This window comes from Aulonocara sp. 'chitande type north' Nkhata Bay, linkage group LG17 (assembly GCF_057382095.1).
Source record: "Aulonocara sp. 'chitande type north' Nkhata Bay isolate Kocher_YH1m ecotype deep benthic linkage group LG17, A_spYH_male_GT1.1, whole genome shotgun sequence".
Taxonomy (NCBI): domain Eukaryota; kingdom Metazoa; phylum Chordata; class Actinopteri; order Cichliformes; family Cichlidae; genus Aulonocara; species Aulonocara sp. 'chitande type north' Nkhata Bay.
In genome coordinates, this window is record NC_141360.1 from 21870759 (window position 1) to 22011358 (window position 140600).

At 42.0% G+C, this 140600-nt stretch overlaps 9 protein-coding genes across 29 annotated transcripts in view; 4 read left to right on the forward strand and 5 right to left on the reverse strand.

The window, feature by feature from the left end:
- Nucleotides 1-298: 298 nt before the first annotated feature.
- Nucleotides 299-6074, reverse strand: LOC147310062 (tetraspanin-8-like). The gene is made up of 9 exons (XM_086268366.1): nucleotides 5825-6074; nucleotides 5532-5603; nucleotides 5330-5446; nucleotides 5086-5160; nucleotides 4790-4885; nucleotides 4242-4352; nucleotides 4125-4160; nucleotides 3950-4033; nucleotides 299-967 (listed from the first exon to the last, which is right to left on the reverse strand). Exons 1-9 carry the CDS (start codon nucleotides 5882-5884, stop codon nucleotides 845-847), a joined length of 774 nt encoding a protein of 257 aa, XP_086124492.1. The 5' UTR covers nucleotides 5885-6074; the 3' UTR covers nucleotides 299-844.
- Nucleotides 6075-8032: 1958 nt separating this feature from the next.
- mdm2 (MDM2 proto-oncogene) lies at nucleotides 8033-24516 on the reverse strand. Of its 5 annotated transcripts, none has more exons than XM_086268362.1 (12): nucleotides 20922-24158; nucleotides 18172-18242; nucleotides 18008-18082; nucleotides 15863-15996; nucleotides 15714-15763; nucleotides 15334-15392; nucleotides 14289-14376; nucleotides 13997-14190; nucleotides 13786-13917; nucleotides 13624-13695; nucleotides 13361-13538; nucleotides 8033-11422 (listed from the first exon to the last, which is right to left on the reverse strand). In XM_086268362.1, the coding sequence occupies exons 2-12, from the start codon at nucleotides 18223-18225 to the stop codon at nucleotides 10902-10904; spliced, it is 1557 nt and encodes a 518-aa protein (XP_086124488.1). In that variant the 5' UTR covers nucleotides 18226-18242; nucleotides 20922-24158; the 3' UTR covers nucleotides 8033-10901. The 5 variants fall into 5 exon arrangements, with proteins under 5 accessions (XP_086124488.1, XP_086124489.1, XP_086124487.1 ...); XM_086268363.1 differs by having other exon boundaries at nucleotides 20917-24158; XM_086268360.1 differs by lacking the exon at nucleotides 20922-24158 and adding an exon at nucleotides 24165-24516 and having other exon boundaries at nucleotides 8034-11422.
- Nucleotides 24517-25051: 535 nt separating this feature from the next.
- nup107 (nucleoporin 107) lies at nucleotides 25052-40747 on the reverse strand. The gene is made up of 27 exons (XM_086268491.1): nucleotides 40332-40747; nucleotides 38977-39059; nucleotides 38143-38238; nucleotides 37955-38049; nucleotides 37427-37562; nucleotides 37240-37343; nucleotides 37041-37156; nucleotides 36914-36962; nucleotides 36711-36782; nucleotides 34119-34207; nucleotides 33959-34034; nucleotides 33761-33874; nucleotides 33089-33179; nucleotides 31969-32048; nucleotides 31805-31864; nucleotides 31537-31682; nucleotides 31398-31446; nucleotides 31225-31294; nucleotides 31025-31140; nucleotides 29145-29334; nucleotides 28961-29067; nucleotides 27239-27341; nucleotides 26977-27137; nucleotides 26761-26886; nucleotides 26539-26652; nucleotides 26260-26427; nucleotides 25052-25259 (listed from the first exon to the last, which is right to left on the reverse strand). Exons 1-27 carry the CDS (start codon nucleotides 40337-40339, stop codon nucleotides 25152-25154), a joined length of 2727 nt encoding a protein of 908 aa, XP_086124617.1. The 5' UTR covers nucleotides 40340-40747; the 3' UTR covers nucleotides 25052-25151.
- Nucleotides 40748-41149: 402 nt separating this feature from the next.
- On the forward strand, nucleotides 41150-48701 carry slc35e3 (solute carrier family 35 member E3). Of its 3 annotated transcripts, XM_086268493.1 has the most exons (9): nucleotides 41150-41343; nucleotides 41458-41653; nucleotides 42958-43418; nucleotides 43554-43664; nucleotides 43746-43805; nucleotides 45267-45365; nucleotides 45700-45782; nucleotides 46712-46796; nucleotides 46883-48699. In XM_086268493.1, exons 3-9 carry the CDS (start codon nucleotides 43026-43028, stop codon nucleotides 46982-46984), a joined length of 933 nt encoding a protein of 310 aa, XP_086124619.1. In that variant the 5' UTR covers nucleotides 41150-41343; nucleotides 41458-41653; nucleotides 42958-43025; the 3' UTR covers nucleotides 46985-48699. The 3 variants fall into 3 exon arrangements, with proteins under 3 accessions (XP_086124619.1, XP_086124618.1, XP_086124620.1); XM_086268492.1 differs by lacking the exon at nucleotides 41150-41343 and having other exon boundaries at nucleotides 41353-41653; XM_086268494.1 differs by lacking the exons at nucleotides 41150-41343; nucleotides 41458-41653 and having other exon boundaries at nucleotides 42963-43418; nucleotides 46883-48701.
- Nucleotides 48702-52319: 3618 nt separating this feature from the next.
- Nucleotides 52320-85558, forward strand: upf2 (UPF2 regulator of nonsense mediated mRNA decay). 6 transcript variants are annotated; one of them, XM_086270244.1, is made up of 23 exons: nucleotides 52325-52343; nucleotides 54899-54992; nucleotides 57090-57458; nucleotides 58528-59307; nucleotides 59378-59538; nucleotides 59630-59821; nucleotides 59902-60051; nucleotides 61741-61844; nucleotides 61936-62021; nucleotides 62131-62239; nucleotides 62357-62470; nucleotides 62773-62889; nucleotides 63040-63429; nucleotides 64771-65046; nucleotides 65221-65404; nucleotides 66986-67140; nucleotides 67520-67624; nucleotides 67728-67826; nucleotides 68344-68508; nucleotides 70619-70760; nucleotides 82041-82161; nucleotides 82271-82387; nucleotides 84853-85558. In XM_086270244.1, the coding sequence occupies exons 3-22, from the start codon at nucleotides 57091-57093 to the stop codon at nucleotides 82353-82355; spliced, it is 3903 nt and encodes a 1300-aa protein (XP_086126370.1). In that variant the 5' UTR covers nucleotides 52325-52343; nucleotides 54899-54992; nucleotide 57090; the 3' UTR covers nucleotides 82356-82387; nucleotides 84853-85558. The 6 variants fall into 6 exon arrangements, with proteins under 6 accessions (XP_086126371.1, XP_086126370.1, XP_086126372.1 ...); XM_086270246.1 differs by lacking the exon at nucleotides 82271-82387; XM_086270247.1 differs by lacking the exon at nucleotides 82271-82387 and having other exon boundaries at nucleotides 84856-85558.
- A 3489-nt stretch (nucleotides 85559-89047) lies between these two features.
- Nucleotides 89048-100724, reverse strand: proser2 (proline and serine rich 2). 5 transcript variants are annotated; one of them, XM_086270177.1, is made up of 5 exons: nucleotides 97750-97877; nucleotides 95530-95643; nucleotides 91941-92211; nucleotides 91383-91796; nucleotides 89048-91166 (listed from the first exon to the last, which is right to left on the reverse strand). In XM_086270177.1, the coding sequence occupies exons 2-5, from the start codon at nucleotides 95593-95595 to the stop codon at nucleotides 90328-90330; spliced, it is 1590 nt and encodes a 529-aa protein (XP_086126303.1). In that variant the 5' UTR covers nucleotides 95596-95643; nucleotides 97750-97877; the 3' UTR covers nucleotides 89048-90327. The 5 variants fall into 5 exon arrangements, with proteins under 5 accessions (XP_086126303.1, XP_086126300.1, XP_086126301.1 ...); XM_086270174.1 differs by lacking the exon at nucleotides 97750-97877 and adding an exon at nucleotides 100486-100724 and having other exon boundaries at nucleotides 89048-91796; XM_086270175.1 differs by lacking the exon at nucleotides 97750-97877 and adding an exon at nucleotides 99914-100399 and having other exon boundaries at nucleotides 89048-91796.
- rab3ip (RAB3A interacting protein (rabin3)) lies at nucleotides 99854-114281 on the forward strand. 6 transcript variants are annotated; one of them, XM_086270180.1, is made up of 15 exons: nucleotides 103529-103973; nucleotides 104064-104141; nucleotides 107613-107733; nucleotides 108518-108634; nucleotides 108937-109103; nucleotides 109180-109345; nucleotides 110173-110268; nucleotides 110934-111011; nucleotides 111086-111301; nucleotides 111395-111523; nucleotides 112074-112186; nucleotides 112296-112319; nucleotides 112622-112721; nucleotides 113409-113478; nucleotides 113558-114281. In XM_086270180.1, exons 4-15 carry the CDS (start codon nucleotides 108545-108547, stop codon nucleotides 113638-113640), a joined length of 1332 nt encoding a protein of 443 aa, XP_086126306.1. In that variant the 5' UTR covers nucleotides 103529-103973; nucleotides 104064-104141; nucleotides 107613-107733; nucleotides 108518-108544; the 3' UTR covers nucleotides 113641-114281. The 6 variants fall into 6 exon arrangements, with proteins under 6 accessions (XP_086126304.1, XP_086126307.1, XP_086126311.1 ...); XM_086270178.1 differs by lacking the exons at nucleotides 103529-103973; nucleotides 104064-104141 and adding an exon at nucleotides 99854-99956; XM_086270181.1 differs by lacking the exons at nucleotides 103529-103973; nucleotides 104064-104141 and adding an exon at nucleotides 99854-99956 and having other exon boundaries at nucleotides 113561-114281.
- A 1769-nt stretch (nucleotides 114282-116050) lies between these two features.
- Nucleotides 116051-126753, reverse strand: tmem19 (transmembrane protein 19). Its single transcript, XM_086270186.1, has 8 exons — nucleotides 126521-126753; nucleotides 125581-125728; nucleotides 123125-123238; nucleotides 120945-121082; nucleotides 118320-118396; nucleotides 118060-118237; nucleotides 117406-117615; nucleotides 116051-116334 (listed from the first exon to the last, which is right to left on the reverse strand). The coding sequence occupies exons 2-8, from the start codon at nucleotides 125708-125710 to the stop codon at nucleotides 116174-116176; spliced, it is 1008 nt and encodes a 335-aa protein (XP_086126312.1). The 5' UTR covers nucleotides 125711-125728; nucleotides 126521-126753; the 3' UTR covers nucleotides 116051-116173.
- An 11489-nt stretch (nucleotides 126754-138242) lies between these two features.
- The window catches only part of kics2 (KICSTOR subunit 2), a 4229-nt gene continuing 1871 nt past the window's right edge, over nucleotides 138243-140600 (forward strand). Inside the window, exons 1-2 of the mRNA XM_086269861.1 lie at nucleotides 138243-138707; nucleotides 139701-139998. Of these exons, the coding sequence (XP_086125987.1) occupies nucleotides 138479-138707; nucleotides 139701-139998 (527 nt within the window). The 5' untranslated portion in view covers nucleotides 138243-138478. The remainder of the gene's footprint in view (nucleotides 138708-139700; nucleotides 139999-140600) is intronic.

The following is a 140600-nucleotide window of genomic DNA, read 5'->3' on the forward strand; positions in this document are numbered from 1 at the left end:
CCCGTAAGTTGCCAGGAGAGCTGCACACAAGACAAGTTAGCATTTTTACATGGTTAGTGGTTTAGATTGTTACACTCCAATTTTTCCATTAAAACAAGACAGATTGAGGATGCCTCTCTCTGGATGCTGCCGTGGCCCGTGACCTTTCTCTACTAACCAATTACTAAGAATACAATAACTTCCTTTTTTAAACAAACGTCAGTGAAACAGAACAAGATTTTAATACAACACAGATTTTGTTTTCTTATCTTTTAATCCTGTAAGACACTTACATTTACAGTTTGCACCAGAAGGATTAAATATGACACAAAGAAGACTCCAAAAATAATTTTAAAAAATACAGAAATATTTTCCTTTATAAACATTTTTACAAGCAGCTGCATTAGCACAGCCCTCAGTTTTCAAACTACAATCCTCAAATTCTCCAAGCTACTAGCAAGCGCCACGTGACGTAACAAGGGAATGTGGCTGTTCTTTTATCCAGTGTTACCATTATCATGGTAACATGTTATCATGTTGACATTGTTCCTGGATCAGCAATACTAATTTGAGTCCTGGTTTAACATTCCAAGTAACCAATCACATTGTAGTGATGTCATCACTGTCACTTTTGGCGTTGCTTTTTGAATCATTTTACGGACTTTCAGTAGATACACCTGCGGTATCACTTAGAAGTTCCTGCGCCACTATCGTTCTCGAGTTATGGCATTCACAAACTTGAGTGTCCACACCGTCTTCCCGCCCAGCAGCATTAGGATAATACCCGATCAGCCTTTTATGACTGAGGGCTAACAACATGCAGTGCACCAAGGTAGCTAAAGAAAAGAAGTCCATTGTATTTTGACTAACATGCTGGGGCGTTGTGCAGCTCCTTGTATTTTGGTGGCATCATGGAGATCATGATGGTGGGTCTGTTGGGGTAATACAGCTGGTGGATCATAATGGAGGACAGAATAATGCCAAGTAGCTGTAGGGGAACACAGGAAGTTTAGTTAAACATCGGGTTGTCTTCAAGTTTTTGTTTTTAAAGTGAACCAATATTAGTGACTAAGCTGCTACATGTTTACCCAGAAGATTTTTTTTTTTTGACTGAAGAAGATTTGAGTAATAATTAAATTTTTGTTCTGCAATAGATACCATACCTTTCTAACTTTGAACATGGAGAATTCAGACTTTGTTGGCACATATTTACCCACAATATTATTGGGTGGGTAGTGGGAGGTGAGAGACTCAAGAGTGACCTTGGTCTTCCTCCCATTAGGGCCTACATGGATGACATGACCATTACAACAACAAAACCATGTACTAGGCGATTGCTACAGAAGCTCCAGGAAAACATAGAATGGACAAGAATGGAGTTTAAGCCAAGTAAACCTTGCAGAATCTCCATCATAAAAGGAAAACTGACAGCCGAGCAATTCTATATCAGTGGAGAACCAATTCCAACAGTCTTAGAGAAGCCCATAATGAGCCTGGGACGGTGGTATAATGCAGACCTCAATGATACGTGGCAACTAAAACAACTAAGGCTTAAATTGGCTGACGACCTCCAGCGGATTAACAACACTGCACTCCCAGGAAAACTGAAGCTCTGGTGCTTCCAGTTTTGGTTATTACCCAGACTACTGTGGCCGTTGACAATGTACGGGGTCTCACTCAATCATGCCAATCGACTAGAGGCTAGTGAGATCCTACTTTAAGAAGTGGCTCGGACTTCCCAAGTGCCTCAGCAGCATTGGACTCTACAGTGACGGGATACTGTCATTGCCTATCCCTAGCCTGGTTAAGGAGTTTAAATTTCCAAAAGTGAGGCTTGAGATGTCACTCACGGACTCCCGGCACCCCATAGTGAGAGGCAGTGCTCCCACCCTAGCAACGGGGAGTAAGTGGACCCCAGCCACATCTGTGCTACAGGCGAAATCCACTCTTCAGCATTGTGACGTGGTGGGTCACGTCCAACAGGGCAGAGGAGGATTTGGTCTTAGCGCAGTAACACCTCGGTGGGAACAGGCATCTGTAACTGAACGTCGGAAAATGGTAGTGGAGGAGGTGCGACGACAGGAGGAAACAGCCAGACATGCCAGAGCCGTGGCACTGGTCAAACAGGGTCACTGGATGAATTGGGAAAGTGCGGAAAAGAGGAAACTCTCATGGTTTGAAATCTGGGGCATGGAGTCTAATAAACTAAGTTTCATCATCCGAGCGGCATACGATGTGCTACCTTCCCCAATAAATGTGCAGCTGTGGTTTGGAAAGGACCCATCCTGCCCCCTGTGTATAGTCCCAGCCACACTAAAGCATATCTTGGTTGGTTGTAGGACTAGCCTTACTCAGGGCAGATACACATGGAAACACAACCAGGTTCTCAGGTGTCTTGCCGAGAAAGTTGAGTGCAAAAGAAAATCCATTAACGCTAAACCTTTCACGAACCAAGAGGAGCATCAGTCTTCATCAACATTTGTCCGGGAAGGAGACAAACCGAGGACAAGCCCCTCAAACCCAGACCTGGGCCCGCTGAAGGCCGCCAGGGATTGGCAGATGCAAGTGGACTTGGATCAGAGGCTAATTTTTCCCACAGAGATCGTAACAACTACTTTGCGACCAGACCTCGTCCTTTGGTCAACTTGGCACCTGAAGCAGAGCACAGAGGCTGGAAGATCAAGGTGCGCCTGGTGGAAGTGAGGTGCAGGGGCTTTGTTACCAGTACAACAGCAAAACTGCTTAGAGAAACTGGGATCAGAGGACAGGCGCAATGGCAGGCTATAAGAGATCAAGCTAACACTGCTGAGAGGACCAGTCACTGGCTATGATTAAAAAGGGCTGACATCACTTGGGCAGCTAAGGCAGTCAGCTAACCAGGAGAGAAAAGAAATATTCCGCTCTTCTCCTCTCTGCTCTTCTTCCCTTTTCTGGGAGGCAGTGGGGAGGTAGAGCGTACAGCCCGATCCGGCAGGGAGGTGTGGGAAGCCAGATTGGGTGCCCCCCTTCCAGCTCTTCTCTCTACTCTCTCCTATCTTGTCCCTTTTGTCCTACTTCTCTCTATCACCTTTTCTATCTCTTTGAAGAAGTTAGGCCCAATAAATGCTAAAGAGGTAAGTATTATTTCTCAGTTGCAGTGAATTGATAAAAAGAAAATGTAGGAAACTAAACAGAAGAAAGAAGAAAAGAAATAACAATTTAACATAAACCAGTGACACACTCCAGGGCCTGATCAACCCTGGCAGGGCCTCCTTGGATGAGGGTGTCTAGTGAGAATGGCCGAAACACCTGATGAATGCAAGGTCCACTACTGATGATGTGTCCCAAATTTAAAATGATAATCTAGATCGATCTCTAACCCCTAAACCTAACCAAGGAAGGAAAATGGCAGATTAGCCTGGGTAAAAGACCGAAAGTTGAGGCAAAGTTTCTGGGCTGCCTTTCCTCATAACAGCCATCCCTCAAGAGTCTCTCCATCTAAAGCAATGCATTATCAGGGACTGTAACATCTAGTCCTTTTAACTGAACTATATATGACTTTTTGAATGTTAGGTGCCTGAATCACCACCCCCTTCACCACCATGCTGATGGTTAATATAAGGTGTTTTTTTCCAATGTGACACTTTCCATTATGACCAGAAATTTCCATTTTAGTCCCAAAGTATCGTCTTTCTCAAATTCTAAAGTCATGAACTTTATTATTTAAGTTGTTAACAGGCGTCTGTAGAATTTGACTGTAGTTTGTGGGATTTTTGAACTTCCATCCACTCCTAGTCAAATCGTTTCCTTGTGTTTAAACACACCTGATTGTCCCAAAACAGTAAACTGCTTTTATAGAGGTGCTCGCACTTTCTGATGATCAGCCCTGCATTTGATTGGCAGCAGAGGCTGCTACCTGCCCCGGCAGAGAATGCTGATTGCAAATTATAGAGTGGACATTTACACTATTGAATCCTTGATTAATACTCACAGCTAGAATAGCCAGAGTGAAGCTGACCACAAGTATGATGTTGTAATGAAACTGGATGTGGTCCATGATGGTGGGAAAGCAGGTCTGAAAATAGAAGGAAAAATGAAAACTGTCAGGTTCTGATATAAACTGAGGAATGATTTAAGCTTTTTCAAAGTGGGGCTGGGTCGCTCACCTTAGTGTAGACGGACTTTCTCTGCAGCATGAAAGTCTGGAAAAGTTACAGAAATAAAGACGTTACAAACTTTGACACACCGTGACCAGTGAAGCGAGTGGGTGCATCGATACTCACGTTGTTTTTGACAGTCTGACACTTGCCCTCCTTCTCCTCCTCCTGGCTGCACACACAGGAGTCGGGGATGTTCTCCCAGTCTTTGTAGCTGAACAGACCACAGCAGTGAAACTACAAACAGCAGCAGGAGAAGAAAGAAAGAGGAGAGTTACTCATCTTCAGGAGGAACACAGAGGAATTCATGGTCCACTCAGTGACTGTGGTATTGTGTTAACTCACACCTGACCAACAAACTGCCAAAGCTTCTGCTTTTATAGAAGTGCTCACACTTATTAATGATTACCTAATCAAGTGCATTAGAAACAATAAGGACTTAGTTTACTTTTATACAATTTAACTTACTTCTTTTTATATAAACAAAGGCACCATACGGTGTAATATGTCTCGTTTGACATCACATCTGAGGTTATTTTTAAGTGATTATAAAACCCGCCAAGGACCACATTGCATTTCTTAAACAGTGGATACTTTATTTTTTCCATGACTGTAGCTTTTGGTTAAACATTAAATATAAATACAGGAAAATAAAACAGGTGGCAATATCTTACCTGTTCCTGAATGTCCTCGGTCATGTTCCTCACGTATGTCGAGGATTTGTCCAGAGGCACAAGCTCGCTGAATGTCTCCACTCCGATGCCTCTGAGCTGCAAACATAGACATTATGTTTACATCGATTAGATTTACATAGTAAAACTTTTAAAAAGCATCTTAAGGGTTCAGTTAATGGTAAAAAAAAAAAAAAAGAGTTTATATGTGCTGATGATTATAATAATGTAAAAAAGGTTTATAAGTCGGTCTTCATGTCAAATGATTCGACCCCACAGCAGCACATCCTGGCCTTTACCTGAGGATGTATGATGGCAGCTTGGATTCCAGTTATTAACATCAGCCAACATCCAATGACCGTGTACACCAAGGACTGCAGAGACATGCAGGGATACTTTTAATCTAATATCTTTAATCTCTGGGGCTAAGTAGAAAACAGAGTGATGGAATTATAACTTTTACAGCATTCTGAACTAAATGGCTTCATAAGATTTATTGAATAATTTCTTTTCTTTAATTTAATGAGTGGAAAATGTAATCACCGTGATCAGAGCCACTTTGTTCTCCTTGTGGGCTCCATAGGCTCCCAGCGTGGTGATCATTATGGTGATGCAGCCTACGATGAAGAGGATGAAGAGTTTGGTGGCACGACCCTCCAGCTGTGGAGAGAAGTGTCACGAAAAGGTTAGTGGGCTTTGTCTGTTTGTCTCCACGTGTTGCATTTATGTTTGAATGTGTCCTCACGTTGTATCCTCCTCGAATGTTCATGAAGAACTGGCACCACAGAGCGAGGACGATGGCTACTCCACCAGCAAGCTGAACAAACAGAAACAGTCTGGTTAGAGCTGCTGGATCCTTTAAACACAACCAGGACATGAAATGACTGCACAGCCACACACGTGGACGAGCACAACAACAAACTTTGAAAGTAAGAAACAAACATGTTGAATTGATGTTGGTTTATTTTACTCTTCTAAGCTTTGGTTTCATTTACATGTAAAAAAGGAGGCAAATGTGGTTATTTCTGTTTTACTCACCATGAAGAATATGTTGAAGACAGTGAAGATGTGTTTGAGGCAGATGTTGATCTGAGCCATTTTTGCAGCTGGAAAATGCAGTCAGAATAACAGTACTGTTCCCAAAGTCCAGACGAGCTCCGACTGCAGCGAAGTGAAGTGAGAGGAGAGCAGCAGAATGAGCTGCTTTTAAGGGTTTCAGGGCGCCTCACACAGAGAGGCGTCATGGATATGGTGGATAAGGAAACTTCCAAGGAATGGATAGAGAATATAGGAATCATATTTAAGAACTTCCTCTTTGTTTTTCCTAGTGGAGATCACTGGGTTCAGAACAAAGGGCAGTGGAAAAATTAGTCATTCAACAGGAGAGGCTGCTTACTGTAAGCCAGCTTATTGACACAGCACCTGAACAAAATGTATTCTGTTTTTTTTGGGGGGGGGGGGGGGGGGGGGGGGGGGGGTTAATAAGAAATGTACGTTTCATAGGTTGTAAGTATATTCTCCTGTAATCCCAAAATAAAAATGTTTTGGGATTGAAAATTCTTTAGGTTATTTAAGTATAATGATTAAATAACAGACATCAGGGCTTTTATTACACTATTTTCTGGTTCAAATGTCTTTTAACTTCAGGAGTTTCACAACCTGAAACAACGGAATGAAACAAAGACACGTCTGAACATTAAATCATAATTTTTAACATCTCATAGTCGAGCTTTTTGCAGCACCTGACACTCACCTAAACCTGGGTCATCCGTGGCACTAACATGACAGAAGGCTGAGTGAGGAAGATAGCATTTTACAGCATTTGGAAATGGAGTCATACTCTGCTGTCAGGGGATGAGGTGGAAGAAGGTCAGATATTGGAAGCAAGAACATGGAAGCTCAAAGGAGGACATAGATGAGGACCCTGAGCAGAGTTAAAGTGGCGACACCCAAATATCATTGTGGATCAGCTAGGGATCTGCCAGCCTGTGTGGTCTCACGTTCCAGAGGTTTATCCTCTGAGCAGGGATGGTGTGACAGCAGATCACACTCTCCCTTCTCAGGCTCATCAAAAGCTATCTTTGGCCTTCTTCCACCTCACCTTCTAATGTCTGGAGGTCTGACGCTTCTTCTACATATTCATCCTTCCGTCTGCTTCCTGACGCGTGGATACAGGTTGATGTTCGGCAGACTGAAGTAGCTTTGTTGCATTCTGTTTAAGAGGTCCCAACTTCGGTGGGACAGTGGACGTGCTGTCCTTCTCCTCGTTCTTTACAGTGACAGTCAGTAACACACAGACAATGATATTCAACTAAAAAACAACAAATAGTCTGAGGTAAGGCACAGCATTTGTGACATGAAATATGAAGAGAAGATGGGGGAGAATTCGTACAACACGCAGTTGTGTAAAAACAGTAACTGTAAAGACATTAGAAAATAACTGTAAACTGCTACGTCCACACTAGCCCGAATAGATTTTTCGTCTGAAAATGCTCCGCGTCCACACTGGCGTTTTCAGTCGTTTTCACAGAGTTGTGCGTCCACGTTGAAACGACCGAAAACTCTTACATTCCAGTACTGCGCATGCGTGAAACGCAAGATGATTCGGCCTGCCTCATTTCTGTATGCCGTTTATTTACTTTGCGGCTCTTTGAAACGTCGCGGCAAAATGTCGAGGAAAAGCACCGAGTTTTTTAAATGGACTAACAATGAAGTGGAGTTGTTGCTGCGAGTAACATAAAACTACAAAGTTGGCAAAGCGAGTGAGATTTAAAGAATTTGAAGAAAAGCTATCTGGAGCATGTACAGACTGATATTAACCTTTAATAGGGCTGTCAAAATTGAGAGCAAAAAAACCCAACTGCTGTATAATGCCCTCCACTCTCTTTGTTTAATTGGTCACATGACTGCATCACATGACTAACATGCGTCATCGTTTTCAAATGTCTGTTTTCGCTGCCCACACTGCGCATAAGAGCGTTTTGAAAACGCCGTCCCAGTGTGGTAGTGATGGGATTTCCGGCTCTTTTTAGAGAACCGGATCTTTCAGCTTGACTCATTAAAAAGAGCCGGCTCTTTCGGGTCCGAACCGGCTCTTCAGATTGTTTTGCTGCTTTAATTAATTTATTATTAACAATAATATAAAATTATGCACAAAACGAATTACTAATGTAAAAAAAGTGGTTTTATTTATATATGTTTATATATAAATATAAGCGGTGGCCCCTCGAGACAAAGCACGTACAAACTCCAAAACATTTCTAGCGTTAACTGAACTTCAAAACAGAGCTACCTAGATCACTTAAATTACACAATTGAAAGCATGTGTGTATTGTTTGTGTATTTATACACAGGCACTCATATATATTCAAATAATTAAAAAAAAAAAAAAAGTTAATTTACCTGTTACTACCACACACCAAATACGGTCGTTGGTACTTGCTGGCTTGTGTCGCCACTAACAAAAGCTCAACACTGCGCCTAGCATCCTGGAGCACTTCTGTTGTCTTTTGTACCTGTTTTGGAGTTTTTACGTGCTTCAGGGTTTGTACGTGTTTTGAAGTTTGTACGTGCTTTGTCTCTAGGGTCCACCATAAATAGACATTTATTTATTCACTCCACATAAAATGTAATAAATAAATCATATAATACAAAAAACAATTTCATTCAAACCCATTTCAACTTTTAACTATTTAAATTTTCAGCTTTTTCCTTTTAAACAAATTTAAAGTGAAACAACACAAAACACTGCAAACCACAACACAATTAAATATAAATTAAAATATGAAAACAAAAAGAAGATGCATATTCTCTGTTATATGGGCCTGCATGAATAAACTTTCTGAATCCTTTATCATCCACAACTGAAAATAGTTGTGGATGATTACTATACCTTTCTAATGTAATGTTGTCCCTGGCTCTTTCTCTGTCTCTCCCTCCTGCTCTGTTCCTGTGCTACTGAGTGTAACTACCGCCCCTTTCTCCTCATCCCAGCGCAAAGCACAAGGCTCGCATGCGGAGTGAAGCAGAAAAAAAGTGTGAGAGAGGGTGAGAGAAAGAAAAAACAAAACAAAAAAAACACCAAACCCACGGTTTGCAATGAGGACCCGGATCGCGTCGTTCACGTCAAAGACCCGGCTCTAAGAGCCGTTTTGTTCGCGACCGACACATCGCTACACTGTGGACGGTAGGCCAAAACGGAGAGAAACGATGCGTTTTCATACGAAAAAGCATTAGTGTGGACGTAGCGTTAATAGCAAAAATTCACGTGCTTTACCTTGTGGTAATTACCAATCCTTAGGACACGGTTATATTTCTCACCCGATACAAAAGGTGTGAAGATTGTTGGGAATTGTATTTCCAAACTTAAAATATGTGTGTTTGTAATGTAAATAAATGACAGACCCGTGGTTAGAGAAGTAAAACTTTATTTAGTTTCACAGGAAACATTAAATTTATCTTATTATCCAAAAAAAGCTTTCAGAAACATTTCTTAAATAAACTTGAGTATTTTAAATAAATAAATATCAAAGATGTTCAACACTCCATTTTAACGGCAATAATTTCTCAATAATTAAACAACTTTCAAAGAAATTTCCAGAAAAACCTGAAAACATGTCAAAGAAATTTCCAGTAGTTAAATATATGCATGAAAATGAATTTGGGTTCCTTTCAATGACACTTCCCAAAAAAGGGTCAGAAATTAAATGCCGCTAAAATAAAGCACTGCTCGATGTTAGCACCCCCGGACACTTTCAGATGTCGGCAGCGTCATGCACCATGCAGCGTCAGAGCCCTTTGGGTTTTTAATCCGGTTAAGGTGACCTCATCTCAAGGGAGAAGCTGAGATGCAGAACGAGGCGATCCAGGAGCGAGCGAGCTTGGCGGAGGCGACAGAGAGCTGGCGCAGAAATGATTCAGGGTCGAGTGCCATTTACAAGACGCGGCCGATGCTTCTAAAGTTTGCATCATACAAAATATAATTAACACATTCTAAAAATATCTCTCTTTGCCACAGAGCGCCACACCTGTCCACACCAGAACACTAAATGTGGTTTAAGCCTCAAAATAACTGACAACAAAAATCTCTCATTTTTTAAAATGTCTTCTTAAAAAACCTCAAAGATCTACAAAATGTCTGAAAGCTAGCTGTGGAGATGTTTCCATCAAATTTCAAGGTGACACAAAAACATTCAACAAGTTACAACTTCTCACATTTGAGCTCCACCTCCATCTGTTTTCTGATTGATTTAGTGAAGAAAATTTCTAAAACTTTTCAGAAATAGCCTCTGCCAAATTTAGTTTTCACCACCAGCAGTTTCTTCATTCATTTTAGCATTACTTCCATTTTTCAATATATGCTGCCATTAAATGAAGTTTACATTTACTCATGCACCATCTTGTGGTGCGAAATGGTATTACATTAAGGTAGAACTCAGCCTTGGTTTAAGGTGGCATCTCTTTAACATCACACACAGGTGTTTTGAGAATAAAGTCATAGCTGTGTTTCTTAATATTCACCAATATTTATAGATTTAGTTAATTTTGTGAGGTTCTAAACTATTTTTAAATAAAAAGTCTTTAAAATGCAGCAGGAAAAAGAAAAATCTCAGATCTAATATTCTGGTCTTTTTCCACTGCTGTTCATATGAAATTCTGGGGGCTTCTGTTTGTAGGACTTTCATAATGATGGTGGAGCTTTAGAGGGCGTGGACCTGAGATTGACCAGTGAAGATGAGTGTTTATGTAAGCTGCGCCAAAATACAGAAAGCAAAACAGAAGAAACGATACCAACCATTTAAAAAAAAAAAAAAAAAAAGAAGAGAAACCCGAAGCAAAGGGAAGCTTGGCGTTACCCGACAGACCCTTGACGGGCTCATTCCAGAGGTTCAAGGTCAGAGAAACAGTTCAAATAGCAGAATTATTAACTTTTTCAAGAAAATCTTCTCAGTTTTGAAGAAAGTGCCCGCATGTGCCCGAGAACTGAAAGTTTATTTTATTTGGGATTTAGTCAAAGTATCTGCAGTTATTCTGAAGTTTGTGGAAGTCCACATGTGAGAACACCAGCTGTGAATGCTCACATGAATGGGCGGTGTGTGGGGGCAAGGGCGTGGTCTCAGCTGAGGTAGGTGAGGATGACAGACTGGATGGGCAGCCTGCAGACTGGGCACAGTTTGTTCCTCTTCTTCAGCTTCCTGGCGCAGACGTAGCAGGACATAAGGTGTCCGGTCCGTCCGTGCACGATGCAGCCATTCTTTGGTCGCGACTGACAGATGAGGCAGGGGTCCAGGCACGAGTCCGGCAGACGCCACTCCGCCGAAACGCTGCGCTCCATATCGGGGACTTGCATGGTAGGAGGAGCAGCTGGAGCTGCAGCTGGAGCTGGGGAAGGTGGGAGAAGCTCCTGAGAATCAATGGAGGATGAGTGTGAGGAAGAGGAGGGCTGGGATTCGGGAGTCCAGAGCTTCTCCTGTGAATAGGAGGAGGAAGGCTGGGAGCATGAGAGGAGATCCTGGGAGGCGGAGTCAGCAGCGGCGGAGGAGCAGGTGGAGTCGGACGCACACTGTGAGTGCAGAGGAGGAGTTTTTAATCTTTTCCCATCTGGAACATCGACTCCGTTCTCCTCCATGTCAGAACCTGCAGGACACAAATCAATCAATCGATTAGCAGCTTGTCTGTCACCGAAGATAAAACTGACAGCAAGCTGCAGTTCCTCTAGTGGCCACTTGAGGAAAAAGTGAGCCAGTCAGCACCTGCAGGTTCTCACCTGAACATCTCTGTGCTCTTCTAGAGCGTTTTTAATTAAATTATTCGATTTCTAATACTACTACTACTAATTATAATAATAATAATAAGAGACTTGAAAATGATTTCTACATTCATTTTGTGATTGGCTATTCATTAGAAAGTGTGTGCAGATAGGGATGTGCATCAAAAATCGAGTATCAGCTACATAGATCTGAGATGAGGTGTACAGCAGCAGCTTGTCTCTTTTTCCTCTCTGCCTAATGATTGGTTTTCTAAATTGTCGCTTCGGTATTCTGATGTAGACAATCATCACCAGTGGTTTTAGGTAGGCTGTGTCTGACTAATATGAAATAATCTGAGTGATGTGTAATTCTGCACAGGTGTGTTGACATTGGCACACAGGGACATCTGACCTGGTTTTATAGACTGAAGATATTCTGGGGGTTTTCAAATCAAATCAAATCAAATCACTTTTTATTGTCACATCACATGTGCAGGCACACTGGCACAGCACATGCGAGTGAAATTCTTGTGTGCGAGCCCCACAAGCAACAGAGATGTGCAAACACAACAACACAAACGAGCAAAATACAAGAATGGCCAACCTGAAACTAATAAATATATGTACAATATATAATAGTGTATGCATTTCTGGATGTGTATACTAAATATTTTCCTACGTGTGTGTGTGTGTGTGTGTGTGTGTGTGTGTGTGTGTGTGTGTGTGTGTGTGTGTGTATACACACATTTTTACAAATTAAATAGTAAAAAACTAAAATAAAATAATAATAATAAAATATATAAAATATACAGAGTTGAATATGTGCAAAACAAGTGGCATTTATATACAGTGTGGAGTGCATAATGTTGAAGTTCCAGTAGTGAAGCTGAGGTGTCTATGACGTGTTCAGCAGTCTGATGGCCTGATGGAAGAAGCTGTCTCTCAGTCTGCTGGTACGGGACCGGATGCTGCAGAACCTCCTTCCTGATGGAAGCAGTCTGAACAGTTTATGGCTGGGGTGACTGGAGTCCTTGATGATCCTCCCCGCTTTCCTCAGGCACCGCTTCCTGTAGATGTCTTGGAGGGAGGGAAGCTCACCTCCAATTATCCGTTCAGAGCACCGCACTACTCGCTGGAGAGCTTTGCAGTTGTAGGCGGTGCTGTTGCCATACCAGGTGGTGATGCATCCAGTGAGGATGCTCTCAATGGCACAGCGATAGAAGGTCCTGAGGATGCGGGGGCTCATGCCGAATCTTTTCAGTCTCCTGAGAAAGAAGAGGCGCTGCTGCGCCTTCTTCACTGTTTTGTTTGTGTGTACTGACCACGTAAGATCCTCAGCCAGATGTACGCCAAGGAACCGGAAGCTGCTCACTCTCTCCACAGCAGCGCCGTTGATGGTGATGGGGGTGTGTACTTCTCTGCACCTCCGGAAGTCCACTATCAACTCCTTTGTCTTTGCGACGTTGAGGGTGAGATGGTTGTCTTGACACCAGTGGGTCAGGGCGCTGACCTCCTCCCTGTAAGCCCTCTCATCACCGTTGGTGATAAGACCCACCACTGTAGTGTCGTCCGCAAACTTCACAATGATGTTTTTTCTAACCTTTACACTCGTCTTTGATTCACTGGAGATTTCCCTTTGTTATTTGAAAACACCGGCTCTGTGCTTTTTTTGGTTTTTGTTTTTTTGGGGGGGTATGTTAAATGAAGGAGTCCAAACTTGATTGACTTTTGAAACGTCTGTGTCCCCCTTCTTTCGTTTGCACCTTTTTGACAGCATTACTCTAAAAACAAACTACTTTGGTCTCTGTAGTCATGATAAGATTTACCTGGAGGTTCTTTGGCAGCTGATAGGTTGGTCGGCTTTGTGGGCAGGGCTTTAGGGCTGGAGGAGGCACAGTTGACGGACACATCAGGTAGCCAATCCTGGCGCAGATCCCAGCAGCGGAGGCAGTTTCTGGGCAGAGGAGGGTTCAACTCATCGCATTTCGCACAGCGCCAGTAATCCTGAGAGGAAAACACTCCATTACACCTGAACAACTTGCGTAAGTGTGTGGCTTTGTGTCATCTGTGTGTTTGTGCAGCAACTCACAGCTTCAGTAATCTCTGTGTCTTCATCAAAGGAGTCATCGTCATCTGCTTCGAAGATTGTGACCTCATATACCTGCAGCACACAGACAAGATGGCTATTAGTATCGTTGTCGAGCCAAGGTAGATGTTTAATGGCCAGCTCGGTCTATTAAGTGGTTCTTACCTGATCATCAGCAGAGAGAGAAGCATCATCTTCATTGTAATCATCTGAATCTATGGACTCGACTTCAAATTCAACACTGAAGTTGTCGCTGTCAGAGTCTGACGCTGCGTCCGTGACCTCTGACCTCCCAGACTAAACACACACAGAGTCCACATTCCACATTATACATCAACACAGGCTCAATAAACCACTGATTGTGCGTCATGCTCACTGTGCTGTGCGAGTCAGATGATTGGCTGCTGTGTCTTTCTCGCCCGCTCCCAAGTCCTCCAATCACACACCAGGACAGGCTGTCGTCGAACGTCAGCGAGTAGCTGTCAGACCGTCTCCTTTTCGTGCCTCCCTCTTCCTCCTCCTCCTCCGAGTCTTCTTCAACATCCCCCTCGTCTACACTGTGTGAGGGACCTGCAGACAAAAGGTGGGCGGAGTTTGGTTAAACAGTTAAACACCTTGAATGAAATGGTGGTGGAGTTAGTGCTGGTACATCTTGAGGAGAAACTCACCTGGCTCATTGCTCCTGCAGCTCCACCTTCTCCTCCTCCTTCTCCTCCTCCTGTCAGGCGATGAAGAGCAACCTTCTGTTTCTGCCGCCTGAAAGCACAAACACGTTTTTGAGCTGATTTTCAAACTTTTAAACTCTTGTTGGGCCATAGAATAATCACCAAATTCCATGTGACTTTTAAATTAGATCATACACATTAGATTTGTTTATGATCATCATCCCCAAAAGGTTCAATTTCTCCCAAACACAAAACAAAAAAGTCACACAAAGGCAAGAAGGAAAGACTGGAGCCTCCTGGTGTGCAGCCAGATGTGTCTGAGTATGTGTGTTAATAGGATAACGTGGCTTGTGTTCTAATGACACAATTGAGTTAACTAATAATACAGCAAAACACTTTGTTTGTTGGTTTTTGGTGTTTTTTTGTCTGTAAAAATTCTGCTGCAGCTCGTTCGTGGTTAAAGTGTGCGTTTGGATTATTTAGCCACAAACAGCAGCAGCACAAATTCAAAGTTTTACAGTTTGCCTGCTCTTTACGTTCACCGCCACCCTCTTGGATTGTTAAGCTGGGGTTACTGGGACTGCTTTTACTTTCTGAGTTGGAAATCTGAGTTTCCAACTCAATCAGGAATTCACTATAATAGCGTTTTGAGTGCTCAGGCAAGAGTAGAATGTTTCTTTCTGTAATTCAGAAGGAAGTCTGTGAAAGTGTCGGTAAATATATTCCTCAGTGAAGACTGCAGCAGTGTTTTTGCTTCTTAGGTGGACTCATAACTGGAGTTGAGTGCACCTGGAAGTAATTCTCTCGTAAGCTGGAATGGTTCAGAGGTTGGAGCTTGTAAAATGGTCCAAAATAGCCTGTGTGAATAGCACAAGGTGAAACTTTACTTCGAGTTTATTCTAAACTTCTTAAATGCTGCGCTCACAGCGAGGGAAAGGAAGCTGAATTTACGTAAATGTGAAGGAACAAACCCGGGCTAGAAATACCGAAGGTTTATCTGGCAAAAACACAATAGACGTAGAGAATCCAAACATGGTGTGCGTCTTACCTCCGTCCTTCTGTCTGTCTGGCTGCTGCTGTGCGGCTCACTCAGACTTGTTGTTGATTCTAAAGAGAGTGTTTGTCAGAGTCAGACCAGCAGGATATCATCTATATATACACAAACACACACACCCTCAATATTTAGAAAGTATGCCTTTATCCTCCTGAAGGAAAAGCAGGTGGAGGTCTAACATTTCTTCCCCAAAAGTCAGAAAAACAAGTTAATTTGGAGTCAATTGGTGTTTACACAGAACCAAAACAGCTCAATTTTAGCCCCTTGGCTTTCCACCTGTGGGCACTTCAGGGGATGTAAGACTGGATATTTTCGGACCACAAAGGTGTAGCTGTATTTAATAATGTGCCTCGTGTGCAAAATGCGATTCCTACCTGGACTCCTGACAGCCACCAGGTTCTTGGTGATCATTGCAAACAGAACCCTGAAACAAGAAAACATCACATATTTTATTTAAAGGGTTTTTTTTTTCCTTTTAGTGAGTCTGAAGGACCAAAAGCTTCATCCTCTACCACTCACTCACCGCGGCTCTTTCACGGAGAAGCTGTCGACTCCCAGCACACGGCCCAGAGCATCCTGGGCGCAGTGGACGATGTGTTGCTGCTTCTGGTCGTACAGCTGCTTCTGGATGATGTACTGACCCAGGTAGAACATTACCTGCAAAAACACAGAGATACATCGTGGGATGATTGTAGGATGCACAGGCTAATTATTATGTTTGGGTGTTTTGTTATTGTGGTTTTTAAACATCAGCAATTTTACCACCATTACAAGACTGCAGTCAGATTAGCTGAAGTTATGCACTCTGAAAAAGGATAAGCTGAGTTTCTTCTCTTTTCTCTACATCCAGAAAATACTGTTCAGGTGTTCTTTGTTGATCACACATATAATTACAGCGTTTATCTTGCCTCAAAACTGGAAACTCTGCATGTTCCTGTTGGTTTTGGAGCTTTTGATGAGCAAACATGGAATTTATTAGTAAAGTATTTTCCAAAACAAATTTTATTTCCTTTTTAAACGCACCAAAAATCGTTAATATGCATGAAAAATCCTAATAATATGGGCTGCTTGTAGCTTTTGTTAGTGGGCGTTTTCTTCTCAACATCTAAGCTGCAGCAACAAATGAGAAAAAAGAAATCCAAGTCACAGATGATGAGCTCACAAAGAAAACAAAACAATGTATAAATAAATAACGGTGCAAAAAAATAATACAACCGCAGGGTCTGTTTATAGAGCTTAACACAACGAAGACCACTGCCCCCATTTGGATTCCACGATGGTGGAGCTAAGGTTTGTGAACTGCAAAAGAGAAAATCAAAATGACACTGAAGATTGGCATAAGAGTGGGATGCAAATGACAAGGATTTAACCTTCAAAATAAAAGACCACGGGCAGGGGGACTGCCCAGAAATTAAAAAGTGTCTATATGTGGGAAGCACTGCAGACATGAGACTGAGAGGGAAAAGGAGTCGAATAGGGAATCCTGGAAAAATCAGGAGGATGAACTAAAGGAGAGCTGGGGTGAGTCTCAAAGTTCTCCTTTTTTCACGCCGTCTTCATTAAAAGGCCAAAACACCATTTTTCCTGCATTGGTAATAGATCTTCGCAGTGACCAGTAATTTCCAGCTACCACGCAGCTCGATCACACCAGTGTACCATGGAAAAGAGCAGCTTGGTCACAATCACGATATCAGCAATAACGGCAGAGTCTGAAACTTTCAGGGGCAACCAGCAGTGACGTGTCAACAGAGTACCACAAATGTCAATGACAGCAACGACAGCGTGCGAAATCACCTCCGGCAACTCGGGGTGGGCGGGTCCCACGCTAGCCTTCAGACTTTTCTAACCTTTCAGAGAAGCAACTGAAGCGAATAAGAGCGCAGTTCAGTGTAGTAAATACAATAAAGGGGTTACCTAGGCAACCAGAGCCTGGAACATCCGCTATTGACGCGCGATGAGCAAATTGCTTCCTGTTTAGCTGTACGAAAGCAAAAAGAACAATCAAACACTTAAAATAGTTTTCCACTTATAGTTTGTAAAGTTTCTTAAGACTTTCTGCAACTTGCTTTTTTATTCTGTCTTTCGTTACATCCTGCCTTTTTTTAAAACATTTTTCTTTTTTTGCATGCCAAAGAGCAAAGTGAACTGGACTCAAATATCTTGTAAGTGTGCACAAACTTGGCCGAATAAAGATGACATGCACGTTTCTGATAACGATTTTTAAATATGTAATTGTAACACCACCAGAGACAATATATATCACATTTTATAATTTTTACTTTGCTGAGCTCATCCTGCATTCTACTTTACTGAGCCGATTTTATTACAGCTGTGTCTAATGTTTTGGCTGCCGTGATAGCAGATTTTTGGACAGAAAAAGCATATTTAATCTCACGCACTATCTGCAACGTATGACTACAAACTTCACCACAAGGTGGCAATGTTTCATCATAAAGTGTGCAAATGCAGTATGAGGCAGGTGTTTTAGGCAGGAGGGGGCAGTGGTAGTAAAGGAAGTTCTGGGTTCATTCATTCATTGCTGTCTGTGAATGCAAGTCCGGTAACAGTCCTAACACCACCTGACGACACCCCTCACACATCAAAGCCAACAAAAAGACTGTCTCAAAGCTCCCGGTGAAATGTGGAGCAGTAAATGGAAATGCTGTACCTCCTTCATGGTGAAAACATCTTTAGTGGCTCCAGCGTGCTGCAGCAAAGAGCAGAACTCTACCTTTGGTCTCACCTGAACACACACAGAGAGGAAAACGTTAAGTCACACAGTCAGTGAAGAGTTACGAGCACATGAAGAAGTCGGGAACTTGCCGCCCTCACCAGTTTGTTGTCGTCCTCCGTGGTCCAGGTGTTGGTATCACTGTCGGCTGACATGGTGAAGCTGATTGTCCCTGCACGCCAACACACAGCAGATTATGACAGATTACATAAACCAGTACAGTATTTTTTAAACATAATAGATTTGGAAAAAGCGCTCCTAAAGTAAATCTTTTTCACAGCGTAAGACAGATTAGGCATTCATCATTAGCATTAGTTATATTTCTTTGAAGTCCTCCCCCTCCATCTGCGGCACTGCAATATAAACCCGGATACAGAAAGTATAATCCCAGGCTTACTGTATAAATATTATCATCTTCTTCGTCTGTGTTTAATCTGCCTGGTTTAAAAAGTTAATTTAACCTTTTAAGATGATGCAGGTTTGTTTAAAGCAAATCAAATCACTTTTATTGTCACATCACATGTGCAGGTACACTGGTACAGTACATGTGAGTGAAATTCTTGTGTGTGAGCTTCACAAGCAACAGAGGTGTGCAAAAGTATAATAACATAAGAACAAGCAAAATATAAGAACGGCTAAATCTGAGAATTATATGAATATAAGAGTGTATGCATATTACTGAATGTGAATACTAAATGTGTACGTGTGTGTGTGTGTGTGTGTGTACACATATTTTACAAATTAAATAGAGTAAACAATAAAATATCTAAAATATACAGAGCATGCCGACCGCCTGGTGTTGACTGAGAGCAGCCGGTTCCTTTTCTGTGTTTTTATTTTGCTTACACAAAAACACATCTGGAGGAAAAACCTCGGCCCTGGACGAGGGCTGCTGAGCCTCCAACTGTGGATCATTTAACTGAAGAAACCACTCACGTGTCGAGCTGATACTTGAATCAGATATCAGTAATGGAAAAAGCAGATCAATATGGCCAATCTATTGAAATCTGTCCTCTGATTATTAGATTCATTACTCTGTGATGCAGCAAAGCAAAAAATAATCATTTGTGCATTTACAAAATTCAGCTTATTCATTTAAGACTGGTACGGGATTTGAATTCTGTACTGAAAACACCTGCAGTCAAGGTACTTGTACACTAGGAATGGATCAGTGCATCTTCACCTGAAAGTCTGAGGCACCCTACCTGACCGAAGTTTGTGTATTTCCCTATTTGATAAACAAAAAATGACAGCTGCCGTTAAATCCCGAAGAAGAAGAAGCTGTGTCCCAGAATTCATAGTGCAGCCCAGCTCAGTTTCCAACAATGACGGCAGCTAGTTAGTTTTAATATTACTCTTATTATTCTTTCTGGGTCACAAAATAAACGTTTAACATATTTTCAGGTGAGAATGTAGCTGTGTAAACCTCAAATATCTGCTCAGTTTATCAAGACACCACATATTTTCAAAAGCTAGCGCGATAGCTAGCCAGGGGCAAGGCTCACTAGAGCCTGTGAGAACAACGGACTCCTGGTAAATCGTTTTCAAACCCACCGCCGTCTTTCGCTACTCAGATTAAACATGATATATAAGTCACTTAGATAACTTAAAAATGTTATTGTTTGGCTTTTTTTAGTATTTTATTTGTTCCTGAGTAAATCAGTTTGGCTGAGATTAAAGTTATAGTTTTTACACAGCTGAATAAACGTCAAGCAGACAACAGATTATCAGATGTGTGAGATGCTCGAGAATATACTCCGGTGTCCTGTTATATTTTAGATAGCAAGGAGTTTATTAAACGTCACAGAAACAATCTGCAAATTTCATTAAAATTTAATAAACTATCATCTTGTCTTTAGTTTTAGTTAGCACATACCTTAAACACTTAAAGCTGTAAGCTAATAATAGTTATATAAGAGCAGACGCATGCTGGTGCAATAAGCTGTACGTTCTACATCCAATGGATGCATGATCTGATTAGTCGACTAATCGCAAAAATAATCGGTGACTAGTCGACTATCAAAATAATCGTTTGTAGCAGCCCTAGCCGTAAACAGCTTGTTTAGCGACACCACAAAACAAACAATAGCGTAACATGAAACCATAGATGTTTTCATATCGTTATATCGAACAGCCCTAAAGCCTGGTGATTTTTATTTTTGTGGAGGGCAGAAACCTCTTTGAGCAATAATCTGATCTAAATACTGAGTTCAACTGTAAACTCAGGAGCACAGGTATCAGTGCAGATATTGCCTGTGACTGTAATTAACAGGACATTTACTGATGTAAGTGGCTCATATTTACAGTATCTGATCAGTTGTGACCTGACATGGTGTTAAGATGAAAAGCTCTAAAATCAAAGTTATGGAAGATCTCTTTGTTTCTGTGATGTACAACCGGAATATAAATAACCACAGATATGTGCACAGGCTCCCAGCCACACTGATACCGAGCCAGGATTTCATAACCGGTGCATCACAAATTTTCATTCAGAGCATAATGTCACTTTTCAACATTTTTCAACAGGCAAATAAAGCAAGAAAATGTAAAAAACATCACACTGTCAGACTTTAACAGAATTTACTTACCGATATAAAACACATATTTACAGAAAACATTCAAAGAAGCTTGTACTAACCTTTTGTGTCAGTTTTGCTTAAAAAGTTACTGAATCTTTGCTTGTTTTTAACAACACAAACGTGTAGTCCTGACACAACACCTGACAGACAGATCAACTCAATAACCATCCAGTCTTTTTGCATTAGCACCAGGTTAATGCTTAATTAATCAGCTGTTAAAAGTCTAAAATGTTTTCCAGTATTCAAGAAATAAAATGAAGTCCTTACCTTACCTTACGTATATGCAGGGGAAATAAATCCGTTTTAGCAGCTCATCTTGTGCAAATAAAGGCAGATAAAGTGCAGAAAGAGTGGAGTAGGGCAGAGCTGCAGCCTCTTATAGACCTGCTCAGACATGTCAGGACTAGACCAGTTTAAAGGCCTGGCCTAGTCTGACTGGGGCCTATCATGCCCTGACTCAGCTGTACTGTAGGACTGGAACAGCTGATTCAATCATAGAGCTTCTGTAGACAAGCCAGGGCTAGTCTGCATTGACTCATCCTATCAAAGTTACATAACCACACTAACCAGAGTGCTGGTTATCTCACTAACCAGGACTAGTCTTAGCCAGATAACCAGTGCCAAATCAGGGGCACAACACCTGCTTGATCTGAGCACAGGAAACCGGGAAGATCAGCGCAATACTTAATTCTCCAATTTATTATTTATTCCAACCAAAAGTGTTTTTTACATATACCTTTTCTTTCTGGTCTCAAGTCAAAAACACAAAATTAGACCTAAAAGACAATATATTGAAATAAGTCATAAATAAGAGTTCTTCTATTCTATTTCTATTTTTGTTTAATTTTCGGTTTTCAGTTCTTTTTTTCCTTGTTTATTTTTTATTATACATTCAAAAATATATTTTTTTAAATATTTTTCTGTGTTTCAGTGTTAGTTTCACACTTCTGTTTTTTAAAATGTTGTTTCTAAATGTAGCTTTTTGAAATGCACAGACTTCTGTTAAATAATGTAACATAGACAGGTTGGCTTAAAGGCCCATTCAGACTTTCTTTTAAATCAAACACTGTAAAATCTAGTTTTTATTTTGATTAACAAAAATGTGGTTTCAAACTTTTTAGTTTAAATCTGGTTAACTATGATGACTAAGACTGGACCTTGTTCTTTCGGTTACTGTAAAAAGACACTTATTGATTGGATTTTAAATTTTCCAACAACCCTGTGAGAGCCTGTGAGACTTTGCTGGAATTCAAATTCAAATTCAAATTTTATTTGTCACACACACACACAACCATACACAGTATGACATGGGGGTGAAATGCTTGTAGCTGTACAATGCCCGACCATTAAATGACAGAAGAAAAGTTTTACAATATTTACAATTTACTACAAAAATTTACAAATTAACTTAGGAATTTACAGTAAAGAATGTGCAAATAGCAGAAGAGATTATAAAGATAAGGATTATAAATTATAGGAATTATAGGATTATAGGAAACTGTAAAAATAAAAAAACAAAGCAAAAACAGACAGCCCTGTTTCCACAGAGGTGCAGGACTTTATTTTAAAGTGCACCCACACAGTTCAGAGCTGTAAACTACAAATGGCAGTGGCTCAGAGATGGAGAAGACCAACCTGACCACAGTACACCGGGGTCGCCAGACATGACAGCAGCACTCAAAAGTCACGCTCAACAAAAAACAGCCATAAGTTTATCTGTTGATTTACCAGCTCACCAGGGACATAAGTTTAAAGTTCACATTTTTCTAATAACGATTTCCTTTTTGTTTTTGCAGGAATAATCAGCAAACAAAAACAAAACATACATGACATAAAAATATTAGTATGGGCCAAATTATGTGGTATTCCCAGGTTCAGGTTTGCTCTTTGCACCCAACTCATTTGACAAAAAAAAGGAAAAAAAAATGCATCTGACGGTTACTGCTAAATATCTGATCATAATCTCCATTAATCTTGGGTAAATTAAACCTCCAACCGGGATCAAAATTGAGCTTTAGGATTGGCTTAACGCTGTCTGCATATGTTCATTTTCAGATCGCTGGATAAACAAAAGTGTCTGATTCTGATTTAAAGCAGCAAACAGACCAGAAACTGCTGAGAATACGAGATATTCTCAGCCATCTTAAAGCAAATCAACATAATTTCATTAACAGCACAAAATCCATCAGATCAAAAATGAAAACAATTGTATTGTTTTTGGCTTTGGCTGTTCAGGTTTTTTCTTTTTTTCTAAGTTGAATAAATCCAGAGATAAATAAAGATGATTGTTTTATGCTTTTTTACTGAACTATATGTAGCTTTTATTAACCCTCTTATTTCTTGTAATGATTTAACTTCTGAGGTGTTTTTGTTTTACTAACAGCATGTGGTCACCGTTTTCCTATTAAATTACTAATCTATTGATTTTGTTTCACATTGTCTACACATTGCTGTGGCTGTGACCTCTGTACCTCACAGTCTTCCACCTGGAATAAAACCACATTATGAAGAAAGCTTTGTTTGCCGTTTCAGACCCAGAAATTAAACTGCATGTAATAAAATTTAACACAAATTGTTAACACAACTATGATAATCTAATTAATGCAACAATGTGAGGCAAATAAACATGTTTAACCTTATTTTATGAATGATTATTATTATTAACTTTATCTGCATTGAACTGTGAACATACACAAAATGCTTAAACTAATTATCTTACAGTGCTACTTTCACTACTTCAGCCTGAGTAATCTTATTGTTGTTCCTGTGTGCACCACTTCCCCATGTCTTCTGTTTTTATGAGCACATCACTAGTATCTGATATTGCATACAAATAAACTTCTTGTCTTTTAAGGATCCTAAAAGAGCTGCCAAGGTGAAGCCAGTACACTTTGTACTTGTTTGGCTTTGCTTTTGCCCTCGAGTGTGTAATTTTTCCCCGCAAACAGCTGACCGGCTGTGTGAGTCAGCTGCTAAACCGTGACAACTCAGAAAGGCAGGAAGGTTTGCCCGGACATGTCCCGCTCACTCTCCTCTGTCTGAGTTTGTGTCTTACACACACAGATCTGAGAGAGCCCGGCCGGAACCTTTCATCACCTCTAACTATATTATCTCACACTCATCGGAGGAAAATTAATGAGCAGATACTTCAAACTGACCGCAGACTTCAGGAGCTAAAATTAAAGGCCGATTATTGTTTTGTCTGCAGAACGAGGTACTAAAGAGCTCAGTTGCTGGCTGCTAACAGTGGATAAAAACACATCTACTTATAACTTTATGCATGAAGCAAAAACAAAATTTAGTAATACATTACCATAAATCAGATATAAAAACGTCTCAATCTGAACAGTTAAATCCAATTTTCCCTGCGGTATTGACGGCTAACGCTGAAGCTTTAAATATACTTTTTACATATCCTTTAAACAGTAATTTAAAAAAAACGCAGACTAGAAACCCACCAAAAGCATTAGTGTTAAAGCACAAAGAGTTATTTTAGAGTGATCGTTTTATCTTACCAGGATTGAGCAGACGGACTTGAGTTGCTAGAAAGCAGCGTCCACGGCGCTACTTCTCAACGCGTGTCAACTTGATCAGGAAACCCCGAGGCTCCGCGGCCTGCTAGCCACAATATGCTATCAACTTGCTAACGCGGACTTCTGCTGCAGTTAGAGCGCTAAAATCTGGCGCAGAAAAGTTTAGCTGTTATTTACGCACATTTCTAATTCACTTATGATGAAATAATATCCAACAACGACGTTAATCCAACAATTTCCCGGACAGTTGAGCCACTTCTACTTAGTGTTTACAACGCTCGCCACTCAAAGGCTGTGACTTAGTCAGATGGCGCCCCTAGTGGCTAGGAAGCCGACACTTTCTCAATTCAAATCCCCAAACACACTGATACGACAATAAAACCATTAAACTCATCCAATCTGAGCAGTTTGGGCCATAAAAATCCTGTTTATGTAAAAAAAATAAAAAAAATAAAAAATACAAGAATAAATTATTAATTTCAAAATAAAGGCCAGTCTACATTAGCAGGACATGTTAAAAGATCAGTAAATTGCTAATTTATTTTTATGAAATTATTTTACCTCAAAATTATACATATGATCGTGCTTTATTAATTTCTTTGACATGACCCAGAGCTGTGGGAAGTGTGGGGTGAAGTGGAGGCTGTAAAAGTATTCATGTTACAATCAAGTCATATTTTTGAGGTTGATGTATATTTTACCCCAGTAGCACATGGTTTGGAAATATTTCTAACATAAATAACTGTATAGTTTTTAAATAAAGAATTTGTTTATATGTACATATATTAATTTTAAAACCCAAATTGGCACCTGTGGCAGCTCTCGTGTACTACTGCTTCTAATTAAAATACACAAGGCACTACAGGAAACAGGCTTTTATTTTTTTTATTTTGCAAAAAACAGACAATCGAAAAACAAAACAAAAATCAGCAGCGCTTTAAACACTGCTATGTGTGTGTGTTTCTTCGTTCATGGCTGCAGTTCGTAGCCCAGCGGGTCGACTCCTCGGTCCAACAGAGCGAGAGACGACTCCCTCAGTTTCTGCAGAAACCTCCTCAGCTCCTCCTTAGAAAACACCTGAGAGCAAGCAAAGAGGAACAAAGAGTTAAAACAAAGAAACAGAAACCAGGAATTTCTACAAACTTGAGTTTCACGTTCCAGTACAGCTGATGTGAATATGATCTATCAACTCCGAGTATGTTCACCCCAAGTTAAGTCTGTCCGTAAGTAGGGAAAGAAAATCTTCATCATAAATGGACCTCCAATACCACGATTCACCATGGCAACGGGTCGTTTTAGAGGAATATTGAATATTACCCCATATTTACCCCACTTTAATTTTCATCAGCTGAAGATGGAATCCTAATTTTATTTTTGATTTTAAATGTAAATAATCAGCTGTAACCCAAGAGGGACAAAACTAAATAAATACAAGTAAGAATACTGGCACACTCCGGTAAATGCGCCTTAGGCATAAATTTGTAAATCCCACATTGCCTCGTTTTCCAGTTAGTCAGCTGTGAGACATTTTTCCATCACTGACTAAGTACAACACGATCAATGACTGATCATTGAGATCACTGATCAGTGTGATCTGTAGCTTTGCACAGATCTGTTTGTTTCTCAGTCATGTAAATATTTTAGAGGCACAGACAATCTGAAAGCGGCATCACTGTCCAATAATGTCTCTGTCCACATATACTGACGAATGATTATAAAAGTGTGCATGTTAAACACATCTCCATGGGATTCCAGTGCTTGTAAAATCATCTGATGGCCTTGTTCTGGGCTTGGACAGCGACTTCATGAATGAGAAAATAAAACTGAGTGTCAGTCAGGCGGTTCAGGTGTAGCAGGAGGGGTGGAGTCAGAGAAAAAGATCCTGCTGAAGAAAACCTGTCTGCTCCCATGGTAATTGACTCAGAGTTGAAGTCAACTCTCTTTCTGGAACAAAAAAAAGTTTCCTTTCAACTCAGGATTAACAAACTCAGTTGATAGCTAAACCTGCTTCCTGGAGTAATACCCTGACAAAGAAAACATAAGTTAACAGTCGGAAGTTCATGCAGGCTTCAGTTACCTGGTAGAGGCAGTGCTGGTCAGACGAGATGATGTCAGCGAGCCGCAGCGCCTCCTGGTGTCTCGAGGAGCTCTGCAGCACGCTGAGCAGCAGCAAGCTAAGGCGTGGAAGACACAGAGAGCGCAAAGCTGCCATTTGGTGGCTGCGCTCTGAGTCTGGCTCCGAATCCTGAAAACACAACCAACCAAATATTAAATTACCACATGGTCATGTTATGAATGTAGCTGATGCTCCTCAATTAATCTTTTAGAGTTTGTGTGTGGTGATTTAAGCAGTAACCTGTCTGTTGTCGACCATCCAGCCTCCGTCCACGAACAGCAGAACATTGTAGATTCTCTCTTTCACATCTTCCGTCAAAGCATCCAGACGGCAGGACCAGGCAGACAGTGAGGCCTGAAAAACCAGACAATGCACATGTGGAACATCTGCAGTGGTAAAGTTTTTATTTTTAAACACTGATGCCATAACTAAATAAAAAAAAAATAAAAAAATAAAAAATACCTGGTACTCCTTTTCCCTCATCTCATTGGCTACCCTCTCAGTGAATTTGGCCTCGGGTGCCGGTGCCGGCTTCTGTGGGGCTGAACTGCTGTGTCTGAACCAGTCAGTGAACGCCTCGTGGGCCTCCTGCAGGACCATCAAAGCACACATTCAGTCCAATACATCTCAGTGAACTGGGTTATAAAAACAACATGAAGAGAGGTGTTGCTAACAGACCAGATAGGCTCTGATGCACAGGTGCTCTCTGATGGCATTCTCGTCCTCAGCAGGAAGCGGCGTGGTCTGACTGATTCCTGACCACTGGGAGCAGATCTCCCTCATCGAGTCTTCCGGGACTTTAGAGAACACCGCCTTGGCTGCGTCATGTTTCTGCAGAGCTAAGGCACGACAGACGAAGGAAGTCAGCTGACCACTAAATCGCAATTTAATTGGAACAAACAAAACCATCAATAAATAAACAGCTAAAAGAAAAAAGTACCCAAAAAATTCCTCATGATGGCATTTGACTGCTTCAGGGACTCAGCTCGGTGGGCAGGGTCATACAGGAGCCAATCAATGACATCAATCTTCCTTTGGTCCTCCTATCAGAGCACAACATCACTGCAGCCATGTTTACATGAACAAAACATCTTCAGCCTGATGAACACTTGGATTAGAAGATCACTGTTCATATGGACCCTAAATTAACTGGTCTGATCAAGACGTGCTTGAACAGAAAACATCATTCAAACTCGTCAAACGGAAACAGACGTTGTTGCAGCTGTGTGAATTTCTCCTGTTATCTCTCTGAACTTCATACTATTGTTTCTGCTTGTGTTTGATATAGGCCAGCTCCAAACAAACTGCCATAAAATACATAATCCCTAAAGGGAATTATGTAAGTATTCTATTTCTGAAAAGTGGAGATACGGCGCATCAATGACTCAGCAGACTTGTGTATATGGAATAATATTTATGTCAGAAGTTCGATGCAAGAAAAAAAAAAAAAAAAAAAACCTTAGCAAATTAAATAATTTCAAGGGTGCAGGTATTCATTGCAGAGTCACTCTCTCGCAGGTAACTTTCTGTGAAAACTCAGTCGAGTCGAGCGGGAAGGATTCAGATCCAAGAGCAGAATTACCTGCAAGAGTGTGAAGCTCTCATAACAGTCAAACCACACACTCTCCAGACATGGTGCGTGATGGCTGCTGAATTTAATTGTGCAAGTGGCCCTAAATATCTTTTCCCGTTTCCACACATTTCACCAACACTGGAACATTCTGCATACCTCTGCTAAATAAGGCAGTTTACCTTTAAGATGTTCCACATATAAAAATTTTATGTAGTTTTTAAAGGTTTAAACCAAAGTTGTGACACATGGCTTAATACGGTGGTTCTTAAACTTTTTGCTAGCCCCCCCCCTTTTTTTTTCTTTTTTAAATATACACAAGAAAATCCCCGACACAAGCACATCCTCCAACCACACACATAACAGAAAAACAAACCATCATTATGGTGTAATTACTTTAAGTACAGTTGTTTGTTGATTTTTTTTTTGTTTTTTTACTGTGTAATACTATTCAACACTACTATCAATACATTTTTCAAAAAATGTCTCTGTGCAAAATGGGTTTAAAAACAAACAGCTGTGGGATACTGTTTGTTATTTTAACCGGGGGAACAAATTGTGGCAGGATCAGCCTGATATTATTTGTATCCCACTGTAACTTTCCTGTATAAAGAGATAACATCGCCAAAATTTCATTATAAGAAGTGTTTGTGAACTAAAAATCAAGAATGTGGGATACTGTTTGTCCGTGATTTGGACAGCCCAGTGCATGCTCCCAAAGCAGGGGAAACAAATGCAGGTGCAGGTGAAGCCAAAGGCAAGCTATGCGTCACCATATTTTCTAGTCTTTGGCTTGAAAGGAAGTTGGTTTGGAAACATATGTGGCAAAGGTTCGTTCATCTTCTGCTTTGCATTTGTGTGGAAGCCCCATCAAAACCCTGTCCATTATGCTAGCCGTGTCCAAGCATTCTTTTTGTTTTAAATTTATACTGCCCCCCCCTATGCAATGGCTCTGCGCTCCCCCTACTTTAGGAAACACTGCCCTAATATATTCCCACACATGTGCAAAGTTACATTCGTTATAATTTAGACAAATTACTGGAATGACCTCATAAGAGAAATTAAATCCAAAGTGAACACTTTGGTCGTTACCTTCGTAGTTCCCGTCTCCAGCGTCTGGCTATGGTGCGTGAACTCTGTGTCGTCTGTCTCTCTCACAGTCTCCACCACCAGCTTGGTTACGGCAGAAACATCCAGACCTATGCACACACATGGTCAGTTTTCTTTCAGTGATAAAGGGTCTGCTCTTACTGACCTCAGTGTGTGTCTGTCTCACCAGCTTCAATGGCGAGCTGCAGGCAGCGGGGGCGGAGTTCCGGCTGGGTGACGGTCTCCAGGAACGCAGCATATTGAGAGATTGCAAGGTCGGCGGGAAGCTGGCCGACGTAGCTTGCCACAAGGTCTGTCTGCTGATCTTGGATCAGAAGGGAGACGTACGCCTTCACCACATCAATGCACACCTCCTCCTAGAGGCGAGAGGCGGGAACACGACATTTAAAAATGTGAACCCGTAAACAAACTGATTATCCTCGATGTGAACGCCTCATTCACATGAGCTGGTATTGAAGTTCTGCTGCGGCTCCAGATTTGTATCCTGAATTTTTTAGGATTTGGGGAGAGTTTGAGGAATTTGGGGGGTTATAAAAAAACAAAACAAAACAAAACATAAAGCCCATTTGTTGGACTCCACAGTGTTCCTCACACCCAATCAGCTCAATTCTTTACACTCAAAATTCAAAATTTGTATTACAAAAAAAAAAAAAAAAAAAGGCTGGAAACATGACCAAAAATGAAAAAGTGATTCACTGTTTGCAGTTTTGTTGATTAATTATTTATTCTTTGAGAGTTTGTCAGCTCTGTCTTCTTTACTTTAGGCAAGAAGCTGAAAGATACATTTAAAAGTAGGGCTGCTCAATTAATCGAATTTTAATCACGATTACGATCTGGGCTTTCAACGATCATTAAAAATGACTGAGCCGATTATTAGCCCCTCCCTCATTTATCCGCGACACCTTAAAGGCCGTCTGTGAAAATATTGTCGGGCATAAACCGGTCCGTGGCGCAAAAAAGGTTGGAGACCGCTGATTAAGAGGACCCGAGGGAAGCTCGGAAAGCTAAGCAGAAGTTATTTGGAGAGTGACTGCCGTTGGTTGAAAAGAGTTTAAAAAAAAAACTTCAGTGGTGTTGCACACTATTTTATATTATTTTTTTAAAGTCATTGTTAACCCTTTAAAGCCGGTCAGAGCAGCACGCTCCGTTTTGCGTAACTATTTTTAAATCCCTGTAGAACCTGAACCGTGTAAGCTAGTGCAATAATTTGTTTTGCATATGAAACCGGAGGAGTTGTACTTACATCTGATGCCATCAGCTTGTCCTCGGTCACGGTTTCGTTCCACATATAGCTTTGCAAAAATTGCATAAAAATCGCTTGCAGGAACAAAAACATAATATTCCAGAAACACGCTTTGCCGTTCCTATCAGCTGTTCGTAACACTTCCCACAGTGAAATGATGCACATGCTGTTTTCTTTGCAAATTTGCATCATAGGATTGTTTTTTGCTTTTCCTGCAGTATATAAAAATTGCTGTATCTCCAAAATAAAACTATGAAGACACTCAAAATAAATTTCCTGTGGTGGGAAACTATTTTTTGCAACTTTATTGTATTTAAAGTTTTGAGGGATAAGCCTCTTAAATTTCTCCAAGTAGAAATATATGTAAACAAAACAAAAGCAATTTTCAATTTTTTTTGTAGTTTATTGCACTTTTTTGCAATTTATGTAATTACTATGGACTTAATGCATACATATTATTAAAATATGGGCTGTAACAGTTGTATTGATGGATAGCAACTTGAAATGCTCCCACAAATGGCACTACAGCATGTAAAAAAAAAAAAAAAAAAGCTCTGGTGGACTTGGTTCTATAGTAGGTCTTAAAGGGTTAAATAAATATCGTCAAATAATCGTGATCTCAATTTCAGTGAAAATAATCGTGATTATCATTTTTGCCATAATCGAGCAGCCCTATTTAAAAGTGAGGTTAAAGTTACATTACATCAGATCCAATCAGCTCTCAGTATCTATAAATTAAATACAGGCTAAAGCGAAAAATTTCTCATAAAATGACCAGTAAGAACCTTTAACGTGAATTTTACCTTTAGTGCCAAACCCAAGGAGCGGAAGAACAGCACAAGGTGAGTCATGAAGCGCAGCAGGTGCGAGGGGAGGGGTTTAGATGCAGTTAGCCAATCGGAAAACTCCTCCAACAGGCCTGAATGAGACACAAACAAAGGGGTTCATGAGAAACTGGAGCTTACATGTTTGATGCGACCCATCGGGTCAGAGCTGGTCTTACCATCCAGGTCCCCCAGGATGACAAACTTCTGGATGACATGATAATGCTCTCTCGTCTCCTCCAGCACCCTCTGCGCACAGAAAAATAAACAAACAAACAAACAAACACTGGTTTACTGTGCTGTGCAATTTCAATATGTCCCACCAATCACATTCAGTTAGAACCGGTTTTACCTTCGACTCAGATGCTTGAAGCTCCTCAAACACTTTCTCCATGGTCCAGCTGCAAGAGGAGGCAGTAGATCAGAGACGAAGCAGGTTTTTTTTGTTTGTTTTTTTTTATTTGTTTTTTTTTATTCTGTGTGTGTCGTACTTGGCCTCCAGGTACTCCCGTGGTAACGTCTCCACCTCATGATGAGCCATACCCGAAGACATGAGATCCTTCTCAACCAGTGAGTCTACCATCACTCGGAAATACGCCCACACGCAGTCCTCCCACGATTCGCACACTGCCAGCAGCTAACACGCAAACACACACACACACAGTCAGGTCTGCCATTATCTAAGATTCGACTGACCGTAAACACAGAGGTGACTCTGAGCTGCTGATTTCTGATTAACACAGAAACTGGTTATATTACCGGTTTGAGGTTCCCACTCAGGCTGGCATAGATCGCCCTCTCATATCTGTTTAACTGCTCCTAAAACACACATTTTATTTTGCTTTATTCTTCTCATTTTCAAGCTTGACTGAACACAAGCTCAGCCTTCTTATTTCTCACACATTTGGTAATGCATGACGTACCTCCTCGGCCATTCTCCAGCAGCAGGCCTTCCATATCCCTCTTTGTGGGTTTCCTTCAACTGGCTGCAACTCGATACCACCTGCAGAGAGAAGAGGACAAATAGACAGTCATTCAGAGAAGGATCGTACAGGTATACTTTGTATTTAAAAAGGTGGGAAAAGTCCCAGAAATTCCTTTAATTAGGGTCCTGTTGCGTTTCCTTATTTCTTGTCATAAATGCTGTTACAATGGTGGATGTACATATTAAACATGGATACAGTTAATGATCACTGTGAGCAGCAAGCCCAGGCTTCAGGAATTGTAATTATCATGGTGGTTCCTCTTCCTTTCTCCAATTAAAGCAGGTGTGTCAAATTTAAGTTTCTTCAGACCTCCCCAATGGCCATTCACACTACACCAAAGTTATTAAGCAATAGGTAAATAACTAAATGGCATAAAGACAGAAAGATGTTATTTCACCATCTACCACAGATTTTTTTTTTTTTTTTAAAACAACTTGTACACACACACACACACACACACACACACACACACACACACACACACACCCTGTCAGCCTCCTAGTAGACACCCCTGTTATCATCAATTTTAAACTCCTAGGTCACCTTGCTCCTCAGGTATCACATTTAGAAGATTTTTAAAAAACTGGACCTTTGACCTTGACTTCAAGGTCACTGAGATTCAAACCAGTCTGAGATTTTTGGTAGAAGCCCCTATTAATTTGAGCTCTATATCACTTCGTTCTCGAGTTGTTGCACTCACTCAGCAGGGTGATGTCACCACCCCATCAGCCTTTCAGAGCCAAGGGGCAAAAAGGGCTATTTCTGTGAATTACAAGATTTCTGCTTTATGCATACAGGTCAGTCTGGGGAATAAGCTTCCTGAACTTCAAATAGTAATTTTACATTGTTTTTCCTTACAGATTATTCCCAATTAATCTCTGTCATGCTGACAGATTCCGCTCTTTCATACAGCAGCATTTCTGTGTCATTATGTTGAAAAACAGAAAGGCTCAGATTTCTTACAGAATTTCTCTCGTTGCTTTGGATGGCTGAGCACAGATATTTAAACTTAAGTAACATCACTCCTTGTGCTTGTTACTTTGGGGCCAGACAGTACCTGAGGTCATGTTGGGGTCATGGTAGAGTTTCCAGCCTTCCAGAGTTGCTGCTCTCCAGGCCTGACCACAGCGTTTGCACAACCGTTGAGCCTGAAAAAACACAAAGACAAACCGCTGAAGAAATGAACAGCAAATGAAACTTCACAGCATCCACCAGAGACCATCAAAACTTTTCATTATGTGCTCCAAGCTCCTCTCAGCTTTCCTGTCCTTATGGTGCACCTAAGAGATAGGATAATCTTACCTGAGACATCATGGAGGATCTCCCAAAGCACCAGCACGACACCAATAAAGTGCACTATTAAATTATCTGCCTCTGATTACCCTGAAGCCACCGGGCTTTACAGCTTTCCTGGTGGAAATCCTTCAGAGCTTATATATTTTCTGGATCATAGCAGAGAGAAACACAACTAAAAGCTTGACTTGTTTCAGCTTTTAAAGAAAACACTGAGTGTGTTTTGATTTTTTGTTACCCTGACTGAAGAGGCTGGGATGAGAATTAGAGCGTGAACCTGAGACTACGGTTCCCACTCCGGGTAGCAATGAGTTTCAAGACTGGTTTCAGTCTTATATAGCACTAAGTTGAATTTGTCTGGAAGGTGAACTTTAATAAAAACATTCGTTTATTGATGCCCCTCTATCCCCTGCTGTGCGTCTCAATGTCTCTTCACCTCCTCGGTCATCCCCGCTCTAATCAGTGTGAACAGGTTCTTCAGCAGCCGGGCGTCGTCCTCTCTGTCCAGATCAGCCAGGGGGCGCTGCTGCCGGAGGGGGGCATCTGGGTCCTAAACACACAAACGTTATGAACACATTCAGAAACATAGGGGACAAAGAAATTATGTGATTATGTTTGCAGTAACAGGCCTCACCAGCTCAGTGACCAGAGGGACTGTGAAGGTGGTGCCGCTCTTCCTTCTCATCTTCAGTGCGTGGAGAGTATTCTCCCTAAAACACAAATACCCCACCGAAGACTTTAATGCACATAACAATGTGGGCTTTATGCTTTCATAAATAAACAAAGGGGCTCACCAGCACACATTTTTGGCGTAGTATTCGATGTTATCAGAGAAATCTCCAATCTGATCCATGGCAATGCTCTCCAGCCAATCAACAACCAGCTGCAACACAGCAACCACCAGGGAAACAATTAGCCTTACAATCAGCTCATTAGATCACAGGAAATATAGAGTCCAGATACCATCAAGATCAAAAGACTTTACCAAAATTTCCACGCTTATTCATTCACAAAACCATGACGACACTGACTGTCCGATTAGTGGCATTCAGTCTCTTGACTAGGGCTGGGCGATATATCGAGTTTTTTAAAAAAAAATATCAATATATTTTCATACGAGATACAAGATGTGACAATATCGTTTATATCGATATAGTCTATGTTACGTTATAATTATACTTATGGAGCCGCAGGTTTGCCTCTCTTTCGTCCACTTTTGTCTCTACGCAACGTTACTCGGCCTCGCCTCTCCTTCACTGAACACAACTCCCCCCTCCCCCATAGCTTCACCTGCAGGCAATGACAAGATGAAAGCGGAAATAGCGAGTTAACTCGGATCTCCCCGTGCGTGGGGCTGGACGGTGTCAACGTGTTAGCGAGCTAACCGCGCTAACGACATGCAGCCCGGAGGGGCTGCACGGCCTAAAATCCATTCATTTTCTCAAAATCGACAGTGCGCCTTATGTATGAATTCTGGTTGTGCTTACTGACCGTGAACCGATTTTATGTGGTACACAGCGCTCAGCAATCTGTCAAAAATGTTTTAATATGACTTTGCTAAGCTACGGAGCTGCACCGCTTGATAGATTGTCGGAGGATTACGGCTACCGAGGAGGAGCCTCGCGGAGTGATACGTACTGTGTGTGTATAAGGACCACAAATGGTACCTGTTCAGAGACGTGGTGCAGCTGTGAAATCTGTCTTTGTTATTACGCTCAGCGTCTATTAGTTTACATTTTGACTGCACAATTGTGAGCTTTTTGTTATGCACAAAAACAAGATTATTTTCCTTTATTTATGGACCATGATTATTTAATAAATGCTGATAATTTATTTTTGAGTAATTTCTTCATGTACATCTACGCTGTATGTAAATAAAAGTGCCCGTGTGACATCTGGGACACAGTGTGACTATAAATCTCTTTTTGCTCTTAACTTTAAACTTTAAAAAAAAAATATATCGAGATATGAATTTTGGGTCATATCGCCCAGCCCTACTCTTGACGTCACATTTCTGGATCGACTCGGCTCAGCTGGAACACCGGCTGAGTAGGTTACTAAAAAAAAAAAAAAAAAAAAAAAAAAAAAAAAACACCCACTACCCAGTACCAGGTAATACTACCTAATAGAAAACCCTAAAAACCAAGATTTGAGCTGAGCCGAGCAGGTACTCGTGGGAAAGGGCTTCTTATGAATTAAAACAAATAAAGTAAACCACAACCACCAATACTAAAGATCCTAAAGACTTGGTGTTGCTACAATGGAAATGTAAGTACACAGCTTTAATTTCATGTGGTACAGGTTCACTTTAGTTTTGTACAGGAGCACAGGATGGTCGGGTTGAGATCAATAAGCTACACAAGTCCCGAGAGTTGAGATAAACTCATTAATGGTGCAGGCCGGATCCAGAAGGACCCAAGTTAACTCACCATTTTCATCTTTGAATGATTTACTGTTAAAAAATCTAACAAAAAGACAGAAATCATGTAACCCTATTGCAGCTAATCCATGATTAAATCTGCCCTGTAGAACAGACACAGACGCAGCCCCACCACACTAACACCGGTGAACATCCAGGGAGTGGACATTGACATAGTGGACTCGTATAGGTACCTGGGTGTTCATTTGAATAATAAACTAGACTGGAGCCACAACACTGATGCTCTTTACAGGAAGGGTCAGAGCAGACTCTACCTGCTGAGGTCATTTGGAGTCCAGGGAGTGCTTTTAAAGACCTATCACTCTGTGGTGGCATCTGTCATTTTTTAGTTTTGTATATTGGAGCATCAGTTTATCAGCAGCTGAGAGGAAGAGGTTGGATAAACGCATTAAGAAGGCCAGCTCTGTTCTGGGATGCACCTGGACCCAGTGCAGGTAGTGGGAGACAAAAGGACTCTGGCCAAAATAACTTCTGTGATGGACAGAGTCTCCCACCCCGTGCATGTAAATGTTGCTGAACTGCAGATCTCCTTCAGTGACAGACTGCTGCATGCTCAATGCACGAAGGAGCGTTTCCGCAGGTCCTTCCTCCCTGCAGCTCTCAAACTGTACAATCAAAACTGCTCCCAGCAAACAGAGGTTTACATCAGCGCTGTAACTTGCACTATTTTATCAATCGATTCACACTTTAACCAGAGTTTGCCTCTTAATTTCATTTAAATTTATTTAATTTAATAACGGTACAGTACTCTGTTTTTGGTAACCATTGTCCTTGATATAAATTGTGTAGGTTTCTGTTCTGTGTCTTGTTTGTATATGTGTCTTTCTTGCTGCTGTTACACCCAAATTTCCCCTTGTGGGACAATTAAAGGATTATTCTATTCTATTCTAGACAACCTGCAAACCCTCATCACTGTAACTCTTTCTTTTGTGCGTGTGTTAGCTACCTGGCTCTGTCGTATGACGGCATCTCTCTGGAAAAGCTGCTCCACTACAACCTTCTCGCTCTCGCTGGGCACCTACAAACACAAACAGGTAATCATTGCAGCTTCCAGAAGACTCAGATTCCTGCTGTGATTGTGTTGTTTACTGAAGCTAGAGCTCTGTAGTTTTAAAAGAGGCCAAAAACAATCCAGAATACGTTACTCACAACCATGTCTGTCATGAGGTCATCCTCCAGCGCCAACTGGACCCGATCTCTACATGAACACATTTGATTGTTGAAAGTTGAGCAGACAGCCAATTAGTTACAGAAAGTGAATCAGTGAATTAGGTACCTGTAGAGCGAGGTGATGAGCCTCCAGGTGCAGTTCTCCTGCTGCAGCAGCCAACGGACGCCAGCTGTTTTACTATTCTGACCCGCTCTGAGCACCACAGACTGCAGCACATCCACCTTAAGGCATGTGACGGAGGACAAGAGAGCATTTAAAATTAGCACAGCACAGCTTTCACACCACATCAAGCAAACTCGCCTACCTTATCCTGGCAGAGCGCCTGATAATCATCCAGCAGCTCAAACACGGCAGAGGAAGAGTGTTTCAGAAAAGCCCCGAGGAACTCTGGGAAAAGACTGGCAGCGGCTTAAAGGAGCAAAAACCGGAGCGTTAGCGGGAACAACAAGACACCTGCAGAGTAACTGGGCATGCTCAGGTGATTTGCTCACCAGCCTCTCCTGGGTCATCCTCCTTTAGGAGAGCTGAGCTGAGGTTCCCCATATCTTCTCTGAAGAAACTCGTGTTCTCCAGACCCGAAACAGGCGACGTGTACATGCTGTTAGTCCAATCACTGTCGTCCAGATTCTACACACACAGAGCATCATTATGAAGTTGGCAATGAGTTCAACATAAATATGATTGTAAGTAATACATCATTAAGTTCAAGCAGAGTTTGACAAAACTGATACACTGAAGGTCTGGAGTATCTGAGCAAGCTAACTGGTCAGCAGCTGGCCTGTTTGGGTTAGTGACGACAGCATTTCCACCAATCACAACTTAACTACCTAAACAAAACCCACACTAATCAATATGTTTTTTCTGCTGTCTGTATTTTCACATTAAAGAAAGTTTGCGACATCACTGACACAAAGACACCATTCTTTGTGTCATGGAAAACAGTGGAAGTGCAAAGAACTCACGTTTTCATTTATTTAACAAAATATATATACATCAATAGAGAAGTGTGTGTGTCTTACCAGACTGCTGAGTGCGTTTCTGGGCGTGTGTGTGTATCGAGGCGTTCGGCCTCCTGGGGCCAAAATGGATGAAACATCTGGAACTCTGGGAGTAACTGAGACAAACAGATGAATGAGAAGAGAGTGGAGATTTAGTCAAATATAAATGCCTCTGATACCTGTAGAGTGAGAGTGAGTGTGTGTCTTACCCGCCTGTCTGAAGAGTGAAGCAGGTGTGTTCCTGAGCAGGGGCCGGGCTGGTGTCACTGTGGAAATGACAGGGCTGCCGCTACCGGGTGATGGGACTGACAGCAACAGTCAGGAAAACAAGCAGCTTCTACTTTATCAATGAACACTGTAGCAAACAGCTCCACACAACAAAACCCCAGATAAATTAAGCACTTCCAGTCTACTTATGCCACCATATTAAACACAGATGCAGGCGGCAATCAGTCGGTTTATTGCATTAGAAAGGTGAAATTTTAAAAAATCCACTTTTTTTTTTAAATTTAAAAAAAAAAAAAAAAAAAAAACGATCAAGAAAGATTGCTGATAATCGTCATCATGATACCCAGAATCTCTTGCTGGGATTTTAGGATTTGTTGCACTTGCTTCATACTACAGATCTTAACCATGACTCAATAATCACAACAATTTCTGCACCATACAATAACACACCAACGGGAGCTCATTTATAATCCAACCCATACACCATGTCCCACCTGGACTGTGTTTATGCATTTGTGTGGAAGCTCCACCAAATGAAGCACTCCAAACCAACCAACATTGATTGAACTAGGTTATAAAGCCCTCCAATTCTGAGACTCCACCATCTAAAATGGACAAGACGGGACAAATCACAGTTTAAATCGTAGGGTTACAGGTTCCTGTTCCCATTTTAGAAAGGTGAATGTACCATAAAGCTTGCAGCTACATTTCCACCTTTCCCCTTTATTAAAAGACCCATCAGCAGCTGCTGGGTTGAGTGGGTTGGTGTAGGGGCTGGACAGGAATCAGGTTAAAGTCTTTCTGCAGCAGGATACAGGCCACTTTCTTCCTCCTCCTGCGGGCAGCAACCGTTACCTCGTCGTCTCGAACCACCGGAGACGGCAGCTCACTCTGAGCCCTGAAGGACAAGATGAAGCACAAGAAAGCACCTTACCTAGAGAATTATAAACATATTAATGTATGTGCAGTTCAGAGGCTTTTACATCACTGAATTTACATCTTTTTTTCTTTCTCTGCTCTCTTTAGGGGTTGCGATATTAGATCATCTCCCTACCCGTCATCCTTTCCCAAAAATTCTCCTCTCCAAGTCCACCTTTACACCATCCGTGAATCTCCAGAGACCATCTTCAACATCCTTTGTCGAATATATGCACCATCCCTCCTCTGCACATGTTCAAACCATCTCAGCCCGAGCTGTCCTTGTATCTAATCCTGTCCATCCTGGTCACTTCAGCTTGACAACCTATTTTTTCAGTGCCACCGTCTCCAAACCATACATTTTGGCAGGTCTCACTAAGATCCTGTAAACCTGCCCTTTCGTGAAGCCATATTGCTTCTTGCTTTTTAATCACCTCACTTCTTAGCTTCAGCATCTCTTTCCCCAGAGCTTCATGGTATGGCTCATCATCTTTATCTCTCTGTAGCTGCCACAGCTCTGGACATCAACCTTGTTCTTGACATTATATGTAAATCTTTAAATTACTAGAAGCAGTCAAAAGAAGACAAAAGACAATTTAATTTTCTAATCACTTGTCAAAGGTTACTGTTAGGTTCAACACAAAAAGCCGTGGCACTTCCCGACGGTTCTCTTTAAAAAACAATTTTAGTCACTGGCTTTAACTGTGCCTAAACTAACAAGAAGCGTCACAGTTCTGTGTGAACCCATGCAATGTAAATAAAACAACTACAGCAAACAATTTTGCCACGATATATATAGCCGAGAGCATATCAAAAGTTAGTACTCATAAAACAACAACATACTGCAATCTTTATAACACTTAACGTAGTTCAGTTATAACCTCGTAAATCTATCTTTGCGTAATACTTCCCTAATTGCAGTAGTTCTTCCAAAATACTGGCTGCTAACAGCTCTACTAAACCACTAGTTCTTATTTTATTCACCCTAGAAAGCAGCTCTTGTTACCGACTGTCAACTGTACCAAAACCAGAGCATTTAGCCGGTTAGCATCGCCACTCACTGTGAACGGCAGCATTAGCGCTGTTAGCATTGTTAACGTTAGCTAGCAAAGTTGAAGTCCCTGAATTTAGCACACTCGTGGACTAAATAAAAGGCCAATGGTCTGTAATCACCAGACACATGCCCAACTAACCATACATAAGAGTAAAATGTGTATAACTGCTGAATAACGCTTAAAAATAATGTTTTTACCAGTCCATAGCGGTGAGTTGTCAGTTCCCGCTTCACGAGGTTTAACGGGGCTGCTTCTTCTACATCTTTTCAATTCTCAGCAGACTGCGTCTCTTAATTCACACTGCTGCCCCCACGAGTTGTAATTAGATTGCATCCAGCCTTGTATATGTTTCCACTGTTTTTTTGTAAACTTAAGTATTTTATTAATCATAGAAAAAAAATCTAAATCTGATTACGTCCAAATCTATTGAATCACTAAAAGAGAACCTGTCTGATGTAAGCTAAAAGATCTCAAAGCAACACATAATGCCACGATATAAAGAAATGAATAAGAACCAAAGTCACTGACATCGATCAGTGTAGAAAAGGTTACAAAGATATTTCCAAGTCTTTGGGACTCCAGTGAACCACAGTGACATCTATTATCCACAAAACTTGCAACAGTAGTGAAAATTCCCAGGAGTTGTCAACCAAAAAATCTTCCAAGAGCCCATCAATGACTCATCCAGGAGGTCACAAAAGCCCCTGAACAACATCTAAAGAACTGCAGACCTCACCTTCCCCAGTTAAGTTGAGAGTTTATGATTCAACAATAAGAAAACAGCTGGGCAAAAATGGCGAGTTCCAAGGAGAAAACCACTGACCAAAGACAGGCCAAAGGCTAGTCTCATGTTAGCCAAAACACATCTTGATGATCCCAAAGTCCACAGAATATTTTGGGAAAAATATACTTTTAGAAGGTTTAAGTCCTGTTACACCTCACATAAAACTAACACCACATTTCATAAAAAGACCATCATACTAACAGTCAAACATAGTGGTAGTGTGAATGTCTGGGGCTGCTGCCCTTTAGGTTCTTTGTGTGGCCCAGTCAGTTTGGACTTAAATCAGACTGAGATGCTTTGGCACGGACTTAAACATGCTGGAAAACCCTTCATTGTGGCATTCTGCAAATTCTGCACCCGGCTTAGTTTCTCTATGGAGGGAGACATCTGCCACATAGACCACCTCTGCGCTCCTCTTCCCTCCGGTCCGTTAGCAGCCGCTGTTGCTTGATAGACACAAACGGTAAACGGTGTTAAACTGGGAGGAAGCAGGAACATATTCACTCACTGGGTGTTTTTTTTTCTTCTCCTGCTGCTAGAAGTCACGGCTGTGTTACGATCTGCGGAAGAGCAGGGAAGACATTCCTCCGGCACAGCAGCGGGGATTTGGGCACTGCAGAGGCCGGGAGAGGAGCTTCGAACGCCGGGGAAGACCGGTACCTCTCCGGGGTTTGTTTGGCGGCAGCAAGGCGAGACGGAGGAGAAGCAGGGAGGCAAATGGAAAGATGACCCGAGGTAAACTTTATTCAGTGCCTGGCAGACAGACAGAGAAGCGGATAAGTCTTTTTTTATATATATATATATATATATATGTATACTACGTATCGTTTTAGATGTGAGTGGAGCTGTGAACTTGAGTAGCTCTACCGGTTTCCACCTAATGGTTTTAAGTAAAACATAAAGTAAGACCGAGCATCAGGCAGAACTCCGTTATTTTAACCGTTAACCATTACAAACGGCAAAATGTTCCCTCCGGTAGTCTGAAGGCTTGGAGAGGGCTTAACGATTATTATGCTATTTACGACACTGGATTACAATTTAAGGAACTTTCTTTTGTGTGCTTTCAGTGTATTGGAGTAAAAACACCTATATTAATCTCTAATATTCAGTTAGGTCCATAACTATTTGTTCACTGGGACGCCTAACGTGGCTTAGCCATTATTACCCTAAAAACACAAATAAATCTATGATAGAGAGCAGAAACTTCATAAGTCACCAAGTAAACGCACTGCTCAGCCCAGCAGCACCCAAAGGCCCAAAAGGCCACTACAGATAATAAAAACAACTTTATGACATCTAACCAAGTAAAAGACTTGGGCAAGTGTATCACAGTCAAAGTCTATAACTAAGGGATGACTTCATGAATGGAAATGGAGATGATTTACAACAAGGTGCAAATACTGGTTACTATTAATGCTTATTATTGAAGTGATTGCTTACAGAAACATGAGGATGGATTGCAAAGTGTAAAGGGTTGTACTCGCTCCTCACAATCAGACAAATGACACAAAACTGATCAGATAGCTTCAAAGTGGAAATTCATAATGACCTAAAGAAGGCTGCAAAAGTAAACTAAAATAATAATAATAATGTGATATTCTTCATTGGACAAGTCAGTCACCTGATCTCAAACCAATAAAACAGCCTTTCTGTGACTGAAGACTCAATAAAACAAGCAGCAGCTGACAGGAGCTGAAGTAAAGGCATGGCGGAGCATCTCAAAGTAGTAAATGCAGCATTTGGTGATCACTGACTTTCATCCAAGTACCAAAAATAATCCCTATATTTAAGTTAGTTTGCTCAATTACGTCTGAGACTCAAAAATTGAGGTCTATGTATAAATATGATAATATATTTACCTTCATATAGTTAATTCAGTGCTTTTGTTAAACCTTTTAATGATTTTTTTTATTGTAGTTGTTGGATTCTCAAAATAGAAAAACACTTATCTTGCTTGTAGCTTGTATTGTACCATGAGCGTCTTGACTGTTTTTTTTTTAGTTTTAGACTTTCTAACACTCGTATCTCTCTTTGGCCAGTGTGAGCAGCTCAGCTAAGTTCAACAAAGCTCCGTCTGAGTAACTTTAACTCTGAGGCCTCCCAGATCATGGCTGCCAGCTTTTTAGCCAACAGGAGCATTGTTGCTGGCCTGCTGGTCAATCTATTCTCCTCCATCTGTATCGTCTTCATCAACAAATGGATCTACGTACACTATGGCTTCCCCAACATGACCCTGACCCTCGTTCACTTTGTGGTCACCTGGCTGGGACTCTACTTCTGCCAGAAAATGGATGTTTTTGCTCCAAAAAGCCTTCCGATTCGCAGGATCGTGTGGCTGGCTCTGAGCTTCTGCGGGTTCGTGGTATTTACCAACCTTTCCCTACAGAACAATTCGATAGGAACGTACCAGTTGGCTAAAGCAATGACCACTCCCGTCATCATCCTCATCCAGACCACCTACTACAAGAAGACCTTCTCCACCAAGATTAAACTTACACTGGTTAGCAAAGTCCCATCTGCTTGTTAGAGCTGTAGAAACATGCCAATCTGAATGATTCTTACAGGATACTGGGGTTTGGGTCACTTTGGGGTAAGTGAGAAACAATGTCAGCACAATCTGTTCCCCTCTCCTCAGGTACCCATAACATTAGGAGTGATACTGAACTCGTACTATGATGTGCGGTTCAACTTGCTGGGGATTGTGTTCGCGTCTCTTGGAGTTCTGGTGACGTCACTTTACCAAGTGGTGAGTAAATGTATATGCTGACAAAACACTCCACAGAGACTGAAGTAAAGTAATTAACTGTTCTCCACATTTCTCTCTCAGTGGGTGGGGGCAAAGCAACATGAGCTCCAGGTGAACTCCATGCAGCTTTTATACTATCAGGTGAGACCCAGCCTCAAACCAAGTAAGAGATCACTGAATACTCAGTATCTAGAGTTAGATAATCTAATCAGTTTTCCTATGTAATACTGCTTATTATGCGATGGGGGTAGAACTGGACTGCTTACTTTGCTTGCCTTGAGTTGTTGGTCATTATTTATTATTGTTTTGTCTGTGGATTTTATAAGATGTTAGAATTGATTTGGAACTCTATTTTGGAATTTGCAACAAGACTTTTGTACTTGTTGATTTTATTTATTTATTTTGACCAGAGACTTGATTTTAGATTTATTTCCTTTTATTGGGGCCTGAGGTTTGTAGCTTTAGTTTAGGGTCATAATTGGAGACTCGCTGGCTTGTCTCGACTTGGAACCAGACTGAAGATGCAAGGCTTTGGACTTTGTTCCCTTTCATTTGGGATTTGGCCTAAGACTTTCAGATTTAGTCCCAGGACTTCTTTGCATTTTTTTTGGAACTGGAGTTGGAAATTAGATCTTTAATATTTGTTTACTTGCTAATATTTTATTTTGGACTTGTTTCCCTTTTCTTGAAACTTGTAATGCTAATGATTTATTACAGGACTTGTTGATGAACAACTGGGCTTTTGATTTTGGACAGCAAACTGGATAGGGACTTTAGACCCTGGGCTTAATTTTTGTACTATTATTCATTTCATTTGGATTATTTCCTAGGTTTTAATAAGTATATTTCTAGGAATGTTTGGCCTTACATTAAAACTGGAATTGGGACTTGTTATTCTTTTCTTGGGCTTCTTAGAGACTTAAAATTTTCATTTTTGATTTGCAGGTTGCTCAATTGTGTCTTGATTTGGATTCATGATATTTTCTTGGACCCGCTGGTACAGAATTATGTGGGACTTGTTACGAGTTGTCATCTAGAGTTATGTTGGTACTTTTTGATACTTTCAGATGATTTGGGGCTTTGACGTTGGCCTATGGCTCGTCCTGTAACTTGCTGATATAAATTATTCAGGACCTGTTACCGTCATATAGGGCTTCTTCATAATGACTTGCAAATTGCCTCTAGATCTGCTGATGTTTGGTTTAGAGCTTGTTTGTACCATTCAGTTCCAAATGATGGTATTGGAATTGGACTTGGAATTAAAAAGTACTTTGTCCACTAGATCTTTAGTACCACGTATTTAACATAGTTTTCAAGGTTTTTGTTTAAAAAAAAAAAGACAACTTTAAAATTAATTATTTAAAATGTATTAATTAAAAGATTGTTTGACGATTGTCACCTCACCAACACAGTGTAGACTAGAGCAGTAAAATCAAACGTTAATCAGCTTCAGTGTCTATTAAGCAATGTGTCTTAAAGACACATTACAGGTCAGAGACAGATTAGCTGAGAGCTTTGGAGTAATAGTAGGATGTTATTTATATTTTATACTTGTTATAATGCAATGGCTGTAGATTTTTACTGCACAGACTGTCCTTTTAGGCTCCTCTATCGTCAGCCTTCCTGCTCTGCATCGTTCCACTGTTTGAGCCGCTGACTGGATCCGGAGGAATATTTGGACCCTGGTCTTTGCCTGCTCTGGTCAGACTCAACATGACACACACACTAACACACCATTTAAAAAGACGCACACAACTGCAGCTACATGATCTGCAATTGGATCTAATGTCTGGGACTTTCCAAGTAATAGTCTGCCACATTTTATCAAAGACATTAAAAGCGGGGCATTTATTCTGCCTGTCTGTTCTGCTGATAGTCACATTGGTCAGTTGGTTATTAAATACTGCTATATGTATTAATAGATAGAAGTGTTTAATTTAATACATTGACTCATGTTCCAAGTCTTAGTTTGAGATTTGGAGCAGCTGGTAACAGTGTTTTCCTTTTCTTCTGGCTGCTTTCTTCTTCCTTCTAGATGACTGTGCTGTTCTCGGGCGTGGTGGCTTTCCTGGTCAACCTATCCATCTACTGGATCATTGGAAACACCTCACCTGTTACGTATCCTCAAACACTTGTGGGCCAGAAGAGGTCTTGTAATGTCAGTGGTTGCTTCAGTTTGTCAGTGGTTGCTTCAGTTTGTCGTGGATCTCGTTGGAGTTTACTTTAATAAATAAGTAAACTGAAGTAATTTGTGCAAATATGAGGCTTTCTTTGGACTTCTTGTGTTCCTGATCTCCTTCAGGGGAGACATTGGTTTTCTCTGGCAGCTTTGGGAGCTACATATGTATCAAACTTTCTAGTCTTATTGAAAGGGTTGCAGAACTTCTTAAAATGGTGTTTAAGAAGTTCTTTACAGTGAACCTGTTTATGCCTTGGAAAGATTTAAAACCTCCTTGAGTCAGTTTTCGTGTTTCAGCGTCTTGAAGTCTTTGTGAGGAGCTTTTTAGGGATTCAAGAACTCCAAACCAAACACCTCTTTAAGGGTTGAGAACTTTTATATTAAAGGTTTTGTGTCTTCTTGATCATTTCGCTGTTTTTCTTAGGTTTTGAGGACTCACCCAGGTTTTTGGAACTTTTTTTTTTTTTAAGAATTTTTTAAGGCGGTTTTAGGTTTCTGGTTTTATTGGTATTTTGTGAGGAGCTGTCTAACCTAATGCTCATCTAAATCAAAAGTAGGCAGTTGATGTAGTTCAGGCATCTAACTAGTGTTTTTAAGGCATGTTGAACATGTTATCCTTCCAGAAAGTCACAAAAGAGAGAAAGGCCTGTACATTTCTCCATTGATTGCGTTCCTTACACCTCTGACCCAGATAAGTGGTAAAAAAAAAAAGCAAATTGCAATTAAACATCTTGAAGAGGTCTTCAGAGACTTCTGGAAGAGTTGTGGTCTTTTCAGAATAGTGCTGAGGGGTTTGCCTCAAGGTCCTTCTGGTACAAATATTTCAGATGACATTCATAAATGTTGTTATCCTGATTCTAGTTCACAGCTATAACATGTTTGGTCATTTTAAATTCTGCATCACACTGGTTGGTGGATACCTGCTCTTCCATGACCCACTCTCACTCAACCAGGTGAGTCTTCCTGTGCTGCTCTGATGAGTCAAACCAGGCAGTTTTCAGTTTCCAAACCTTCTACTCTCCTCCCGTCTCTCACTCAGGCGTTGGGGATCCTCTGTACTCTGGCAGGTATCCTGTCCTACACTCACTTCAAGCTGATGGAGCAGGAAGAAGGGAAGAGCCGGCTGGCTCAAAGACCCTAGGCCATCTTTACATGTTGGTCTGCTGCACAGACTCCTGCTATTGGCCATCCACAGTGAGACCGGCTGGAGATACCTCTTTAGATATTTTTACCATTTTTATTACAGGTATTTTTTTAGAAGAGAAGGGATTTCATCGTGGATCGTGTCAGATTTAAACGTATATGGCATGTTAACACTGCTGTTCGTACTACTTCCACTGGGCTTCAGCAGCACTGATCCAAAGTCTTAAAGAAACCTGAAACTCATAACAAAGGCAGCTCCTCAAGTGTTAAATCACTCTCATCACGCAGCTTTAACACAGATGGATGGAGGTGTGGTTTAAACCAACCAATCAAAAGAAGGCTGCAGTTGAGCTCTGTGAAAGATCCTTCAGGACACCAAACCTTCATCTACTGCTGGAGGCTGAAAAAAAATTGCAATTACAGTAATATTAGAAAAATTGCATCATCATCTGCTGTTTTTCTGATTTTTGGTACTCACATTAGCTGTAGAGTTGAAGGACTTCGACATTTATGATAGTCCAGACATGAAGGCAGAAGACATTGATGGGAATCCATCAGCAATCTGCATGGACATGTTTAAACAAGTTTACATAGTGAATACTTCTGTCAGGTCCCACCTGTTATCCATCAACCACTGGAAGAAACCAATTTGATTTGAAGTGAAATTTGAAGGATTTTACTTATTAAATCATCTCAGTGACTTACAGATCATGAACACAGAAACTCAGACACTGTTGGGGCTACAGCAGTTTTCCAAAGAAGAAGTCAGTGGCAGAAGCTTTTCTGTTATCAGCCTTTCTGTATAAGTAATTTCCATAGACTGATGAAAATTAATTTGATTGCAAGTCAAATACCAGTAACTTACAGGTGGTATGAAGTGATAAATGAGGTTCAATATTCAATAATCAGTTACTAAATAACTTCTCCATAAACTTCTAAAATTTGTGGAAGACTTTATAATCAGGCAGAAATGGGTCAAAGTGAACTGGTTTATAAAATGATGGTTTCTTCCATTTCTGAGTCTCTGGCTCCTGTTACTGAGCTGAAAAGTGACTCGTTGCAGTTCTGCAGGACTGAGTTTGCTGTGTAAAATTTTTGTGGATTTTGCAAACGTTATTTGTTTGGCCCTTCAAATCAGACACTGCCCTGAATGATTCATTAATCTGTTGGGGGGTTTTGTTGTTGTTTAGAGTCTGCGATAGGTCTAGTTTTATTTCAGATTTAGCCACATTCATTGCTGATGTAACTTTTTAAAATTAGTATTTTTTTGATAAAATTTTCTTAGCTTGTGTAGCTGTTATTTAGAGACATATTGCATTGTTTGGGGGTTTTTTTCCTGATCCTTTGTCTTGACCCTGTTGATGGTACAGGTGGGATTTTGGGGACGTGGCTCAGCGAAGCATGACGATCTGCTATTGTGGATTACATATCTGGAGAAATATTCAGTTGCTCAAAGAACTGTTGAAATAAAACTTTAATCTTCTGCATCTACAGTGATTTCTTCTTCATGACACTTTGTGATGTACAGCAGCTTCTGAACATGTAGTCCTCAATCTGACATCCTCGTGCTGAGCATGCTCAGTAGAGCTTTCTTGTTTATATTTCACTGTATTAAGCAAATTCAGCCTGCTGAATAAAAACAAATTTAGTGGCAGTTTGCATTGTTTGAGGGTACACAAGTATCTAGATGTGGTGCTCCTGAAAAAAAAACACCATCCGTTAGTCTTTATGATCTTGTTTACTTGCTATCATAAATATGCTTTTAAAATGACTTCTTTTATTAAACGTGGCCAAAGTCTGAGCTAAAATTTCTGACATGCAGTCTTATCTACTCTTCACTTTGTATTAAGCAAGAAGGAATGTTGCATAAACAGACATCTTGTGCACAGAACCTCTACGCACCTGCTGTTCAAACCTGTGTATTGGAGGCAGCCAATGAGAAGAGAGTTGGTTTAAAGGGTGAGGATGAACTGAGTTTGAGCTTTACAGCAGTAGCTTTGCATGTCTGTAAAATATGGAGTTGGAAGTTAGCAGAATGGTTTAAACACCCTCTTTAGGAAGGGCAGCATTTTCATCATTAATCGTCCAGACATGACATCGTAAAAAAGCACACGGTTGTCATCTGTAATAAGCATGTTATAATATAACCACACCTAAGTGGAGTTCTCCAGTGAATGGCTTCGCTGTGGAGCGTCCCTGGGTTTCCCCTCACATGCATGTGTGCCTCGTTCATACCGTGCCAATAAAGCTGCAATTGTAACATACACACACACACAGCAAGGCTGTGCCAGGAGGGAATTTCAGATGAATGAACAAGTGGAAAGAGTGTGTTTAAATAAATCTCTACTCTCTGAGGAATGAGCAAAACCCGAGAACTGTTATTAAACTGCATACTGCGGGCATCCTGCTGCTACCACTGTGGGTATGTATAGATGGTATTCAGAAGTGTTATTTTTGGGAAGAGAGGACTAAAATGCAGGCTCTGGGAGGCCGAATAAAAATAAAAGGAAAAGTTAGCTTTAAAAGCTGATGAAATACATACTGCTAAAATCACAAGAGGAATCAGAGACTTGTGAAAAGCACAATGAGAGAAAGTGGAAAAGAGGGAAAGGCAGAACTAGAGCCACAGCTGAATAGTTCATTTCTCTTGGGAAAGTTTCTAACTGAGTGAAGTGTCCCTGAAGCGCAGCCACAATAAGAGCTGTCTGAATTCTGTGAATACTTGGGAAAAGTACTTCAGCCTTGTTGTCTGTCTTGTTGTATCTGCCACCGTCTTCTAAACCATACATCCATTCTCTTCTGCTTATCCGGTTGAGGGTTGCTACCATAGGACGGGAGTCAGTCTGTCTCAGTGCTAACCACTCCACCCTGTCTTCTTCCCTCTTTCGTGCACTGTCGGTTGCTTTGGATGGTTGCATATATATATATATATATATATATATATAAAAATTTAAAAAAAACACCCAGCACGCCCCTGCAGGCGGTCTATCCTTCAAGCTCGGGTCCTCTACCAGAGGCCTGGGAGCTTGAGGCCTGCGCAGTATCTTAGCTGTTCCCAGGACTGCGCTCTTCTGGACAGAGATCTCCGATGTTATTCCCGGGATCTGCTGGAGCCACTCGCCTAGCTTGGGAGTCACTGCACCTAGTGCTCCGATTACCACGGGGACCACCGTTACCTTCACCCTCCACATCCTCTCGAGCTCTTCTCTGAGCCCTTGGTATTTCTCCAGCTTCTCGTGTTCCTTCTTCCTGATATTGCTGTCATTCGGAACCGCTACATCGATCACTACGGCCGTCTTCTTCTGTTTGTCTACCACCACTATGTCCGGTTGGTTAGCCACCACCATTTTGTCCGTCTGTATCTGGAAGTCCCACAGGATCTTAGCTCGGTCATTCTCCACCACCCTTGGGGGCATCTCCCATTTTGACCTCGGGACTTCCAGGTTATACTCGGCACAGATGTTCCTGTACACTATGCCGGCCACTTGGTTATGGCGTTCCATGTATGCCTTGCCTGCTAGCATCTTGCACCCTGCTGTTATGTGCTGGATTGTCTCTGGGGCATCTTTACACAGCCTGCACCTGGGGTCTTGCCTGGTGTGATAGACCCCAGCCTCTATGGATCTTGTACTCAGAGCTTGTTCTTGTGCTGCCATGATTAGTGCCTCTGTGCTGTCTTTCAGTCCAGCTTTGTCCAGCCACTGGTAGGATTTCTGGATATCAGCCACCTCCTCTATCTGCCGGTGGTACATACCGTGCAGGGGCCTGTCCTTCCATGATGGTTCCTCGTCTCCCTCCTCTTTCTTGGGTTTCTGCTGCCTGAGGTTTTCACTGAGCACTCGGTCAGTTGGGGCCATCTTCCCAATGTATTCTTGGATGTTCGTTGTCTCATCCTGGACTGTGGTGCTGACACTCACCAGTCCCCAGCCCCCTTCCTTCCGCTTAGCGTACAGCCTCAGGGTGCTGGACTTGGGATGAAACCCTCCATGCATGGTAAGGAGCTTTCTTGTCTTTATGTCAGTGGCTTCTATCTCCTCCTTTGGCCAGCCTATTACCCCAGCAGGGTACCTGATCACGGGCAGGGCGTACGTGTTGATGGCCCGGATCTTGTTCTTACCATTCAGCTGACTCCTCAGGACTTGCCTGACCCTCTGCAGGTACTTGGTGGTTGCAGCCTTTCTAGCGGCCTCTTCATGGTTCCCATTTGCCTGCGGGATCCCCAGGTACTTGTAACTGTCCTCTATGTCTGCAATGTTGCCTTCTGGTAGTTCAATCCCCTCAGTTCTGACTACCTTCCCTCTCTTTGTTACCATCCGACTACACTTCTCCAGTCCGAACGACATTCCAATGTCATTGCTGTATAGCCTGGTAGTGTGGATCAGTGAATCGATGTCTCGTTCACTCTTGGCATACAGTTTGATGTCATCCATGTACAGGAGGTGGCTGACAACTGCTCCGTTCCGTAGTCGGTATCCGTAGCCAGTCTTGTTAATGATCTCACTGAGGGGGTTCAGGCCTATGCAGAACAGCAGTGGGGGTGGGGGTGATGATATCTCCCCCCCTGACCTGGCGTCCTGACTCCTCCTTGCCGTAGCATTTGTGTTGTACCTCGTCAATCTCTAGCTGTGAGAGCAGTCCCTTCTTTCGAATGTTGGAACACTGAGCTACTAGTTGTTTCGCCGTCATTGTGGATGTTGGGTATCGAAGAATCCATAGGTCCCTCATCCTATTCATGTAGCCCCTTCCGCCGGGGTTACTTGCGTAGTAGCATTCCAACAACGCCCTGTTTTCGTCTCTTGCCCACCGATGCCTTCTTGTTCCAGTAGCCCACTTTTCGTCAGGGTGCCCTGGTTCCTCAACACCTGACGCGGACCTTGTTGATCCGGGCGACGTCCGAACCGGCATGCCTTCTTATTTATCTGTCTCGCTCATGTCTGCGGTAGGCTCGCTTAGCATAGGGGGTCTAGCCTTAGGACCCTTACTGGATACAGACGCCCCAGGCAGGAATCGAACTTGCGATCCTATATATATAGCTATATATATATATATATATATATATACACATACATACATACATACATATGTATATATAGGCTGTATCCCAATTCAGGGTCTGCAGCCTTAAAGGCCGCATTTTAAGGCCGATTACGTCACCGCGACGCGACGAAGGCTGTCCCAATTCGAAGGCTGCTCGAAATGCGGCCCTCAAATGCGTCCTTCATTTCCCTGAATTTTAAGGACGTGGCGGTGTAGACTTAGGGGCCCAACATATCCCAGAATGCATAGCGCGGCGATGGGTGTGGATAATTTTGCCGAAAAAAACGGCGGACGAGGGGCGCTCGAAGAGTAAACTTTAAGTAAGTACTGAATATTATGTCACTTATTTATGTGCAAATGTTTAATAACGAAGAACATGAAAACATTACTGTTGGCCACATGTCGGCAAAGTTATGTGACATTAGTGACGTTTGTACAAACTTGTTTTTAAAGCCTTTACTTTAAAATATACACCATTCAATAGCTGAGCTTAATCTTACAGAGAATGATCAAAGCTTATGTAGAAACAAACAAACAAATGAACAAAAGATTTTCTCCTGCATTTCTGTCAAACAATGCTGTATGTAACGTTTCCAGCTGTTAGTATCATGGTTGCTAGGCAACCTGGGCAGCGCAACGGAGGCTAGACCGTCCCATTTCACAAGCCTCGCATTTCCGGCCTTAGCGGTCTTTAAGAACGCGGCCCTTGTGGACCGTTAAGGCTTTTTTTTTTTTTTTTTTTTAGTAATATTAACATACAAACAAAATGCACCATATATTACAGATTCAGAGAATAAACATTCCTTACATATTAACAACTTTCATACATAGGAAAAAGAAAATATAAAGATGGGGTCACATAACTTAACAGATTATTAACTTACTAAATCAAAATCTTCCACAAAGGAAACAAAAAAAGCAGCCTTTTTATTTTTTAACTAAGGTCAAAGATTTAACCAACAGGTTTAAGTCGTTTTTCCAGTAAGCTAGTGTTGGTTTAGTCTTAAGAAAACGACATTTATGTATAAATTGCTTGCACATGATTAATAACATATTAACACCATAATTAGTTTTCTTTTCTTTCAAAAACACTCCAAACATTATCATATTTAAGGTAAATAGGGTAATTTGAATCCCACTGGAATAAAGCCAGGTATGAAAATCCAACCAAAATATTTGTATAAAATTGCACAAAAAGAATAGATGGTCCAAATCCTCCTCTTCTGTTTCACAAAATACACAATTACCCGTTTCTATTTTGAATCTATCACCAAGGAGTCTATTTGTCGGGTAAATTTTGTTCAAGATTTTAAATTGGACTTCTTTCCCTTTAGGAGGGATAGGGAAGGTGATATAATCAGTTCTTATTTTTTCAATTTCTTCCCTTTGGAAATCTTTTAATATGTAATTACGTCTAAGTAAATTTGGAGAATAAAGACTCCTTAATGAAGATCTTAGAAACTTATTATTGCATTTAGCATCACAAAATCGAATGCGATCTATATATAATTGCCTTAACTTGGGGGAGATGTCAGAATATATTATATCATTTACAACTATGTTTTTAAGTGACAATGGAATGGATTTTATAACCCGATTAAATTTACTTTTAGAACATTGGATATTAAACTTTTGGCAAAAATCTTGATGTCCTAGAACATGTCCTTCCTCATCTACAAAATGGGCAATTGCCCAAACACCTTTTGATAACCAATCTTGAATAAAAATAGATTTTCTGTTCATCAGTATATATCTATTGTTCCAAATTGGGCTATTATGTGGAGTGAAATTATGTTTAAATAACATTTTCCAATAAAGAAGGACCTGTTTATGGAATTCAGAGAGTTTAACAGGTAGCTTAGTAATTTCAAAGTCACATTTTAGGAGAAAATCGATACCCCCCAGTGTGTTAAAGAGCTTACTTGGTATAAAATCCAAATGGAGTGTGGATTATTTAGGAAGGATTTTAACCATTTAAGTTTCAAAACACCATTCATTATATCAAAATCAATTGCGTTTCCACCGCCTTCAATGTATGGTTTAACCAAATCATCTTTAGATATATATTGGCACTTATTTCTCCAAATAAAATTAAAATTCATGCTATTAATTATTTTAATAACTTTATTTGATATTGATAAAGAGTAAGCTGGATATATAAATCTAGATAAACTATCCATTTTGGTTAATAATATTCTTCCAAAAATTGTGATGTCTCTTTGTAACCACTTATTTAAGATTGTCCTATGGACCGTTAAGGCTGCGTACTTTAAGGCTGCAGACCCTGAATTGGGATACAGCCATTGTCTGACCTGTTAGTAGTCTGGAATGCTGGCTGTTGGGGAGACAATAATTTTAATATATAATACAATATTATTCACGTCTTTGAAGATTAAATTGTTAAGGTAATCGTTTAGAAAGCCCAGAATAAAAATGCTCTCATGTATCGGAGAAAATGTAAGGTAACTTATACATTTGTAACGTGAGGGTTCACTAGATGGTTGGGAATCTCTCTGAATAATTAGGAACAGCAAGACGGAGACGGATAACTTTTTAGCAGCCTCTTTACTTTTAGCACCCTGCAACAACAACCCACACTTCCTGTGTGCCGCCCTCATGAATACTTCACTGGCCTCTCAGAAGCCAGGAAAGCTTATACTCAGATCAAAACAGGGAAAACAACCAGGTAGATATAACACATACTTATTACTGGTTTGAACATGCATGTCTAAACATTCAAACATGTAAACATGTAAATATCAAAACACGTAACCACCAAATAGCTACATAACTAGCTTTATAACCTTTGTAAACACCTCTTTGTATATCAAAATAGATTTAAATTTACTTCTACACTTTACACATTTTTAATCAGGCATAATTTGGAACTCCAAAACGAGAGGGTCCTGATGCTGTTCACCCGGAAACCAGCACGGATGAACCGATGTTTGTTTTGCTACGGCTAACAGGTAACCCCGCTCATCTTTACATATTATTTAGAATAAACTAAGCTTCTCTAAACAGGGAGTGCTTGCTGTATGTTTGTAAATTTGCGTTGTAATTACTGTCTGTCAGTTTTGCGCTGTCTAAGCGTTTGTTTGTGCCTGTTTTCGCTAAGTCCATTTGAGCTAAACTCGCTAGCCGTGCTAACACTAGCTCTTTTTTGTTATAAATTTGTTTGTTCGTTTAAAAACGTCGCAGCGTCTGCTGGGCGCTGTGAACGCGGCTTTCTCCTTGTCTTTTAAAGTGAAGCTTCTGCTAAGCTGTTCACACGGAGGAGGCTGACGCAGGTTTGGCGGATAACAGGCGGAGTCTGCGTGGGCGGCTGTCACGCTGACTTTAACATTACAAGTTCAACCCCAAAAGGTTGATTCTGTTGAACGTAGCGTTTACAGTGGAACAGCATTACACGTTTAGTGTTAATCTCTTCTTTTTTAAAAACGTGCACGAACCAAACGGCGTTTACACGCGCGGACAGGTGTCAGCTTTAAGGAGCTTCTCGCTTGATTTACCTGCTCACCTGCAGGGCCCGTTCAGCCGTGTTTACGTGGAGTTTCTGTCTGAATGTTTGATTAAACTGAATTTTTTTTTTTTATTTTAGGCCCTTATGACATCTCATCACGATGACCCTTCCTCCATTTTGTGTCTGGAGACTTTAGACGTGACTTTTAGATTATATCAATCCTGAATTTGTTTTAATGTGTCAGGTAAACAGGAAATCGTTGGGCTTATCTGTGCGGTTCACACACAGCAGTACAACGATAGTCTGTGTGCATGTTTAATTTTAGTTACTTATTTTTGATTTGTTTCAAAACATCTTCAAAATGAATTGATATAGATGTATCTGTCTGCCCCTTAAATTTTTGTAAATATGTTCTTATGTCTTTTCATGGGCCAACGCTGAAGAAATGACACTTTGATACAATATAAAGAAGTGAGTGTACAGCTTGTACAACAGTGTAAATTTGCTGTCATCTCTAAATAACTCAACCCACACCCATTATTGCCTAAACCGCTGCCAACAAAAGTGAGTAAATGCCTAAATGAAACTGGCCCAATTGATTCATTTATTTTTTTGAATGTTCCGTTGAGCACTGTAACAATCAGAATTATTGTCTGAAGGCCAAAAGAAATGCCCAAAGGATTTATTTTTCCAAGTGGTCCACTTGATTATTATTTATTTATTTTATTTAAATTGTTATTTTTAACTTTTAAGTTTTTACAAACAGAACAGACATGATTTTTCATGTTGTCCCATGGAAAAATATAATAAAATCTTTACAAAAATGTGAGGGGTGTACTTGTGAGATACTGTACATCGTTTCCTCACTTAGTTCACTGCTATTGAGTGTACCTGCAGCCCCACCCACAGTGAGAGTCCAGAGGGGTGTACTCTGAAGTGAGATGAATGGTTTAGTGAGCTGTCTTGAGATTCAAATCATAGGTTTCAGTGTCTCTCTTTTTAGTTGGCTAAATCACCATGGTAACTGATGCTGAACACATCACTGTGTTGGGAGCAGGTTATTATCAGAGTTTCAATTTAAAATGCAGGTGCCATATTTTCATGTATTCTCTTATTTACAGTATGTTATAAGTGCACTATTATCTGCAGATAGATGTTATATGTGCAGCTTATTACCTCAGTAACATCAGGAATGAAACTCAGCTGCAAAGTACAGCACTGTATGTCACAGTGTCAGTGGAATGTGCATGTAAAAAAAAAAAAATTAAAAGTATAAATGTTTTTATACTTGACTGTATTATTCGGTGTAAATGTAACTTGGACCCATATAAGCTGAGTTTGTTTGATCGTAAATGGTTGGTTTGTTGATTTGACGATTTTGGACAACAAGTTCCATACCCTCCTGAGGGTTTTTTCTTAAATTGGATGGTCGAATAGAATCAAAGGAAATCAGAATATTTAATAACAAAGCTGATAATTAATATTTTAATTTTAATAAGAGGCTGATGGAAATATTTTCAAAAAAGCACAGATTGTTGTATGATTCTTTAACTTATACAGCAGCATCTATTGCCATTAAGCTTTTCTCGTTGTCCTTCCTCAGTATGCCTGCTGAACGCAAGCGCTCAGTAAACATGGATGAGAAAGATGTTTGCACCTTCAGCAACAAGGAAAAGGAGAAGGACAGGGAGGCTGAGAGGAGGCCGGCATCTGCTCGGGATAAGGCCAAAGACGAGGCCAAAATGAGCGGCAAAAAAGACTGCGGCAAGGAGGAGAAGAGGAAGCGGCTGGAGGAAGAAAAGAAAAAGAAGGAGGAGAAGGAGCGGAAGAAGAAAGAGGAGGAAAAACTGAAGGCAGAGGAGGAGCAGAAGAAGAAGGAAGAGGAAGAGAAAAGGCAGCAAGAGGAGCAGGAGAGGAAGCTTAAAGAGGAGGAAGCCAAAAGACAACGTGAGGAGGAGGCTGCCCTCCTCAAGTAAGTCATCTTGATTGTTAAATTCTGAGTTAATAGCGATTTTAGCAATGTTTAAAATGCCATTTAGATCAATTCTACCGCTTACTTAATCTTAGCCACACTTATTGGAGGAAGGTGTGGACACACCAATGTTAACAAATCTGCCAAGCGCAGGGCTGTGGTCTTGGTCCACATCATATAGAAGAACAACATTATCGTCAAAATCCAGCACAAATTTTGGTCAGTGGTTATGCTGAGGCTCATTAGTATATAAGCATAATAAGAGTGGGGAAGGCATACAAAGACTTGTTTTTAAAGTCTGTAGAATAATACACTGCACTAAAATTCACAATAAAATGGAGATTTGGCTACATAAGAGCTGATAAAATGGCGGTTTGACCTACATCTTTATCCCAAGATGAATCTCTGTAGTTTTTCTAATTTAGCATTAATAAATTTGAATTCAAAGATGATCTTTAATGGGATCCTAATGTACTAGAAATACAAAACCTCTCCACATCAGTGCTTCATCTGCTTGTGCACAGTTTAATCTGTTGGGTTTAAAAGCTGTAAATTTGCATGTAATAAATGAACTACACAAAATTTCTAGATTCCCTAAAATGGCTGTAGTTGAGTTCAAATGCAAGCTGATCAGGTGAGTTTATTTGAATATCTCCATGTGGCCTTTGTGTAAAATACTTAATACAGTAACATGTAAAAAATGTGATAAAGCTCAGCCACTTAAACCTTAAGTTAAAAGTTTGTCATACACTGTGTGCAGATGAAAGTTTTCTTTTGTGTCTCCTACTTTTAAAAACCTGATACAAGAACATGTGTTTTTATGTTTTAAAAGCATGTTGATGTCAGCATGACCTTCATTTAAGAAATAAACATAAGAGGAAGTGATGTGTCTGCTGGTCCAGCGTGTATATGTTTGACTTGACCTTTCGCAGAGCCAGAGTTGATCACCACCATCCATCTCAACCCCTGATGTTAGTCTTAGGGCCACTGTAGCACCCGAAACAACTGCACTGGTTTTACTATCTTTCTTTAATCACGCCTCTTTCTGCGGGTCACCCCATCTCTACAGGGAGAAGGAGGAGGGGCATCAGCTGTACCAGGAGGCATGGGAGCGCCATCAGTGTAGGAAGGAACTGCGCAGCAAGAACCAGAATGCCCAGGAGGGTCGTCCTGAAGAGGCCTTCTTTAGCCGCCTGGACTCGAGCCTTAAAAAGAACACCGCCTTCGTGAAGAAGCTGCGCACGCTGACCGAGCAGCAGCGAGACTCACTCTCCAACGACTTTGCCTCACTCAACCTCAGCAAGTACATCGGTGAGGCTGTGAGCTCCGTTGTGGAAGCGAAGCTGAAGATCTCAGATGTCGGCTGCGCGGTCCATCTGTGCTCGCTCTTCCACCAGAGGTACGCCGAGTTTGCCCCGTTGCTCTTGCAGGCCTGGAAGAAGCACTTTGAAGCCAGGAAGGAGGAGAAGGCACCCAACGTAAGCAAGCTGCGCACAGACCTCCGCTTCATCGCCGAGCTCACCATCGTCGGTCTCTTCACAGACAAAGAGGGTCTCTCGCTCATTTACGAGCAGCTGAAAAACATAATTGGGGCTGACCGCGAGACGCACACCCATGTTTCCGTGGTGATCAGCTTCTGTAAGCACTGCGGGGACGACATTGCTGGGCTGGTGCCCCGCAAGGTGAAACTGGCGGCCGAGAAGTTTGGCTTGGCTTTCCCTCCCAGCGAGATCATCAGCAGTGAGAAGCAGCAGCCCTTCCAGAATCTTCTGCGGGAATACTTCACATCACTCACCAAACACCTGAAGAAGGACCACCGGGAGCTGCAGAACATTGAGAGACAGAACAGGTGAGGTTCAGCTGTTACGGGAAACCACTGCGTGATTGTTTGAGCATACCTAACTTTTTGTCCTCTTCAGGCGGATCTTGCATTCCAAAGGAGAGTTGAGCGAGGACCGACACAAGCAGTACGAGGAATTTGCCACTTCCTACCAGAAGCTGCTGGCCAACACTCAGTCTCTGGCTGATCTGCTGGATGAAAACATGCCCGAGCTGCCTCAGGACAAGACTGTGCAGGAGGGTGTGTGGCCTCACATTTTTTTTTCTTCCTCATATTATACCCTGTCAATTTTTTGTTAATATCTGATATTATCATGGCTCTGCTGTCACAGAGCACGGCCCCGGGATCGACATCTTCACCCCCGGGAAGCCTGGAGAGTATGACCTGGAAGGAGGGATCTGGGAAGACGAAGACGCTCGTAACTTCTATGAGAACTTGGTGGACTTGAAGGCATTTGTGCCCGCCATCCTCTTTAAGGACAACGAGAAGAGCAGTCAGGGCAAAGAGAAGGAGGATGCCAAAGGTATGTTATAAAACACCCATGCTTACAAAAAAGGAAGAGATTTGTGTACTTTGTTTTGACCGTGCTGCTGTTGGGTTCAGATGGCAGAGAGGGGAAGGATGCGGGCAGCACAACAGAGGAGCTGGAGCTGGAGCTGGAGGCTCTGGACATCACAGATGAACCTCTTGAACTAGAGGGCTCAGACGAGGTGGAAAATGAAGAGCTGGCCAAAAAACTGCTCGATGAACAAGGTAAACAGGATTTTCCAGAAAACAGCTACTGTACTACTTCTATGATGATGTGTTACTGCATGCTCATTGGCTGACAGTGTTTAATCACAAGTTAGCCAATGAAAATACACCGGTTTGTCCTTTAATCTGATTGGACTATAATTTACTAAATGAACAATAGGACTTAAAACTAGCCCATAAACTCATCAGGAAAATGGTTACTGAGGTCAAAGATCAGAGGAGCCAAAGGCTGCTTCATCATAAACGTCTATACAATGGCTGTATCCCAATTCAGCCTTAAAGTACGCAGCCTTAACGGTCCACAAGGGCCGCGTACTTAAAGACCGCTAAGGCCGGAAGTGCGAGGCTTGTGAAATGGGACGGTCTAGCCTCCGTTGCGCTGCCCAGGTTGCCTAGCAACCATGATACTAACAGCTGGAAACGTTACATACAGCATTGTTTGACAGAAATGAAGGAGAAAATCTTTTGTTCATTAGTTTGTTTGTTTCTACATGAGCTTTGATCATTCTCTGTAAGATTAAGTTCAGCTATTGAATGGTGTATATTTTAAAGTAAAGGCTTTAAAAACAAGTTTGTACAAACGTCACTAATGTCACATAACTTTGCCGACATGTGGCCAACAGTAATGTTTTCATGTTCTTCGTTATTAAACATTTGCACATAAATAAGTGACATAATATTCAGTACTTACTTAAAGTTTACTCTTCAAGCGCCCCTCGTCCGCCGTTTTTTTCGGCAAAATTATCCACACCCATCGCCGCACTATGCATTCTGGGATATGTTGGCCCACTAAGTCTACACCGCCACGTCCTTAAAATTCAGGGAAATGAAGGACGCATTTGAGGGCCGCATTTCGAGCAGCCTTCGAATTGGGACAGCCTTCGTCGCGTCGCGGTGACGTAATCGGCCTTAAAATGCGGCCTTTAAGGCTGCAGACCCTGAATTGGGATACAGCCAGCTTCTTTAACAGCTCGCAGAAGCGCTCTCTGCTGGCCTTTAGAAGAAATGCAGGCTTAAGTCACTCAAGTATTGGCTTTGTTTTTTTGTAGACCACTAGATGGCACCTACTCCATCTTTTATGCAGTCTGTGAGATTTACTGGGTCTTCTGCGAGTAGGTTCTACAGCTTGGAATGTATGAATTTACCTAATGCTTGGGTCAGAAGTGTAACAGTGGACAGAGAGGTGGTTTGGACATGTGCAGAGGAGGGTTGGTGGATATATCAGATAAAGGATGATGAAGATGGAGCTGCAGAGGACAAGAAGGAAAAGAAGCTGCAGAAGGAAAAGAAGATTAGAGAGGAAGGATGGATGTAGTGAAGGAGGACGTACAAGGGTTGGTGTGACAGGAGGATGATGGCAACAGGATGAGATGGGGGCAGTTGATTCACAGAAGCAGCGCTGACTTACAGTTGATTTTGTAATATCTAGGAGGTAAGAAATCTTATGAACTGACTAGTTGCAGTAGTGGCATCCTCTTTTTTTTGTTTCACAAAAAGGAAGACTGCATGGATATAGGACTAAAAATATCTTAATTCAGAGATTAAGAGATGTGGCCTAATACTTTGAGTTTTTAAAATGGTGCAGAAATCCTTGTATAGACAAAGCTATGAACAATAAGTGGAACATACACATTGCATTGGTTTCATTTGAACTGCATACAAAGTGAACATTTGTTTCTGTCTGTGCAGAACAAGAGGACGAGGAAGCTAACACGGGGTCTCACCTGAAGCTAATCGTGGATGCTTTCATCCAGCAGCTTCCCAACTGTGTCAACAGAGACCTCATAGACAAGGTGAGGACAGACACACTGATCCAAGGAAAACAATGAGCTTCCAGATGTTGGATAGTTTGTAAAGGTTTATGATCTCTGGTGATTCCTACAGGCTGCCATGGACTTCTGCATGAACATGAACACCAAGTCTAACAGGAGGAAGCTTGTCCGTGCTCTCTTCACTGTCCCCAGACAGAGGTAGGTTTCATCTGGTTTGGCATTTACCTTTAATCACCACAAGGGGGTGCTATCATCATGACTGATTGTGTGATTGTGAGCGGTGCACTGAGTCATTCTCCTCTTGCAGGTTGGATCTCCTGCCCTTCTACTCTCGTCTGGTGGCGACGCTGCATCCATGCATGTCAGACGTGGCGGAGGACCTGTGCTCCATGCTGAAGGGAGACTTCAGGTTTCATGTAGGTTCTCTGCTCACTTACATCAGGTTTTAAATAGATTTGTCATACTTTGCTTTTTTCCATCATGTTTGCATTAAAAACACTTGCCAACATTATGAATCGAATCTGTGTTTCTAGATTCGGAAGAAGGATCAGATCAACATCGAGACCAAGAATAAAACCGTCAGATTTATCGGCGAGTTGGCCAAGTTCAAGATGTTCTCGAAGACAGACACACTTCAGTGTCTCAAGGTGGGTGAAAGAAGCCACTGTCTGAGTCACATCAGGCTGTTTGTCTTTAAATCCCTGTACAAGAAAACAAACACTTTTAGCAACATCTCTGCTCATCCAATCAGATCACAAACAAAATGCCACATTAAGATGAAGATGTGAAAAACTAAACTTACTTACCTTCATCCTCACTGTGATAACAAGCACGAAATGCTTCCAGAGCTCACTCTGCTGTGTGCATGCATCAGAATAACAACACAGCCGGCGAGACGACATCCAGCTTAGCTGTTATAGATTTCTGTCCATGTCTCCTCCTCCTCCAGATGCTGCTGTCTGATTTTACGCACCATCACATAGAGATGGCCTGCACACTGCTGGAGACCTGCGGCCGCTTCCTCTTCAGATCCCCCGACTCTCACCTGCGCACCAGTGTCCTGCTGGTCAGTACTGGTCCTCTTCACTGGGCTTCTGTTCACTTTGAAGCAGATAACTAGAATGTGATATAGAAAAGGACAAAAACAGAGAAAATATTTGAATATAAAGATAAATGAGTGGTTTTTAGCCTGACTTTTGTCCCATGTGTGCTCCAGGAACAAATGATGCGCAAAAAGCAGGCCCAGCACCTTGATGCCCGCTACGTAACCATGGTGGAGAACGCCTACTACTACTGCAACCCGCCGCCCATGGAGAAGACGGTGAAGAAGAAGAGGCCGCCGCTGCAGGAGTACATCTGCAAACTGCTCTATAAGGACCTGTCCAAGGTCACCACAGAGAAGGTGTTGAGGCAGATGCGCAAGCTGCCATGGCAGGACCCCGAGGTGAAGAGCTACCTGATCTGCTGCATGGTCAACATCTGGAACGTGAAGTACAACAGCATCCACTGTGTGGCCAACCTGCTGGCTGGCCTGGTGGCCTACCAGGAGGACGTGGGGATCCACGTGGTGGACGGTGTCCTGGAGGACATCCGGCTCGGCATGGAGGTAAGAAGAAGCAAAATCAAGTCTGAAAACAAGATATGCTTTTGTGTTTCATCCTTAACTGAGCCCTTAGTAGTTTATAGGACTGTAATTTGATTCTCTGATCAGTAATTTCTATATTTATTGCCATTAGGGATGCACTGGCCCAACATTTGGAATGTATTATCAGTCTGACGCTGACCCAAAATGTTTGTTCTGGTATCCATGACAATGAGCAGACTGAATGTGTGCAAAAGGTTTTATTTAACTGCAGACTGTGGAAAGATCAGACCATGGCGAAGCTTGCGTTCTTTTTCTCTCTCGAGCTCGCTTGTTTACTTTCACTCCGGTCACATTCAGTCAGAGATCATATCGAAGAAGCTAGAAGGACGTTGCTCCTTCTTGCTGTCGATATTATTTCTCTTCAGCTTTCTCTTGAGAAATCTAGTCCTTTTTTTCATTTATGCTTCACTAATAAGTGCCAAAGAGCGGGTGTTCTTTATATTCTTGAATGTATTTATTTCCTACATTTTCTTTTCTTTTTTTTCTTTTTTTTTTTTACATGTTGGGAAAACTGTTTCAGTTGGCCCTGATGTTTGCTTACACACACAAAATAAAAAGGATCTCCAGTCGAGTGATAGAAATTATTCATGTTCATGTAAGGCTACAAACTAACTGCAGTTATCTAAAAAAAATACTAAAAACTAAACTAAAGATGTTTTTACTTGCAAAACTAAAAAGTGGAAATTCAAAATGAAAATCTGAGGAGGTTTTTTTTTTTGTTTTTTTTGTTTTTTTGAGTTGTAATAACTGTTTTGGACGTCTTTAACCTCGCTGTAACTTGAAGCTGCAGATGCTTCGTGTGTCATATATTTGGGACGTTTAGTGCAGGAGAGGTGAGATCAGGAGCATTGAATGGACAGGACGATCAAAAAAACCCCGATGCTATCTGCTTGACTGGCAGCTGATTGAAGCGGACACCTGTGTTGCTGTGTCATTTGTGTCTGCTACGTGTTGCAGGACATGTTGGAATGTTGTCGGACTCCATTTGCTTGGCTGAGGTTGTGATTTTACAAAAAAATAATTGAACACAAACAGTCGTGCCTGTGTCACAGCTGCAAATGCTTACTTGCATATTTTAGAAGCCATGCTTACAATTTGACCCTGATCTGGCCTCCATCTGACCTCAAAACAGTCGAAATTCAAGCATTTTTCCTAGCAACCAGGACGTTGGCGGTCTTGAGCCCTGCAGCAAAAAGCTTTAAGAATTTCCCTCCATTTTCTTTTTCTTCTCCCCTGCAGCATCCTATATTATATTGTTGGACATCTCAATTTAGGATCTCCTCTTCTTCCCTCGCTTCCTAGGTCAACCAGCCCAAGTTCAACCAGCGGCGGATCAGCAGCGCCAAGTTCCTGGGCGAGCTCTACAACTACCGCATGGTGGAGTCGGCCGTCATTTTCCGCACCCTCTTCTCCTTCATCTCCTTCGGCGTGAATCAGGACGGCAGTCCCAGCCCTCTGGACCCCCCAGAGCATTTGTTCCGCATCCGCCTGGTCTGCACCCTGCTTGATACCTGCGGCCAATACTTCGATCGAGGCTCCAGCAAGAGGAAGCTAGACTGTTTCCTCATCTACTTCCAGGCACGTAACCTCCTAAAGTGCCTATACTTTATGTTCGGGAACCCTGATATTTTCTGTAAATCTACTGGGTATAATCACTGTGCCACTGTTTTGAGTTTGACAGACCTGTGAGGTCTGCTCAGGAGGTGTTCTGGTCAGGGGTGAAGTAAGTGAGATGTTGTTGTGTGTCTGCAGCGGTACATATGGTGGAAAAAGAGCCTGGACGTGTGGACCAAGGACCACCCGTTCCCCATCGATATCGACTACATGATCAGCGACACGCTGGAGCTGCTCAGGCCTAAGATGAGGCTCAGCAGTTCCCTGGAGGAGGCCATCAAGCAAGTCAGCGACCTGGAGAGAGAGGTGCTCGTCAAACTAGGTAGGAGGGTGACGCTAAGTAATCATCTTTAATGTGCGTGGAGCATGACGCCGTTGGTGTAGCAGCTGGTGTTGCCGGTTTGGTTGCTCTCCGTTGTCCTGGCAGAGCAGCATTCCCCAGTGTGTGGGAGGGCAAGCGAGCATGCTGTGTCACTCCTCTCTCTGCCTCTGCTTTGTCTGTCGAGCAGGTTTGAATTCATTGTTTAAAATGCCGAATACATGCATTCCCACTCATTACAGAGACTTCAGGAAGGATCTTTTAAAATCAATGACGACTGTTTCAGACTTCCTCTGGACCTCAGTTTAATCTAGCCTGATAACCTTGAGAGATCTGATCTCACCAAAGATGCATTTGTGTGCTGTTGATAAAACATGTGACATGCACTCATTTGTTTTGTTCATTTTGTCTGTTGAGTGTCTGAAATGTGACGATTAAGAGATTTTCTTTCAAGTGCTGTCTGTACACCTCTTCTAGCACTCTCATGTAATTCTTTGTTTTTATATTCATCAGGTCCCAATCAGCCCAAATAGCAAAGAGAAATTAAAAATGTATGCCATGAAAGAGTTCGGGTCTTAGGAGGTTAAGATTCACCACTGAGGTGTAAATAAGCTGCAACCCCTAACACCTTCTCGAACCCCGAAACTACAATCTTTACGACACAGAATCTGAGCTCAGAGACAATACGAATATTCAGGAATGTAAAAACCAAAACGCAATCAGGACGATGATATCTGGAGAGGAGGAAGAAGGAAGTGTTTGCGCAGCAGGTGTATCTGACTCTGCGGCCTGATAACAGCGCAGCAACGTGAGCTTTGTTTAACAGTTTCAAGGTGTTGACCTGGAATGTGCTGAGAAAAATGTAAACCACAGCTGCGCCCTCTGAGAGCAGGACACCCTCGCAGATCCTGTACTCAAGTAAAAGTACAGATACATGAGCTGTAAAGTACTCAGTTATTTAGAGTAAAAGTGGGGGGGAAAGTAGTTCCTTGGAGTCGGATTCCTCCAAAGAGGCATTAATGGGAGAGAGATAAGGTTAACAGCTGCTTTGCTAATACGTCCCCATCGGTGTGATTAGCAGCACAAGCCAGAAGTACCTCAAAACTGTATAAAAGTACATGTAATCAGCAGCTTTCCATCACTGTTGTGTTTATGTGTGTAAACCTTTATGCAGGTAGATAAGCAGTAAGCATGTGTTTGTGTGTGGGAATGTAGGAGAGGAGAGTGATTGATGAAGGCCCCTGAAGCTAAACAGTGGAGCTATTGTTACCTTTCATACTTCAACCAGGATCGGACATTCCTCAGTCCTTGAGTCACACAAGACCTGATCTTCCACTCCACGCCACTGCCAGACTTCATTTCTTCGCCGTTACCTTTTCTTGCATAATTATGCTCTGTGACGAGCTTCATAGACACAACAATTTTTCTCTGGAATATTTGTTCTATATATAACTGAGGGCTTTGTTTGAGTAAAGCTGCTCTCCCAGGCTGGGCTGGGCTCGGAGACATTTATGATATAATTTCTCCTGATTGTTTTAGTCTTACGTGTCCTAAAGAGGAATCTTTCCACGTTTTCTTGTGCAGGTCTGGCCATGGAGAAGGATGGCCGCTCCAGTGCCATGAGCGAAGGGGAGGGTCTTGACGAGGAAGATGATGACGGGGACGATGATGAAGAGGGAGGCGCAGAGACCGAAGAGCAGTCAGGCAATGAAAGCGAAATGAACGAACAGGAAGAGGATGTGAGTGTTGACTCCCCCATTCTGGCGTTCTTCCTCAAACAAAATCCATCTTGCAACAGAACAAACTTACAGGAAATGCTAAATATTCAACCCTAGTCTAAAGTCTAAAGTTAACAGTGGCATCTAGCATAGGGTGGTGGAGCCCAGTGCCCAGAAGTGAAACATCTGGTTTCAAAACTCCAAGATGGTGGTCAGGTACCCACCGCAGTATTCTCCTGGTCATTAGGTGAACTAGGATAATACCCCCACATCCAACACGGCCGCACACTCATGCACACCCGGCTGCAGATCAAAAAACCTGAGAGCTGCATGGCAAAAACAGAAATATAGCTATGACTGTTTTTTTTTTGTTTTGTTTTGGGGGTTTTTTCTCCAACAGGAAGGGTCAGAGAATGAAGAGGAGGAGAGGGAGGAAGAGGAAGAAGAGAACACGGATTACCTGACTGACTCCAACAAGGAGAACGAGACTGACGAGGAGAACAATGTAAGCAATGGGAAATGTCTGTGTATAAATCTAGATTTAATACATTTTGTTGGTTTAAAGATTTGTGCTTTTGCTGATGTTGATTTGCTGCCTGTGTGTGCAGGAGGTGACCATCCGTGGCGGCGGGCTGAAGCACGTGGCATGCGCTGAGGACGAGGACTTCATTCAGGCTCTGGACAAGATGATGCTGGAAAACCTGCAGGTATAGCGTCCTGCCGCCACACTGGCCATGAAGTACTTTTTATGCTGCAAAAGGCTTTACTGACTTAAACGCACACGCGCGTACACACACACACACACACACACACACACACACACACACACACATGCACTCTGAATATTTGATTGAATTCTAAAAACATCAAAGAGATGAGTGTAATCATAATAACGACTAAAAACGCGTGCACAGTTTCATAACTACATGCAGCGTTTTTCTTTTAACAGCAGATTTGTAGATTTTGGCCTTTATTACACTGTTTTTCTTAGTCTCTTTTATGTGAACATGCTCACAGCTAGTTTGAAACCCAGGTAGCCTTATGGCATTGGTAGCCATCTTGCTGATGTAAGCCAGATAATGATGGGATATTCTGGACATGATGAATTTGCTCAGTGAAAAGAAGCACTTTACAAACATAAGAAAACATAGAGTAGTACAGGTCTCCTCAGCTTTGATCCAGACCTCGCAGACTGACTCTTCACTGTGTGTTGTGTCACTGCAGCAGCGTAGTGGCGAGGCGGTGAAGGTGCACCAGCTGGATGTTGCCATTCCTCTGCAGCTGAAGAGTCAGCTGAAGAAGGGACAGCCATGCATTAGTGAGGGAGACTCGGACATCTCCGATACCATGCAGTTTGTCATGCTGACTCGCAAAGGCAATAAGCAGCAGGTAAGGTGGCATCTATGTGCCAAGCTATTGCACTTCTTTAAAAATCAGGCTGGTCACAGCAGTTTGTTGCAGGTGAAAAGTTTTTTTTTAACCACATTTTGATACCGGGTTCATCTTCTACCCTTCTCGGCCAAAATAATCTTCTAAGGGTTTGTAACTCGATTAGTATGCTACAGTTATTTGGCCGATCTTCTGTGGAATGATCCTGCAGGGTACACTGAGTCCTGCACTTAAGGTTTCTAAAATATTCCACATTAACAGTAGAATTTACACGTAATGGCGATGAATAGTGGAGCGATCAGGTGTGAAAACTGTCTGCACTCTCGCTCCTGCAACTGCAGGTTACAGTAACAATCTCCTTTAGCTGCCACTCACAGAGTGCAGGACTGTAGCTCCTGTAGTTCACAAAAGCAGCCTATGTGTTTGTTAGCTCTGCTAATTTGTTCTCTGCAGGATGAACAATTTTAAAGTTCATCCTGGTTGTTCTTTAAGGAGATGGTGTGCATAAATGAATGCTTAATAATGTTGACTTTGGGTGTGTGTGTGTGTGTGTGTGTGTGTGTGTGTGTGTGTGTGTGTGTGTGTGTGTGTGTGTGTGTGTGTGTGTGTGTGTGTACTTTATCTGAGCCAGTTTCAGTGTCTGTCTATTCTAGGGAGGGCATTTCTGCAGGACTGTTGATGTTGCTTCTGTCTGAAGTTGATTCAGCAGCTTTATCATTCAGAGTCATGTTTGCACCCCTGAGGTGGATGTTGGTACACTAATGAGTCTCTTTTTGCTCCGTTTCTGGTCTTCATTTCCTTCTGAGGAAAATTTCCTGCTAAATGCCCCTCTGTGTTCTCTAACTGTGCCCATTATGTATGTAAGGCTTCCTGAGAGAAACAGTTTCAGCACTATAGATGGAAAAAACTGCGTGTATGTCAGCAGGCGTCCTAACACACATACAGAAACACACACGTGTGTGTGTGTGTGTGTGTGTGTGCGCGTGTGTGCGTCCGTTAAGGCCAGCCGCTGCGTGGTGGAATGTGTGGTTTGAGGGCAGAGGCTGGTTGTTGTGCTGCTGGGTGTGTCCAGCACTTTGCCTGTGCACAGAGGTTTCATGCAGCGTTCAGCCTGCTTGAAAAACAGCTGCCAGAAACGCCAACGCACACAGGGCGTCTTTGTCGGTGTGTCTGAGAGATCTGTAGCTCTAGAAATCTCATGCTCAGCCAGTTGAGGGACTGATATCAGTTTTCAGAGAGTAAGAAATTCTGCTGTCAGTCAAACACTATTGTAACTTCACAAGATGAATCACTTTCTGGCCTAAAGAAAACCGCAGAGTACACCCTACAGAAAGACTGTCAGAAGCTTTCTTTCTGCACGCTTCTTCGAGCCCTCTACCGTTTTCCATCTGTCTGAAGGTGAAGCTCTGCTTCAGTCGACCGGTCTTTCCTCGATTCTCTCATGCGTCAGGAGAATCCCAGTGAATGGATTTTCATGATACAGTGTGAAGTTAAAATAATTTAAGTTGAGATCTGCCTGTATTCGCGACGTCTGGTGTGAATTCTAGTTTACATACACTTTGCATGTAGTCATGCTACACTGTAATTAATTAATTAATTAGTTAGTTTTAAAAAAAAAAGTTTTTAAAAATGCTATGCTGTAATTACTAGAACCTGACTGAAATACTACTATACTTTATACTTTGAGTCCTGAAACAAACTTTCTCTTTGGGGACAATAAATTGCAAGTTGCCAACAGTACATTGACAGAGCTGAGGGGGGCTGAGCAGCGATGCCTACACAAAAAGACTGAGCTGATATGTCACTATCAACTTCTATCAGATACCGGATAGACATGGAGAGACATCTATCGGTATCTGATGGATGAATACTATTTAAAAAGCACAGGTGAGACCAGAGAAACACCCTTCAGCCAGGTTATTAGTGTTGATGTTGCGTAGTTTATCCACCAGAGGGCACTCTGCAACTTACAAGCTGATCCAAGCATAAATAATTAATCTACGATTTGAGACAAAATGATAACTTTAAACAATGCTGTTGAATTATCGGAATGTGAACTTATAAAAAAATGCCTTTGTCCAGCTAAACTGTCTTTCATTCTCCTGAACAGTATAAGATCCTGAACGTGCCGCTCTCCTCCCACCTGGCGGCGAATCACTTCAACCAGCAGCAGGCCGAGCAGGAGGAGCGCATGAGAATGAAAAAGCTCACTCTGGACATCAACGAGCGGCAGGAGCAGGAGGACTACCAGGGTAACCATGGAAACTGTTTGTTTATTGTTTGTTACCGCATCTGCCCAGGTTACACGAGTGGATCGGCTTCTGTTTCATATCTGATCTGTGAAAGCAAACGGTGACCTTTGACCTGAAATCAGGGTGTGTTGTTTTGCTTACCCAGTGAGTCCTTTGAAGTTCTTTCTCTGTGCAAGGTCACACTGACAAGAAAAAGCTGGTTCATTTCCACCTTAAATCTGCACAGATTATTATAGTTGTGTATTGTCGGGGGGCGTAGTTAAAAGGTGAGTGCATGAGTTTGATTCATTTTTTTTCAAGGTATTAGGTTTTTATTGGCTTCTAATAATTACTCTAGAAATGTAAGAGTCCTGATAAACCTTCACTTTCTGCTGCTGCCGCTTACCTCAGAGGAGCTTTAGTAGTAGGAGGTTTATGGGTTCAGACTGGGCCTTTGCAGGGGGGATGTTTTCAGTAGAGGCAACAAGTGTTTAGTATTTAGTATTTATTTATTTATTGTCATTGTCAAGAACAATGAAATTGCATTTGGGGCTTCCATACAACCCAAAAAAAAGAAGAAAATAATAAATACCCCTTAAAACCCAAGTGTACATATTTAACCCAGTGTGACTCCAATGCAATAAGACAATCCTTAGCAATAATGTTCGTAGAAATTCAGACAAAGACCTGAGAAACATGACAAAATACAACAATGCAACCCATTCAATATTATTGTACTGTGAGATATGATATCAGATATGATAGTTATCTATTTAAGAAAGAGGGGGGGGGGGCAGGAGGGGGAAGAGAATAAAGATATGATGCACCAATGCAGACCAGTTCATTGCTATTAAGAAGTTGGATATGGTTATTGTCCGTGAGAGGGGGGCAGAGAGTTCAGGAGCCTCACAGCCTGTGGATACAGGCTGTTGGCCAGTCTGGATGTTCTGGCCTGTATAGACCTGTACCTTCTCCCTGAGGGCAGCAGATGGAAAAGGTGGCGCGCAGGGTGATGTTGGTCCCGCAGGATACTGTGCACCCTCCTCAGACAGTCTGTGGTTAAATATAATTTGGCTCTGAGTGAAACCTCTAAGGGAAATGACAACAAATCCATTTGTAGTGATTTAAAGTCAACAAGGACTAAAGAAGCTATGGAGACCAAACTAGGCTTTTTATTTATGCAGTAAATTTGTCATTTAAATGTGAAAGTCTGTGGGTTTGGCTAGTGGCCATCAGCGGAACTGCAGGTTTTGCTACTTGTTGGTTCCACATAGTTCAGTCCTGGACGTTGCTGATTTTATTCCACTAAGGTGCAGTGTATACATGTTAAATCTTCACCGTAGTCACATCGTTTTAAATCAACTTGAATGACAATGTTCTGTTGGTGAAACTGCAGGGCAACAAAAAACAACAAAAAACAAATGCCCCTCGCAGGTTGCAGGTAGGCTCAACACAGAAGCTTAAATTAAGCGTAAGGACACTGGACGTGCTTCCTGTTCATGTAAATGGTAAATGGCCTGTATTTGCATAGCGCTTTACTAGTCCCTAAGGACCCCAAAGCGCTTTACACATCCAGTCATCCACCCATTCACACACATGTATTCAGCAGCGGCCTGATAAAAGCCATAATAACTGCTAACACAGGACAAGATCAGTCATCCATGCTCGTAGTGTTTTTTATTAGTCATCAGTTTGTGTCTGCTTGTTTTTGGTTTTTGTCTCCTTGTTGTCATAAACTGTTGAAATGTGAAATATTTTTCATATGTAGACTGTTACGCCCCAGTCTAGGGGTACAGGAACGCAACACAAGTTTGAAAGAATTGCCCCGCCCTGGTCCCCAAAACCATACACAAAGGGAAACCAATTTCTTAGTGAATCGTGATTTATTTTTCTGCACTGCAAAAATGAAGCTCCGGGGTGAACAAAGGCCAAAATAACAAACAAAACAAGCTAAGTCAGGAGGAGGTGTTATCTACAACCCTATGTGAAATCAAATATCAAACAAAAGACAAGCGCTACACCTAACTCCCTAACTGAAATAAACAGGAGAAAACAGTGCAAGGAAAAACAATAAGGCAGCTCACCCCTTCTGTTGCAGTGCTATTTACAAGGCTATTTACAATGAAAACTAATGTACACACTATATACAAAACTCCAAAAAAGTCGCACAAAGTCACAGGCACAAAAGTCTCAGGTTTTGGAGGCCAGGGTCAGGTCTGCTGCTGCTGTCAGTGGCTGCCCCGGGACAACTGCTGGTGAGGGATTTGAATGAAGATCACATGGCCAGGGGACCAATCAGCAGCCGTCAGCTCATCCACTCCGGGACCTGCAAAGACTTAAAGGCACAGACAACAACAGCCACCAAAACAGATTATGGACAGGGCCATAACACCCCCCTTCCCAAGACCAAACATCTCCCCTAAAGATGTTTGGCGCTTAGGGGTTCCGAAAACCACGTGACAGCGCATCTGCCAGTACATTCTCTGTCCCTTTTTTGTGATGGATCTCCAGATTGAAATCTTGTACTAAGAGGGACCATCTCATGAGCCTTTGGTTAGAATTTTGCATTCGGGTCAAAAACACGAGGGGGTTGTGGTCTGTGTAAACAATGACAGGTGCTGAACTGGAACCGACATAGACCTCGAAATGCTGTAGAGCAAGCAATAGAGAGAGGGCTTCTTTTTCAATGGTGCTGTATTTCTGTTGGTGGGAGTTGAATTTTTTCGAAAAGTAACCAATTGGGTGATCAACACCCTGCCTATCCTCCTGCAACAGTACCGCACCTGCACCGTTGGCGCTGGCATCCACCTCAAGTTTAAACGGATGTGTGAAAACAGGAGCGGCAAGTACTGGTGTGCTGCAGAGGAGAGCTTTGGCAGACTCAAAAGCATTCTGGCATGTGGGGGACCATACAAATGGTTTTGACACACTTGTGAGACTGGTGAGAGGTGCAACTACATCTGCAAAATTCTTACAGAAGCCACGATAATAGCCGGCCATACCAAGGAACCGGCGAAGCTCACGTCTAGTGCGAGGCACAGGGAAATCTAGGATAGCCTGGATTTTAGCCAGCAGGGGGCGCACCTGTCCCTGACCCACCTGTTTCCCTAGATAAGTCACAGTGGCCTTACCAAAGTCACATTTGGCAAGATTTAGGGTAAGGGATGCCTCTTGTAATCTTTCAAAAATCTCCGTGAGTGTTCCAAGGTGATCTGACCAAGTCTCTGAATAGGCTACAATGTCGTCTAAGTACACTTCACAGTTTGTGACACCACCTAAGACAATGTGCATAAGGCGTTGGAATGTGGCAGGGGCATTTCGAAGGCCAAAAGGCATGACGGTGTATTGGAGGAAGTGGTCCGGAGTGACAAAAGCAGAAATTTCAGATGCACGCGGAGTGAGGGGAACTTGCCAATAACCCTTTAATAAGTCCAGTTTGGTGACAAACTTTGCGGAGCCAACCCTGTCAACACAATCTTCCATGCGGGGAAGAGGGTAGGAGTCGGGTTTGGTCACACTGTTCACTTTTCGAAAATCACTACAAAAACGTGGAGTTTTGTCTTCCTTCGGCACAAGAAGGCATGGGGAACTCCAGGCACTCGAACTAGGGACAGCAAGACCATTTTCCAGCAAGTAGGAAACTTCTTGCTGAAAAAGTGCACGTTTGGTAGGGTTCACACGATAAGCGTGTTGTTTGATCGGAGGGTGGTCACCTACATCTATGTCATGTTCGAGGACAGTAGTGCGAGACGGAGTGTCAGCAAACAGAGATGGGTAAGTATTGATCAGAGAACACACATCGGTCTGGGCAGCCTCATCTAAATGTTTTAGGTGGGAATTCAACTTATCCAATACTTCAGAGTTTCTGAGTCGGGAGCAACCCTCAGCACAAACGAAAGCTAAGCCATCACTTTCTGGGCTATACTGAGACGGGGATGCTGGCACAACTACCGACACGGCAGACAGCGCAGCGGGGGATGAGGAGGAGTTTACACCTGCATCACGAACAAAATAAGGCTTCATCAGATTAACATGACACACACGACGCTTTCTCCTACGGTCTGGGGTACCTATAACATAATCTGTGTCACTCAGTTTCTCTTGGACAGTATAGGGCCCACAGAACTTTGCCTGGAGAGAGGATCCAGGAACGGGTAGGAGAGTCAACACTTTGTCACCCACTTCAAATTTTCTCTGCATGGACTTTTTGTCGAATTTCCTTTTCATTTTTTCCTGAGACGCGGAAAGAGCCTCGCGTGCAATTTCGCATGCTTTATGCAGACGCTCCCTAAAACAACTTACGTAATCTAATACGTTCTGCTCGGGGGTAGCTGTGTCGGACAGATATCTCTCTTTAAGCAGCCGCAGGGGACCACGCACTGTGTGTCCAAACACCAGCTCTGCGGGACTGAAACCCGTGGACTCCTGCACACTCTCCCTCACCGCTAGAAGGAGAAGTGGCAGACCTTCGTCCCACTCTCTTCCTGACTCGAGGCAGAACTTCCTCATCATGGCTTTTAAAGTCTGGTGGAAACGCTCAAGCGCACCCTGTGATTCGGGGTGATATGCACTGGATTTTTGATGCTTGATGGATAGCGATTTTAAGACCTGAGCGAATATCTTGGACATGAAGTTAGACCCTTGGTCTGTTTGAACTGATTTAGGCAAACCGAAAAGGGAGAAAAAGTTTACTAATGCTCTGACAATGGCTTTGACTTTGATAGTGCGTAACGGAATAGCCTCGGGGAAGCGTGTGGCGGCGCACATTAAAGTCAAGAGGTACTGATGTCCTGACTTGGTTTTTGGAAGCGGACCTACACAATCGATGATTATGTGCTCAAATGGTTCGCCTAAGGCTGGGATTGGGTGCAATGGAGCAGGAGGAATAACCTGGTTGGGTTTTCCGCTGACCTGGCAAACGTGGCAAGAGCGGCAATATTTGGTCACATCAGTCTTCAAACCTGGCCAGAAAAAGTGACGCAGAATACGAAGGTAGGTCTTCCTAATTCCTAAATGTCCAGAGAAACTGTCATGTGCTAGGCTGAGTACTTGGTGTTGGAATTTTTGCGGTACAACTGCTTGTTGAAATACGTTCCAGCCAAGATCACTAGAGGAGGGAGGATGCCATTTGCGCATTAACACATCATTTTCAATGCTGTAGACACGGGGATTCTGATCGCTTGAATTTGCGGCAAGTAAATATTTGGCCAAAGTCGGGTCATTCTGTTGCGCATGAATAAAATCTGTTTTGTTTACCTCAAAAGACAGGTCAGGTGTAGCGGGTAGCAGTTTATCAGACACACATTTTTCAGCTTTTTCCACAGGCAGTTCAGCTTTCTCAGGAACAGCTTCAGAACATAGAAAAGAGTCAGACAAGTCAACATCACCATATTTACGCTTGTGGGCGCGTGTGACAACACAGGCAGGAAAAACAGAGGGCAGACTGTCAGCAGCAGGCTCGGAAACAAAATCAAAATCATCGACGGGGTTTTCAATTACTTCAGGGATCGGGAAAACTTTCCCATTGGCTAGATCATTCCCCAGAATCATAGTAACCCCCTGCACGGGCAAGCGAGCGCGCACCCCAACTGTTACCGGGCCCGAAACGAGAGGCGACTGTAGGAAGACTCTGTGCAGCGGAGCTCGTAACACACTCATTTTCACTCCCCACACGAGAGCATCAGCACCACAAAACGAGTTACTTGAGAAAGGCAACGCGCTTTCCAAAATGAGAGACTGGGCAGCCCCAGTGTCGCGCAAAATTACAATCGGCACGCGATCCTCCTCTATTCCAGTCAGTGAGGCGAACCCTTGTGAAATGAATGGTCGGTAACTGCTGTCAAGACTGTCATTTCCTGGTTCATCACTGACGGGATTAGGAGTAGCAACCGATTGAACAAAACCAATGCTTTTTGGCTTTTTCCATGTGTGAGTTTGCTCTTTGCGACGGAGCGACGGACAACTGGCAATGAGATGGCCAGTATCATGGCAATAAAAGCATTCTCGGACAGTCATGGGGACCTGATCAGGGCGCGTTTGACGCTTAGGAGAAACCCACAAACTCCTCGCAGGTTTCGACAACGGGGCACATTCACGGCGCACAGCTGAAAACGCAACGCGATGGGTCAACACAAACTCATCTGCGAGAACAGCAGCTTTAGACAACGAATCCACCTTTTGCTCATTGATATATACAACAACATTCTCTGGAAGACACGTTTTGAATTCCTCCAGCAGGACCAATTCTCTTAGCTGAGCAAAGTCCTTCACTTTACTTGCAGCTAACCACTTATCAAACAAGAGAGTCTTCTCCCTGGCAAACTCTACATGTGTTTGGTTGGCAGATTTTTCACACGACCGAAACCTCTGGCGATATGCCTCTGGAACTAGCTCATAAGCCCTTAAAATAGTGGATTTCACAATTTCATAATCCAGGCTGTCATCAATAGACAAGCTCGCACACACTTCCTGTGCTTTCCCCACCAATTTACACTGCAGCAACAAACTCCACACATCCTTGGGCCATTTCAAAGTGGTTGCGATGCGTTCAAAGGCATTAAAGTAAGAGTCAACCTCACTTTCTCTGAAAGGTGGCACTAAAGCAATTTGCCTGCTTGCATCAAATTGGTCAGAGGAGAGTGAATCAGAAGATTTACTCACAACTTTACTCACTGGGGTAGAGGTAACATTGCGCTGCCGGGAAGGATCCAGCTCCATAGCCCTTATGCGGAGATGCATAAGCTCAACTTCTTTGGACTTAGTCGCAAGCTCCACCTCTTTCAGGCGAAGGGCGAGCCCAAGATCCTCCGTAACCAATCCTGTTGATTGTCCGGCTGGGCTAACGTTTGGGATCTGAATGGCAGCAGGAGCCTCCGCCCCTGGCGACACCCGTCCACTGGGAGCTTTTGGGATGGTTGCAGCAGCTTCTGCTCCCGCATCCACCACCAAACCTCCAGTCGCCTCAACCGGCCGAGGTTTCGACTCCGCAAATACCCCCTTATCCACCAGCTGAGCTGTCAGGCACTGCTTAATTTCTGCCTTTTTAGCATGTAAAGGCACACTAACATTAAACAAATCTGCCACCAACAACAAATCCGCCTTTGTGCATCGATCCAACTTATCCACGGTGGGTTGTAGTGCAAAATCATCCACATCAAAAGTCATTGTGACTAGATCACCCCCAACACTACAAGAAAACTGCCAACCAAAAACTGCAGACAACCCACAAAATACAATGAGCAAAAAGAATGGCAAAAGAAAAAAAAAAAGGACGAGCCCCCACTTTATGTTACGCCCCAGTCTAGGGGTACAGGAACGCAACACAAGTTTGAAAGAATTGCCCCGCCCTGGTCCCCAAAACCATACACAAAGGGAAACCAATTTCTTAGTGAATCGTGATTTATTTTTCTGCACTGCAAAAATGAAGCTCCGGGGTGAACAAAGGCCAAAATAACAAACAAAACAAGCTAAGTCAGGAGGAGGTGTTATCTACAACCCTATGTGAAATCAAATATCAAACAAAAGACAAGCGCTACACCTAACTCCCTAACTGAAATAAACAGGAGAAAACAGTGCAAGGAAAAACAATAAGGCAGCTCACCCCTTCTGTTGCAGTGCTATTTACAAGGCTATTTACAATGAAAACTAATGTACACACTATATACAAAACTCCAAAAAAGTCGCACAAAGTCACAGGCACAAAAGTCTCAGGTTTTGGAGGCCAGGGTCAGGTCTGCTGCTGCTGTCAGTGGCTGCCCCGGGACAACTGCTGGTGAGGGATTTGAATGAAGATCACATGGCCAGGGGACCAATCAGCAGCCGTCAGCTCATCCACTCCGGGACCTGCAAAGACTTAAAGGCACAGACAACAACAGCCACCAAAACAGATTATGGACAGGGCCATAACATAGACCATATGTAGACCAAGATGGCGCCGCGGATGGTCGCCCTGGTGCTTCAGTGCGTTACTTTTGTTTTGTTTTTGTGCATTTTCTCTGTGTCTGGGCACTCCTCTGGATACTCGTACACCAGAGAAGAGCTCCTTAACTACAGGACTACAACGCCTGTGGATTTATTTCCAATATTTGTCGCATCTGCGGCAGATTTACTGCTGACTCTGACCAGGAAAGCGAGACGCCGAAAGAGAGGGAAGCGAGCCGGCGCACTCGTGCGTTTGAGGAGACGCGGACTGCGAACTGCTCTTCCTGGGATCTTCCTTTCTAATGTACGCTCACTCGGCAATAAGATTGACGAACTGGCCCTGATGAGAAGCATGAACAGAGACTTTGCCTCCTCCTGTGTCTTATGTTTATGAGTCGTGGCTCAGTGAGAACATCCCAGACTGCGCGCTCAAGCTGGAGGGCTTCCATCTGCTGCGCGCGGACCGGCAGGCCGCTCTCTCCGGTAAGTCCAAAGGTGGAGGTCTCTGCTTCTACATCAATAGTGGCTGGTGCACAGATGTGACAGTGATTGCTCAGCACTGCTCTTCCTCTCTGGAATATCTTTTTATCCACTGCAAACCGTTTTATTCTCCGCGGGAGTTCGCTTCATTCATCCTGGCCGCTGTTTACATCCCGCCAGACGCAGATGCGCAGGCAGCTCAGTGCGCACTCGCGGAGCAGATTCTCCACACGGAGCGGACATTCCCGGACTCTCTCATCATTGCTCTTGGGGACTTTAACAAAGCCAATCTGAGCCATGAGCTTCCAAAATATAAGCAGTATATTAAATGCCCGACCAGAGAGGAGAGGACATTAGACCACTGTTACAGCACGATCAGCGGGGCCTATCGCGCGGTGCCCCGCGCTTCACTCGGACTTTCTGACCACGTCATGATCCACCTAATCCCCGCGTACAGACAGAGGCTGAAGCTCTCCAAACCTGTCATGAGGACTAAAAAACTGTGGAGCAACGAGGCTGTGGAGGAGCTTCGCACGTGTTTGGAGACCACAGACTGGGACACATTGAAGGCTGCTTCTAACAGCTTGGACGAGTTTACGGACACTGTCACCTCCTATATCCACTTCTGTGAGGACAGCATTGTGCCATCACGCACCAGGGTGAGTTATAACAATGACAAACCCTGGTTTACTCCTAAACTCAAAAAGCTGTGGCTGGAAAAGAGAAAGGCGTTCAGAAGCGGAGACAGGGACTGCTACAGAGAGGCCAAGTACAGGTTCACTAAAGAAGTGGACATTGCCAAACATCAGCACTCTGAGAAGATGCAGCAGCAGATCTCAGAGAATGACTCGGCCTCTGTGTGGAAAGGTTTTAGGAATATCACAAACTACAAGCCTAAAACCCCCCACTCCACTGATGACTTGCTCTTAGCCAACACCCTTAACGACTTCTACTGCCGTTTTGACGAGCCATCAGGCAGCCTTCACACCTCCAACGGCCCCAACAATAGAGACACTTTGGACACTAATTCCCCCACCTCTCCCCCCTACATAGAGCCATCACCACCTTCAAACCGTTCACCTACAACACCCCCCTCCTCACCCCACACAAAAGAGGATTTCACACCACCTCCTCCCACCACAACTCTTCATATTCATGAAGCAGATGTGAGGAAGCAGTTTAAGAACCTGAATGCTCGGAAAGCTCCCGGCCCAGACGGTGTGTCTCCTGCCACCCTCAGACACTGTGCAAACGAGCTGGCCCCAGTGTTTTCTGGCATTTTCAACTCCTCACTGCAGGCATGTCATGTGCCTGCCTGCTTCAAGTCCTCCACCATAATCCCTGTCCCCAAGAAACCTAGGATCACTGGACTAAATGACTACAGACCCGTGGCTCTGACATCTGTGGTCATGAAGTCTTTTGAGCGCCTAGTTCTCTCCCATCTCAGGACCCTCACGGCCCCCCTCCTGGACCCCCTGCAGTTTGCATATAGAGCCAACAGGTCTGTAGACGACGCCATCAACATGGCCCTACACTTCATCCTGCAGCATCTGGACTCCCCAGGAACCTACGCCAGGATCCTGTTTGTGGACTTCAGCTCTGCCTTCAACACCATCCTTCCAGACCATCTCCGAGGCAAGCTTTCCCAGATGAATGTGCCTGATCCCATCTGCCGGTGGATCACTGACTTCCTGACGGACAGGAAGCAGCATGTGAGGCTGGGAAAGAATGTCTCGGACTCCCGGACCATCAGCACCGGCTCCCCTCAGGGCTGTGTTCTTTCTCCTCTGCTCTTCTCCCTGTACACCAACTGCTGCACCTCCACCCACCAGTCTGTCAAGCTAATCAAGTTTGCAGATGACACCACCGTTATTGGACTCATCTCGGACGGGGACGAGTCTGCCTACAGGAGGGAGGTTGAACGTCTGGTGTCCTGGTGCAGCCACAACAACCTGGTGCTGAATGCCCAGAAGACAGTGGAGATTATTGTGGACTTCAGGAAGCACACAGCCCCACTCCCCCCCATCATCCTGACTGACACCCCCATCACCTCTGTGGACTCATTCCGCTTCCTGGGTACCACCATCACCCAGGACCTGAAGTGGGAGCCCACCATCACCTCCGTCATCAAGAAAGCCCAGCAGAGGATGTACTTCCTGAGGCAGCTGAAGAAATTCAACCTGCCAACACGGACGATGATGCAGTTCTACACTGCAATCATCGAGTCCATCCTCACCTCCTCCATCACCGTGTGGTACGCTGGAGCCACTATCAGGGACAAACAGAGACTGCAGCGTGTTGTGCGCTCTGCTGAGAAGGTGATTGGCTGCAGACTCCCATCTTTGCAGGACCTGTACACCTCCAGGACATTGCGGCGTGCAGCTCGGATCTCAGCTGACCCTTCTCACCCTGGACACAGTCTGTTTGACCTGCTCCCCTCAGGCAGGAGGCTCCGGTCCATTCGCACCAGAACCTCTCGCCATAAGAACAGTTTCTTCCCCTCTGCTGTTGGACACATGAACAATAACCATATGACTGTACCCGCCACTAACACATGACCCTACGCTGTGTCACTGCATCATTCTATGTTTGGCACTGATCACCACCTGCACTCATGTATATATCTTTCAACGTAGCACTCTTAATTCTTATTCTCATGTATATATCTCATGTATATCTCATGCACATATCTTTCCACGTAGCACTTTTAATTCTTATCCCTACTTTTATTTTTTTCCATGTCTATTTAAGTGCTATTTATGACACTATGTTTGCACTGAAGCACCGCAGCAATTTCCTAATGTTGTAAACCTGCTCAACATTTGGCAATAAACCCCATTCTGATTCTGATTCTGATATCAGTTTTCTGACTGAACTTCCTTTTTCCTCTCCATGTCACAGAGATGATGCAGTCTTTGGCCCAGCGTCCGGCTCCAGCCAACACCAACCGGGAGCGCCGTCCCCGCTACCAGCACCCGAAAGGCGCTCCCAACGCTGACCTCATCTTCAAGACCGGAGGAAGGTGAGGCTCGGTCCCCAATCGGCGACAGTCTGGCTACAGGTTGTGTCAGTTTAGTGTTTGTTAAGTTCACCGTGCACTGAAAGCGCCTCGTTGGTGTCTCTTTGAACAGAGAGAAAAGAGCAAGAAATGAAAGTCAGGAGAAGCGAGACAGGCAGGAGAAGCAGGAGAGAAACCAAAGATATGAGTTGGAGTAGGCTAAAAGAGCCAGAGCTGCAGCAGTCCAAAGGCGAGGCTTTAGCAAGCAAAAAATCTCAGTATTGAGGACATCTTGTTCCTATTTTCACTGAATCTCATTTTTTAAGTGCAGACAGTTCAAGTAAGTTTATTTAGTTTTTTTTTTTTTCCCTTTAAAAATTGAAGTCTGCAAATAAAGATCACTTCCTGGTTACATGTTGACATCAACACCGCTTCGTGCATCTTTGTTGTATCTCTAAAACCAAAGCACAACATGAGACGTTATTATTATGACGGTATATCTGAGTGGCTTTAAAAAAAAAACCTATTATATTCTACTCCTCTTTATCTTTGCTCTATTTTGCAAATAGTCATTGATCATTGTTGGCCTCTCTGTTTTTATTACCACTGTTCATTTTAAAGCTTAGCTTTTAAAACCAGTCAGTGCAGCAGTATGTTAATGACTAACCTCGTATTGTGGATGAATTCTAACAGTTGTTCTCCTGACTGAAGTTTGGTCTGTTTACAGCATCCTGCCATGCGATTGCATTTGTCCCTAACCATCAGGAACCCTCGCGTTAACTTTTTTCGAGTGGAAAAAAGTTAGCGTTCATCCTCCAGCTTTACTGTGTTTATGTTATGCTAACCATAGCTCTGTAGCTAGCCACCACATACCATATCATTATATACCAGCTAGCCCAACTTGAGTATCCCTACAAACGTCACTGCTGTTTAGTTTCCTGTCTTCATTTATGTCAGAAGTGATACCAGAGCTGTATGTTTTATTTTTTTTTCAGAAATTCCTCAGTCAGAAAATGGTATATCATGTTAAGGTGGAAACTAGCGAGCTAACTCCTTGCTAACTTCTAACTCAGTGATGTGGCAGTGTTCGTTTGACTTTGGGACCTGAAGCAGAGTTTGGAACTGGAAACTGCTAATGACGTCAGACTTCAAGACTGGATTTCCATCTGCAGCAGGAAGCTGTTTTCACATTAAAAGCTCTAAACAGCCTCTGTAGTCCACAGTTAGAGGCTAGCTGCTGCCGGTTGGTGGAGCTTTTAGGTGGTGGAGAACAAAAAACAAAGAAATCTTGGACTTAGAGCATAATGAAAAAAATTTTTTTTTCGGTGTCTGAAAAACAAATACATCCTGTTCTAATATTTTTGTCCCAATGCTAACAGCAAACAGTAGTTGTGTTCTAGAGACACACCAAACTCTATGTACAAAAACAGCACTTTTACTTTGTATAACACACAAATAGTCTGTCCACTACCTCAATCATTTAACTGATGTATGAAAAACCCCAAAGTCAAGAGTGGAATCCAGACATTAAAAAAGAAACTTGAGCAGGAAAAGCGTTTTTCATATATTTAAGGAGCAGGTTTGGTCATTTCAGTTTAGTTGTGAATGTTTATGTTTTTTTTGGGGGTTTTTTTGTTTGTTTGTTTGTTTGTTTTCAGTGATAGATTTAGAAGATGGTTTTAGTAAAATCAGTATAGAAAATAAACTTTTTGAAAGTAGCTGACGCTCAGTCTTGTAGATCAGGGGTCGGCAACCTTTCTGATGATGAGTGCCATCTAAAATTTCCTCAGAAGTCAATGTGCCATATGATTGCATTAGCAATAAATTTAATAACACTCTATATGAACAGTTACACACTATATAGAACAACTTTATAGAATTATATTTGTTCGCAGATGTTGGCAGCTATCAGCAAATAGTTATCAGCTATTTTGAAACAAAAAAAAGACACTTTTTATCCATAACAAGAACTCCATAACAGCAAATGAACTGTACAATAGAAAATGCAAATGCTGTTTATGGTCTCCTCACAACAATACACCTAAACCTGGTTTATATCTGACCCAGACAGACTGCAGGTCATAACTTCTTACCTGAAGTTCAGTTCACCTGACAGTCGGACCGGCGGCCGCCTCGCGTCTCTCCTCCTGCCTCCCCTTCCCTCATCCACCTGCTGGCCTCTGTGGAAGCTCCGCCATAGCCACCACCAAACAACAAGTTATTTTTACACATCGGCCAGCATCTGGCCAATCCACCACCTTTCATTGTTTATACCGTTACAAAAAAAAAAAATCATCGGCCCATAAAAACGAAAAATGTCCATCGGGCCACCGGGCAAATGCGCAATGGCCAGTCCAGCTATGGTCGTGCCATCGGTTAACCCTTCGCGTGCCAGCTGTGGCATGCATGCCCAGGGTTGCCGACCCCTGTTGTAGATATTTAAAACCTCGATAATCGAAACCTCAACGTTCAGATTTGTAATAACAAGCAAATACAAAAACCTCTTCTGTTATTTTGTCTTAGGTTTTCCAAGTTCAAAAAATTGTCTGAATTGGTTTGAAGTTTTTTTTTTTCTTCTTTTTTTCAAAGGTCTAGTTTTTATTTTAATTTTATTTAACAGAAATGTTTTTTTTCACAGTAGTTTTATTTTGAAGGGGTCAGGCTTTAGCTTTACTTTCAGCACCTCTGCAGTAAATGTCCTACTCTGTCCTCCAGGAGACGCTGATGGGAGTCTGGGCCCAGGCTGAGCAAGCGAGGCAGAGAGAGAATGAACCAGCAAAAGAGAGAGAGAGCGCGCGCAAGAGGAAAACGAGAAGATCGGAAGGGAAACCGGTCGAAAACAAGGGAACGAGTTCTCCAGACACCCCCTGAAGCTGGGGACAGACCAAACCCCTGACATGAACACACACAGGAGAAGGAGAAGAAGAACTGACAGGGGGAGGGAATTGGGTCAGAGGTCAGGGGGTCAGACAGGTGGCTCTCTTTCTTTTTTGTCTGTTACCTGAGATGACAAAAAAACACAACTGTCTGAACCAGAGAATGAATTAGAAACAGCTGACCTGCAGACTGATGGCGAGATAGGCGGGGAGAGGCGAGATCGACTCACCTGCTGCCACCACTGCACCAGGCAGAGGAAAAAGTGACTCGTCTTTAGGAGTTCAAATCTGCGAGTGCACAACTTTTACACGAGACTAGCAAGGGATTTTTTTGTTTGTTTGTTTGATTGATTGATTTTTGACTCCATGAACAGCTCGGTCCAATTCTGTGCGAAGCAGCAAAAGACGAATGAGTTGGGTGTTCGTAAACTGACCAGTGATTCAGAGAAAGACGTGCTAATTGAACAGCGACCGATGGTGTGCAACGAGCTGATTTATAGCTTTGTGTCGCTTCTTAGTTTTACTTAAATAAAAATGAAACCGTGGACATGTCTCACAGGTATTTTTTTGATCAACAGTTACATTTTTAAAAGACGTATGTCACAGTTATTTTCTAGAGTTCATTACAGTTCATTTCTAATCATCACATAATTGTTATTGATTAGGTACTTACTCTCCTATACACTCTACAGATTATAGCAAGACCTTTAAAGGCGACCTATTAGTCCCATTTCCTGCTTCATGTAATTATTCTTGGATCCTCTCAGAGTAGCTTTGCATGATTCACAGTTAAGTCAGCTGTCTTCTGATTGGCTGCCCCCCCCTAAGCCGGTGGGTGGGGCCTGTGCTTTTGGCTCAAAACTTGTAGAAACACTGACCTCATTATTAGAATTTTTTTTGTCTTGTTTAATGTGAACACCAGACATTGGGACCGGAGATTTAAGATGGAGAATAAGAAGACGTTACAAAGGTCTCTATTCCTAAACGAAATACCTTAACACAACTGTCTTTTTTTGTTTTTCTTCAAAAATGTGCTATTTATTGACAGTGTGGACAGTTAACAGAGGATACCATTGTATCCACTGCTTGCTTCAGTGAGCAGTTATTCAGTGAGTATATCACAGAAAGTGTCCATCTGACGAATGACCACATTTTGAATTCATGATGTTAAAGTATTTTCTTCCAGATGTTAACCAATCAGAAGAAAGTGGGTTTTTAGGGATGCGGGAATCTTTAAAAAATCTGTCTCAGCCTAGTTTGGTGAAACTAACAAAAAGTGAAGATTAATGCTCAGAAATGGGTACAGACAGTTTAAAGTTATATTTATGTAGAGGCAGACACCCGTGTCCTCTTCGTTTTTGGTCTTAATGCTCAGCTTACTCATGCCCCCCCTGCAGACGTGACAGCAGTGTCAGGTCAGTGCTTTTGCTGCTCTGCTGAGAAATCTCCAGCTCTCGCACCGTCGAACACTTTTTGATCTCTGCTGCGTTCAGACTTGTCAGGATTGAGTGACCTGCTCAGTGGTGGACACCTGAGTGTACATATTCAGCAGTTCTTCCACTTCTACCCAGTTTGATGATGATGTTTTTTAAAGTTTGCTAACATCCAGCTTGCTTTGATTTGTGACTTGTGTAATGTGACAAAAGTTTTTCCAGGATAACCGGGTGCCTGAGAGTCTTCCTTAGTGATGACGTGACTATAATAGATAAATATAACTTGTTAAGCCTCTAGATATATAAATATATCCCCTGTATGCTGCTACATGAACCTTTTCTGCAGCAGCTCTGTGTCTTTGCTATAGTAAAGATTACCCATAACTCAAGTTTGTCCCTGTCCAAGCTGATATTCTTTTACAGCAAAGAAAAAGCAAGAAACAGCTGCCTGCTAAAGCTTTGTCTCAGCTCATGACAAATAAAATTTACCACAATAAAAGCACAAAGTCGTCTCTCTGAATGAGGTCAGTCGTGTGTTTGAGGCATGCGAGGGTGCGCCTGTTTGTTGAGGTCTAATTACAAGGCAGCGAGAGTGGGTATTTCCTCTTTTCCCGCCCACGCCCTCCTCTAAACATTACATATGTGGAGCGCTGGAAACCATGGCCGGATTAACCGGTTAAAGGGCCATGGGGTAATCCACCAACCTATACCTCTGGGGGTCAGGTGAGTTGGAGTTTGGAGGCCAGGTCAACACCTTTGGTGCTTTCTTTGAGTATAATAGGAGCCCACAGCCAGCTATTCCAGGATACGCTCTGAACGGGTCACCACTCTGTAACTCTGATACGAGTCAAACACATGTGGTGACATACGGTGGTCCACATTTTTCCACTTAGCTGTCAGTGATTTGTATTTCTCAGGTTTATTTTCTTGTGTGTGTTTGCAATAAAACTAGAAAACAGATGGATCATAGAAAGCCTCATTTTGATTATCACAACTGGGATTCAGTCTGATTCTGTTTCCAGAGTGGAGATGGAAATGTGATGTTTGGAGGCAGACAGGAATCAGTATGACTATTTGGCTGACCCAGGGCCAACAGACAACCTGGTGATGGCGTTTTCCAGTGAGCAGACTGTTTTCTTTCTCACAGTTTTCACATTAAATTAAACAACTGGATCTTTAAATTTGTCAGATTTCTTCTGACCTGTGCTGCAGGCGGATAGCAAGCAGGGAGAATCAAGAGGGGAAGTATTCATCTTAAAGGCTTAGTTACTTTTTTCAGTTACACAAGTGTCCATTTAAAAAAAAAAAAAAGTCTGATCATCTGTTTCTTCGGTGCTTCCAGTGGTCCGGTGTTTGCAGAGGGAACAAACACCGGTTGTTTAGGGTTGTTTTCCTATGTGACGCGGTGCCGAGGTCACATCTGGGGCGGGCATAAATGTCGCGTTTGTTAATGTTCATTCAGCTCAACCTGACTGGAGAACGTGCACAATGTGAGCACCAATGTAATAAATGTGTTAAAGTTAAATATGAACACAGTGCCCACAGAGATGGGCAAGCATGCTCATTAAGAGAAACAATGGCAATAAAGGCAGAATATCAGTCATCTTGGGCACTGCCACTGACGCTGCATATACCTCCCTCTCTCTCTCTCTCTCTCACACACACACACACCCCTCAGGAATGAAAGCCTCTGTGTCAAAGGCTTATGTAAGAGTCTGCAGTCCAGACAGCTTCTTTAGTGTTGCTGCTGTTTAAAACACAAGCAGCCCAGTGTGAAATGTGGAAAATGGGTCAGAAAGTCCTTCCACAATAAAACATGAACAGGGAGGGGCTCGAGGTGCTGCAATGCACTATAAAAAGGAGCAATCCAAAGTTTTTAGATGTAATACATCACCAGCTCTCTGATTGGCTGACCCTCACAATAGAAAGTTTTAAAACTACAGATAGGTGGGGCCTGTGTGTCTGAGATTACCATATTAGGGATATCCATCTCTATGACGTCTTAAAGCTCCAAAACAGCAGGAAATCTACAGAAGAGAGAAAAAAAGATTCACAGTGCTACAATGGTCAGTCCAGAGCTGAACCTGATTAAATGCTGTGGTGTGACCTTCAGAGATGTGCATAAACAAATCTTGCAAACCTCAATGACCTGAAGCAATGCTATAAAGAAGAAAGGGCAAATATTCCTCCACAGCTATGTGAGAGGCTGATAAAGTCATACATACAGTCACATATTTACTTCAAGTTATTGCTGCTAAAGAAGGCTCTGAATCATGGACGCTGCACAGTCCTGCAAATTAACATCTAAGGAAAGAAAACGAGGAGTTAAGCTCATGTTAACAACTTAAAAGCTGGAAAACTGTCAAGATTTCCTGCTCTAGTAGACATGCTGTACCAATACGGCTTCCATGTTGGCTACAAGTGCAAATGAGGTACCTTTGAGTCTTCTATGGTTTCAAAGAGGCTGTGCAGCTTTGATGGGTAAAATCCTAAAAAAAAAAAACCTCCTCTCAGCTGAAACTACCCAGTCATTAAACAGCTGCTTCTTTTTCACATTCCCCAGTTAATCAGGACAAAACAGACAAAACATGCAGACAGATGTAAGATTGTTCAGTTTAATGGGTGCAAATATTCGAGCAGATGGACTATGTACAGTTTATAATGTGGATATTTCAACAATCAGAAAGAACACCAGGCTGTTCAGTTATAGCAGCAACTTTCACATGGCCGCTCAGCTTCCCTTTAACCACACAAGAGGCACTTTTTATCCCTAATCTGTGCAGACGTGACCACTTCACAGGAACATTTCCTCATAAAGTAGCTCCATACTGCAGGTATGCACCATTAGATACTTCAACATGACTGTAGCTGAACTACAGAGAACCGGAGTCTGTAAACATAAGTTTATAAAATATATACTTCAAAAGTTACTGTAGGTAAACTACAGAGGCCGGAGTCTTGATAAACACACACACACACACACACACACACACACACACACACACACACGCGCGCGCACACACACACGCACACAGAGTTAAATAACACATTTTCAAATGTCAGAAACAACATATCGAGGATGTATTTCTAGACTGTGTGGTTTTAGTGCTCGTGTTTTGTCCAATGCTATGTGCACACCCATCCCTAAAGAGCAGTTTTTAAAGTATTCCCTCTGTGTAGTAAAAAAGTAAAAGTCCTGCCCTCAAACCCAGACCACCAGTCTGTGGTTTGGTGTGGGAGGTTTGTTCATTGGAGTAAAAATATCCCCCTGCTCGGCTCGGCTCCTCATCTTCAAGGAAACAGCATCTTTTCTTTGTTAGTCCCATACATAAGATCCCTTTTTGCTCTTTAGTGCTGATTATATTAGAAGTTTTTTAAAAAAAAAAGAAAAAGTGCTTTTAACTGGAAAAACAAATACACACTAACATACCACTGACTAGAAAAAATGTCCAAAGTCAGTAAAGAAAACCAGTGAAAACAAGAAAAAAGGCTCCCATGTAACAGAGGTGATAAAGACTTCACAGTCTGAGAATCCAAGTTTTAAACAGAAAAAAAATCCCAGTGAAAATCTATCCAACCTTAAATCCAAAGAGGCTTGAGAGCCTCCAGATTAAACTAATGCTTTTGGTAAAAAGGCTAAAAAAAACTCTGGACGTTCACAATCGGACTCGTGTCACAAACAAAGCTGAGACAGGAAGCTAAATAAATGTTTTTTTTCCAAACTTTTTGGAGAGATTTAAAGCAGTTTAGCTCAGCTGCACTGTCTATCTGTAAATCTGTAAAAGTCTGTCTTTATCCACTCAATAGAGGGAGCTATAACGAAACAACCTCCACCAGCAGGTAAAAACTGAGGATAAATCCAGAAAACAAACAAGAGTTCATCAAGACTTTTTCAGCAACCCCAGTTTCCTCAGTGCCTCTCTGCGTGATTCATTCATCTCCCCTCGACCAGAAAACTGCACCGTGATGCCTTGGGGACGGAACATCGAGTTGGATCTTCGCCTGTTGTCTGCGGACAAGGACGTCGCAGGTTTCTGGGGAACAATGTGCCGAGGAGGTCTCGGGGCCGGTGTTGGGGCTGGAGGTTTGGAACCCCTTGCTGGGTTTTCTGAAGTGCGATATAAGCCGGTGACTGGGTTGACGTTTCGGCTCCTTCCTCCGTAGCTGTTGTGCTCGGGCTGCAGCAGCTCTGATTTGTAGGGCAAGGTTTGACCCCTGTCCATGTGTGAGCTAAGGATGTCGGGAAGCTCGGTCCTGGAGCCAGATAGGGAACCGGGGGTCATGACTTTGCTCTTTCCCCCGTAGGTGTTGGGATCACTGGGGTTGGAGAGTGCAGAAGCGTGGGTTCTGGGTTCATGGCTTGTTGTTGAGGGTGCAGATTCACTCTTGGAACCAACAGAAGGGTGGACCACGATGGATTTTCCTCCGTAGCTGTTAAGTGCCAACGAGGTCACCTCAGATGGCTGCTGGGGGATGGATACTTTGTTTTCCACAGGAGGTGGATAGGAGCTGCTCTGTGCAACAGCTGGACGCGACAGGCTTGGTTGGGGGTTTCTGTCGTCATTGCTCCTAGAGGAAGATGTCCTCCGAACCTCAGGTTTCCTGTCAGCATGAATCAGGGTCTGAGGTGGGGTAGTGACATGGGCTTTGGGCGATTTGGGCCCAGTCTCAGTTGTTGTTGGATGATGAGCCTCCAGTGGTGTGGGACTGCTGCCTGCACCTGTAAGAGGAACCAGCGGGGTAATGTTAGGGGTGATTTGGACTGGCATACCCCCAGACATAGCTCGATTTCTGGTTAGGCCTAGCTTAGACAGGGCCTCCATTCTAGATTTGTTTGGTGTGGGGTCACTGAAGGAAATGCTGCGAGTAGGAACATTTCGAGGCTTCTTCCCTACAATGTGTAGAGAATCGTCCTGCAGCAGAGGTTGATTCATACCTAGGTTTGCCAGCATATGCGCCTGTTTCTCCTGGATGCTCACATTAGGTGGTGGCTGGTTTTGACGGTCCTTGCTGCCAACGATCATGTTGATGTTGTCAGGGTAGTGGGTAGGCTTGGCAGATGTAGGAGGACCCTGCTTCACTGGATGATCTGTGCTTGGCTTTTCATCCATGCTGAGGTGGTGGAGTGAAGGAAGGAAGTTAGCTGTTCCTCCGGACTGGTTCTCAGCTATCTTCTTGGCAATCAGCACGGGGGTGGGGACACTGCCTGCCGGGTGGTAGGGTGTGTTCGTCTGCCCGGACATGCCACTCGGGAGGGGAGGGTTGTACTCTGAAGGCAAGCTGTCCATCGGATTGTGCCTTGGCTTTGTCTCAAAGTGGCTTTCAGGGGGTGGCACCATAGTCTGAAAGCCTGGTAGAAACAAATTGAAGAAGTTTCAGTCACCGTGATTTAGTAGTTTAGAGATGTAATTTAATAATCTGCTTCATCTACATAAACAATTTTAAATATTGTAACTGACTACCCCGAACACAAACGCCAACTGCTGTACGCTACCTCGATGGTTGGGACTGAAGATCGGCTCTTTAGAGTGCACCGAATCTGCTTCCTTGTGGACCAAGTCAATAATATCGTGATCTTTGGGGTTGGTATCGTAGGGGTTGGCGCTCATAGCCACAGGTCTAGTGACCTCTTGAGTGGCGTTTTCAAAGGGCCTTGCTCGCACAAGCCTCCAGTCGTCCTCCTCTAAACTTGCCTCCAGCGAATCAATGGTTTTCTCAAAGAACTGGATGCAGTCCTGCTCCTCTTGACTCAGGTCTTGATCATCCTGTGAAGAGATATAAAACATTTCTGCTATGTCTTCTTTGTTCCTTAACATTTTTGCCTCAAAGGTTAAAGAGTCAGGTTACTGTGAATCACTGTAGCACACACAGAGAGAGGTTTCTCCACTATTTATAAAGGGAGGGGAAGATTTGAAGGTTGCCACTTAAGAGGGAGGCACTCTGGGTTTCTGATTTAAACACTTTACACACCATTTTTCTTGTTCTTGTTTGTTTTAGTGTGCAAAAATATTTGTGTACTTCCTGTATGTGAAAGTACATACAAAGTATGAAAAAAAGATTTTGACATTTTGAAACATTTTTAAATAGAACAAGCGAGTATTTGCTGAATCATCCTTTTTTATTCTTCATGATTCAGTGATAAATGTTATTGGTTCACCGTCACCTGACCTGTGCTTCTGTAAAAATGTATCTGCACCTCATGTGCTTGCAAGCGACTACACATAGATAAATGCAGGTAATGGTGTTGGCCACGTGCATGAGCTACGCCGTAGCCTTTACATAGATTCACTGCAGATCTATTTATGAAGTGTTACTCTAATAATGACGATAATTTACTAACTGGATTTCAGGATTTATTTAATATTACCTCAAACTAGTGACTGAGCTAGTAAAGCTATCAGGATATCATTTTACTGAGGTCAAAGGGCAAGAGAGCTGAGAGTCATTTTCCCACTCGCCCCCTGCTGACCAATGAAAAGAATACATTGGCTGATTTTTTTTTCAGCAGTCATCTTGGCTTCATGGCAGAAATTGAGGAGGCGGGATTGCCAGACACCACCTGTCATTTTGTTAGTGCACTGTCTCCAAACCAAACATTACAGGTCTCACTACCATGTGTTAAACCTTCCTGTTCACTCTCGCTAATAATTCTGTCACACTTGTCTTCACCAATCCACTCGGCCTGCACTCTCTTCTTCACCTCTCCTGTGCACTGTCCGTTGCTGCGAATGATTGACTCTCGGGTATTTAAATTTATCCACCTTGTTCTTTCTGCCTGCCGCTCATGCACACACACACATATTCAGTATTGCTTTTATTCCTCTTCTCTGCAGAAAATACCTCCACTTTGTTTAGTTTGGCACTAGCACAGCAGCTCTTTTTCCATTTACGGTAAGTTCAAATCTAGGCATGTGTTCAGTTTTGAAGATATCAAAGTTGAATGTTTCTCTAAATATACATTTTTTTTTTTTTAAAAGGGCCTTAAAGCTGAGTTCTTTCCTGCAGCCAGCAGGCTGACTTTCATATGTGCTCTGCTCTAGTTTCCAAGAATCAGAAGAGTCAGAAAGGTGGATTATCCAAATATGCTCCCAGGTGTGCAACAATGGCAAAAAGGCTTGACTTGAGGGTTTCGCAGAATTTCTCAAACCTGCCTGTGACCTCACAGTCACTACATCTGCCCATTTTCCTGTTTATGACTGAAACATACTGAAAAAAGACTGATTATTGTTCTTAATGCAAAACAAGACAAAAAGGCCTGCTGTGGTGCTGCTTATGTCTCCTCATCACTGAGCTCCACATATATGGGTGCGAACGTTCCACGTATGACTCTCACACAGTAGGCATGTGTAGAGGGAACACAGACTTGTTTGTTCTTCCAGACTTCTTTTCCCACCCTGTTTCTGGCTCAGCTGGCCCTCCCTCTCTCTCCTGCTGGACGGCTCCCTCACCTCTTCCTCTTCACCTCCACATACTCAGAACCACCACAGCAGGGTATCCAGTGACAGCACTCAGTGGCAGTGGCCGCTGATTTTGCTGAGGTCTTTCTGTGGTCCTGATAGGATCGAGGCCACCTATTTAAACCAAACCACATGGCTTTAGGGGATCCCCTGACACAATGTGTAATGGACTTAAAAATAAATAAGAAAAAAAGCCTTGTTATGTGAACAAAGTGGTTCGTTATCATTTTAAATTACAGCTGGCAACTCTATGAAAGAGTCTAAACTCTATTTTCTTTCAAAGCTCTTCAATAAAACTGATTTTTGCACGTGTCACCCGTGACTTTCGCTGGTTCAAATGTTCAGTGTTTCTACAAACTTGACTTCGCAAAGAAAACTCAAACACAAAAAAATCTGAATTGAGACATCTTAATTACTGAACTGGGATTCATGACCCAGGACTTACACGTGAGTACCACTGCTCTGAAAAGTGGACAGCAGGACTTTTACACCTTATTTGTTCTCTGTGAAGGTAATGACCTTCAGGCTGCAGTTGAAATGAAAAGTGCTACGACCAGATTACCGAGACACCTGCAAAGACAAAGACACCTGCAGCAACACCCTCGTGAAACTAATAAGAGACAAACATGCAGATCTGCTGGTTTCAGCTGCCATGAAAGTCGTCCATTGTAGCGAAGCAGCTCAGGACCTAAAAAACTGCAGCTTAACCGGTTCGGCTGTGTCATGTGCTGATAATGAATCTCATCCCTGAGGCATGTGAAGGGATTAAGTTGTTAGGCAGGTGTAGCTTCCTAGCTTCTGAAATGACTGGCTGCGTTGTGTAAACATGACGTCGAGGCCTTATCCAGCGTGAAAATGCAGCTTGAACAATTGGGTGTTCACCTGATACGCAGACTCTGTTTGCTGTGGTTAATAGGACAAAAAGAACAGGACTGCTCTTTTCTCTGCCATGATGTGACCCGCTATTGACCACACAGGGGAATACTCATGCAGGAGCCAATTAGCAGCTTTTTCTAAAGGCTGGTGGTCTTTTATAGTTGAAAAATAGCTCCAAAATGACTGTTTTACCAACAGGAAGACTGATATTGCTGATTCCCTAAGAGAACGTTAGACATCTACATCTGTCCCTGTGCAGAGATAACAGCCAAGATCAGAGTGACCTCCAGTTTTATTTCAATTCAACTTGGCTGCAAAGCCATGCTCCTTTTGTTCCTCTGTTCAGGGGCAAAATACAAAAAAAAAAAAAAAAAACCCAGACAGTAAGACCTCTTCTGGTTGAGCAGGTTACCCTTATGCTGAAGGCTGACACAGGGGACTATTGCCCCATGGACACAACTGAACTACTCAATGGACCGATTCTTCTTTAAGATAGAAAAACTGTTGTTTCATGTCACCAGGTTTTGACAGATTAAAAACTCTAATGGGACTTTCCCCCCTTCCCTGACTTCTCTTGTGGTAACAAAGTTATTACAATTGCTTTAATTAAAAAACCAAAAAAAAACCCCAAATCTGTTTAGTTTTAGCCTGTTTCCTGTGTCGGTTTGCTCATAAGAATGTGTGCTAAATTACAGAGAAGCAACAAAAAACTCAGCTGTGAGTAAACCAGAGTGGTTTTTGAGTACTCACGCCTGGTCTGGAGCTCCCATTGACCTTGTAGTAGAGGTGAGATTTTTCCTGCAGACGGAAGTCCATGTCTGGTTCTGCTCTGTAGAATCATCTAATCTGCATCTGAACGAGAGTCTGCAGACACAGAGGAGAGCATGTCAGCTCAGGCTTTAGACTTCACTGAAGGCTCAGTGTCAAGCTGTTTTTTTTGCTCCTGGCTCCATGTGATATCAGGAGTATGAGCTGCAGCCAATCAGAATGAAGTTGGCTTAAAGGGGAGGAGCTAAAACAGCTGCTCTAGAATGAAAGAGTATTGATAGTGCAGTTGGCTTGACATAGATACATATCAAGGGTTGTGCTTTTTTTTGGGTGGGTGGGGGTGGGGGGGTAAATGTTTGGATTTTTTGTGAAATATTGGACATGTTTACATATTTTGGCCTCAAACCAAGAAGGGAGGTTTTAAAATTACTCGCAACTTCTTAGGTGCTACTGCTGCTGTATAATCAATAAAAATATCCTTCAGCCACCTGGTTTTGTTATTACATGCAAGATTTCTACATCAAGTTTGTAGCAGATTTACATTTGGCCCAATAAAGAAGCAATAAAATGTAAGATTTAAAGACTGCGAGACAAAACTATATTAAGATGAATAAAGTATGCTTGCATTTGTAAATTTATTTGTAAAGCCCTCAGTTTACAGGTTACAGATTTTTTAAATAGTTGGCAGCAGTTGCAGAAAGCAGCAGTTTTCTTGTTGTAAGGTCATAAAGAGCTGGATTAATCTTCAACAGCATTAAAAACCTGTCGGATAAATGTAGTGTTTCCCTCAGGAACGTAACGGAGCACAAGGGTAAATTTAGTCCACAGCACCTGATGGACCAGTTAACCGAGAGCAGGAAGCTGCAGAACAGGATCGCAGAGCCGAAACCAACGAGCTTCTCGGCCGACACATTCCTGCTTGATGCCGCGCTCATGACAAGAACAAAGAGAAATGCTGCTTGATGAGTTTGAAAAGACAGAAATGAGGAAGTGGCCGGAGGGCCAAGAAAAATCTAAGTATAGATGAGGCGGTCACAGTGAATGAATCTGGGTCTGAAACCAGCCCGGGTTCACATGGGTCCTCAGTCACAGCTCAGCAGGGCATTAGGTTTAGTACAAGCACAACACTTTGTTGCCTGTCACACAGCTAAACCGGATCTGCAGGTGTGGAGATCAATTATGAACCAATTTATCTCCAAGTTGTGTAAAGAAAACCCCCAAATCAACATAACTCAGATTGAAAGTGTTCAATCGTGAGGCACAGGCTCATTCTGAATATCATTGTTGGGTTAACTGCCAAAAACCTTAGATAAAAAATTAAAAACACTGCAATGGTACTTCTGTTTAAGTCTTGACTACTTGAACCCAGACTGTTCTCTTTCCACCACTGTTAAGCTATTATTGTTATTTTATAAAGACTTCTACTTTCTTCTTCTTCTTCTTCTTTTTTGATTAGATAAAATATGTATCCTTCTAATCTAGAATAATTTCACGGTCACAGTTAGGGAGCAGCTGGGTTGCTCTGGCTCAGGACTTGTAGGTGTTAAATGGTGAGTCAATGATGAAACACAGAGGAGTGTTACTGCACAGTTATGAATGAAACCAAGCCCAGGCAGTTACGCGCACTCATTCCTCTGTTATCAATATTAATATTTCTCCTGAGTCCATTATTTTTAAGCATCTTTAGATTTTCTTTGGTTTATTTACATTTCTCCATGATTATTGATAAATTGATGTAAACGACTATTTTTTAATGTTTTTTTACACTGACATGCTGTAAATGATCTTTACTTTCAACATTTGAAATACAGCACATTTTTAATTACTCGTGAACTTAACTTTTCCTTTAAAGGATAACGAATAATACATACTTTTATGCACACATCCCTGCTCATGGAAATGATTATTAACAGTGAATCCTTTCAGTTTTCACGAGATCGTCACAAACTGATAAAACAGGCTTTACATGTGTCTCTCATTCTTATAGGAAGTCTGTCCATATATTCTGAAGTGTTTTCAGTGTATTGCATTTTAACCTTAAACATCTATCAGACAATCACTAAAAAATAAATTTGCCTTAGAAAACGTTCTTTTCCATTTTACACCTGGACAAAAAACAAAACAACCCCCCCCCCCCCCCCCCCCCCAAACAAAAAAAAAAAAAAAACTAAATGCGGTGAAATGCAGGAAAGTGAAACTTACCCATAAAATCCTCGCACTAATCATTCTGAAGTTCAAACCAGAAACTGGACAGATGACTTTCCTCCTTCACAGAGAAGGCAGCAACATCAGCCTCTAATCTGGCTGGAAACGATAGTCCGAGCTCCGTGTGCGTAATGACACCATTCGGCTCGTTACGCATTACTTAAAAACACGGGGGAAACTCCACCCCCAGAAGGGTGTGTGTGTGGTTTATTCAGGTGTGTGACACAGTGGAAATATATTACACACACACACATACACACCTCAGAGTATCATAGGGATGGGTTCAGAAGCAGTAGGACATGTGAGCTTTGTTTCGTTTCGTTTAGTTTTGACATGTAACTGAACGCATCACATTCCTGTTATTCTTTTGGGACAATAGAAGAACAATAGAAACAGTTTACATCAAATATAGATCAGCCAGCTCCCTGAATCTGCATCTTTATATATCTATATCATATCTCCACATTACACAGTTACAGAGTGACATATTAACTGACTCCTCCGGAGAATGTGTCGCCGTTTTACACTAAAGAATCCAAATTGTGTGTAAAATACTTAAATTTAGCTCCACAGTCATAAAACGTAATATGACGTCACCGACGGGACTCGCTGTGCTGCTCACTGAGTAACTGTAACTTGCAGATTACTCAGGTTTTGAGTACCCTGATTCCCCCCCCCCCAAACTTTATATAGACTGGCTGACAACAACACAAAAAGGAGCACTAAGAAAATAAACGGAAAAAAAATAAACTCAAACACAAAATGCCAGAGCTTTAAAATCGTTCTAACACACTCAATTATACAAGTATAATGTTTAAAAAGGTGATCGAGGCTTTTTAATTCTTATTGTCCATTATTGAATAAATATTTTGCATTATATACAAAAGTAAACGGAGAACTTGAATTTATGAACCACTGTTTCCTATCGGTTCCACAAAAAGAACAATTTAAATTGATATCACCTTCAAGTCTCTGATGGTAGTGGTTAGTTGGATAGAACCTATGAAGCATTTTAAAAGAAACGTCCTTTATTGGTCATAAAGAGTTTTTGTGGTAAAAGCCAGACTTTGTGCCACCAGTTATTTTCCACAAAGCTGGACCAGTATGTTTGAGAAGAGGGCGAACATGTGCAGTCTCGAGGAAACAGGATCTAATAGAGGACAGCTCCAGAGACCCGAGGAAGCATTCTTCGCGTCTCCGTGTGCTGGAAGTGCGCACCCACAACAAAACATAGCGTGTCTTTATACTTGGAAAAATGGGACTTGTTTGCCCCCTGGTGGCTTTTAATTCTTCTTCACTGTTTATCACTGTTCACATGTTCACTTCACTGTTTATCTTCATCCTCACACACAGCCTCTCAGACTGGAATGAATTGAACATTTAAAGATTAAAACCACCGGAGACCTTAATCTCAAGGAATATACCACCTATTTGTTCATTTTACAAATTTAATCTCATACTCAGGGACCTTCAGGAAATGCTATCCCCATTCCCAGCTACAAATTATTATTATTATTATTATTAGTAGTAGTAGTAGTAGTAGTGGTAGTACGTTCAATTTTGTTTATTACAACTTAAACTTAATAAACTTGGATTTTTGTCTCTGAATATTATCTCGCTCCTACTACATTTTTAAATTAATTAAAAAAACAATTACTGCGTGTGTTTATTTTATTTGATTATTCATTTTATGTTTTCACAACTTTAATATCGTAAATTGAACAACAATTTAACTATCGTAAAGCATTATTCCCCTCACTGAGCTATATTTTTATTTTATGATACATTTCATATATTGTGCCTTTAGTTGCATAAATCTGAATTTTTATTATCTCAGAATATTATTTCTCTGTCCAAGCACAATATTTTATTTATTTAATTATTATTATAATTATTTTATTTTACAACTTTTAGTTCACAAGTCCAGACTTTTTGAGCTACATATTAATTTGAATGCATTTTTCTTAGTCTTTATTTGTTTCCTCTTTCACGAGCTCTCTCTCTCTCTCTTTTCTTTTTTTTTTACAATTAAATTAAATGTAATGTCATTTTATTTGTTCATGGGCCTAATGCCGAGTAATGAATTCCTGCTCTCTGCACGGACTGCTCTGTGACGAACTGCTTGGTGGCTCTGTGGTTTCCCAGCGGACCGTGAACGTACCTTCCGTCAGTTGGAGCTCCGCTCTGCGTCAACAGCCGCTCCGGTGAGTGTCTCTCTGTTTGTTTGTCTGTTTTTCGGGCTGTTTCGGCACGTTACCGTGAGGCAGACTGACCGACTGGGCTGCTATGCACGCGGGGGTCCGGTGAGTACACCTTTAGGGCCTCGTTACGGTTTTTATTTTAATCCGTGAGTCGCTGAGTTAAGCGAACTTGCTCAGCACCGCTAGCTTAAGTGCTATATACAAAAAGCATCGATGCGCCCATTATCGGACAGCGTTTCTCTTCTCCCTCAGCATCACTCCGTCACTCACTCAGTTTTCTGAGTTTTAAAGCGAATCCGCAGTTTCATAAATCCGTGCATTCATCTGTTTTATGTAATGAATGAAATTAGCCAGCCCTGGCCAGGCTTAGAGCAGTGGCCGATAATGGAAGCAGGGTTTCCCTCTGCAAGCGATTCCCTGATGTTTACTGAATGAGAAAGACGGATGTGTTTGGGTTTTTGGTTTTTTAGTAGTTCTCTTCTTGTCATGTGCTTTATTTCCGTGTTTTTAACACACCTGTGCCCACACTCACCCTCTTACTAATGTCAAGTAATTGGCCAGCAAACGTTAGCTGCTCAGCTAATCCTTAGCCCGATGTAGCAGCGAAACCCGAAGCTCCGCGCAAAGACGCCGCTGTCATGCATCTTTCAGACGGCGTCAGGTGACAGTCCTTAGCTCTCTAACTTAAGCCACCGCAGGTGCTCACGTATTAATGCATTAGCATGATAGGTAACATCACGTAACGTGCTATCCGCGGCTAATCCAGTGCTAGTTGTCCACAAGGCACCACCTGAGAGCAGGAGTACCTTACCTGGAAGAGTGACCTCAAGCGTACAGGTGACACTGTAAGCGGGGTGCAGGGAGAGCTGGAGGTCGGGTTAATGAGCAGAGACGCTGTTGCAGGTGTAAACTCAGGTGACTAGGGCTGCTCGATTATGGCAAAAATGATAATCACGATTATTTTCACTGAAATTGAGATCACGATTATTTGACGATATTTATTTAACCCTTTAAGACCTACTATAGAACCAAGTCCACCAGAGCTTATATTATTTTTTTACATGCTGTAGTGCCATTTGTGGGAGCATTTCAAGTTGCTATACATCAATACAACTGTTATAGCCCATATTTTAATAATATGTATGCATTAAGTCCATAGTAATTACATAAATTGCAAAAAAGTGCAATAAACTACAAAAAAAATTGAAAATCGCTTTTGTTTTGTTTACATATATTTCTACTTGGAGAAATTTAAGAGGTTTATCCCTCAAAACTTTAAATACAATAAAGTTGCAAAAAAATAGTTTCCCACCACAGGAAATTTATTTTGAGTGTCTTCATAGTTTTATTTTGGAGATACACCAATTTTTATATACTGCAGGAAAAACAAAAAACAATCCTATGATGCAAATTTGCAAAGAAAACAGCATGTGCATCATTTTACTGTGGGAAGTGTTACGAACAGCTGATAGGAACGGCAAAGCGTGTTTCTGGAATATTATGCTTTTGTTCCTGCAAGCGCTTTTTATGCAATTTTTGCAAAGCTATATGTGGAACGAAACCGTGACCGAGGACAAGCTGATGGCATCAGATGTAAGTACAACTCCTCCGGTTTCATATGCAAAACAAATTATTGCGCTAGCTTACACGGTTCAGGTTCTACAGGGATTTAAAAATAGTTACGCAAAACGGAGCGTGCTGCTCTGACCGGCTTTAAAGGGTTAACAATGACTTTAAAAAAATAATATAAAATAGTGTGCAACACCACTGAAGTTTTGTTTTTTTTTTAAACTCTTTTCAACCAACGGCAGTCACTCTCCAAATAACTTCTGCTTAGCTTTCCGAGCTTCCCTCGGGTCCTCTTAATCAGCGGTCTCCACCCTTTTTTGCGCCACGGACCGGTTTATGCCCGACAATATTTTCACAGACCGGCCTTTAAGGTGTCGCGGATAAATGAGGGAGGGGCTAATAATCGGCTCAGTCATTTTTAATGATCGTTGAAAGCCCAGATCGTAATCGTGATTAAAATTCGATTAATTGAGCAGCCCTACAGGTGACATTTGTGCACATGCTGCACAAATATCACTGAGCTTGGTATCAGGTTTCTCTGAAGTACTACAGTGTGTCAGGACCACTGAAGGTAAGAAGAGGAAACCCCAGGGCTCAGAAAAAATAAAAACCTGGCAGATTAATGAGAAAAAAACAGTACAAATAAAGAAGAAAACACCTGCCACATTTATGGCAAGAGATGAGGAAAATTATCAGGAAAAGCTGGCAAATTTTCAAAGAAAAAATGGTACATCTAGGAGGAAATTTTATGAGAATAAACTGGCAAATTTCCAAGTGAAAAAATTGTGACAAAAAAGTGAAAAAAATTGCAATTTTGTGGGCAAAATAGGAAAATTTACGAGACAAACTGGCCAAAAAACCCCAAATAAGTATATCTGCAATAAAAAAAATCTATGAAGAAAAGCTGCCAACTTCACACAGAGAAAGTGAAACGATTAAAAAAAAAATCTAAATTTGCTGCTTAAATAAATTTATAAGCGAAACCCTGTAAATTCACTAGAAAAAAGTTCAATTTTTGGAAAAAAAAATCACATTTCTAATTTTAGGAAAAAAAGAAGCTGGAAATGATTTATTTTTAAATTGCCAAATAATTAAAAAAAAATTAAAATGTAGTAAAATGTGTGAATAATTACCAGTAAATGAATGCAAACTGACCTCCCTTTGCACTTTATATATCGAGGGGTAAGTATAAGAATCTCCAGGCTTAATCCTATTATTGAACAGACCCCAAAAGGATTTTAACGTCTGGCTTGTTCTGCTCAGTCTTTAAATCCTGATAATTCAGTTGATACATCTAATTATGGGAACAACCATTACCTGTACACATCTGTAAGCACACAGAAGTTTCTGTCAGGCCTGGTTGTCGTATGTTTGGTGAAGCAGGTATTCCTCCAATGACTGTCTGTGTCACGCTCTTATTTTTTGGAGATGTATTAAAGGATGCCGTTCACCTGCTCTTCTCTGTGTTAAATGATAAATGCTGGTCAGTGCCACAGAGCCCCGACACCTTTATTTTGACCCATTTGTCACCATAATCCGTTGATGGTGAGCTTTTCATTGTTGTGGTCAGTCGAGCTGTTTGGGATTCGTGTAAACGCTGCCTGCTGAGACACAGGATGAGCCTTCATCGGCCGGCCCGAGTAACCAGATCCTTGCGCGACGTGTCGGGTTACCACGCCAAGCTCTGTAGGACTGGTCTCTATGGCGACAGGCAGGCAGGGAAGAGGAGTCAGGTTGTTTTTAATGAAGGTGGGGTTTCACCTGTGTGTGTTGATGTCCATCACCATGTGTCATACATCCTGGATGAGTTTTTGCCGATGTGTTTTTCTAGCGGCACACTGTCAGACGTGAGCTGTCTTTCTTTCTTTCTTTCTTTCTTTCTTTCTTTCTTTCTTTCTTTCTTTCTTTCTTTCTTTCTTTCTTTCTTTCTTTTATATTAATATTTTATGGGATAAATAATTAAACCAAAATACCTTAAATGATCTAAAATCAGCATCTTTCACAGTATTTGATTGTTTTAACTCTCTTTGTTGGTCGGAAGTTGTGATTGGTTTGTGGAATTTGGCTCTTTAACCTCAGACAGATATATCATAATCTGACATTACTTGCTGATTTCCGTGCCCCTAGTTTGAAACCACAAACCTCCTCAACAAACCGCACAAGAGGAAACAGGAGATTCATTCATATCAGGTATCATCAGCAGTTTTTTGTAGTCTGATGTCTGATTGGCCTTGAATGCAACATTAATGCCTGCTGTCAGCTGCATTCCAGCATCAGTGAAACTCGGACCAAACAATGACACAACTCAACATTAACAGAGTCCGAGACACGGCGTCACAGCTGAGGATCATTTCCCAGCATGCCTCACTGCGGCGGGAACAAAACCCCTAATCAGGCCTAATGACGGGCGCAGAAGAAGAGATGACATGATGATACTGACGGAGAAACAAAGTACTCACTCAGCATGCTCTTAAAATACAGCGAGGGAGTGACAGCAGCTTTATTTGTCCTTAAGTCTCTCTTTGTGTTTACATTCATCAGAGGAGGACACACCCACTGAACACACACACACCAGGTGGAGCAGGTGTGACCGGTGTGCTGTTCAGCCACTCTGCTGAGGTATGCAAAGCAAAGGAGAGAGACAAAGAAGTAATTAATTACTTTGAGAGCACATCACGGTGATGCTGGTTAATGATATAGTAACTCGGGTATGAAGTTTCAGAGGGAACTTCTTGCCTGCCTGCTGAACTTTGACTCCAGCCTTCATGAGTAGGGATGGGTATCGTTTAGGTTTTATCCGATACCAGTACCAAACCGGTACTTTTGAAACGGTGCCGGTGCTTAAACGGTGCTCGAACCGGTGCTTAAAGAATGAAGAACACAAACTTTGTCCAAAAACCTCTTATGTTTAGCTGTTTTTTTTGTAAAAAGATAACAATGTTAGCCTTTTCTGCAGCTATAGGGCATATATGGTATCACTCTTGGCTGGAAGCAGTGCTTAATCAATGGAAAAAACACCAATTTTGTCTAAGTGTTTAGCCGTTTCCCACTTTTTCTTTGGTCATTTCAGCCTTTTTGGCCAGGGTGAAGGGAGTATCTGCCATCAAACAAGAAGACAGCCGCATGTAACTACGACGATGTTTGCTAGTTCACCTTATGTGCATTAATGTAAGAACGTGGTTAGCCTACTCAACGTAAATTACACACGAACAACATTAAGCTACTCACGCAGAGAAGAACGGCTGCTGCTGCCATCATCATCCGTCATCATTTCTGCTACACTGGCAGGGCTAGGGGCCAGGACTCTCGTCTTCGGGTTCTTGGGGGATGTTGCTAACTCCGGGTCCGATAACAGGCACCACACCCGCAGTAGATGTGCACGGTGTGAGGTCTCGCAGCAAGCTATCAAATATGGCGCATTTCTCGGCTTTTAACAAAATGCCATACGTTGCCAGGTGTTTCATCAGATTCGAGGTGTTACCTCCTTTGCACAGTATCAGCGTAAAGCACTTGTTGTTGGCTGCTGAGTTTGCATCTTTTGCTGTGAAGTACAGCCAGACTTTTGACCGCTTCGCCTTGGGCATTTTTAATCTGTAGCTCTGCTCTAAAAGAACGTACGTACCTGGGCCCGCCTACTACGCTTGCAAAGGTAAAATGATTGGCTAGAATCCAAAGTGTATGACATCTCAGGAAAAAAAGCACCGAAATAAAGCACCAGAATGTGCGCTGCTTTTCGGTCTGGTTACTACAGTTTATGTCAGCACCGGTTCTGACATACCCATACAGTTCTGATACCGGTACCCATCCCTATTCATGAGCTGTACATTAACTTTGGGCAGTTTGTGGAGGAAATGCAGTAATAACTCCACATTACTGGAAGATAAGGGAGCTGCATGGGTTAAACTTGCAAGAGGCCCACCTCGTGCCCGCTCCCTACTTGAAAACGGCAAGTTCAGGTGGACTTTGTATCATAGTGCTGGCAGATGAAAGACGAACTAATGTCTAACCGGAAGATGTTTGAAATACAGTGCTGTTTTTCTTTGGTGGTGGTGTTTTGGCTTGTTGAGCTTGGTGTGTGAAGTCTTGTTGGTCCTTGCTACCATTTCTAGCTCAGAGATTTAAAGATTAGCAAGCTTTAAAATATGAGTTTTCTGTTTGGACTTGGCACCAATGTGTTGGTGCCAAAAACTGCAGTTCCTCTAACGGCCACTTGAGGTTGCCTCCAAGGTTAAAATGTCCTGTTTATCGCAGTGAAGCAGCAGTGCTACTGCCATCAGACCAGGCTCAGAGGGACGAGGTGCAGGATTGACACATACAGTCAAGTAATTGTAATGCTTCCTGATGAGGAAGACTAAAATTTCACTCACCAAAATGCAGGACGCCTCATTACTAGCCAGATAATCCAGTATGAAAAGTGCCAACAGCACAAACAGTCCAGAGGTCGAGTTCAGGGACTGTCAGTTAGACAGCCTTCAGCCTGTGGTAGCACATTTGTACCACCTGCTTTAACATCGGAGTCTATGGGAACTGACTCAGCATTGGAGGCGGCCTCAAGTGGATGTCAGAGGAACTGCAGTTTTTACTCCTAAGCCTGAAGGCTGATGGTGTCCTGTCATAACCCGGGCGGGCAGCAATGACTCAAGATTGGTGTAGGAGCGTCTACTAGAAATCTTAGGCGAGCTGAAACTCATGGACATTGACCTCAAGGTCAGAGATCAAGTTTACTGAAAATCTTGTGAACACACATTGCTGTATATAGACGTTTGAGGAATAACAGTCCGTGACGTGGGGTCATGTGTCTGGTCATGACAGTGCAGGGACTGAGAGAGCAGTCAGACATTAAGGATGAGTAAATTATGTTTGCTTCACAGGTGTACTTCAGCCTAATGTCTCCCTGGCAGCCATCAGTATTTTTGGCAGTTTGGCTTTATTTTCTACCAGTGCAGTGAGCTTGGTGTTTTTATTGGTGTGAAACCTGCAACAAAGACAAAAGGGGACAGAGCCTTTCAGTCTGTTGCACCAAGGCTGTGGAACAGTTTACCACTACAATTACGTTTGCTTGACTCTGTGGATTCTTTTAAAAAACAGTTAAAAAACTCTTCTGTTCAAACAAGCCTTTTGTTGATCTACATATTTTATATATATATATATATATATATATATATATATATATATATTTATTTTTACATTATTTACATTTGATCTTTTACATTGTATATAATGTCTATTGATTTTATTGTTTATTTTAATATTTGTGTACAGCGCTTTGTGATTGCCTGTCTGTGAAAAGCACTTAATAAATAAAGTTTACTTACTTACTTACTAACTAATGCTCAGTGGAGAAAGGGAAATCATTTTAAAAAAGCTTCAGTTTAAATTAAAAGGCGTTATTGTGTGGATACGTCTCAATTAGGGATGGAAAAACTGGCTTCGAAATCCAAGAGAGTGTCCCACTGAGCTCCTGTGCTGTCATGCTGAAACCATGAGTGATGTCTGTACACTGTGTTCAGACCTGGAGTTTAATGAAAACTGTGCAGGAATCAATAAAACGACGATTATAATGTTTCTTAAGAAACTGAAAAACACACAAACCCTCCTTGAAATCAGCAGTTCAGCAGCCTGACAGGTGAAGTCTGGGGCAAAGACATCTCCTGTTTCCGCCTGTGAGATTAATTACTGTTGAAATTTCTGCCCACTCAGCTCGGCTCTCATTTAAGGTTTGGAATCCGGACAGTAAAACGGTAAATGCAGGGATCGCCTCATTCTCTCTAAATGTTATGAGTCAGCATCCATAAACCAGCTAATTTTAGCTCACCTGGAGCTGCTGCTGGCTCAGGCAAGTCTTGGACTGCAAAAAGTGCCTGAGCTCTTGCTACCTCCAGTTTTTTTTTTCTTTGAGGAGTAGTAGGGGTTCATTTAAGGATTTTAAAAATACCATTAAAAATAAAGGCATTTAGTGGATATTTAAAAGACAGAGTGACTTCTAAGCCTGATGATCTTTAGGATCGGTTACCAAGACAAATATTTTAAACTCACTCACAGCAGAAAGTAAAACTAACCTGTCTCTGTGCCTCTTTCCCTGTTTTTCAGGTACAGGACAGTCTTTTCCTGTTGGCGTGTGCTGAGTCACTCCTTCACCTGAGTTTTACTGACTGCCTGTCCTTGGGCCTCCACTGAACCTCCAGATTTCTCCATCCACAGCTGCACCATGGTACAGTGAACAGAAAACAATTTGAGATCTGAGACACTTTCACCGAGCGTGTTAGCCTGTTTAAAAAAAACCCAAATAATTTTTTTATTTTATTATTTCTTCAGGTCATCAAACAGCCGTTAATAAGGTCCAAGGCTGTTTCTGCTGTGAGCACCATGCAGATTTTGTTTCCTCATTAATCTGCTGAAAAGGCTTCTCTGTGCTCACCTTAAGTTTAACACCTCTGAATTTAACACCTGAACTCACCTGCAAGAGTTTGACAGTTTCAGGGTTTCACATGAAAAATAATCACAAGATTAAAACACACTGATGTTTTCTTTAATTCTGAGGTGGTGATTTGAATTATGCATGCCGCAGTACTCTATGTGTCCAGCTGGGGCAGCAAACAGAGTGCCAGACTGTTACTTTTTTTTTCTTTTTTTTTTTTGCGGGTAGATGGTATTTTATTTTGTGGGGGTGTAGTCGTGAACCTGTTTGCAGGAGCACATACAGAATCAGCTGAATTTCAGACCACCACTGCCTCTTACAAGCTTCGCATAAACTGGACATAAAGGATCCATTTGAAAGACTTTTGTATTTGTCTGCGTTAACGAGAAACTTTTTAATTGCAAACTTGCAGCGAGTAGAGCGCTGACGGCTGCTAATTCACCAACAAACATCTTTTGAAGCCTGTTTTTTGGGTCCCCCCCGCTGTTAGTCACCAATTCTCCATCTGCAGTCTACTGAAGCGAGACTGCTGCAGCTTTCACACGACTCACGGCTCTGTGTGTGTGTGTCTGTTCAGAGTGTATGATGTCTGAGAGCAGTTGCTATGGCCTGCAGCAGCGGTCAGAACAATGCAGAGACTCTGGAGGGGTTCCACGAGGTGAATCTGGCCTCGCCCACCACACCTGACCTTCAGGTAAGGTCGGAGCTCCAGCCGTTCCCGTTAGCTCCATGCATGCTTCACGTTTCAGGAGGTCCACTCTCGTAGTTCATCGTTCATCGGGTATAAAAATGTTTTTGTTTTTAGAAATCTGCGCAGCCTCCAAGTCTTCTCTTGTGCATGATTTAAAAAAAAAAAAAAAACAACCCTTCGCTGTCGAGGATTTTTTTGTGTCCTGTGTGGAAAAGTTCATTGTGTGTTTGTGCGTGAAGATGAAATATCATAAACTCACTGTTCTGGAATTTGTGTCACCCTGACTGCTTGTGTTTGCCCTGCAGAACCAATCGGATCAGCGCCCGGCCATCCGTCACACCACCCCGCCCACTTCTCTATATCGCACCCACTCTCTGGGAGCGCCTCCTCCGGGCCTCCCCACCTCACTGCGAGCAGATCAGCTGCCCACTCAGCCGGTGTACTCGGCACCGCGGCACAGCCATAATGGAAGGTAACAAAAACACAGGCGCCTGCACCCAATCGATGAGCCGTAATCCGTAACTCACCCGTGCTGTTTCCCCGCACAGCGTGCCAGGCCTGGAGGCAGAGTCGGCCGAGTTCATGTCCGGAGAGGATGGGGAGGAGTGTGGTGCTCTGAGCGACAGCCTGTCACGGCTGCGCAGCCCGTCGGTGATGGAGGTCCGAGAGAAAGGATATGAGAGGCTGAAGGAGGAGCTCGCCAAGGCTCAGAGGGTAGGGTGCGCTCACTTAGGGTTATGTCTTCATCACGCAGAAGACATCACAACGTCAGCTTCCCCCAGACTAATCTGACCTGAAAGTGACCTAATCATGACTTTAACTCAAGTTCTCGTGTTTTTAAGCTTTGAAGGAACCGTTCACCCCAAACTCAGGGATGCTTTTGTCAGGAGAGACAAAAGAAATAAGATCAAGAGCAGAGACATGAGAGAGGACAGAAAAAAGATGAAAGAAATCATTTAAAGATGGGCAGTCTTCAGAAATTATGAAACTGTAATTCAAGAAATAAATACAATAAAATCCACAGACGTCTGCTTTGGCACTTTCATTAGGATTTATTTTATTTCTACCAGATCTTAGCCACAGTGCAGGAGGCAGTGCCCGTTTACTGTGACGACAGGATGTAAACAATGATCACGTCTTGCCTCAGCTGAGCTGTAATTTACTGTGTGCTTCTTCAGACTGGAAATAAAAAAAGAAAATAGTTCCTGGAGGAATGTTTGAGGTTTTTCTGAGTAACTGAGGGACGTTACTGCCACGCAACAAGACGAATGTTACTGCGTTCCTTTATGTTTGTGTGTGTGTGTGTGTATTTGTGTGTGTGTATTCACTACATCTCACCACAGCGTTCATTACTTTAGAGCGATATCGTGTAATTTTCAGAGTTTTATTTAAAAGCATGTTTTAAATGATTTTTTGCGTTAAACATGTTTCACTTATTTTAATTTCTTCATCTCTTTGTTCGTTTGTCGACATGCTTTCATTTCCACATGTTCATTTGGTTGTCTTTCTATTGTGTTGCTGTGCGTGTGTGTGTGTGGAAGGAGCTGCTGTTGAAGGATGAGGAGTGTGAGAGGTTGTCTAAAGTCAGAGATCAGCTCGGCCAGGAGCTGGAGGAGCTCACCGCCAGTCTCTTCCAGGTCGGTCCACCTACCCTACGTCTGTGTCCTCTACTTCCTGTTTCCTTTCCTCCTCTTCCTCCTGAGGCACCGGACAGAAAGAATATGAGTGATTGACACAGGCAGTGTGAAAGAGGTGTGACGGGTTTAACAAAGCTTTTAGGTGAACTCTAAACATTTAGTTTTGTCACCCATCAGGCATCGCAAGTTTCCTCTAAATATGGGCAGATAATTGAATTTGATGAGAATAAAGTTAAATTATCATTTTTGTTCAGTCTAGCTTTTGTGTTGTATTATGTTAAAAATGAAGTGCAGCCTTTTTGCCTAACAACAGATAGCCCTGCTGAAAAGCTCAAACTCGACCACAGATCGAGGCACAATGCTAAAAACCTAAGAATGTTTCCACGAGTGTCTCCTGTGACATGTGAGGTCCAGAGCCGATGTGTCTGTGCTGAATGAATCTGTCCGGCGAGCCCTGAAAACGTGCTGCTCCAACTCCTCTTCCTCCGTGCTCTCGTTCACTCTTGGCTTTCTCTTGCAGGAGGTGTTGGGACTCTGTGTGCTTGTGCGTGTCTGTAAATGCAGATTACCTTTATGTTCCTGTTCTGTGTTTTTGAGTTTATTTATGATATTTCAGTTGCACTGAGCTCGTTTAGCTGCTGATTCACCGTCTGTGTGTTTTCCAGGAGGCTCACAAAATGGTGAGAGAAGCAAACGTCAAACAGGCAAATGCTGAAAAACAGCTGAAAGAAGCTCTGGGCAAGGTGAGACCTCACCACTCCACATCAGACCAGACTGTTTACCTGCTTACTCTGAGGATTTCTGTTTCTTTCTTCAGATCGACGTCCTCCAGGCGGAGGTTCAGGCTCTGAAGACTCTCGTGCTCTCCTCCCCGACCTCCCCGGTGGGTGAGCTTCCCTCTGTGGGAACAGGAGGAGGCGTGAAGACTCCCTTCAGGAAGGGCCACAGCAGGAACAAGAGCACCTCCTCCGCCATGCTGGGGACTCAGCCCGACCCGTCGGCCACGCAGCCCATTGTACGCGAGTGTCGGGAGGTAAGAGGTGCAGCAGGAGGAGGAGTGCTCACGCTCCCAGAGCTTTTTCTTTAACAGCCGATGATGAGACTGCATGTAGTTTCTGACTTGCAGGTGGACGGTCAGCTGTTCAGCGAGTTCAAGGCATGGAAGGAGGAGCCGACGTTCGACCGAAGCTGCAGCTTTCTGGAGAGAATTTACCGTGAGGACATCTACCCCTGCTTGACCTTCAACAAGAGCGAGGTACATGACGACCTCCCGAACTCTTAAAAGCGCTTTATTAGGAGTAGAAAGACATGCAAACATGCACCCATCTGAGATTTCAGCACTGATATTATCATTTCAGTTTTTTTTGTTGTGAAGGTCAAAATGTTTAGAAGGTTTAAAACTTCTGATCTGATCTCACAAACTCAGTCACTGTTTAGCTCAGATGATTAAAAGATGTTAGGTTTCTGTAGACAAAGCTGCAAAAAGTTCGTTAAAGGTGCGTGCATCTGCCTTCTGGGGACACTGTTGCCTCACAGTAAGAAGATTTGAGCGTGAGTGGGTGGCGACCTGGCAAGGCGTGCCCCGTGCTCGCCCTCTGCCAGCTGGAAAAGGCTTCACCCGGTTTGTCTCGGTATGCGTTTGATTTGATTGTTTAAAAAAGTGCAGTTGACAAATGTGCAGGGTTTAGAAAATCCCAGGGAAAAGCCGGGGCCGCTCTGAGTCCCCTGGAGATGCATGTTGACATGAATCAGAAAGATTCTGATACCTCCTGTGTCCGTTAATGCCCTCCTCTCCTCTCCCCCAGCTGGGTTCGGCCATCTTAGAGGCCGTGGAGCAGAACACACTGAGTGTGGAACCGGTCGGCTTCCAGCCGCTGCCTGTGGTCAAAGCATCGGCGGTGGAGTGTGGAGGACCAAAGTGAGCACGTGCACACACTTGAACTCAAACACACGCACACACTTTCTCCCCTGCATTGAGCTTTCACTCCTTCATCATCACATCTCCATCTTCCGATTTCCTCCTCTAGTGGGCGCAGGTCTGAGCTCGTCACGTAAGTCTGACTCTCTCCCCCATTAGCTTTTTCCCTTTCTTTAGCCTCTCCTCAGTTGCTCCCCACCTTCATCCGGCTCTTCCAAACCCTCCTGCTAACTTATTCCCTCCTTCTAAACTTCTGTTCAGGATGTCAAAGCCATCCTGTCGTCCTCTTCTCCTCCTTTGCTGCCTCAAGCCGTGTTAGTTTTGCTCCTGTGTAGTTTCTGCTTTGTAGGAGTTTTTTTGTTTCTTCTTGTTAAAGTAACAGCTAACTCATGTTTTTTTTTTCTTTGTTTGTTTTTGTTTATGTCCATCTGGTAGAAAATGTGCCCTGAGCGGTCAGACCAAAACCTGCAAGCACAGAATCAAGTTTGGAGATTCGTCCAGCTATTACTACGTGTCTCCCTACTGTAGATACAGAGTGAGTGTAACACCCAGCCATCCACTCACACCTGAAAGCTTTACCTCCCCTTTATGTCCGGTCCATCTTTCCTGAGCCAGAACATTTTCTAAATTACTCCAAAGCTCAGTGAGCACTAAAACAATCCTGCCAGCTTCTTCCACCATCACTGTAAAAGTAAGAAAACAACTCTGGAGGTGATTCAGAGCATGTTACTGCACTTCTGCATGAGCAGTCCCTCTGCATGAGGATAAGAATGAAGAGCTTTCAGAATGACTAAATAAAGCAGCCATGCCTCTAACGTTAAGTCTTACACTTGTTATAAAGGATGAAACTATCCAGAGACACAAACTGTTTTCTCTAAATGTGTTTATTTATTCTTCAAAGTTTTAACTTGGAGCCTCAAGTGAATGTCACAGGAGCTGTAGTTAGAAACCTCCCTCCATGATTTTTATTTTTTTTAAGTGTTTTTTTTAAATGTAAATGAGAAATTAGAACATAAATCTGAATACTTTAAATCGTCTAAATTAACAGAAACCTAAGTTTTAGCAAAATCACTAAGCTTATAGTTCAGCATGTAATCCTGTCCTCACATTAAACATAAGGAATAAATACGTTAAGTCTATAACTCTTTGTAGCTTTGCATGACTTCACCTGAAGCTCAGAAACTGTTGACTGGTGTTTTCAGCAGTGTCCTCTCTCCTTCAGATCACAGCGGTGTGCAACTTCTTCACCTATATCCGCTACATCCACCAAGGGCTGGTCAAACAGCAGGACGGTAAGAAACGCGCCAGTGGATTCTTGTGGTGGCTCGATATCAGTGTGATTAAACTCCCTGCCTCCCTCTGTGTTTGCAGCAGAACAGATGTTCTGGGAGGTGATGCAGCTCCGCAGGGAAATGTCCCTCGCCAAGCTTGGCTACTACAAAGACCAGCTGTGACCGGGGCCGTCCTCCACTCACAGCAGAGTCTGAGCTGAAGCCCTGCCCCACCCTGGCTCTTGCCCCTCCCCCTTATTTTGTGTGAGTGTTTTTTGTGTGAGAGAGAAACTGTTTTCAATCATCACAAAAAAAGACTGAAGACTGTGATTTTGGTGCCGGTGGTCATTACTGATCTGGACTTCTTTGGGTTCTGAAACATGCAACACTCCAGTGTGTCAGAAAACTGACATGTTTCTAAAAAAATAACACTACAGACTGTTTGGTCATCAGTTACATGTGATCTCTGGAGAGATGCATGTGGGTTTTGAAGCCTCAAAGCGAGAAAAATATCAAAAATAGGTGTTAGAAATATGAGAATATCTGATAAAAGTCATATTTCAAGGGTGAAGTTGAACCGTAGAATAAAGTCATTGTTTTAAGAGGAAGAATGTTGTAAACAGAATCACAGAAACTGTGGAAAAATAACCCCTTTTGTTTCCTGTTGTGGAGACGTCTGTGGCACCTAAAGTGGACGTTCGAGGAACTGCAGGTCGTGCTGCGCTTCCAGGTTCGCTTCATTTTCCTGCTAGTTAACAGGACACATCTTCCTTTTTCTTTAGGATGATTTTTCAAAATAAACCGCCATTCATAACAGAAACCGTCATTATGGATTTATGTGTGGTGGCTTTCAAAGCAGACTTCACTTTCACCTTAAATACTACATGAAAATATTATTTCAGCAGTAAAGCTTTAGTAAAACTGCAGCTGTTTAAAATGTAAACAATTTAGAATATTTGGGTATATATATTTATAAAACTCATCGCAGGGAACAAGTGACAGCTGATGTGACAACGTCTCAGCTGAAGAATTCAGAATTACAATTCTTCATTTTTACAACCTAAATTTTGAATTTTTTTTCTGTAAATGTTGAATTTAAAATAAATTCATGACTTATTCTTAGTTATAATCCTTTAAATTATGTATTTACGTTCCTGCAATTTCAGCTTTACTTAGTCAAATTAAAATGAACAATTTTTTCAACCTCCAAATTTTGACAATGTAATAATTAATGTTAAATTAACATGAATTTGAGTATTTTTACTTATTCTTGTCAATCTTTCATTATTCATATATCAAAAATTACAGAGTTTTTTTTCCTCATGTGAAACACTAAGTTGACTCACTCTTAGCACTTTGATTTTTCTCCATTGAAATTCTGCTCTCAGAATGTTTTTTTATTTTCAAACAACTTAAAACTGTTTTCCAGACTACATCAAATTATTGAGCTCTTTAATCACCAAATTTTGGGGCTTCTTGGGGTTTTTTGGGTCTGAAAAGTCTGAGAAATGTCAAATTTTGAGTTAAAGTAATTATAGCTTTGCTACAATACACTTTCCTCCACTGTTGGCGAGTCTATCATATATTTTCAGAGAGGGGAAAAAAGGTAAAGTTGTTATTATTTAGTAAACTTTGAATAAGCTTGTATTTTGAGTTAATTTAGAGGTCTCGATGATGGCAGAGTGGGATACAGTGTTTTTGCTTTTTACTTACAGAAAAAAGCTGCAGAAATAATCGAACATGTATCTGCAGGAGGAAGGACTTGATGTCGGCTCTGAGTTTCTGAGGGTTTTTGTTTTGTTGCTGGACATTAACATATCCTGCTGTGAAACAGGGCGCTCTGCAGCGAGCTCCGTGTGACCAATCAGGACTCGTGTAGATAATAAGCTGTGTGTGTGTGTGTGTGTGTGTGTGTGTGTGTGTGTGTGCGTGCACGCGCACCTGCTGTTCTGTAAACTTTATATATATATTAATTTAATCCTGACGTCTCTCTCTCTCTCACCTGTTCATAGTCAATGTCACTCTCCCGGTTTGGTTTAGTGCCTTCTCTCTCAGACACTGAAATAAAAACAGTAATACCTCTGAAAATGATCCGTGGACTCCTCCACATTTTCTCTTCTTCGACTGAACTTTTACACGGCTCCATATTAACGACCGACCTTGCCTCCTCAAACGTACCCTCATGTCTCCGCCCACCGCGGATCCTCAACCTGAACTTTTGAGAGCAGTTTAACCTTAATGCTCCATCTTCCCTCTGCTGCTGTGTTCATATTCATCTAATCACAGCTCTGCAGACACCGTCACCAACCTTCCACCCTGCTGCCAGTTTTCTTTGTTTACGTCAAAATTACACCAGTTTCATTTCCTGATTTTATTTTATTTTTTTCACTAAATGGCAGAAACGTCATCTCATCTAAAACAAATCAGTCACATCCAGACTGAGGGGTTGGCAGTGAAGTTTAATACATCCATGGCCTCCTGAACATGTCATGTTTAAAAACACAGTGGCTTTGAGCTGATGGTGTGGGTGCAGCTGATGGTGCAGGTGTGGCTCAGTTATTAAAACCTGTCTTTTTTTGTTTTGTTTAAAAAAAAAAAAAAAAAAAAAAAAATGTTGGTCTCAGATGTTTAGTCAATGTTTGAATAACACTAATTCAGGCAGCCAGCAGGTCATAAAACAGGCAGACAACTGTGAACTTTGCTTTTTAGTGTCAGTCTATCGAGGCCACGCACCCCAGGCCAGCCCCGGCAGGATGAGCGCGATGAGGACAGAGGAGAACAGGTTGACTGCGTTGTTGTCTAAGATGGGTTTCCCGCAGATCCACTGGGTGGTGGCGGAGCTGTAGCTCACCACCTTCCCGATGCTCGCGTCAAAGCCTGAGGGGACACAGGAGAAAAGTCAGAAAATCTCTGCGTGTCACTGCACGAAAGGAAATCCCAGCTGCAGAAAACGTTACCAAAAAATTAAACTCTTTCTTTTTTTTTTTTTTAATTTTTTATTAGTCTGCAGATGCGGTTTACTTGTTTCAGTCAAGCTAAACAGGGACTGAGGTTTAGGAGAGCCCCTCTGAAGCTATGTTTTAATTCTGTTTAATTTTTAGTGATAAGTTTGAACTCCATGAGCTGGGATTTGAAGTAAAAGCTGCTTGATCTCTGAGGGCCGCTGAGTTCAATGGTTCAACTTCACTATTATAGGGAAAGAAACTGCAGAACTTCACTCTAACTGGGCATGTTTAATACTCTAAAAGGAAGCCACTCACTGTTCTCCTGCTTCCTCTGATCTCCGTATGAACGTCAAGCTTCAGCATCAGATTCAGTTCAATCTTATTTTTTACAGCAGCAAATCATCGAGGAGCTTCACATTGTGAGGTAAAAACCCAACAATCAGACGACACCATATGAGCAGGCACTTTGGCAACAGCGGAAAGGAAAAATCCTTACATCTGATTTATAATCAGCTCAAACTGAACTTTAATCTCATCTCTGTAACTCAGCAGTCAGACTGCAAACATTTGCTGTACGTTGCTGAGAATTGGTGTTTAAATCAAACTGATCTGTGTAAAGCTTCAGACACTGATCAATCATTGATCATGTTGTAACTGATCACACTGATGAAAAACATCTGTTGCAGCTGGATCTTGGAGATTATTGGAACAATTGAGTGAAGATGAGGCTGAAATGGAACTAAATGGATTTTAAGGGCATTTTTAAAAGAGGCTGGTTGTAATCTGATTACATTTCATATTGAAATGTGAGCCCGGATTGAGATTCAGTCAGTAAATGATGTCAAACAACATTTTAAAGGTTCAAAGTATGAACGCGACATCTGAATCTGTCTGACACATCTGGGTTTGCGAGACAGAATCCGAGGCTGTGTGGCAGATCAGGAAGTTTCTCTACGTATGCAAACACTTAACAACATTCACATGAGATCTGGCTCAAACCCACCTGAGTACTGCATGTGCGCCCCCAGGAAAGAGTCCAGCATGGACCCGAGCAGGCCGGCCACGCCGCCGTACACGACGATCGGCCACTGGGGGTCGGCCAGGTGGAGGTCGCTGACTGTTAGCAACTGCGTCACAAAGTAAGCCACACCCACTGCTGCCCCACCGAGGAAGCTGGCAACCAATCCTATGGGAGTAACGCCTCCGTTTGTTCCTGCAGGGAAAAAAAGCCCCAGAAAAATGAGGCAACTTATCTAAAAATGATTTTCAGCGCAAAAGGATGCATGATTAGGTCAACTGAAATCTAAAAAAATGATTTCATGTTTTGTTTACTGCTGATCTTCTGTACCTACAGCCTTTTAATGAGATGCCACACAGCATGAAAAGAAGTGTTCATCTGTGGACTCTTCAGATAAATCAATGTGACAAGTCACATTATTAATGAAGCTCACAATCACGCCTCCTCGTCCTGATGAACGGTTGTGAAAATCTAATCTGTGTGTTTGGCTTCATGGAAAAGAGTCAATTCTCAGGAGTCCTGAGCTTCACAACTTTAAAAAAACCCAGTCTGATCTGAACTGTGCTGTGGGACTTTTCCCCTCTTTAACACAAAGTGGAACATTCACATCATTACCCCACCCTCTTACTGGCTCCTCACCTGTGGGGACTTCCTTCCAAGTGGTTATGAGTCTCGGCTTTGATAGGCTGAGGACTGGCCCCACCTCAGATGCCCAGGTGTCCCCGGTACTGCATGCGAGCGCGCCCAGTAGGGAGAGGCACATCCAGGAGGCAGAGTACTGCTTATTGAAATCGATGGGGATCTCACCTGGACCCACCTGAAGCACGAGCAGGAAATGAATAACTTTACTAACATTACACTCACACAGAGCAGCTTATTTCCTGTGCTTCTCAGTTTACCTCGATCATGTAGAGCAGCGCCAGCTCAGTGGGAACACCTCCATTGCAGAAAACCTGAACCCAATTCCTCTGACCTCCTAAAAACAAGTAATTCACATTTAATTCAAACTGTTCCAGGACAACTGTTTAAGCAGCCCAGGTAAAAGGCGGTGGGTCAAGGGGAGTCACTAATCAGATGCTTCGTTTTTTTTTCCTCAGCCACAGATCATTTAAAAAACAAACTCGTCACATTGGCCCATTAAAAAAGCAATAAATAAACATATTTAGTATAATAATGTAAAATATGTTATTAGTTTATTTAAATTTCATATGAATAAACTTAATATGCAAAATAATTAAATTTAAAGTTACATTTTCACCACTAGATGCCAGCAGATTACAGATTATGGTCAACAGAGGTCTATTTCCTAACCCCTCCCAATTAAATAGAGATCCTAGCTATGGTGGCTGCTGGACAAACGCATTTTGGCCAGCTACAAGAGATCCGAGTATTAAAGTTAGACTGTACTCCATAAAAGCTGTGACCGGAGTGCACGTTTCTACTGTTGTTTGTGAACACACTTCCTGATTTGCTGTCAGTGTACTCTGACGGCAAAGTGACCCTTTCCCCCGACAGTGAAATACGTCAGTTCACCGTTTACCTCAGCTGTGAATGCCGGGTAAGAAGCATCTGTTTTTTGACTTTTCCAGTGCTTTCAACACCATCAGGCCGACCCTCCTGGGTGATAAGTTAGCAGCGATGCAGGTGGATGCTTCTCTGGTGTCCTGGATTGTTGATTACCTGACAGGAAGACCACAATATGTACGTCTCCCACAGTGTGTGTCTGACAAGGTGATTAGCAACACAGGGGCACCACAGGGGACTGTCCTCTCCCCCTTCCTCTTCACCCTCTACACCACAGACTTCAGCCACTGCACAGAGACCTGCCATCTTCAGAAGTTTTCTGATGACTCTGCGGTGGTTGGATGCATCAGCAGGGATGATGAGACAGAGTACCGGGCTGTGGTCGACTCCTTTGTCACGTGGTGTGAGCAGAATCATCTGCAGCTCAACGTGGCAAAGACCAAGGAACTGATCGTGGACTTCAGGAAGACCAGGAAACACTTGACCCCTGTTTCAATCCAGGGGGTCAGTGTTGACATTGTGGAGGACTATAAATACCTTGGAGTACACATTGACAGTAAACTGGACTGGGCTAAAAACACCACAGCACTTTACAGGAAGGGCCAGAGTCGTCTCTATTTTTTGAGGCGACTGAGGTCCTTCAACATCTGCCAGAAAATGCTGAGGATTTTCTATGAGTCTGTTGTGGTCAGTGCGATCCTCTATGCTGTTGCATGCTGGGGGAGCAGGCTGAGGGCAGCAGATGCCAACAGACTCAATAAACTGATCCGTAAGGCCAGCAATGTTGTGGGGATGGAGCTGGACTCCCTCAAGGTGGTGTCGGAGAGGCGGATGCTGTCCAAGATAAAGACAATGTTGGATAACACCTCCCACCCACTCCATGACATGCTGGTCAGTCACAGGAGCTCGTTCAGTGAGAGACTGAGATTACCGAAAAGCACCACTGAACGACACAGGAAATCATTCCTGCCTGTGGCCATCTCCCTGTACAACGCATCCACTTAACACACTGTTTGCTGCTACAACTACACATGTTTCTTTTCCAAATATTTATTTATAAGTGACTTATGTATGTATGTATGTATGTATGTATGTATGTATGTATGTATGTATATATATGTATATATTGTACTATTCTTAGTTAGCGTATTGTCTGTCTTGTCTTAATGTTGGTTTAAAATGGAGCACTGTAACAAAAAATAATTTCCCCCAGGGATCAATAAAGTATTCTGATTCTGATCTGCCTTTATTTACTCTGGGAGAGGCTGGAAAACTTATCTTAGCCTATAACTAGCTGCTGTTGTTGTTGTTTATCCATCTCATGTCTGATCTGTTGACGATAAGTAATTGTGAGAATATCGGACATAAATTAGCTATTTTACGTATGTTTTCGTGTGTTAGAGCCCTGACTTCAGTTCAGGAGACGAGGCTTAAGGTGAGGAGGAAGAAGATGATATTTTATTAAGATGACTGTGATGTCTGTTACCTCTTTGTTTCAGTTTGGGGAAAGGGGATCCCTTCTCAAAAGATAAAACACAGAGCTGATTGTAAGTTTATGAGAATGCATCATTTAGTTAGAATTTTTTTATTTATTTTTTAAACACAGTAATTACGCACATATTAACTTTTTGTTAAATAAACTAAAAAAACCCTAAAAAAAACCAACAAAATCCTGTTCCCTCGCTTAGACACACCTGTGCATGTTACAGGTGTGTCTGTTAGAATTGTTGAGGATGGCAGCAAAGTTTGTTATCAGCTTTAAATTTGGTTTCTTACAAACACAAGTGCATGCACAGCTTCAGCTCCGTTTCAGTCAGTGGAGCTGCTGATGGACGCTTTACTTCACCCACAAGCTAATGGTCGGATGCTTTGTGCTGCTAGTTTGAGTAAGACATCAAAAGTGTTTTCATCTCTCATTCTCTCTGTGGCTCCGCCTCCTCACTGTGTCACAGAGCTTCCACCAGTCTCTGCAGCACCTGTGAGGCCTTTACGTCTCTCACCTTCTTTGTACTCGGCGTCGATCTTCTTCTTCTGCGCTCCTCCCCAGCGGGTCAGTCTGGAGGAGGTGATGAAGAAGGCCAGCAGAGTGGAGAAGAAGCTATAGTTTGCCATCGTCAACACAAACCCCACCAGGAGGGCTGAGGGCACAGAAACGCATGTTAGCGCAAGCTCACCAGTCATTCAGAGCGTGCCGTTCTGTTGCCAAATGTTTAAAAAGAACAAACCCAGCTGAAGATGTCAAGCTTTACAAAAAAAAAAACAAAACAAAAAAAAAAACACCCCATAAAGATAGTTTCATCTTGCGTTTCCTGGAAGGCAGAAAAATCACCTCCCTTCTTCATATACTGTAGATCGCCTGAGCGTCACAGAGGCATCATTCAGCAGTGTAATAAAACAGATCAGTATCAGTTCTTTTCATAATTGCCTCGACTTCAGGCAGCAGCCTCGTGACTCAGTTTTCAGAATTGTGAGGTCTTTTGTGGCTCAAAGGAGCTTGCAAAGAAAAGCGTCTGGACTTCTTTAAGTTGCTTGAATGTCAAATCCATAAAAAGCAAAAATCAAAACTCTCAAGGAAAACTTCAAGAATTTAATGACTGTCACTTCACATGTGAAAACTTACAGTGCTGTGAAAAAGTAACTGTCCCCTTCCTGATTTCTTAATTTTTTGGCATATTAGTTATATTTAAATGTTTTGGATCAAACAAATTTTAATATCAGAGAAAGATAACCTGAACAAGTTCAATATCTACTTTTTAAATTATGATTTCATTTATTAAGGGAAACAGTCAACCAAACGTACCTGGCCCATGTCAAAAAGTAACTCATGAATTATTTGTAATTAACTACCGAGTTCAATTTCACTGCCTGACCTGCTGAATGAAGAAATATCTCAAATAGAACCAACACATCATGCCAGAATCTAAAGAAACAGCTGAGAAACAAAGTCATTGATTTCAATCAGTCTGGAAAGGGTTACAAAGACATTTCTAAGGCTTTGGCACTCTAGTGAACCTCTGTGATTCTTCCCAGGAGAGATTGGCTAACCAAAATTACTCCAAGAGGTCATCAACGACCCATCAAAGAACCCAGAGCAACATCTAAAGAACTGCAAGGTCACAGTTCGTGATTCAACAATAAGAAAGGGATTGGGCAAAAAATGGCAACAGTAGGAGAGTTCGAGGAGAAAAGCAGTGCTGAGCTAAAAGAACACAAAGGCTCGGCTCATATTTGGGGAAAAAAAAAATCTGGATGATACCCGAGAGTTTGTTGAAAGCATTCTGTAGATGCTAATGCAAGATTTCATCAAAATAATATCATACCAACAGTCAAACGTAGTGGTTGTGGTGTGATGGTTTGAGGCTGCTTTAGGATGCTTAATGGAGCCATGAAATCTGCTCTATACCAGAAAATCCTGAATGAATGATGGGAGCAAATGCTTTTTCACAGAACTGTAAACAAATTCCACAAAATAAACATCAAATGGAAGATATCAGCAGTAAGCTGAATATTTCAAACTAAAGACAGCAACGTGAGACGTGTGGAAAAATTCCCTCTGCTTGTCTGTTACACATATTTTCACAACTTTATCGAATTCAGGCTCTGGTTTACATTACAAGTACCGATTCAGGAATGAAAAGGTGTCTAATGTGAGAATTGAGTCCGTTCATGGGGCGATTTTGTGACAACATTAATGTGGATTATGAGTTTTAGATCTTTAAAGTCCATGACTGTGGCCAGAAATCCAGTTTTCTGCTCTTTAACTCAAGCATATGAGAACAAGTCTTCTGTGACCAACATGCCTTCAGTTTAATGGGTCACATGACGAGATCTGTGCGTCATCTGCAGATTCGTAGTAAGAGGTCTAGTTGTTTTCTGATGCGAGAGCTGGAAATGCATTACAGTCCTTGGTTTTAAATGCATCGCTTATGTAAGTATTGGAGAATCCTCTTTATTTTAAAAGGTCATAGAATATCCCCCTTTAAAAAAAAACTAACCAAAACACGCTCACCCACCACTTTATTAACCAATCACAATGAAGCAACTTAACGCAGTGTAGACACACACCAAACATCACAACTCTTCTAATGTTCACTCGAAATGACTTCATAACGGCTAAGCAGCGAGCCAGGAAGCCAAAACGACATCACGCAGGTGGGTAAAGGTGATGACAAATACTCACCGGCCAGCGCTCCCGATCGGTCCAGACTGCGTCTCTTCAGCGCTCGCATCGTCACCGTGAGGGGTACCAAGATGGAGAACAACCAACGCCACGGCGACACAGGCTGCAGCGTGCCTGAAAACAAACACACACACCAAGACTACCATCAGCACCTCTCCACCCGACTGATCGTTTGAAGGATTTACTGAAGCATGTAAAGATCCGTTTTTATTTTTAAATAAAAAAAAGTTTTTATTTAAATATTAAAAAGAAATGAGATGCACTTTTTTTTTAAAATATAACTGATTAAACTGCAGCTGCTGCATATTATTCTGGCTTTTTCTGGCTCATTGTGGGCTTTGGAGGTGATCAACTCCAACAACAGTGTCAGGTCACTCAAAGTGTAACAATCCAGTAACTGTGTCTTAATTTAAAACCATGCAGGGACTGATTTCAGTGGGGACAGCTGTAGAAGGGAAATCTATCTGATGATGATGATTTCAAAATAAAACCGGAGAGACGTGAAATGAGCTGATGTGCTTCGATAATGTAAGCTGTTGAAATAATTTAAATGTGGCAGGTGCAGCAGGTGGAGATGAGTGCAGAAGATTTACAAGATGGTAGTGAGACCCACTGTGATTTTTTGTGTGGGGACGGTGGTACTGAGAGAAAGACTGGAGGCCAAGGTGGGGGTCTTCAGATTTTCACTGGGAGTGAGCAGGAGGAGAAGCTTAGAAATGATATGACGGACAGCTTAGGAGTGATGGAGGATATTGGACAAAGGATGATGAAGATGGAGGAGAAGGAGGAGGAAGTAGTATAAGAAGGAGAAGAAGAAGGCAGAAGAGGGGAGGAAAATCTTGGTGGAAATGCTGTAACATCTCTCGTCATTTGTGAAGCTGGTGGCCAAGCTACAAGGCCTGGGGCTTCCATACAGCACCTGCATGTGGATCAACAGCTTCCTCTCGGGCCGTAGACAGAGAGTCAGAGTTGGCCATCACACATCCTCAGCCCTGAGTCTCAGCACTGGCTCACCCCAGGGCTGTGTGCTCAGTCCACTGCTCTACTCTCTCTACACACACGACTGCACTCCTCGCCACCACAGCAACATCTTTGTGAAATTTGCAGATGACACCACAGTGGTGGGGCTCATTTCCAAGGGAGACGAGTCTACGTACAGAGACGAGGTGGAGCAGCTGACGTCATGGTGTAAGGCCAATAACCTCCTCCTCAACACTTCAAAAACCAAAGAACTCATAATAGACTTCAGAAGGAAAAAGGCAGAGATCCAACCACTATTCATAAATGGGGACTGTGTAGAAAGGGTGGCAAGCTTCCGCATCCTGGGAGTCAATATAGAGGAGAACCTTTCCTGGAGTGTGAACACCTCCGAGCTGCTGAAAAAGGCCCAACAGAGACTGTACTTCCTGAGAATTCTCAGGAGGAATAACATCACACAGAGACTGCTGGTGTCCTTCTACAGAGCCACCATTGAGAGTGTTCTAACTTACTGCATATGCATCTGGTACACTAGCTGCACAGGGGCTCAGAGGAAAGCACTCCAAGGGATCATTAACACCGCCCAAAAGATCACTGGCTGCCCTCTCCCCACACTGGAAGTTCTACACAACGCCCACTGTTTTAAAAAGGCCCAAAACATCATAAAAGACACCTCACATCCTGGCCACTCCCTGTTTGAACTGTTGCCCTCAGGCAGACGGTACAGGGCAATCAGAGCAAGGACTAATAGACTCAAACACAGCTGTTATCCAACTGCAATAACACATCTGAATACTACAAAAAAATGTCCATCACGCCACTCTTGTGTTAATCTATGCACGGTCTGAAGCATGTGTGTGGGAACGTATGTGAATGTTTTACTGTTACATCTTATTAGTATTTTAAGTATTCTATCTATTTTATTTATTGAATTTTATTGTTTTATTGATATTTTGATATTGCTAGGGATGATGCAATGATCGGGGACCATTCTTCATTTCGTTGTTCTCGTGACAATGACAATAAAGTTTCTGATTCTGATTCTGAAAATCTAATGCTTGAAGCACAAACAAATGCTCAATCACAAACATTTGAGTAACAGCACGAAACCCAAACTTTACTTATAATGTTGCTCAAAAGAAAGACCAGAGACCCTGACTCATTTTTATTCACCAAGTATGTGCACACATACAAGGAACTGAGTTTCTTCCTGAAGCTGTCAAGTTTGTCTTTCAACATACGCCTCGTGTCCTCATTGCCACGCTCTCTCTGTCCATGCATGACTGTGAAAAATGGTACTGAGGTCTGTTCAACTTTTAACCCACTTCAGGAGAAAAAAAAAATAATCAAAGTTAGTGTGAAAGGTATTCAGGGCACATGGAGGGGCACATGATTTAATGGATTAACTTCCTGTTTGAAGGCAGTTTTAAGGAAAAGAAAACCCTTAAAGTGAAAACATTCCCAGGCGGACAGCTCACCGTAGAACGTGCTCATCGTGAGGGAGAGGATCCAGAAGAAGAGAGAGAGTGCCAAAGTGGCACACAGCACGATCATGTCAATCATCATGTTGATGGACTCCTTCATCAAGATGTCATTTTCAGTGTCCATGCTGAGGGACGGCCCGTGCTGCAGGACAGGAGGACAGAGTCACGTCAGTGTTTGTTAGATAGTTTCTGCTGCTGTAAGAAAACGATACTGCTACTTCAAGTTGGTCAGAACATGTTTAATAACAAAGTAAAAGTTCTCATTTTGCCTAGACTTTCATTTCTCCTTCATAACAGTGCCTCAGAGCAGAAAATATAACCCTAATACAGCCTAAACTTCTTTTTATGCTTTATTTTGCTGTATTTTGCTTGCATTGTAAAACTACACAGCATTAAGGTTTGTTATTTTCTGTATTAAGCACCTTGAAGTTACATATAATAAAATATGCTAGTTAAAAAAAATACCATTCCTTGGAATAGGTGGCACTTATAGGAATCATGTTGTGCAGAAAGAGTCACATGACATGTAAAACTCGCCTCCTGGAGCCTGAAGCAGAGAGCCCAGCTTGGTACACCTCTCAGGTAACACCCTTATGCCGCCTCATTTCAAACCTCCTGACTCTCCCCTGGCACTGGCTGACCTCAGGCTAGCCTGTACTCATCCTCCCTCTGCTCTGTTTAAATGAACTGCCTGAGAACCACTCTCTTAATTTGCCATGAAGAGAGTCATGAGGAGAGCGGAACCAAAACAAAGCGCCATCAGACCTCCCTAACATTGAAATTATACACCTAAATATGAGAACTAAGTGTTCTCAAAGCAGAATAACACTCTAAAATAATATCAAACACCGGGCTGAAGTGTCAGTTTGGTACATGGGAATATATTTAAGCGGTACTTAAAAAACATTTTTTAAAAATACATATATAAACTCACCGTTTATCTCCTGAGCCATCACGACTTGTCGGTTACACGCCCTACTTTAACGAGAAGGTTAGCTTTCTATATTTTAAGTGGAACAACTAACAGTAGTGTTTCTTACAAATATAATTAAAGAGAAAAAGATTTTAGCAGTGAAACCAAACGGAATTCAGAAGCTCAGCTGAAGCTTCCAGGCTAAAACACCTGCCGGAGGGAGAAAACACGACGGACCCACTTCCGGCAGCCAGCCACTGAGTTCTTAAAGGGACAGTAACCCAAATTACAGCTCTTTTTTTGTTTTTTGTTTGTTTTAGGGTTTTGTTTTTGTTTTTTTAAATAGGTCGGCATAGGTAGAAACACGACAAAGCACAGGCGAAATCGGAATATTTCATCAATTAATAACTGTGTTTAATTGATAGCTGTATTGAAGATATTTATGAAGATATTTCTGGTTTAAAAACTTTTATAATTTCGTGTCTACTCAGAAGACATTCCAAAGGTTTCGTGTTTTAAACTAAAAAAAAAATTCAAATTAAGGCAGTTGAGTCCCGTATAAAAATGAAAAAAGAAAAGAAAATACTAACGCTGCACCCCATTAGAGTCATCCATCTCAGCTCAGACTGGATAATTAAACACCCACAACGTTATTTTTAAAGATCTTGCTGAGGTGCTCATGATCCTCCTTACAATAATTTGGCAATATTTCTGGAATTTGACCAATGAGGTTCATGCCTTTTGTATATCTAGTTTTCCTGGCATGTAAAGGCATTTAAGATAAGATAAGATAGAACTTTATTAATCCCTCGGGTGGGTTCCTCTGGGAAATTCGACTTCCAAAAAAAGCACAGCAACGACCAAAGTTACAGTTACAGAACTGTTATATATATATATAAACACACACACACACACACACACATATATAAATACAGAGACAAATATAAATAAAATATACAAAGGGGATAAATAGAATAAATAGGAATAAAAAATAAAAATACAAGTGAATTGCACATTTCAAGTATTGAGTCTATTGCACTGTTGACTATTTACAAAAGTATTGCACAAGGTATTGTACAGTGAGGTGCAGAGGCACTACAGCTTAGTTGTTCCCCCCTCCTTTGTCCTCCTGTCTCCCCTCCCTCTCCCCTCCAGAGAGGAGTTAAACAGTCTGATGGCGTGTGGGACAAAGGAGTTTTTAAGTCTGTTAGTTCTTGTCTTGGGGAGAAGCAACCTGTCACTGAACAGACTCTTCTGGTTGTTTATGGCCGTGTGCAGAGGATGCCTGGCATTGTCCATAATGTCCATCAGTTTCTTTAATGTCCTTTTCTCTGCCACTGTCACCAGAGTGTCCAGCTTCATGCCGACCACAGAGCTAGCCCTCCTGATCAGTTTCTCCAGCCTGGATGAGTCCCTCTTTGCTGTGCTGCTCCCCCAGCACACCACAGCATAGAAAAGTACTCCAGCAACCACCGACTGGTAAAACATCCTCAGGAGCTTCCTGCAGATGTTAAAAGACCTCAGCCTCCTGAGGAAGTACAGTCGGCTTTGGGCTTTTTTATACAGGTACTCTGTGTTGCATGACCAGTCCAGTTTATTGTCCATCCACAGCCCGAGGTACTTGTACTTGTTGACCACCTCCACCTCCTCCCCCTCTATCTGAACTGGCAGTGGACCTTCTCTGGACCTCCCGAAGTCCACAACCAGTTCCTTAGTCTTTGAGGTGTTGAGTTGCAGGTGGTTTGTGTGACTCCATGCGACAAAATTTTACTGTGCACACATACGTGGAACTTAAAATTACATTGACGTTCGTCTTTTGGATGTTTGAAAAATCTTGAAACCGATTTTGAAACATGTGGAGCAACCCTGCAAAAATTGGTGTAATCGAGTTTTTGTAGTGTTGCTTGTTTGGATTTGCAGCTTACTCTTTAAGAAGCTGGACTCAAGTAAAACATAAGGCAGCAGATAAATAACCCTTACAGACAGACTACATGGAAAGCGATGTCCTACCGTTTGATGAAACAGAATAATATCTATAATCATTCTTGCCATTCTTCTTGGAATTTCTGAGCTTCCAATGATCTTCAAGAACTGATGTCCTCCCGATTTGCATACAATGTGAGCCATCAGGGGTCAAAAGTGTCCCCACTTCATTTGACTGTTTTTTAAAGTATAAAGTATAAATTGTCAATCAATTCAGTGTTACACCTTAGTTTTACTTAAGACCAACACATTAACACAAAATTTACTCAACATTTTACATTTTAGGGCCACCAGACCTTCTTTACAAAAAATAAACCCTGTTTTTTTAGCGAAAACAAATTGAGAAAATTAAATATTTAATTGTTTAGATAATTTTGACTATCTGAATAACTAGAGAGTGCTGTATGTTGAACTTTAGCGAGAATTTTTTTTTTCAAGCGTTTATAAATTTTTAATGGCAGCAAATAATCACACTGGTGGTCCTCAGGGGTCAAAAGTGTCCCCACTTCATTTGACTGTTTTTTAAAGTAAAAAGTATAAATTGTCAATCAATTCAGTGTTACACCTTAGTTTTACTTAAGACCAACACATTAAAACAAAATTTACTCAACATTTTACATTTTAGGGCCACCAGACCTTCTTTACAAAAAATAAACCCTGTTTTTTAGCGAAAATAAAAAAAGAAAATTAAATATTTAATTGTTTAGATAATTTTGACTATCTGAATAACTAGAGAGTGCTGTATGTTGAACTTTAGTGAGAATTTTTTTTTTGAACCATTTAAATTTTTTTAATGGCAGCAAATAATCACACTGGTGGTCCTCAGGGGTCAAAAATGTCCCCACTTCATTTGACTGTTTTTTAAAGTAAAAAGTATAAATTGTCAATCAATTCAGTGTTACACCTTAGTTTTACTTAAGACCAACACATTAACACAAAATTTACTCAACATTTTACATTTTAGGGCCACCAGACCTTCTTTACAAAAAATAAACCCTGTTTTTTAGCGAAAACAAATTGAGAAAATTAAATATTTAATTGTTTAGATAATTTTGACTATCTGAATAACTAGAGAGTGCTGTATGTTGAACTTTAGTGAGAAAGTTTTTTTTCAAGCGTTTGAAAATTTTTAATGGCAGCAAATAATCACACTGGTGGTCCTCAGGGGTCAAAAATGTCCCCACTTCATTTGACTGTTTTTTTAAAGTATAAAGTATAAATTGTCAATCAATTCAGTGTTACACCTTAGTTTTACTTAAGACCAACACATTAACACATAATTTACCCAACATTTTACATTTTAGGGCCACCAGACCTTGTTTACAAAAAATACACCCTGTTTTTTAGCGAAAATAAAACAAGAAAATTAAATATTTAATTAAATTAAATATTTAAAAAAAATTTTTTTTTTTTTTAAATTCTCACTAAAGTTCAACATACAGAGTGCTGTATGTTGAACTTTAGTGAGAATTCTTTTTTTGAACCATCTATAAATTTTAAATGGCAGCACATAATCACACCTGTGGTCCTCAGGGCTCAAAAATGACCCCGTTTGCTTTGAAGCAACAAGTATAAAATATCATCCATCTCTGTGTTTCAAGGTTTTATTCAACTTTATTCCAACTCATTGCCTGACAGTTTTCTATATTTTGGCATGGTAGGAGGGCATGAGTCTGAGTGAAGGCAAACTTTCATGAGGACAAAGGCGTGTCCATATTTGACCCAAGTGCAGGAGGAAGCTCAGGTTTATTCCTCTGCACTGGTCCCATCATGGACAGCATTCTTTCTGCAGTTGCAGGCCAAGGGGCATATACAGTAAACAAGCTGTTACAGGTGATTGTTTTCTTTTGGAAACCTGCAATGTTAGGGACAACTCGTGTCCTGACTGCAGGACAGACGGTTTGCCATCGCACACGAGCATGTTCCATGTACAGCTGGACCTGCATCACATGCTGCCCATGTTTTTGTCTCAAAGTTCCCTGGTTTACTTGGATGTTCTGTTGGAGGGGACAGAGTCCTCTGAAGGGGACTTGGTGCTCATACAGTCACATCAGTACCAGGATCTTACATCACAGCAGGAGGAACACCCACTTGTGTTTCAAGTCAAGTCAACACCAACACACATCATACACCTCAAATGGGAGCACGTTTGTGTCATGAACGACGATCATCTATTGTGTCTTTATCAAGAAATTATGTCCTTTTTGTGCTTCTATGATTAATCTTGTGTCAGCATGAAAACTTCTCTACCAGACTCAGGATGTCATAAACTGGCCGTAGCGACTCTACTGGATGCACGGCAGTAAGAATCAACACACCCACATATGCCTACAGCTGCATTCGGTCCATTTTTCTTCCTCTCTTGTTGTCCCTCCTTGTTCATCATTGAGTTGGCTGTAGAGCAGGTCATCTGCTAATTGGATGGTTGTTGGTTCAATCTCTGTGTGGTCTAGTCTGGAGTTCTTACCAAGGTGTCCTTGGGCAAGTTACTGAACCCCAACTTGGTCTCTGATGCATCCATTGGCATGTGAACGTTAAAAAGCAGAATACAAGCAGAATACACTGTGTATAATGCTTTCAGTACTCGAGTAGAAAAGCCACTGAAGGAGTATGGGACCTGGCACATGTGCTTGGACTGTGGTAGATCATCTTTCTCTGAGGCACATGAGAGAGTCATGCATCGTCTGTCACTGGGAAGGTTAGAAGACCAGATCAGTGTTTCCTCACGTTACTGCAAATATTCCTCTGTCTCAGCTGATTCCTCTTTCCTGCTTGATTCTTTGTCTTCATCATAATTGAAATGGATGATGTGTAGTCCTCTGACACATCTTCTATTTCAGTTTCACATTCTGAAAATTCAAGAAACTTCAAGAAGCCCAGTCACTTTCTCTCCAAGCTCCTCAGACTACCATGTCCTGGATGCCTGAGAACCTACTTGAACATAGTTCAGATTCTTCATCACTTTTCTTCACTTCATAGCCTTCTTCCACTTCTGCAGGTGGCTGATGTGCTTTTTCAGAGAAAGGGTAGCATGTGCTCTAAATATTGACAATATTTTCTATATCTTCTAACCCTGGATCTTCCTGAACATTGATTCTCCCTCCTCATTATACTAGAGGACAATATGTGCTTTGTCCTACTGGTCATTGCTTTGCACAACATGGTAAAAAAAAGTATGCTCATCAAAGTATGCAAATCTCCAGTGCAATGGAGGCTTTTGAGGATACTTTCTGTGTATGTATTATTGTAGAGTCTATCTTACAATACGAAACACTTTGATGCGGCTGTTGTTGTGATTTGGCGCTGTATAAATAAAATTTCATTGAATATAGAGCACCTGCCTCCTCATTGTGCTGCCTGTTGTGGTTGTTATGACCAGTGCTTGACCCCACACATCAGTGATCCAAGATCAAAGATGTTTGAAAACAGTATGGTGTGAAAATACGGCTCTTTGCAACACTTTGTACTTTGGGGTCATTTTTGTCCACGAGGGCCAACAACGTTATAAAATTCAATAAAAACCACATAAATAAATCAAATTACTTGAAACTTATTCCAATCATTCATAGTATAGTAATGAATAACTTCTGTTATTTTCAGCCCATTTGATGAATAACAAATACATTTTTGATAGCAAAAGATTTCTTTAGAGGACAAAAATGACCCGTGGACAACACAAGGGTTAAAGCTCCGCTCAAAATGCAGCCTTTAATCTATGATCCCATGGGCAATACTTCTCTTCCTGACAGCAGAGCACAGAGAGACCTCTGTTCTTGTCTTGCATCACAGCAGAATTTTTTTTATCGGGTGTCTGATGAAAACTCAAAGATTGACACACTTAAGTCAAATCAATTATGTCCTATTGAGAATACAGTTGGAGATTTCACAAGCTTCAAATAACAAGAAGTATCTATCCACCGGTTTGATCATTTTCCCTTCAAATACCTCTGTAGTTACTGTGCGAATTATCATTTTATTGTGTGACGATTCGTGGTTGCTAGAGGATGAATCCTACCCACTCTGGTAATCCTCTGACATGGCCTTAATATTCTGTGAAATCTTCCCAACTCAAACTGATTGAAAGGCTTAAATCTTTCCACATTGTTGATCATGGTTTTCAGATGATGAACGTAGGTACAGCTGAGGTACAGCTGATAAGAAAGGTCAGTTTACCTTCAACTCTTCTGTCCTTATTTTGGTTTATGTGGGGTGATTTACTATTTACCACTACGAATGGAAAGTCAGTCTGAGGCTCAGGGGATATTCACTGTGTCACAGGTATTTGCACATAAATTAAAGTCTAATTATAGTTGACTGTGAAGCTCAGCTCAGCTTTAACTACCACATTGTTGAGATCAGATGTATTTCTGTTCCACTGCATTTGTACAGGCTAATAAAAGTGATTCTGTATCTGCCAGCATTTTAAAAGCTTTTCTGTGTAATGAATGTGGAGCAGTTTGTACACATTACACACTTTTAATACCAGGGTTAGAACAGATTGTGTCTCATCATAAAAACACCTCGATTTTTATAAAACCCCATAAACCATTTATGATGCAGCCTGGTTTTTCTGGAAAGGACCAAAAGATGTGCCAATTATGCTCATTTCTGAGAGGGACAGCATCACCACAGCAGTGATGTAGAATAACTGTTCCATCTTCTTTTTACTAGTAACTAGTTTTTTTCTTTCCAGCATTAAAAACTTAAAAAAAAGTTTCTGCTTTTACTTGATTACGTGTGATTTTGTTACTTAATATTTTCATTTAAATGTGTGCCTTTTTACTGTATTCTATTTATTTTGATTTTACTTAATTACAATATTGTTATCAAACAGTATATATGACATAATTTCATATCTTTTTACCCCGTGTGTTTAAATGCGTTTAAATAATGTTAAAGTTCTGTATCAAAAAATACCAATCTTGGGATTTTAAAAAAGTATATTATAATTACTCTTTTTTTGTTTTGTTTTGTTGTTGTTATAATTACTTAAGTTTCAGCCAGCAGCAGAAATTGAGACTCATCAGACCACAAAACATTTTTTAGTCTTGTATTGCATAGTTTTGGTGAGGCTGTGTGAATTGTAGCCTTTGTTTTCTTTTCTATTTTTAGATGGCAAGAGTGGCACCCAATGTGGTCTTCTGCTGCTTTAGCCTGTGTGCAAAGTTTGAGTTTGCAATGCTCTTCTGCATACCTTAGTTATAACAAGTGGTTATTTGAGTTACTGTTGCTTTTTCTCCCACAGAGCTGCAGTTTACTTCATATTTTCCTCTTTTTTGGACTGTCCTCTGTAAATCCCAGACATGGTTGTGTTAGAAAATCCCACCAGATTAGCAGCTTGTGAAATACTCAGACCAGCCCATCTGGTACCAACAACCACGCCACGTTCAACCCAGTTAAAATAATGTTTTTTCTCATTCTGATATTCAGCCTGAATGTCTGCAGGTCATCTTGACCACATCTAAATGCATCGAGTTACTGCCACAGGATTGGCTGAATAAATGTTTGTGTTTGTGTTACCAAAGAGTTGAAAAAGTCTACCTAATAAAGTGGCCGTAGAGTGTATATCCAAAACTATAAAGCAAAATGATTTAATGTTTTTAACAAATTACAATAGACTAAATACTCAAAACAAGAATTTGTTTAATTATATCTTCCTCCCACTGATTCACACAGGTGCACAAACCTGCGGATAATTTACAGCTCAAATTTCTTGTAGCCTGGTCTTATGCTCCAATATTAAACCCACACACAGTCATAGTGGTGATTTAATATCAGTAGTTTATTTTGAATACACACCATAAATGTCTATCAGTCAAAAATATTAACTGAGATCAAACTATGAACACACACACACTAGGGGAGAGCTATTGAAGGAAAGAGAGATTATGCCACCTACCGAGCAGCGACGAGCGGAGGAGGATCAGAGGAGATGTGGTTTGTGCGAAACTGAAGCAGCAGTAACTTTTTAAGAGGGGGGCTAGATCCACCCCTGGAGAGAGAGAGAGCCTTAAGAGAGAATTAGAGAGAAAGACCTTATAATATTCTGTATTTCCAAGACTCATGGGAAGTGTAGTTGTTGAAAGGGACTTCAACACCATGACATGATGTTGGAGCTTAGTGAATCCTATGGGCTCAAATTGTGGTCATAAATATTTTGTACTTGTAAATCAAATGTATATTTGTGAGTATTTGAGTTTTGTAACCTTGTAAACCAAAATATGTGAAAATGTTATGCTTGTGCATCTACAGATGAGAATTTCTGTGTGTGTAAAAAAAGATTTGTGTTTGTAAAAGTATTTACACAAGTTACAATTATTTTTGTTAAGGTCTGGTTACAGATATAAAGCAAAAAACTACATGTAAAACTCTGTGCTCGGGTTCCCTGGCTGCATGTGGCTTTCAACTAACACATAGATGCAGAAACATAACATTTTTCAAATATTTTGGTTTACAAGGTTACAAAACTCAGTACACAAATATGCATTTGATTTACAAGTACAAAATATTTATGACCACAATTTGAGCACATATGAATCCCCAAAGACTCTTGGAGCAAATGAATCCTGAGGGAAATCAATGGGCAAGCCAAACTTTAAACCATAGACTGTATATAAAAGATGGGATTAGTCACTGCCAAGCCGCTTTTTTGGTACTGGAAGTGACCCTATTAGGACAGGCCTAAGTTGTTTCTTGCATCAGGCTGTAACCATATTTATGTCTGCTGGGAAGTTGGACACGTTAACATTGGAGTCTATGGCAGCTGACTCACTGTTTGAAGCAGCATCAAGTGGCCACTAGAGGAACTACAGGAACTTCATCCCCTTTGATTGGTGCTTAGATTTAGTCAGGGGTGTCCCGCTCCAAGCCTCAAGGGCCAGTGTCCTGCAGGTTTTAGATATCACCCTGTGTCAACACACCTGAATCAAATGATTAGTTCATTACCAGGCCTGTGAAGAACTTCAAGACATGCTGAGGAGGTAATTTAGCCATTGAAATCAGCTGTGTTGGATCAAGAACACAACTAAAACCTGCAGGACATCTGCCCTTGAGGCCTGGAGTTGGACACCCCTGGCTTAAGTGATATTAAGGTTATATATCTTCACCAACACCCCTGACAGCAACATCAATTTTACATTTATTTTTAGTCCTTGCAACATATTTCAGGGCCCGGTTAAAAGCCAACAAGAATGAGGACATATAACAGCAATATATATGAAACAAAAACAAAAACCAATTAATATAAAACATATTCAGAGTGTTATTTAGTACAAAAAAGCACAAAACAGTTCTGTTAAATAACTGTGTCAAAAACATTAACTGTAGATAAAGTATTGGGAGGTTTTCCACAGTTTCAGCCCCACAAAAGATAACTTTAATATGCTTTCAATAATAAAAGTGAAAAATAAGTCTAAACCTGGGATTTGGTTCATTCCTGTTGTTACTTAGAGGGGATACATGATGAAAAATAGTAACGTGTAGGAAAACTGGGAAAAATATTGGCGAAAATATTTTTTTAAGTCAAAGAACAATATAACTTCACTTCTTAAAGTTATGTTGTATTTAATTTACATATTAATTTATATATTTGAACTCCTGGGATTAATAACTCATAATAATTTGTCAGTTTACTTTTGTAAATTTGACTTTTTTTTCTTGGAAATTTGAGTTTAAAAAATCTGGATTTTTATAACAAATTAAAGACAGTGAAAATAAATTAACAATAAAAGCAGGGGTGGATCTAGAAGGGTGGCATGGGGTGGCAAGTGCCACCCTAAAATGATCCCTTGCCACCCCAAGTGCCACCCCAGTTTTGCATATGACAGTGTTGTTTATTCAAATAAGATAGCATTACCAGTTTGAGCGTAGTTACAGTCAACAATGAATATAAATGCTAAAACTGAATATATTGGATAGTGTTCCTCCCCTGCACCATTAACAAATGGTTCAGCCCATAGCAGGACAGCTTTTTTCTTGTTTTCAGTAGCAAGCCATGCTTTTAATTGTGCCAGAGCATATTTTGAACAACACCATGGGAATTTCGGATTTTAAACAGGTGGTTGGTTGTTACACTCTGGAAATGGAATGAAGGTGATTGTTATTAACCCTCTGTGGTCCACAGACACGCTGCACCTCCAAATCACATGACTGATGTAAGCTGACATAGCAACAAGCTGCAGCCACGCTGACTCTCTATTTCAGCCCACATTGAAAGTTCAGACTTTAAAGTTTTTAAATTTTAATTACAGGCCAGTAAATCCAGAGTTATGATAATATATATAAGCCACGCTCTTTACTAAATACTGTCGTCACGTTTTTGTGTGTGCGTGTTTTAAGCGTTTTCTAAGGACAGCACGAAAACAGTAAAGAAAGAGAAAAAAAAACCCTATTTCTTTTTGGTGGAAAAATGCACCATGTCGACCAATTAAAAAAAATAAGTCAACATGTGGGATTTGATTGTTTAGGAAGAGGGAAAAGTTTTAGGAGTGACGGTAACGGCAGCGAGACAGAGCAAGGGAGAGAGAGAGAGCTTAGATGTGGGAGATTTGTGAAGTTTAGTGTGGAGTGGATTCTTAGTGTGTTTTGTTGTCTTGTGTAGTTGTTCTGTTGTGTAGTCGTTTTGTTTTGTGTGTCAGTGAGGGCACTAATGAATGTCACAAAGGCACATTTGCAATGTAAACACTGTCACTAAGTAGAAAACCAGCGGAGTGATACACCTCCTATTGTCAGGCCTGCCAAGTGTTGGGCCTGCAGGTTTATCCCTGTGCTGTTCTGTCTTTTGGTGGAGAAACTTTTTTTTTTTACTGGCACACATCATTTGTGGGGCATCTTAGTGCGACACCTGATTGTTCTCTCATTTTAGTTTTAGTAATATTTTTAAATTCTTACACAAAATGAAAAAACAGCAGGTGTATTGGCTGCATTTTTAGATAAATAGTTAAATAGTTTACAAAATGTACAATTATATTATATTTGCATTTCAAGTTGTAAAAATTTACTCAGCATGTCTGTGGGTTTTTTTACAGTAAAAAAATACAACTAGGATTTTAAGTTCTTTGTGTGATTTCAGATCAGTAATACTAATGCCAGTGAAAAACAACTAAATTCAGTTGAGCTGAAAAGATACCAAACGAGGCAAGGGGAAAAAAATAAAATGAAACAATCTGAGGGTGAAATACAAACGTAAACTCAAAAGGAGTCAAAAATGGCCGGTTGTATTTCAGACCTCAGTGGGTTAATCCAACAAATCATGAAAATTAGGTTTAAATTTTTGTTCATGACAGTGCAGATTTCTGACAATTTGTGTAATTTAAAGCATCCAACAGTGTGATTGTTTTCTAACAAAAAACAGTGAAACTTAAGTTAGACTTGTGTTTGTAAATGAACCGCCCAATGTTGTGTAGCTTTCTGGATTTTATACTTATTGGGCTACATATTTATTTATTATACAGGCTATACAGTACATAGCATCAAAACTCACATGTTTTATGTAACTAAAGTGTGTAATTATGTGGGCTACAGATAATAATTAAGTTATAGACTATATTTATATGAAAAACGTGTATACCTACTGCATTTAAATTAGTTTAACCATATGTAACCACCTACATGTGTGTTTGAAAAAAAAAGGCTTTGATTTTGCCACCCCATTTGATTTCTTTGCCACGCTCATGCCACCCTAAGAAAATTTCTCTAGATCCGCCGCTGAATAAAAGACCCCCTCCTCTATCGCCCCCAATTTAGGAGGTTCTTCATGAATTGACGTCCGCGGCTTTCCGTAGTGTTTACATCCGGCGTAGTCAATATGGCGTCTTGCACTTGGCCTGTTAGCTTTAAATAGACGTGTTTTAATTTCTTTGTTTCACGTTTATATTTAATGGGTTTCCTGGGATCAGTATGTAAAATTAGCCTTTTAACCACACTATTTATCAGTTGGTGTTTTTTCTTACACACACTTCCCGTTGCTAACAGTTAGCTCGGGGGTATCTGCGAACCATGGAGGTGGAGGAGCTGCGGCCCGTTCCCCGGGAGCGGGCCATCCTGGAGAGCTTCTTCGCCCAGCTCGGCATGTTTTCCTTCGACCGAGCAAAGGACTACGTGGAGCGGGAGAAGGACGGCAGCAGGAGCAGCGGGAGCATCTGGAGCGCGCTGCTGGCCGCTCTGGCTCACCTGGCCGCGGCGGAGAAGGTGTACCACAACATGACGTTCCTGGGACAGAAAATAGGTAGCTTTCTCTGCTGCTGTGGTCCCCTGTATAACTACCACCATAACACGGAGGGTGTGGTGGATTAAAGCAGATAAAATGGAGTATATATGGGGTCTGTGCATGTACTAAGGTAGAATAATTCGTCGATGTGTAATTGATTTCATTGACATTAAATGAAATTAAAATGATTTTTTAAAAAACGCGCAAATCTATGAGGGGAAAAAGTTTCAGGTGAAAATGGCATATTTGTAAGAAAAAAATTCAGGACAATGGAGCATGTTTATAAGTAAACGAAAGTCTAGGAGAAAAAATCTATTTGTAAGAAATGATAGCAAATTTAGGAGAACAATTGCAAATATGAATGTCAGTTCATGATAATAAAATGGCCTGTGGCGCTCATGCTGTGGAAGGAATGTTGGAATTGTGTGGTTCCCCTTAGAGCAAAGGGTTACTGCAATCACTACAAGTCTGTTCTGAGCATTCACCTTTAACCTGTGGTGAAATATTTCATGCGAGTGGTCTCCTTCAGAATGACACCTTCTTTAAAACGTCAAATATGGGAATGTTTTGGGAAATCTGGGTTCAGTCCATAATGGTGATTTCAGGGTTTTTACTCCTTTTTCCTGCTGTGAACATAAACATTTCTAAGTATTTATCTTTTTTTTTTTTTTTGCTCCTAATAAACAGCTTTTAAATGTAGTGCTGTGCATGCAGAGTTTTAGGTTTTATAATTTGTTTTATGTCCTCGATGGATGTCCTGCATCACACCTTGCAGAACGTTTGTTCACAACAGCTCCAACTGTTTTTATCGCTGCTTCAGTCAGAATTTTAATCCAGTCTGAGCTGAGACTTATTATGTTTTCATCTTCATTATAAGTAAGCAATGATTTCTTATTGTCCATTATTTGTACTCAATTAAACATTTAAAACTCCAAATTTAATTTCCACCACCAGGTGGCGCTGCAGCACCTAAGTGTTTCTGTAGCTTGACACACACCCCTCTCTCTGCAGGTGGCCAGTCCTTCTTCAGCCGGAAGGACTCCATCCGCACCATCTACACCTCGCTGTACAACGAACTCAGGAAGGTGGTGATGATGGGGCGCCACGGCCAGTTGAACTCCTCCTCTTCCGCCTCCTACCTGGAGGACCTGTTATCGCACCTTTCAGAGCAGCTCTGCCACTTCATCCAGGCCCGCATGGAGATGGCTGACCTGTACGAGAAAATGCACTCACTGGGCAGCCAGAAGAATGTCAACTCTGAGGAGCTGGTCACAGTGCTCGAGGTCGTCCTCCAGAAATACAGCTCCAAGTGTGTATCTGATTACAGATTACTTTTACTGAAGAAAATCTTTTAATTTTGCAATGTAAGAGTTAAATGGAACAGTTCGAAACTACTACAACTAACATAGTTGTAGCAACTAAGACTTCCAGACCCAGGTAGTTTGGTCCTTTGATGTTGATTATAAAAAAGCGAGATTAAAAAAAACCCCAAACATGTACGGTTAAGTATTTGGACAACGACACAATTTTGACACAGACCAGGTGACTGTGCATAGAAATGTCTGTAATTCCTAAACAGGTAATGCAGTATTTAAATTAAAGTCCTAGAATTAAAGCTGGAAGTCAGCACTTAAATCATTTCTTCATAGTTTAATTTAAAACCTGCTGTGGTGGTGCACACTGGCAAAAATTGTGTCATTATTCAAAAGCTTCTGGACCCAAGTGTAAAAAACAAAGAGCGAGAGAGAAAGGGAGAGAGTGACATATTGAGGTTGTTGAAGGGAAACTTTGAGCTCAGGAATCTGGTGTTTTCCCCAGAGACGTGTCAGCAAAGTGGCGTGCTGCAGCCACAGCAGGAACAGAAAGCGAGTGAGCTGTTGACGGAGCTGCAGCGGAATGCGGCGTGACGCG

Coding starts and splice junctions, on each gene's coding strand:
- LOC147310062 (XM_086268366.1), bottom strand. CDS start 5,884: ATGGCTCAGATCAACATCTGCCTCAAACACATCTTCACTGTCTTCAAC. Junction 5,161..5,329: donor ACAAAGTGGCTCTGATCACG/GTGATTACATTT, acceptor ATGTCTCTGCAG/TCCTTGGTGTACACGGTCAT. Junction 4,353..4,789: donor CCGAGGACATTCAGGAACAG/GTAAGATATTGC, acceptor TGCTGTTTGTAG/TTTCACTGCTGTGGTCTGTT.
- mdm2 (XM_086268362.1), bottom strand. CDS start 18,225: ATGTCAGCCGACAGTGATACCAACACCTGGACCACGGAGGACGACAAC. Junction 15,997..18,007: donor ATGTTTTCACCATGAAGGAG/GTACAGCATTTC, acceptor GTGTTTTTGCAG/GTAATGTTCTACCTGGGTCA. Junction 15,393..15,713: donor GGTGGCTGTCAGGAGTCCAG/GTAGGAATCGCA, acceptor CACTCTCTTTAG/AATCAACAACAAGTCTGAGT.
- nup107 (XM_086268491.1), bottom strand. Junction 37,344..37,426: donor GGATGACCCAGGAGAGGCTG/GTGAGCAAATCA, acceptor TGCTCCTTTAAG/CCGCTGCCAGTCTTTTCCCA. Junction 26,428..26,538: donor GGATGGTCGACAACAGACAG/GTTACTGCTTAA, acceptor TTGTGTTTTCAG/GATTCGGAGCCAGACTCAGA.
- slc35e3 (XM_086268493.1), top strand. CDS start 43,026: ATGGCTGCCAGCTTTTTAGCCAACAGGAGCATTGTTGCTGGCCTGCTG. Junction 45,783..46,711: donor GGAAACACCTCACCTGTTAC/GTATCCTCAAAC, acceptor TCTAGTTCACAG/CTATAACATGTTTGGTCATT. Junction 46,797..46,882: donor ACCCACTCTCACTCAACCAG/GTGAGTCTTCCT, acceptor TCTCTCACTCAG/GCGTTGGGGATCCTCTGTAC.
- upf2 (XM_086270245.1), top strand. CDS start 57,091: ATGCCTGCTGAACGCAAGCGCTCAGTAAACATGGATGAGAAAGATGTT. Junction 60,052..61,740: donor AAAACTGCTCGATGAACAAG/GTAAACAGGATT, acceptor CTGTCTGTGCAG/AACAAGAGGACGAGGAAGCT. Junction 63,430..64,770: donor ACATCCGGCTCGGCATGGAG/GTAAGAAGAAGC, acceptor CTCGCTTCCTAG/GTCAACCAGCCCAAGTTCAA.
- proser2 (XM_086270174.1), bottom strand. CDS start 95,595: ATGGACTTCCGTCTGCAGGAAAAATCTCACCTCTACTACAAGGTCAAT. Junction 92,212..95,529: donor ATGGGAGCTCCAGACCAGGC/GTGAGTACTCAA, acceptor ATCTCTTCACAG/GATGATCAAGACCTGAGTCA. Junction 91,797..91,940: donor CTTCAGTCCCAACCATCGAG/GTAGCGTACAGC, acceptor TGTTTCTACCAG/GCTTTCAGACTATGGTGCCA.
- rab3ip (XM_086270178.1), top strand. CDS start 108,545: ATGGCCTGCAGCAGCGGTCAGAACAATGCAGAGACTCTGGAGGGGTTC. Junction 108,635..108,936: donor CCACCACACCTGACCTTCAG/GTAAGGTCGGAG, acceptor TTTGCCCTGCAG/AACCAATCGGATCAGCGCCC. Junction 111,524..112,073: donor TGACCTTCAACAAGAGCGAG/GTACATGACGAC, acceptor CCTCTCCCCCAG/CTGGGTTCGGCCATCTTAGA.
- tmem19 (XM_086270186.1), bottom strand. CDS start 125,710: ATGGACACTGAAAATGACATCTTGATGAAGGAGTCCATCAACATGATG. Junction 118,397..120,944: donor CGACGCCGAGTACAAAGAAG/GTGAGAGACGTA, acceptor ACTTGTTTTTAG/GAGGTCAGAGGAATTGGGTT. Junction 116,335..117,405: donor GGCGCACATGCAGTACTCAG/GTGGGTTTGAGC, acceptor GTGTCCCCTCAG/GCTTTGACGCGAGCATCGGG.